This window comes from Vanellus vanellus (assembly GCF_965231255.1).
Source record: "Vanellus vanellus genome assembly, chromosome: 12".
Lineage (NCBI taxonomy): Eukaryota > Metazoa > Chordata > Aves > Charadriiformes > Charadriidae > Vanellus > Vanellus vanellus.
Genome location: NC_138917.1, coordinates 11,152,313 through 11,295,965, shown reverse-complemented (window position 1 = coordinate 11,295,965; position 143,653 = coordinate 11,152,313). Strand labels below are relative to the sequence as shown.

The 143,653-nt window shown below is 47.0% G+C and overlaps 3 protein-coding genes and 1 long non-coding RNA gene across 4 annotated transcripts; 2 read left to right on the top strand and 2 right to left on the bottom strand.

Moving 5' to 3' along the window:
* Nucleotides 1–58,459: 58,459 nt before the first annotated feature.
* Nucleotides 58,460–81,333, bottom strand: LOC309676712. The gene is made up of 3 exons (XR_014269618.1): nucleotides 81,305–81,333; nucleotides 60,227–60,286; nucleotides 58,460–58,521 (listed from the first exon to the last, which is right to left on the bottom strand). It is a non-coding gene; the product is annotated as an uncharacterized lncRNA (long non-coding RNA).
* A 166-nt stretch (nucleotides 81,334–81,499) lies between these two features.
* On the top strand, nucleotides 81,500–88,162 carry PSMD7 (proteasome 26S subunit, non-ATPase 7). Its single transcript, XM_082489253.1, has 7 exons — nucleotides 81,500–81,654; nucleotides 82,559–82,650; nucleotides 83,983–84,075; nucleotides 84,949–85,046; nucleotides 85,343–85,423; nucleotides 86,913–87,004; nucleotides 87,675–88,162. The coding sequence occupies exons 1-7, from the start codon at nucleotides 81,581–81,583 to the stop codon at nucleotides 88,111–88,113; spliced, it is 969 nt and encodes a 322-aa protein (XP_082345379.1). The 5' UTR covers nucleotides 81,500–81,580; the 3' UTR covers nucleotides 88,114–88,162.
* A 1,958-nt stretch (nucleotides 88,163–90,120) lies between these two features.
* Nucleotides 90,121–134,959, bottom strand: WWP2 (WW domain containing E3 ubiquitin protein ligase 2). Its single transcript, XM_082489477.1, has 24 exons — nucleotides 134,918–134,959; nucleotides 131,946–132,029; nucleotides 131,142–131,289; nucleotides 130,728–130,846; nucleotides 122,439–122,576; nucleotides 121,494–121,590; nucleotides 116,121–116,260; nucleotides 113,164–113,380; nucleotides 106,612–106,701; nucleotides 104,649–104,823; nucleotides 101,334–101,388; nucleotides 99,249–99,330; nucleotides 98,489–98,617; nucleotides 98,108–98,186; nucleotides 97,879–97,950; nucleotides 97,702–97,790; nucleotides 96,313–96,472; nucleotides 94,866–94,999; nucleotides 94,599–94,739; nucleotides 93,900–94,020; nucleotides 93,438–93,542; nucleotides 92,761–92,857; nucleotides 91,532–91,604; nucleotides 90,121–91,286 (listed from the first exon to the last, which is right to left on the bottom strand). Exons 2-24 carry the CDS (start codon nucleotides 132,013–132,015, stop codon nucleotides 91,187–91,189), a joined length of 2,631 nt encoding a protein of 876 aa, XP_082345603.1. The 5' UTR covers nucleotides 132,016–132,029; nucleotides 134,918–134,959; the 3' UTR covers nucleotides 90,121–91,186.
* An 83-nt stretch (nucleotides 134,960–135,042) lies between these two features.
* Nucleotides 135,043–137,925, top strand: NOB1 (NIN1 (RPN12) binding protein 1 homolog). The gene is made up of 9 exons (XM_082489281.1): nucleotides 135,043–135,141; nucleotides 135,226–135,358; nucleotides 135,491–135,624; nucleotides 135,699–135,770; nucleotides 135,885–136,022; nucleotides 136,160–136,378; nucleotides 136,759–136,856; nucleotides 137,004–137,148; nucleotides 137,320–137,925. Exons 1-9 carry the CDS (start codon nucleotides 135,064–135,066, stop codon nucleotides 137,587–137,589), a joined length of 1,287 nt encoding a protein of 428 aa, XP_082345407.1. The 5' UTR covers nucleotides 135,043–135,063; the 3' UTR covers nucleotides 137,590–137,925.
* Nucleotides 137,926–143,653: the final 5,728 nt, after the last annotated feature.

Sequence of the window (143,653 nt, the reverse complement as noted above, 5' to 3'; positions counted from 1 at the left end):
GCAAAACCGATACCTTTTCAACTGTCTCGCAATGCCAAGCCTACAGTATCAAGACATTTCTTTACTCTGTATAGCGCTGCAAAGGTCCCTCGATACGGAAAAGCAACAAGTATTGAACAGAAAGAACAGCAAGCAGTAAAGATCAGCAGGAATTACTAATACATGACAGAGGTATCGTTTCCCCAAGACCTTCACAACATAATCTTTTCTCTCACTTTATGAAGCCACACAAAGCAAATCCCAACTGCTAACCATAAAAAATGAGAGCTATTTGCTAGAGACCTGATAATGTTTAAAAATATATAGTCAAACATCCTGCTAAGTGAAGGCATGATAAAGTAAAGTCCATCTCTTACACTAACCTTCAAGGTAAAATTAATAATTAATTAGTAAATCCAGGACATGGAATGATTGCTATCAATATTTTAATACTTTTACTGTTAATTTCATTCTCCCTCCATAATCTGCTTTCTGAAGAAGCAGGAGAGCTACGTGTGCATTTTCAGCACGATACCCTGCCTCAGTTGAGGTCAACGTTGGAGAAGAAATATCGCCTAGAAGTGTGCCACAAATGTCATTTTTACAAGAAACAAAACCCAATGTCTGTCACTTGGATTTTGTTACAGGCATTCAGCAAGTGTGCGCTGCAGCCCTTCACTGCGTTTGCTCCAAACCAGGGGCTACGCAGGTGAAGCCGGCAAGAAAACCAGGGAGTGCTTTTAATGAAGAGAAGCACAACACAATCAGAAACTTCCCTGAGCATTAGAAATATCTATTTCCCTGTCCTGCAACCGAGCAAGGAAAACTCTGGCCCAAGAGGAAAACTGCTGGGAAAGTTATGATGGGGTGATGCATTCCAGGTTGGTGCAGAGGCCAGGTGGGGGCAAGCAGGGGCAGGGACCGGAGCAGGGACAGGGGCACAGGCCACTGCTGCCCCAACCAAGGAGTGGGGAGTAGGCGGGTGGGTGAAGGAAGGGAGGTAACTGCTGCCCTCAACTACTGGAAAGAAAAGTGTGCCCTCTCCTGCCTTATTTACTCTTTATTAGTCTAATGAGGCTGTTTCCTGGGAGTTTAATTACCATAATAGAGACAATTCCTTTCTTAACCCTCTTTACAGCCTGGAAGAGAAAGAGCCCCTGAAAGGGTAAAGCAGAAAACACGAGCCGCCAGCAGAAAACTGGTGTTTCAAATCAGTCTGAGCAGAGAGGCACAAAACCTCCGGCACGTGGCCATAAATCTCATTCCGCGGGGTGGGGCCGGCTGCGCGGCGTCCCCATGTCAGCTGTGGTGTGGCCAGTGGGCGCTGCCACGGGGGGGTCCCAGCCGGGCTCCACCACTCGCCCTCGCCCACCGCCCTGGGAATCACGGAGCGGGAAGGCAGTGCTGCAGAGTTCTGCTGCAGAAAAATTAAGAGCACATGATTAATGCTACATAAAATGTGTGGGTTACCAGCCCTTTGAAATCTTACCTCTTCATCATTTTCCATTTACAGTTTACTAATGAAATTAGATATGGTAAAGGGTTTCTTTCTTACTTTTTTTTTTTCCCCTTAAATCGACCGTGCATTTTTTTAGAGTTAAATCAACATATTTTCCATTCCATATTCAGCAAGAAATCAGAAAATTTTTATTTTTTTTTCCGGTGCTGCTAAGAAATATTTCCATGGTGTTGCCATAATACATACAGCGATTTACTGTATTAGATTTACACGTCTGTTACTCGATGCACAACAGATAAAACAGATCAGATTAAAACAACTCTTGTTAGCCGGGCGAGTCCGTACTGACATAAAGCTGAAATGCGCACAAACCAGATCAGCTTTCCCTCCTCCCAATAAGGCATACTTGTGTTAAATGGCAGACAATAACATCGTTCTGCTCCTTACCATGTATATATTATTAAAAAAAAAAAAAATCCAGTCTTCAAAACATTAGTCAATGGTAGATTTAAAAGGAAAAGCACTGATCAACAGTCTCTTCCACTGATGGCTGGGACCCCCAACTGCTCCCGGCTTCGGGGGGCTGTGGTGGGCAGCGGGGCTTTAAGGCTGGACCTGGCAATCTGCTTCAGCCATGCTTTGCAGCAATTTTAGAAAGGTAAAAGGCAAAGAGGCAGTGAGGATGAAAAGAACCAGATCTAAGAGGAGAAAATATACAGCCTATGAAAAAAACAACATAGAGCTGTGTTAACCCAACCAGAACTCTCTCCTAGCCCACTTGATTCATTCCTACACAATACAGACAACATACTGAAAAAGCAATTGCTCAAAAGGGATCAGCGGGAAAATTCAGAATAAACTTGTGCCAGAGTCCAAAGTCCAAAACAACTCAAAATCCTCTACTAATTTTCTTCTAATCAAGCACCAGCACCATCTCAGTGAAGGGGTTTCCCCTGGCTGGTGCATGAACCACCACAGCTATTGCCCCGGTGCTCCTTCATCCCCAGGGGACATATCCCCATGCCTTTGGTGCTCCTCAGGCACAGAGCAACTTGCCAGTCGCTAGGGAGATGTGCTCAAGCCGAGCCACGCTGGGAGTGAGGGCACCTGCAGGGCTGGGAAGGAGCTAGGGAAAAAAAGATAACTATTTTGTGTTTTGGTGCTCCAGTTCTGCCTCTGCCTTTCTCCCATGCCCAAGGCAGCGCTCCTCTTCATCATGTCCAGTGCAATGCGGAACCAAGGGGGAAGGAAATGACGGCAGATCATGGTGACACTACCCAGAAAACAACAGAGGGAAACATACATGATGCAATCACCTACCGCTGTTTTTTTACTTTGCTTAAATTGCAACACTGCTGGTTTTCCTGACTTTCTCCTTCATGACATCCTGGAGTGGGTTTGGCATACGTTCCCCGCCAGGGACAGTGAATGTGCAGTGCTCAGGCAGCTTGTGGCGGGGGCTGCTGGCAAACATCGTGTCACTTTGAAATGGCAATGACAGCGTCCTTGCTGTTAGTACAGTACAGACAAAACAGGGTAAGATGCCAAGTTCTTCAGAAGCCCTGTTTCTCGGACAGTATTGATGAAATAAAGCAGTTAAAACATCACTGCCGAGTTCACAACTCAAATGAGGCCAGGAGACAAGGTTCAAGCTGGTGTTACACACACACTGTCCACGTGAGTTACACACGCACCATGTCCACCACAGCCACAGCTCACTCCCTTCCAGGACAGCTCTCCAATGCTGCCTGCCACCAGGACCGCTGGCTGAGAAGTGTCCAGGGACTGTCAGGAAGAAATGACCTACTTCACTTTGGATCATATGCTTTTAACAAACAGGATTTTTGGTGTTTACATAGCTGTTACCATAACCATAGATTGACACTGTAAAAATGAAGGTGAAATGAAATAATTAAAAGCATTTCCCCCAAGGTTCTGATCACAGAGTCACCACAGGAACGAAGGGATTTGTGAGCCCCTCACTTCACAAATCCAACACCGTGTATTTAGATTAATGCTATCTTTTTCTGTGTTGCATTTTGAAGGTTAGGACTTGGCAGCAAGAAACTGCACTCTCACTAAAATTCATATATGGATATCCCCTTTGAACGCCTCCTGAATGGTTATTTTAAATAACATTGTGTTTATTAGCAGAACAGAGGAAGGACTGTAAAGCAGGAGAACCGAAAAGTTTGATTTCCAGTCAGTGATGAATGGCGGGGGAGGCCAGGTCACCCGGCTGCAACATCAAAGGGGCGACTGAACCAGCCAGCACACTTGAAGTTAGTTAAAATGCCATAACAATTTTCTGAGTTTTTCTTTTTTTCATACAGTTAACGAAATTATATTTCATAGTGCTGGCTTCAGCCATTATTTCCAGGTCTCTGATGATACCCAGGACTATAAAAAGGCACTACCTGCTGGCATGCCAAGAAGTATTTGCCACACATTTTAATTGTGATACGATGTGCTCCTCTCGTCAGCAAGAACGATGTCTTTTAAAGAGGTGGAACAAAGCATCCACCTCCAACAACGTGCTATTATGCATCCTCACATTGGCTTGCACTACTCTAACACATCAGGATTAAATTGCCAAGTAATTTGCATGGGTCTGGTTCCTTTTGGGCTAAAATGAGCCAGGCTTTTTCAGAGATTTGCAGGGCCAGCCTTGACCTTGCTTCTTTTCTGACAACAGACAGTGAGGAACCAGACGCTTTTGGGGTATCCCTTGGCAAGGGGGGGGAAGTGCTAAACCTTCGCCGTAGAGCTGAACCAGATATAGGCTGAAGAAATAAAGTCATATACTTAGTGTACCATGTCATTTAGTAAGTGTAAACTTATAGTTAGCAAAGGTAAATGCAGTTGCAAACTAACTCTTGAGAGCAAGATAGATGTCTTGAATGAACACGTATTCTCAAAACTTCAGGTCTTCAATCAAGCCTTAGCAAATACAGATAGAAAACAGCAAAAACTTCTGGTAAAACAGACACGCCTGCTGGCAGTCCTCCACTGCATGCATGCCTCTCACCGCTCATTCCTCAATCAGTAACTGCTCAAAAGTATTTTTCCAATACGGATTTTCCTTCCTGAAGAAAAGGAACCATACTTAACGTGTTCCTCACTTATTTATTTTTAAAGAACCACGTTACACCAGGAGCATCTCGCACTCAAACCTGCTTTCAAACGATCGGGTTCCAGCAGATTACCCCCAGTCTGTTCCCGTGCCAGGGCGGGCCTTTATATCCCGCTTTATGTTTAATGGCAGGAGAGCAGCAGGGGGCAACCTCGCCCCGGGAACGCGGCGGGAGCCGGGGCCGGGCGCCGCGGGGAGCGCACAGCCCGGCCGGGTCACCGCGGCGCGGAGGGTCCGCTCCGGGATACACCGAGATGAAACAAAACGAAATAAATTAAAAAATAAAATAAATAATAATTAAAAAAAAAAAAAAAAACCAACAACAACAACTCGTGCCGGCAAGCAGGAGGCTGTGAAGGCGGATAGACTTACCGGGGGTTTTGTTTTAACTTTGCCTGCAGGCACTTTTGAGCCCAAGTAACTGCGGATCTGGGAATAACAGGTGTTTATTGATTTCCTTGTGGTTGTTGGGGTTTTTTCAGCCGCAGAGCTGCAGCAGAAAGACATATGTAATCCATATGTAACACTTCAGAAAATGAAAGGCAGCAGAAACACTGAACAGGTGGGCAGAATGGGGGAAGTTTTGACTCTCTCCTCAATAAATTTTACCTACTTTTCCCACATCATCAATATTGGGAAGAAAGAAAAAAGAATTTTTTAAAAGCCCGACCTCCCCTAAAACAGCTTTCAGTGTGGATGCAGCATCCACCCAAGTCAGAAACCAAGCTGGGGTTCCCTCCTGAGCGTCCCACTTAGGGGCAAGTTTCAAAATATGGCAGCTACAGCATAGCACTGCTAATTCTCTACAGCTAATGATCTTAAATCGAGGGGGAGACGCTGTTTTGCTGCAAAGTGAACAAAGCCACAGATCACAAGGATAAAGCAGAAAGTCTAGAAAACACAACCAAGCCGTGGCATAAAGCTGAGCAGAAGTACATTCCTGCGTGTCAGGCTTTCCTAAATTATCTCCTAGGTAAACAACCTAAAACTGGCCTCTCCGCTCTGACGTACACCAACTTGTTTCCATGGGCATTTTGCCTGGGCAAAGAACCCAGGCCTTTGTCCCAGTTTTTATCCACTGAATTACATATATTTATTCAGGCTTGTCCAGCCTGACTCGCAGCGTATTGACCGCAGAGGGACTGCCAGTGCCCAGCCCTGCCTGCGCTGCGCGAGCCTTCCATTTCCACAGCACCCTTTGCCGTGTCTGGAGTACCTTCACCCCTTCTCCTCCCTCTCTGCAGTGACAACAAATCCATCTCCACCGCATTAGTCCAGCATTATCTTATCAGGGGGAGGTGGGGGGAATAATATTGATCATTTTCTCCAATTTTAAAAAGAGGGTGAGGGGAAAGAAGAAAAAACCCAAGAAGGGGAAAGCAGACAAAGAGTTGCTAAATCAAACCACAGAGCAACAAAGGAGGAAAAACAGGTGGAAGACGGCAATTGTTTTCTGAACCCCAGCTAAGTGGAGAATTGAAACGAGGGAGGCACCGTGAGAGGACCAAGGGATGAAAGGGAGAGATGGTAAGAAACAGAAGGGCTATATAAGTCTGAAAATGGCTAGAAAGAACAAGGGAGAGAGGAGACAAGAATGGAAACCTCTGATGTTGGCAGGAAATGTTGTGATTCTAAAGATGAAACAACTTGTGGGGAAAGAAATTGGGAAAAAATACCCCTGTGTATTTCCTAGGGTGAACTCGAGCAGCAAATGAACTGCAGAGGAGACAGCTGTCGGACAGCGCTGGGCAGGAATGAAATGGCGCAGCGTCCTCTGAAGGAGAATTCATTGTTAGAAAATGACATCCTTTCATAATACTGATATTTTTCAAAGCCTGCTCCAGCTGCAGCTGCAGATGTGGCTTAAAAACCCGAGCAGGAGGCCCATTCCCCTATGGCAAGACTATATATTCTATGACCGTAATATTATTGCCATAAAGGGAATTAGAGAGATGGAGCAGGAGAGATACTTAAAACTTCCAAACTTATTTGAGACAAGTAATAAGGGACATACAAGGAGTTTAGGAAAAGAAACATGACGGCTTTCTTACTTATCTAAGAAAATATTATAGAAGTGTTTATCATGTATATTTTCACTATCCCCTAGTATGTTGGGGTCTTTAATTCCTTTGGACAGATGCCAGCGCGTTAGGAAAAAAATGCCGGGGAGAGGGAAGGAATACATTTACTAGAAAAAAAAAAAAACTGCATTCCTTCCAACCTTTCTGCAGCTTCTTAAAAAAATACAAAAAGCCTCCTTCAAACTGCTCAGTGCCATACCAATTTCCTGTGTAGACCTGAATATTAGTATATGTTTTTCTGTGTCTCCTAAGTTTCCCAAGTTACCTAATGCACGCTCAGCATGAAGCATTTTTAAATGAGTTAGTCTTTATTGAATTATGATTTCCAGCAGTCACTAATAACAAAATTCAAATTGCTCCAGCAGATGAGGATTTTAAGAATGCTGAGAAGAAACTGAGTTTTTAAGAGACTCTAGAAGAGCCACCCACTGCTTGTGTATAGTAACCATGAGCCTCTTGACAAAATACTTCAAATAGTTAATTAGATTTGCTAAAAAAAAAAAAAAAAAAAAAAAAAATCAGTCATTAGGAGTTACCACTCTGGGAGACACTGGATAAAGGCTGTTACTGGTGCACCTATGGCTTTGTCAAAAGTGAAGCTATGAAAAAAAAATTTTTTTTAAAAATAAAGTTTCAGGTTTTCCTCACACTGTCCCTGCAGTTGGCATGATGCAATTAGCAACACATCTAAAGGGGAAAGAGGAACTTTTATTCCATTAGGACTTCTTTTTTACCTCGGGAATTTCTTCAGGCTACTAAAAAGGCATTTTTCAAGCAAGGAATAATAGGGACGCTCGGAGCCTATCCACAGTCCACGAGGCTGAGAACTGCAGATCACCTGCAAACTGAATTTGTTCTATTTTGTTAACCATTTATTTTGTCTTTACTGGCTGTTCAAAGGGAAGTGTGATAATCCCACTGTTCCTCACTTGCTCAGCAGGGAGTTTAATCTAATAAAGCTATTACAGCAGAATGGATTAAAGCAACGTGAAGCATTAGTAATTTGAGGAGCAGTTAAAGAATGTTAACGCTGAGACTCTGCGCGTATTCTCCTAAAAACATGATCACAGAGATGAAAGCAAAGCTCCTACTCAATATGTCATTTTTCAGGCACAAAATTTAATTCTTTCAGCGTCCTCATCCAGATGTTTATAGCGAGGAGCAAGAGGCTGCCCATTATTTAACAACTGCTGAAACCAGAGGCTGACCAGAACGGGCATGCTTTAGCTTACCCCAGTTTTGATTAATCCTTCTGTTATAATAATATCTTTTTTAGAAAGAGAGATACGTGACCAAAGTCATCTGATACAGCATATTAGGATGAGATCCAGTATTAAAGCTGAGGGAGTTAATAAGGTTCCCTGTCCTTCACCCCTTGGGTGCAGCAGATGTGCTGCATCGCTGCCAAGAGGACTAAAGACCCACAGCAGCATGGCCGAGCAGGTACGAAATGAAGGGAAGCTCCATGCAGAGTGGGAAAGGTTTGGCTCCTACACTATGCCCCGATCCTAAATGCAGACAAACCACAGCAGTTTCGGCAAATGGCTGACCCGAGAGCTTCCCACGCTGGCCCCTGTGCCAGACCTGCCCATTACAGCCCCAAAGCGAAGACATTAAGTAATAACTGACAAGTATAAACAGGACTCGAGCTGCAGCTCACAAGGATGCGGGAAACTTCACAGCTGCCATGTCCCCATTACTGAGCCAAGACTGCTGACAGCCCACTGCCAGGGGAGACTGCAGTACTGGGTCCCAATGAGACAGAATAAAGTAAATAACAAAGCAGTAATGCACTGCATACAGATTTTAAGCACATTATACATTTATTTTACTGTACTTGGTTTTTAACATATTATTGATCTTACTGTGAAATCAAGCTTTTGGGGGCAGGAATGCAATTAAAACCCCAACTCCATTGCAGATTCCTGGATTCTTTATCAATATTGTCTCAGCCAGGGAAGTGCTTATCCCACACTTGGCATTTTGTCAGTGAATAATATACATTCACGACATCAGACGCTGGTGCGCTCTGGGTAGCTCCTGTTCTGCACGAGAGCCTGGCAGGACTCACAGCACGCCTCCGCACCAACTGGGGTCACACACCAGCACTGTAAGGAAGGGGCGCGTGTCAGAAGCCCAACAGCACGTGATTACCATAAAGCCTTAAGACAAATGATACAGAAAACCCATTTTTTTCATTACTGTGTTCAGAGATGCTCCTGCTCAGTTCCGATTTCAGAGCTGCTTTGGTTCCTGCAGAAGAGGAAACTTTCTGTGCTCACAGTAATACGGTAAGAGCCGCAAAGGGATCAGTTGTGGACTGGATACATGGGGTCTTGTGTGGGGAAAATGCCTGAACTCCACATAATTTCCAAAGTCCTCTGTTATGGTCCCAGCATGGAACCACCTCACAAACATAAGTCTGAACTTGAAGAAAAAAAAAATAGGCATTTAGAGTCAAAAATGTGGTCCTCTTTTACACCTCAATGCCGGCAAGGCCAAGTGCATCTCAGAGAGAAATCCACATCATCTCACCTCCTTAGTGGTAATTAAAAGTGCTTTGCTACCCTAGGTCCCATTCTGTACCTGACTGCTCCCTAAAGGGCAAAGTTTAATGCATCGTATATTATGTATGTATATATGCTTATAATATAAAATTTAACATAGCATAACATGCAGTAGCACTTAGAGAGGCGCAGGTGCTTTTCAATGTCAGTTACCACATCCCAGCAAACTTCTTTCGCACCATCCCAGTAACACAGAGGGGTCCCCAGTGTGACAGACCACAGCTGTCCCCAGGAGGAATCGGAACAGAGCGCAGAGGGGAAGGCTCATGGTCAGAGCAGCCTCCAGCAGAGAGTTGCTCCTGCTGCACCCCACACCGCAGCATATGTTCTCCAGAGAAGGCTGTGCCAGAGAGCTTCCACCTATCAAAATATTTTTCTTTGCTATGATAAATACTTTTCTAAATATGGGAAATGTTGTGAACCTCTTCTATTTGACAGTCTATATGTGCAATGGTCTCCTACAGAAAATTAACAGCTGAAATAAAGATGGTAATTATTTTTAAAAGCTGGGAAGCAAGAGAGTAAAAGCAAGAGAGCATCCCATCTGGCACAACCAGGTGATGCCAGGCTCAGGAGATGCTGCCCAGAGCCGTCCACAAAGACCTGTCGTAGGACAGAATCTCACAACCCCACCCAAGGCACTGGTACTGTCCTGATGAACGATCATTGATTCAGTAGATTTGGAAATGCAGATTAATGCATTCAAAATTCCTCTTCTGATCTTCTTTACTACATTTCCTATTAAAAAAAAAAAAAAAAAAAAAGCAGCTACATGCTGACATATGCAATGACACATGACAGCAGAATTATTTCTAGCAAATTCGTGGGGAAACTTGGAAACTGGACTTGAAACATGAAAGTAGCTGGCAGTTTAACTATGTAAAAATCTATTGCCTCGACATGATGCAAGTTCCTCCACTTAATTCAGTCACTGGTTAATTTGTTTCTTTGTTTAATATGATAGAAACCCCAGGGATCAAATCATTCATAATAAAATTATATTAGTACTTTATTTTTGTCATTCCTGATTGCTCTGAGCAAGCGTTATTGGATAGTTTGATCGTGGGATACAGAAAGTTACCATTTAATTAATATGAAAGGTGCCTAAATTTTGAATAATATCAAAGAAAAAAGCCTTAGGTCGTGGCAGGAGACTTGGATGTATTATTAACTCCTATTGCTTTCTACACTGTATTGGCTGTCAGCTTTTGGGTGCACTTCAAGATGTGAGATATAATCTATAAAGCCTGAAGTTGCCCAAAATGTTATCATCAGAAATACCCATTTTTCACTGGTTATGTTGACACAATGGAGAAGAAAACAACACGTACCATAGAGGGGAAGTAATGCAAAAAGCCAAATCTTTGACAACGGGGGGAGGATTTCAAGTGAAAGTGTCAAAGTCTAGCTGCTTGACATTGCAAAATTGTCCTGAATCCATTGAAAAGGTGCACGCTTTCGTCATCCTGTGGTTTGCCAATACACCCCACCAGCGTCTCAAAGGGTGAGTGCCAATATCCTTTATTACAGCCCACCACAGAAATTCCCTGTTGCATGCAGTGATTTTCTATCAACAGGCACAGTGATCAATTTCTTAATGTTGTCAACTCATCAAGAAGATGTGAAGTTTGTTCAGGAAGCCTCTGTCCCAGTTGGGTGAGCAGCATGTTGAGGGAGGCTCCCAAATACCCACTCCCCACTGGTTGTGCCGTGTTCCTCCCCTCCTTTCCCAGCTCCCTGCTGTACTGCCATAACTGCAAAAATCACATTTCATTTTCCTCCAATGCAAACCACTGGTCAGTACATTTTGCTTGCCTGCATCAACCAGCTGGGTAAGCCCCAGTCACCTCTGGAGGGGTGCAGGTGACAGCATCAGGCATCAGTAACAATGCATTTTAATCAGGCTCTATGGTGCCAGTCAGCAAGCACACGAAAAGCAAACAGTTGGGTTAGTAATCCAGTATTTTCAAAATACCTAGCCTGAGATCCACAGGGCATAATTAGCAAAAAGTAAAACGACTATGGGATAAACACTGAAACAGAGGATGAAAACTGAAATAATGGTATTGAATCCAACCCGCAGCAACAAGGTATACATACGATGCTGGCTCAAGCAGAAAATCCTGTATTAAAGCAGGAATGAGTACAACCTGCTCTATAAAGCCTTTAAACAGGGGATTTCACAGCACCCCTAAATATGTGACCATCTTTTAGCACTCCAATAATTAAAAAGCTTTGCATTACACCCTGGCCAAGTCATTCTTGTCACAGGGTAAGTTTATGCTCTTTAATATGTTTGGTAGAAAAGATAAAAGTTTGAGGGTAATTAGCACAGGAGAGGATAGTGAGGAAAGCAGGGGAATCGGAAACAGGATTGAAAATGAAAATCAATGTTAATAAGTAGAAGGAAATGTATACTAGAGGCAAAAAAATAATGTACTTATAGACGATGATATTCTAGATGAACAGGGTCAAAACAAAACATGTTTTCATAAAGCATGCTGTTGGACTGTCCCAAAGGAAGTCACTGCAGGCACAAACACAACGAGATTACAAACAACAAGATTACCTAATTAATTATAACTTTAGAAAGAATATTAAACTTTTTACCCTTGGGTTTATGTCAATCTTTGACTACCAGAGAGCAAAATAAGATATACTTTTTGGGGAGAGATTACGCAGCACCAGTGTCCTCTAAGGTTCTTGGATTTTCCCCTAGAAGATGCAAGAAGCATTACAGACAGGGATGAGTGCGAACCAGCATGAAAATTCCCAACAGTCTCAGCACAGCACTTGTTTTCTGCAGCATCAGCTCTCCAACCATTCACTTCTGCCCACACAGATTCATACCTGTCTACAGTTAACAACGTAATAAAGACAAACAATGATATTGTTGACTAGCGGGTGCAACTTGCTATGAAGAATGAGAAAAGCCTGATCTAAAAATCCAGTGCGTGTGAACAAACGCAGTTCCCATCCTGCTCCCCAGGAAGTCATGTCCTCTCATTGCACATGTAGAGCAGGTAGAAGCCTAACGAGCATTTGGGCACAAGACCACCCATGGATGATGAATCTGTCCCTTCCTTGTGGCAAGGATGGATGCTCCCAATGATTTATTTATTTGTTGCTTTTAGCTGAAATCTTTGCTTGAAGACTGCAACCGGGACGAGCCCTGGCAGAACAAAACAGAGTCTGCTTTACCTCAGCAGAAAGCCACATTATTTTTAAATCCCAGAGTCTCTGATTCAATTTGGGTGCTGGAGTGGCGTCCCCAGCAGTGTGGCTCATTCATCTTACATTGTTTACACTGCTAAAGCTCTTCATGGCTTATGAACCCTCCAGCTCCTGCTTTGCAGTTTTCATATTGTTATGCAGACTGTCCAAGATTACACTACAATTAGGTTAATTTTTAAGGAAGCTATGTCTCTCTAGTCATATGTCTTTAAAAATGAGACTATATACACACATATCAAGAAACTCAGAGTTGACATTCGCACAGCAAACTCAGTTTTCTCCCCACAGAACAGGCCATGACCACTGAATGTATTTATAAAGGCATTAGAGCCAGTTATGCTAGTTTCTGTAAAGATTGCACATATACCTGTTTAGTATAACAATTTTAAATGTAAATCATTTGGCCTTTGTTGATATGGCCAAAGAGTGTGAGCTGCGATGGGGAGCAGTCGAAGAAGTTTGCACAAGTTTCTCACTTTCATCAATAGTTTTCATTATTCCCAACAGGCAAAGGCAACTTCTTAATGGTTGGGAATAGTTTAATAAATGTGAAGGTTATGTCTAATCAATTAAATCATCATTTTCAGGTCTTAAGCAGCTCTCCACTGGCCAACAAACATATGATGTTGCAATCCTCTGCCTTTCCTACCAGATACAGAAAATGCTGTAATTTTTTACCAATCAGCTCCCTCAAGAGTAATCAGTTACAAATTTAATAGTTTTCGTTTCCATATCCAGCTGAAGCATTTCAGAAAAAGTCCCCAGTTCTCATTACCCTTCACTGCACAATGGGCACAGATGTCTGCTCTTTCCAGACCCTCTTTAACCTTGATCTACACGTGGAAGGTACTGGAATAGCACCGTGATAAAACACAGGACGAGCTGGCCCATTTAATATTTGACCTAGGAACTGTTTATCCGGTACTACCAGTTAATTAAAACAGGCACAACACCAAGGAAAGTTTCCATTTGGCTGCAGGATGCTGAGCTCATTTGCCAACCCAGGGATTCCCACAGAGCATGGGAGGAAGCCTCCATGCAGCAGCCTTGTGTCTTCAGCATCAGGTCCTCCAGAGAAAGCCTCAAGAGAGCCCACACCAACGCAGCACTGGATAACTTACAAAGGCAAATTTTCTATCCACTTTCAAGCAGCTGATAGCTTGGTTACTTTCTGAAGCATGAGATTTGTATGTCTTGGGATGCTTATTTAATGTATTCGGGAGCATTTCAGTTATTCCGCTCAACACATAGGCTTTCTTGTTTTGCTGAAATGTTTGACTACAAAGCACTTCAGGGCACTCACTCCCTCAGCAAAACAGGAAGGTGAGAAAACAGCTGGGGCTGGTACTCTTCTCCTTGTCCTCCCAGCCCAGCTATTCCTCCGAGACCTCCAGCGTCATCCAGAAGAGAGTGGACTCAGCCATGTGCTAATTCTGCACTTACTGCTGGCTCATTTAATCACTCCATTTCCAGCTTCGTAACCTAGAAGAAAGCGTTTCTCTCCGCTAGAATAAACTTCAGGCTTGGCCAGGGTTCAGCATGAACTCCAGCGAGATTTGCACACTGGTGTCCCAGAAGAAATGCATCTTTATGAAGTGCTGCACACCAGCTAACAACCAGAGCGAGCAGGGACCAGAAGGGAATCTGGAAAGCGATGTGTCCTGCCAGGGCACAAGTGACAGCTGTGAAGTCCCAAAGCAGCAGGTTTTTGGCAAAGAGTGGGAGTCGGGAGAGGCTGCTCACGGCAGTGAATGTCCCCAAGCTGACACGCAGCAAAGGAGGGCCTTTTCTAGCATTTTCATCATCCCAGTACTAATACATTTCTGACTCTCTTTGGGTCTGGAGCTGGCAAAACAGCTTGACCTTCCAGCTCCAGCTGCAGTAGGAAATTTGACTTTGGACTGTGATCTGTAGGGGTGATTATCCTTAACGCACTACCACGGGAAAGGACCTATTTCACTTAAGAAAACAGGTATCAGGAATGAATTTGCAAAGTATTTTACCCTAACCCAGATACCTTTGCACTTTATCTTGCTCCAGTGTTATCTTATGATCCTCCACAGTTAGCAAATGCCTTGATGTTATCTAAATATTTCTTTTACCCACTTCCATCATGTTTTGTAGATTATAAGTATTACTTGTTTGGCAAGTACCCTCTGCAGTTTGAACAAATGCAAAACCAAAAGCAACCAAGAAGTACCTGTTCATACAATGAACAAAAATTGATTCTATTTATAAAACTTATTTTTCTCTTTTGTTTTGTAAGATTTCAAAATGGTAATATCATTAGCCTCCTTGTAGGTCCAGTATGAATCGTTCTTTTCACTAAAGTTAAAATAATTAATGTTTTTAATGCCTATTAAGGCTTTGGAAGTACAAAATGCTGTAGGCTAGAGAGGACAAAAAATAAGGCTACAGATAAAAACATATATTATAAACGGTCCCTTAAACCCTAGCGTGGTATCCTTTTATCATTCCTTCATTCTGAGGTTAGTAGGTTATTAACCTGTATCCTGAGGGAGAAGGGATGCACATCAATTATATCAATTGAATAGACAAATAAAAATCAAATTAAAAATTTAACACACACAACCATAATTACAATACAGTGCTTCTAAGAGGAATTTCATCTGAGGAATGAAACGTAGAAATGCTTTCTCAATTTTAACTGCAATTTACAGTAGCAGGAGAAGGTAGCTGGAGAGAGGCAACCTAATGAAACCGAAGTCCATACAGGAGATTTCAATGAAGTCTTTAGTCCTGAAACATTATTGTGACAAATCCATTCTAATTTAATCGACTAGTCCATTTTTTAACACCGTGAGGAATGCTTTAAAAAGAGAGATTTATTTGTGTTACTTCTAGCCCAAGTGTAGCACAAGTGTGGTCAAAGCTGAAGACGAGGGGCCATGCAGCTTTCCTGGCACAGCCACTGAGGACGCACCGAGTCCTGCTCTCCAGCCTGGCACCACCAGTTCACTGCTCCTCTGTGTTAGTATGCCCACTACAAAATGAAAAAAAAATATTGTACCCACTCATCACATGCTATCAGTATCTACAATTTCCATGAGGACAGTAGTGCACTCATTCATTTCACCTGCTATACAGCTAGTTTCAAGATCACCATTAAAACCTGAATGAGACAGGGAAACCTATTTTTTGCATATTTTTTAAATTGTGCAGTTGTGGTCCCCTGGATTTTGTGCCCTACGTCACCTCTGCTCCTAACAGAAAAGAAATGTTTAGAGGCATCCATCAGAGAGAAAAATTATTTTCTAAATCTGCCACCCACTGAGAACTTTTGATTGCAATTTTAGACTAATATGCAAAAATAGTTAGCTCATTTAAGTAATTAAATGTGTTTATACTGTGTAATTATATGTATTAACATTGGCATATTTAAACAATTAAATAAACAATCACAACACTTCTGCCTTTCATGGTATTTATATATCACAAGCAGCTCCAGCTCCATGAACCTTCCAGCTGCCAAAGTCCTACTGGAAATGCCAGGATGCACGAGGGGTCCCTGGCCATTTAGTAACTACCAAATTCAGTTGTCACCTTCCATTACTGCACATGAAAACAGATGTCAAAACCATAATGGCACAGTTAAATCATTTCAGCATCTCCAAGGGATGGCAGAGAAGAGAAAAAGCTGGACCGAAAAAAAAAAAAATACCTGGAAGAGGACAGGCAGGCTTTATTATAGCTATGGTGATGCAAAAAACTGCACATATCAGCACATATAAAACAATGGAAGAGCAGGCCTTTACCTAAAATGCCCATGTCCTAAGACTAACAATTAGCAACTAGATACAGTTTCAACAGCTGTTTTAAAAGAGCCATTTTGAGATTGTAGAAAAACTCTCCAGAAGTTGCACCAATAAACCTCTCCAGGCCTCTCATGGAGGCTCAGAAGTACCACCCAACAGTAAAAATCACGTTATTCCTGCAAACACCACGCAAGACTTCACCTGAGAAGCTGTAAAACAAACTATACAACCAAAATGCAAACACAGAATCTTGAGCTCCTGCTGCTCTGGCAAAACACCAAGGAGAGCTTTCAGAGGAAAGCTGAAAACAAAAAAGACAAATGTCTTGGGAAATAACTGGGGTACAGGAACAAAAAGGGACTGATGAATGCTCCCCATTCCCAACATAAAATCCTAGATATGGTATTATTTCCTTATATTCTACTTTAACACGGAGGACACCGTGACGTGTGAGACCATATGCTTGTTTAACTTGCCTCCAAACAAACAGTAACACGAGTTGTATGCAGATGTTGTCAGTGAAGATAGAAAATATCAGTACACCCCAGGGGTGATACGAGCATTTCTGGCATAAGGAACTACAAAAGACTAAAATCAGGGCAACCAAACCCTTCCCTTTTACTGTGCAGGCTTGGCCAAGCATCCCCCCAGGCCACTACTGGTCCAAGCCCTGGCTGGCAGGTGCAGGGGATGCGTGTCTCTTCCTTCCCTGGGCTGCCAGAAACAACTTCCTAGCAATGACTCCCAATTATCTTAACACCAAAGTCGGGGAAGAAACAAGAGGCTCCGCTTCTCTCTACAGATTTGCTTGTAACTTCAACACTTCATCACTTGTAAGCGAAGGACAATTACTCAGAAACAAATAGGGAGCGAAGGCAGCACTGCAATGGAGCTATGCCATTTTAATGCTATTTCTGTCTATATAAAATCTTCTGTAATTTGTTTACGACTACCAGATTCAACAATGGTGTGCAAATGCAAACCCATTTATGTTAATGTCCTCTCTCTCTCTCTTTCTCAGATCAGATTCTGAATAAAAATTAGGTAAATACTCTGTTTGAAAATATATAAGATGAGAACTAGTTGGGGAGGGGGCAAGAGAACCTCCAAATGCACGATCCTATCAACCACATTATTTTTTTTTTACTTAATAACTTAAGTGTACTGTTAGTGAAATTACAACCTGCTTGTGACACAATAAATTTACAACAAAATTCATTCCATAAATTATTCAATTCGCTGACTGCAACTACGCTAAGAAATATCACCATGAGCAGATGATTAGCATGTGAAAGGAAAGCCATCTCCAGACTGAAACAATCACTGTCACACCTCCATTTGAAGATGCTTAGTGGAGTTTTGTAAAATTACCATTAAGAATACACATTTAAGGCTTTGTAGTTTCTATAAAAGCATTAAGTATTTGATTTACATTAGATTCATTTGTTCTTTCTTCAACTGTCTCTTTTTCCTACAAACCATAACCGTTCAAATAAATGCTGGCTCAATCAAGTGTGCATTAAAACAAAAGAATTTAAGTTCAATAAAAGTGATGAATCAGAACTAGAAGTTAACCTTCCCCCTTTCCCTCCCCTTCCCTTGCCACATGATTGCTACAGCAGGAGAAACAGGCTGATTTGGTAGCCTAGAGGCACAAAAGAGTCGTGTCCCACATGGGCATACGCTCCTGGAGAGATAACAGAGGGCTTGGACCACCCATAGGGAGTTGTTAAATCAAATGCCAAGTCCTTCTCACTGTCAGTAAGGAGAGAAGATTGGTGATGAAGGACCATTTCTAGCAAGACCTCATCTTCCTCAGATAAACACCAGAGCTCTCAGTGGACAAAACTTGGCATCTCACAATCTAACCTGAACCAAATTATTTTGGGTAGCCACCAAATTAAAATTTAAGCAAAAGTTCAGCAATTAGACTGACAGTCTTCCCAACTACAGGAGAGTGAGACTACTAAACATAACTGATGCCTAAGCATCTACCACAAGCATGAGCAAAATCAATGAAATGCTTTACCAGGCTGCCAAGATGGTTTCTTCAGATTCTACAGTTATCTTCTGCCCCAAACAGCTATATAGCTGCTATATAGCAGTAGGAGAACTGACTACAGCTGTATATCCCATACATCATCACAATATAATACTAGCAGCAATTCTTTACAGCAGTCCCTTTAAAATAGTCCGATAGGGCAAGGAAAAGATTAAAATCTCCCACCGTGCTCTCCTTTTATATTAATTGTTTGAAGAATTCTTTTTATTTCAGGATGCAGGAGTAGCTGCTCTGAAGACATGCATTACCTCCCTGATGAATGACCCACATCCAGCTACTGCAACACCCCACCCAGAGAAAACAAGCTGATGGATGAATTTTAAGCACAATTTTCTCAGGTGACCTAGATGAGTTTATCAAATTGCCTCCATACAACAGACCCTTCTGAAATGGGTCCCATGAAATGTAAACATCTTACCCATTAGAAGCATTTAAATGGCTTCCAGCATCTTTACCTCCTGCTGGATTTCCCAGCAAGAGAAATTCGAGGCGTATATGTGAAGAATTTATTTCCCTGGAAAGGAGAAAGGATTCTTCTTGTTCTGGGAACCAAAATGTTACATTTTTACAAAATATTAAAAAGAAAAAGTCCAACAGCAGTCACTGCCATGACAAAAATCCACTTTTGCAGACATGAGTGTTTCAGAATAAGAGCTACTGTTTTTTAACTGCATAATGACATTAATCTGATTTCTTCCTCACCAATCATGTAATGTGCATTAAAAAAAAAATAAGAAAAGATTGTTCTAGAAACGATGACCACAAGAAAAAAAAAAAAAAAAAAACCACAACTTTTTTGCTCCTTTACCCAGAAACTTTATTGGCTCTACATAAGACTGCACTTCTCCATCCATTGACAAATTGCTTTATCTTTTCTTATTCTGAGTTCATTATCAGCACTCAGACATGTTCCCTAACTCCTTCTCGAAGTCTCTTCCATCTGAAAGCAGTAGCTTACATTATTCATAAGGATAATCACAAATATGCAGAGAGCCGTAGACATGTAATGGAGAGGCTGACTTGTATCCGATCCAAATTCCATGCACTTCATGGAGCTTACAACTTTCCCATAAATTTTTGCAGCATGGACATACCTCCATTCTCAGCCACTCCAACAGTCTCAAAGCAGGAACAACTTTGGGAAAAGTTCTCATGTTCCCCCATAAAGTTTTATTTCTTTTGAAGGAGGGATATCAAGTAGATATATTATGCCACCTTCTCATGGGTTCTCCAGTTGGATGTATTTGTTTACGCATGCTGTCTCCTGACTGTGCATATGGAAGGCACAAATGGTGTTCATGCTCTTAAACAGTATTCTGGAAATTAAGTGAAATTAAACATTTTCAAGACCACAAGAACAGCAAAATCGAGTTATTGTCATTTCCAATGGCTCCATGAAAAAGCCAAGAAAAGTCAGTGCCCTAGAGAGCATTGACAGCTGTCAGCCAACAACTGGACATTTTTTAAAGCAGCTTCTTTACCTTTGGTCATCTAGAGAGACTTCTTTCTCGTCTACCTCACAAGAAGCACCCTGAGTCAGCCACAGTCCTGTGGCAATTGCTTTACAAATCAGAAAGTAGGAATAAAAGCCCAGTTAGCCTAGAAGAGGAAAAAAAGTTAAATATATCTATATTTAGATATATTTATCTAAACTACAAGAGTGGAAATGATGTTTGCATGGGAGATTATTGAACAAGGACAGATAGGAAAGGTGAGGGATCTTCATGGCAGGGGCTTTCCACTCATGTGTGCATGAAAATATCCCAACTCCTTTCGTACAAGATTACTAAATAACAGTAATAACATAATAGATTAAGAAAATTGAGTTATTTCTAAATCCCTCAAATTTGAGACAAAAAAAAAAAAAAAGAGTAATTCCATTAAGCTTCAAACCCATCCTGAGCAGGTTCACGTTGTCAGATGCAGTCTAATAAGGAAGAAAGAGATGATGCATTCATAGCCACATTAACCAGTAATAACTGTGTCACTTCAGCAGAAGACAGAATCACGGAGACATTAATAAGTGATGAGATCACAAAACATCTGGAGAAATGTGAGCTGATATAAAAAGTAGCCAGCAGAGTCTTATAAAGGGTAAATCTTGTTTGACAAATCTGCTGGAATTTTTTAAAGAGGTAACACAGACTCCAGACAGGAAGAAAACATGGGACATAATCTGTTTGGATTTTAAAAGGTTATTTGACACATCACAGCCCACAGGCTGGTGTATTAAAGTACAGCAACTCAAAAAATGCACCAACTTTGAATGGACAAATAAAATTAAGGAAGTAAGGAAGTTAACAGCCTGGTAGTGTTATCAGCAAAAAACAGAGGGAGCAAAGTGGAGCATGTTTTGTTCTGTGCATGTAAGATAAAGAGGAAGACATCATAACGCAAACATCCAACCAGATGGATCGCATTGAACCATTATGTGGAGAACATAAAGTAATACACTGTATAATGGCTATGATATTCATTTTAACTATAAAATGAGGAGTTTTAAAATTACAAGACTTATGTAGAATGATGCCTTTGGAAGACACGCAACAGAAGAAACTGGGAGAGACTCTAGGAATAACTACAGAAGATTTCATGATGTGCAGAAGGCTAACAAGGCAGACGGAGCCATGCACAACAGGAGAAACCAGCTGAGTCCTCCATGAACTGTGCACTGGCCAGTTAGGGAGACCGCACTTGGGTTGCTCTCAAACGGGAGCAGCGTGCTTTAAGCCTTTTGTCTTAAGGACAAAGGGATAAAAGTTTGACAGCGAACTCGCACAGAAAGGTCTCTTCCTTTAGTAGACCAAATTTTTATTATTATTTCTTTTCCCCAAGTCCTTTAAAATCTACGTGGTTATATCTGTCAGAATAAAGAGACATAACAATCTGCCCAAAATCAGGTTCTGACACAGTTGTGCGCAGCAATCCTGGCTGGGCCAAAGTTTTAGGGTTTTTCCTTCCAGGGAAAAAGACCATGTAGTGGCATCATCCTTGAGGCTCTGATCCCTCCTACTGCCTGGCAGAGAGAATAGCCACCACTCCCACGTGGAAAGTCCACATGCAGATGGACAAGCATCCAAGGGCTGACCCAAGAAATAGTTCAAATTTAGGTCCTTCTGCAGTAGATCCCCGGCAGAAGGGAGATTTTCTCCAAACTCTCCAGAAGCTCCATGCAACAAGTGAGCTAAGCAACGAATAGGCAGCAGCTAGCAGATGTCCTCTTCAGCAACAGGCTCCATATTTATCCTGGGAAAACTGATGGGAAATTTCTCTCCTGTGAAATAGAGCAAGTAGTCTTACATTAGAGTGATCACAGACAATGAGGGCCCCACAGATTTAGGTTTTCACTACACTGAAAACCTGGAAAGCAAAATGATCACTCCAGAGTTCCTCTGGCTGCTTACAGCAAAGATGAAGGCAGCAAAAGAAGCGTAGAAATAGAAACTAAAACCAGACAATTAAATAAAGTAGGGAAAAGTCTGGTCCCAAAGGGATGCGCTGTTGCATCTCTGGCTCGAGTATATGCGATGGTACGAATATTCACAGAGTGAAGGTACACACAGGGCACCTACTCAAAGAAAAATGTGCATCAGTGCTTTCTGTTCTTCAGTGGCCCTCATTTTTTATTGGTAAACCATTAATGACTGAGATTATTTGTTCAGTTGTATTGCCTCCCCATTTTTCTGTTTGTAGGACAATTCTCTTTTGTGCTGTGGAAGTGGACTCGCAGGGAGCTCCAGCAGCCCTTCACATCTTTATTGTTCCTTTGCACAAACACAGTTGTCTTATTTTGGTTCAAACACCACTGGCCTTTTTTTCCCCTCTGGCAGGCAGCAACAAGTAAAAACTAATGCAGAATTCATCCTCTGACATAATACATAAGACTTGATCACATTTTGTGCTTCTCAGCTGAAACATATTGATCTGATTACTCTTTGGGATGAAACATGGAAGAAGACAAGTTCCTTGTATATAAAAATAAATTCTTTAATGTGGATGTCCAAACACATATACAGTTATATTACACGTGTAGATCAATACTTTTTGCAAAGCATTTGGCTATCTCTGGAGATAAAGAACATATATGAAATTAAGCCTCAATTTACCGCATTATGCCAGTTTAATATATCCATTAATAGCATTGATCTTAGTGGAGTCAGACTTTCAGGGAACTAGAAGGGAATAAGGATAACCCAGAGAGGAAAGAACCATAGAAAAAAAAGGGGGGGGCGGGGGGGGGGGAAGGGGGAAAAAGGCAGTGTGAGAGGAGATGGGTCAGTGACATAAAAGGCAGCTGGCTGCTTGTGTGGGGTTTCTGATCCTGCCCGGGGTGCCTGTGCAGAGCATCACCTGAGAAGACACTGCCAGGGGATTTGATGAGAAGTTTCTCAGAAAACTGAAGCCTCTGTGCAGCATAAGAGGCAGCTGCCTGGGTCAGGAGGGTCTGGCTCAGCATAGGGCAGAAGGACTGCAGACAATTAGCAAAAGTTAATTAGCGAGCAGAGGGCAGGGCGACATGCAGAAGAAAAATGCATGATACTTAGAGATCACATTTGGTCAGGGACTGCAATCAGTACTGCTCGTTTCATATAAGGAACGAGGGTCCCAGCTATGGAACACACAGTGTCTGCATGCGGGATGTACAGAGGCATAACCCACCCAGCCCACTACTGCAGCGAAAGCCTGCAGCACACCACATTCACTCCGGGAGATAAGAATAAGTCTTCAAAGAAAACTTAGTTCAGCATTTCCCAACTTTGGGAATCTGAAACTTAAATAATCTCCTTTTCACTTTTTCTTAAAAAAAATAAAAAATTAAAAAAAAATGCACAGAGGATTGTTTTCAAACACAGCCTGCAGTACAGCAGGCTGCTGAGGCAGCAGCACAGTCTTGAATTACAATTTTTATTTATTATTTTGTTGTGCTCCCTATTTTTCTTACAGCACAGAGAAGGAAAAAGGCAATTTTCAAAAGTTTATAACTCAACTCTACCGCAATGAAATGTCATTTGGGAGACAGAGAAGTGGGGAAAGAAGGACATTTATAGCAAATCTCCATTGCCAGTGCTTTTTCTTGTCTCTTTACAAATGTCGGCAGAAAACACCAACAGAATTAAGGCTTACAGGGAAAAAAAAAAAAAAAACAAAAAAAAAAACACAAACATGCTACAGTGGAATATGTTAAGCAATCCCGGTATTATATATACCTCTCTTTTTAAGTGTTCGTATAGAAATACACTTGTAACCAGGTAAATGTAAGTTCTCCGAGGGCAGGATGGTGCACCATGATGGTTTTATGATGGGTAGCACCAGGGGGAGAGGTAAGGCATTCCCCTCTCGTGACCATGCCAATGCAGCCACATACCACAACGTGCCTTTGTGACAAATTTTTGCTGGGATTTACTTTGGAAATATTCTAGCAAGCACTTATATATATGTATAGGATGACTTACTGCATTCTTCCACCTGTAAAAGTTTAACTGCTTTGTGTTTAATTGCCTTAAACCTCAGAAGGAAAGGAGGAAAAAATATGAAAACAAAGGCCCCAGGTTTCTCCTCAGTTGCAGAGGCTCAACAGAGATTCCCTTCAGCTTTGGCAACATTAACCAGTGTAAAACCAATTACTAGAATGAAATCAAATAATTTTTTTCTCCCAAAACTCGTAACTTTAAAGCCAGTTCCTGTGAGCCTCCCTGAATGAAAGGAAAGGGCTGAGCCTACTAAAACACAAGGGATGTCTTCCTCTTATCAGGTCAGCGGGGCAGGCTGTGGTGCCCCAAATGAAGCACTTGTGGGGTGAAAACAGGAAGAAAAGGAAACATCATGTTTAGCAGGTATTTTGAACTAACAGCTGTGAATAAAGTTGATCAAATCTTTGTGCTGTTGAAACAAACCTTGGGCTGCGAGCAGAGGGCAGGTAAAGAGGGCAAGGACGCATGAGTCACTGTTTCAAGATATTATAATGAGTTTGCTTGCAGATAGATAAACAGAGAAGCAAAACCTGCATCCACAGCTCATCACAGATGACTAGCCACCCAAATCTTAAACCTGACTCAGGAGGACTGAACTCCAGGAACACAGAGCAGCTTTCCCTAAACCCCTTTGAGCATTTCATCACTAGAACTAAGCCCAGACTCTCTCCCGATGCTGAGAAGCAATCCCCCAAAAGCTGGAAGTCATTACTGGGTCATTACCAGCTGGGAGCCAATGCCGAGCCGGGCAGCACTGAGTCCAGCCCCATGCTCTTGTCCAGGATCCCGCCCCAGTGCCCGACAGGGCTGCCACCAGCAGAGGAGCCAGGAGGGTAGCACAGGGAAAGATGCAGCCAGCTCTGACAAATGCTTTCAGATTCCCACATTAGAAACCAGGAATACTTAAAATCCGTCTTCCTGGTGCTCCCTCCAAGGTTGCAAAACTAACGTTAGGAAGGGGGCTGAAGAGCCAAAACCAAATTCAGCATAAATGCAATTCATGTTTAAAACACATCTAAAACCATTCCTATATCACAGATTCTGTAATGAAGTTGATGTCAATTTCACAAAACTGGTCCATAAGTATCATTAGACACAGTGCAAAGTAGCAAGAAAACATGAAAATAAGAACATGCATACTGGCATGTGAGGGAGCTTATTGTCAAGTATTACATTTTTTCTAACTGCAATACGGAGTCTTAAAATAATTTCTACATAGGCTTTCTGTGTAAAAAGCAAAGTCAGTGAAAAGTTACACTAATTTAAACAAAATTAATAAAGAAATGTTCTGCTTCTTTTTATCATCTTTCTACCTCTCATCATTTATCATGCAAATTAAATTGCAGTAATAGAAAATGTAAAGAAAACAAACTCTGCAGTATATTGAAACCTCTATCCAGCAAAAGATAAGGTTGAATATTAGAAGGAAAGGTGCAGAAAATTAGCTGTCCATACAATAACTGGGAGGGAAACTGTTTTATTTAGCCTGGAGGGATTTTTTGTTGCGAACTGACTAAATTAAAATCCAGACTATTATACTCAGTATCACACCAGAAAACGCCTTTTCCTTGCACTTTTAGATAAATTTTCATTGATCTCATTTTATGCATGATTACATTTTTAATGAGATGTACAATATTTCGAAGCTAATTTTAAATGCCTTCGCTCTCTCCTTCCCCCATTCCCCTTACCTCCTCCCACCATATACACACTTACTGCTTGTTGGATTAACATTTCTGATAAATTGCTAGACCAGAAAGGAGCATTACCAAGAGGAAATAAATTACTTCCATCTTTTGCAGCTCCAGCATAGTAAAGTAACCTTAAAAATGCCCACTGTCTAATTTTTCCACCTTACAATTCTTTCCAAATGCAATCATTTTACTTCATGTAATAGTTTTGTTTGTTGTCGGTAACCCTGAAAAACATACAGACGGTGGTAAGAAGTCACCTTCCTCTGCCAGCAGTACTGGCCATAAGAATCAGCACTCCCTTGAAACTCAAAACTCCTCTAGAAATAAAAAGTTTTATTCGCAAGATCTTTGACTCTTGTGAATAAAGTACAAAGCAGGTGAACGTGGGTGAATTGGCCTATTGCCAGAGTGTGGTGATCTTGACTTTAAAATGTTAGCCAATAATTGATTTTCAGCATGGAAAACTTGGCTTGTTCCCAGAAGTTTTAAACTTTATTTTCTTCCTTTGACTATTTTTGGTAAAGTCATACCCTGTAAAACAAAGGAGGAAATCGCAGGGACAAAGCATGAAATAAAAGTTCTGCCTGTAGCCCATCATTAAGTACCCAACATTTTATTTCCCTCTTTGATTTGAGGGCTGCTTTTTTGGGAATAGGGGTAGGTTTGTTCGTGTGACGGGCAGAGGTTTGAAGGAGTACATTGCAATGCCCGAGTCAGCAAGCACAACAGCAGAAAGATGCCTCAGAGATGGTGATAACTGGGAGTAACAGTCAGAAAATGAGAGTAATGAAAGACCCACCGAAGGGTTTAAACTGCAGTAGGCTGATGATGCAATGCCTTCAAAATGGCACAGAAGAAGGAAGGTTTGCATATCTTATCTCCTTCATACACTGAATATCCTGTTCCTACCCTGTGATATGCCAAACAGCTTCGCTCTTTCCAAACCCCTTCCTTGGGCCACCAGTGCCCACTTCAGAGCTCACACACCATCCTGATGAGCCGACTGGCTCCGCACAGGTTGAAAGCCCCCCATGCTCTGCCATCCCCCAAACAGGGCTGTCTTTTTCCCTGCTCTCCTCTGGGTTTCCTCCAATTACTTAACGTCTTTTTCAAAGTGTGATGCTCCAACCAGATATTGAAATATAAGTGAGGCTTTGCACACCCTGACCAATGCAAGGTAATAACTATACCTTAATATATAAGGCAACACATTCCATCAAGCTTTACCACCGAGACACTAATATACACACCGTCCCACTGTCAAGTCACCATCAATTTGTGGTTACCTTTGTAATTTTTTTGCAGTTCTGCTACCTAGCCAGTTTCTCTCCAGTTTGTATTTAGGAAGGGAAAATAAATAAATAAGTATAGAGATTTAGGTGTTTCTTAATTGAATTTCAACTCCATAATTTCTGACCATTTTTCAAAGTTTCCAAGATTGTCTTCGAATTGCTCTCTTGTCCTCCAGAGGGATAGCAGCTGCTCTCCTCCTTTACTTTGCCAGCCTCAAGACTAAGTTCACTATTTTGTTGTTCACAGATCTGAAACAACTGAACAACTCCTGTACAAGGCAAACCCTCCCAGCTCTCTGCTTGATTTACCTTCTCAATTTAAGAACAAACTATTGATATCGACACTTTTGGAAAATTTCATTCTCCTGGCATCTTACAGGGTGTCAGTGCAGGCAACTGTAAGCAAGGGTGCATGCGACCCTGTCAGAGCATCACTGAACTTAAAGTGCATCACAACTCCAGCCTCCTGCAGGTCAGCGGGATGGTGACTCCTGGGAGAGGGGAATCGGGTTGACTGGACACAATCTGAGGTTACCAATCCCCTAGTGCCCTTTTGCATTTCTCCTGCAGCTGTTCACCCTCAACTGCAGTTGTGTCAGGAGGGGCCGAGAGCACCTTTGGCACTGGATCTGCGATGGCAGCTGGTCTGGTGACAAGCAGAAACAGGTCAAGAATGGGATCGCGGACCATGAGATAGGATAGTCCTGAACTAAAGCAGTAGTGGAGAATATGAGAAAACTGGTGTGGATGCCAGGGGAAGGTAAGAAGACTGGGATGGCGTCTGGGCTCTGAAAAACACGGAAATGAAGGCAAAATGGAGGACTATCAGCTCAAGCTGAAGCATCACGAGAGCGGATTAGGAGTTTAGACTCGGGACAGTGGAAATGAAACTGAGTAAAATGCCCCGCAGACAATGGGAGCAGGAAAGAATCTTAAATGCAAATCCACATTTCACAAAGGATTTATCGTTATCCAGCACCGCTTTGAGAATTAAGTGTTTCCATCAGAAGTCTTGTCCCAGTGCACTAACACGACAGACGGCGTGAGCCTTTCCAGATGTGGGAGCGCGGATGGGCTTATGGACCTGCGAAACAAAATACTTTCCTACTCTCTCCAAACAGATGAACAGGACCTTTATGCAACATGTGAAAAATTATCACTACCAAGAAAGCATCATTACAGGCAACAGACAACAGCATCCTGAAATCAGAACCAGTGTGTGAAAACACAAATAAAATTCTAGAAAGGTAAACACTTGAAGAGAGGGAATATAGATCATGGAGCAAAATCTGATCCTCGGGATGCACCCCCAATTCATATTAAACTGTAGTTGCGAAGGAAGAACAATGTAATAGTTTCTCATGAATAAATGACAAGTCTTTGTGGTGAAATTAAAAAATTGTAAAACTTCCACAGCTAAACAATAGCAAAGAACCATTATCACAGGTCACTCAAGCTCAGCTGCTATTAAACAGAAAATTTGTGAAAAAAATAATGATTTCCACAGATACACTTTGCGATGCCCTGCAAAAGATGCAGGCAGGGAAGAAGAAAAGGGAGCAAAAGAAGGGGCTGGATAGAGGAGGATAGAGGAAAAAACATCCCACGCAGACTATAAATTCACAAAAAGACCAGCTAGATATCAGGACATCCACGGCTGTGAACCTTTAGCAAGAGAGATGCCTTCTTTAAGGAAAATAATACTAATGACAAAGCAGGAAGAGTAGACCAATGTAGCTAACATTTTAAATGCAAAAACCTGCATGTTCATGTGGCTTCCACATGTACCAAATGTGTCCATGTTTGTCCAAATACATAGTGTGCAAGCCATAGACTATTTATATTTGCTCTGGCTGCTGGCATTGCACACGTGTCTTTTTAAGCAAACTGTTGTACAAACTAAATACAATTTCCCTGCATTACCTGCGGCATGTGGTCTCATAAGGAATTTAAATCGCTGACCCACCCCTAAGGAGGGAACATCTGCAGCAGACAGTCCATGCACATTAGCTGCCCACCTACAGCAAACCAGAGTGAAGTATAATTTCCATCTGTCTTTTAAAAATACTGAATTTTGCGATGAAAATTTGTATTGAGGTAATGCACACCATATGGTGTTAAACCCTGGATTCATCTCCCCCAGTATCCATTTCTGATGGGGACCAGTAGCGGGTGCCTCAGGCAAGCACAAACCCTTCCTCACACACAATAAGCATTTTAGCATCTACTTTACCAAAAGTTGTTTCGCTGGGTCCAGTTGTGTTCAGCACACACCCGAGTTTTATCCTAATTGTGCGGGTGTATCTCAGACTGGGACTGTTTTCAATCGAGTACATTTTCAAAATAATCCCAGACATTTGGCAGGGAAATTGCAAAAGCTGCTTGTAGACTGTATGTAACTTTTAACACACAAAAGCAATTATTGCCTTCATTTAAATGGCTCTCCAAATGGATCCCGTTCGTGTGCTGGCAAGTTGGAGAGCCTGAACTGAGTCTGCATTCAGGAATGTGAACTTCTGGACAGTGCTGGATTGCAGGCTCTTACCCGAACTCCCAATCCCAGCTCTGGTGCAAACAAATAGCCCAGGCTGAGTGGAGGGCAGCCCCGGGTTGGGGAAGGCTAAAGGCAGGGACAGGGGCAACATCACACAGATACACTCTTTTTTTTTTTGACACAGGCTTAACCGACTCCCACACCCTGTTATTGCTGCTACTGCTTTATTAAAATGCATAAAGCAGCCAGAAGCAAAGACACCAATAAATTCTTCTGTAAAAGCAGAAATGTTTTTTTCAAATGGCTCCCTTAACACTAATAATCACAGCTCTCTTATGTGTACTTGACTCTGGTTAACCTTTTTCTGGCACTTTTTAACTTCTCCAAGTCAGGTACTAATATGGAACTAATGTGGGGTTTATTTTCCCTATAGGAATAGCAGAAAGAGCACTGCACATTATCGTAATCACGCAAGCTCCTTCCAGAAACTGCAGGACTTTAGATCAAAGCATCCGCATTATGGCACAGGAAAAGAATTTAATAACAATTGTGGGACTAAGCATTTTTTTAATGTTAAGGGGTTTTTATTGAATATTAATCCTATAAAATGCTCCTGAAAGTTGGCAGAAGGAAAACTGATGTCCCGAATAGTTACTGCGGCCTTCCACATTGCAGGGATGCAATTGCAGTGTAATCAGAATTCATCATGCCATTAGCAGAAGGACAACAGGAAAGGAGACGCTTTCTCCCACATCATGCTGCTTGAAACAACAAGAACTGTGAGAACAGAGTTCGTAATTATTAACCTTAGCCAAGCACTTGAAGTTTGCATGGTTTTTTAGTTCAGAACTTGCATTTTCTTTCAATGCAAATATTGAGTATGAGTTGTACTTTCAATTTTACCTTCTATTTAAGATTTGCACTATATTTCATCTCCCAGAGGAATGGAGATTCTGGTAACATATCTGCTGTGAAAATGAACAAGAGGTACCTAGAGTTCCCCCCCCCATATCTAGCTACTGGATATTTTCCTCTTTCTCTCCCCCCCCCCCCGCCCCCGCCTCCTCCTCCGGAGGTCACTCCATCTCCCCAACACGGCTGCAATCGTGCTCCAGCCGCATTAATCCCTGCCCTGCTGAGCTGCTGGAGAAACAGGAATTCATCTGACACCAGCAGGGGAAAGACAGAAGGAAAAATTAAGGGGAAAAAAAATGAATGAATAAATAATTCAGGCAAAGGATGAATACTGGAACAAAGCAGCGCCTGTGCATGAGGGAACATCAGACTGTACCAGAATAGATAAGAGCACCAACTGACAAAGGTGTACTTTACAAAAGCAAAGCTAGTTTACCTGTCTGGGGAACAGAGACAAGAGCTATCCCTGAGCATCACCTGAACACACATGCTCAGTGCTGCGGGTGAGACCTACTGCCACCCAAATGCACCACAGGTAAACCACCATGAAACAGAGGTGCCAAGCTGCAGGCACAGACCCTCTTACTGTCACATGCCTGGGAAAACCTTTCAAGTGGCCTGGGTTTGCTGCCACCAGTTCAGCTGCTACTGGATAGAGAGACCCTTGGCACAACTTCTTTTGCTGTCTAAGTGTCCAGAGGTGCCAGCCACCTCCTTTAGGATTTGCTGGGTAATCAAACCCAACCAGTTTGCTGGTTGGGTAACAGGCCCAAACCACAACATTTATGAAACCCACTCCTGAGGCATGGGTAAAGGATCTACATCATGGAAAACGCCCTATGCTTTAACTTCCATTTCAAATAACCCTTTTCTCTCTTCTTCACAAGCTAAACACTGAACAGGCAGTTTCATTGCGCGGCACACACCAAAACAAGGTTAAGAACATAAAAACCCATGCCTGTAGTGCATGATGCTGAAGAACAGGGACGCACAGAGCCTCCACTCCCCACAGATACTCCACGCACTAGTACAGTGTCTGTTTTAAGACAGACTTGGTGTTAGTTTCTTGCACTGAGACACCTCTAGCTTCTCCTTTACTGGAAAAGGAAACTCTTTCATTATATATCACAATATCGTGCTTAGTTAACAGCCTGAAAGGAAGCAAGCGCAGAAACTACCATCATCTCCACCCCATTGGTTCGGAGTTTGCTGGCACTCAGTGAAGATGTTTTCCCACCTGTTTATCATACAGACATCCTAAAACAATAAATGGAGAGTGAGCAACCAAGTGCAATGCAAAAGATCAGTTGTTCCCCCATGGTCCCATGCCAGGATCTGTGCCATGAAGGTTATTGTCACCCACGAGCTGCTGCAGTAGCACCTTAGAGCACCCCCATCCCTGCTGCACTGATGCCCAAAACCGATTTACCTGCCACAAGCATCAAGGCTGGGCCTGAGCAAAAACCATATTAATACATTTTGATATCTTAGTGTTTTATCAATGCAGTCTTGCAAGTTTATGAGCATTTGGCTTTATTTTACACCAGACAACTCAACGCTGCCCCGGAGCGGGCTGCCAGATGTGCAGTATTTACTTCTGCAGCCTTATAGCTTGTGACGGGTCAGGTCAAACAGAAACCGCCTGGGGAGCCAGGACCACTCTCCCAGCTGCCCTGCATGCGCTCCTCTGGGTAACGCTCTCCAAACGGGTTGTCCACGTGTGACACGTCTGGAAGTTATTTTGGAGATGAGTTGGTGGTGCCACCCAGCATCTGAGCCTGGGATACAAAGTCATGGTCTAAACATCTTAGAGACCAACAAGGTGGGTGCTGCAGAAGAAATTCAAGGTGTGAACTAGGTATGTGAGGATCCCGAGATCTGCAAAGATATTTTTCATTCATATCCACATAGAGATTTCTCAAGATAAAAATGTTAAGCTTGCTATGCAATACCAAAGAATATATGTGCCATCAGGTGCCCTCAAGCATCTCTGCACATTTGGCATTTGGGAATGGTGAGAACATTGTGGTTGCAGACATCTCAGCATTTCACTGTACTACATACTCTGCCATCACCCAACCTTGCTTTAAAACTCCCTAGTAACTGAGTTTTCTCCTGTCTTTGAGAGATTTTTGCTTAAAGATTTCACTATTGGTTGCTTTTTCCTACTATTGCCTACAAATTTCTTTTGTTAAATTCAGCCCCGCTCCTTCAGTTTGTAAGATGGGCATCCTGCTGGATAACAGATCTTTCCATCGTTGCTCACAGCCGTGGGCATTTTTGTATGCTGATGTGGCTGCTTAGTCACTGCTTAGCCAAGCTGCAAAAATTTACCTTTCTTAATCTCTTCTCATAAGTCAATTCTTCCAGGTCCCCAGTTCTCTTTGTTGTTTTTCTGTGAACTTGTTCCAGTTTGTTAACAGAAAGCCACTGACATGGTATGCCAGAGCAGAGCACGATTTCCCAGCTGCAGCCACAGGTCAGTATGGGGGTCACTATTATTTTCCTGCTCTTTACCATGATGGTTTAGTGCAGGCAGTCCAAATCTATACTGTTCATTTTTCCTATATGACACTGCAAACTCATATCTAACTTGCTGTCTGTTGTTACCCTGAAATGTCTCTTAGCATCGCTACTGCTCAAGTTCTTTTCTATTGAATATACCTGTGATGGATTAGTACTTTCATACACAGGCAGCTATATCATCTGTATTTTTCAAGGCTGAATTTCATTTTTTCCCTTCCTGCTTCTAACTTCTATAAATAACCTGTTATTATACCTGTATAAAACCCCTCACTACTCATCATTCTCCAAAGTTAGTCTGATAATGTTTACTTCATCTCTCAAGTTATTAGAAGTTATTAAAGGAAATGCATAGAATTAATTCAGGACCAGCCACATGGCTGTAAATAACCCACCACCACAACATTAAACATTTTGCCTTTACTGCTGCTCTAGTCTTTAGCCTTTTGTTGAGTTTTCCATTTGGTAGAACAAGCTTCCACCTGTACCACCAGAATTAACTTTTCAAACACGAGGAATGTTTTACTCAAATCTGCCACAGGGAATTTACCACCTTCTCCACACCCACTCCCTTTTGTAGGTGAAAAGCTGAGAAGGATCTTTAAAGAATCCTATTACCTGTATGGCTAATGAGTCTGCAATTTTCAGTCCCAAGCACAGTTACAATTATCAGCTCCTGGGCCACCTTCTGAAGACTGAGTCAGCACTTTTGCCACTGTTGTTGTTCAGAATTGTTTGAAGACTGGGAAGGCACATACAGGAAACATTACTTTTCTCTTCTTGACATATCTATTGCAATCACTTCATGATGTCTGTATCGGTCCCATCAAAAATACTGGGGTAGAACTCAGATTAGGTCAAAGCCCTTTACTACAAATCCTACATCTATGGACCTACTTTGAACCTGCCTCTCAGTTTTATCATGCCAGCATCTTTTTCTCACTAAAGAGTACGCAAGAAACTTTGAGATGCTGGTGGAAAGCTGATCATGTAACAGTCCTCTATTTCTGGCTAAGCCTAGCAATCTTCACAAAACGACAGCCAGTTTTCAGGAGATACACACGCCCTCGTCTGAGCCGTGCCTGTGGGTTTTGACCAGATCAGAAGGATGCCAGCACATTTAACCCTCCAATTTCAGGCTGCGATAGTTCATTATCTTATCCATAAATCTTCCAAGCACTTCTCTTTTAAACATTCAAATAGAAAACTTCAGAGCAAGCTAAAGGTAGGCATTTTATTGTAGTAAAAGAAAAAAAAAATAATCCAAAAGGAGATTGCCGTCTTGACAATCTGTTAAAAAAATCAAACCAAAAAATGCAAGGGAGAAATCTTGCCTGCATACCTGTTTTAATGTACCATGCCGACCATCTGAGTTACATAAACAACAAAACCTCAAAAGCTGTCAACATCTGAGTATTTTAAAGTTGTTGTAAGGCAATTTTTTGGCAAGTGGTCATATAATTTGTTCTGGAGACTCTGCATCCACTGCAGAAGTAGTGAACACAAGATTGCAGAAGTTTTGCCTGAACATGGAGCAGAGGAAAGTGAATGGTCTCTATTTCCTAGCAGTCTGTCCCAACTTGGGCTCAACCACAAGAAATCACTATTTTTCAGAAATAAACTTTAGTCTTATGACAGGTAACTACAAGGAAAAACTGTTGACTATTGCCCTTTTCATAAGACCTTTGGAGATGCCCATTCCCAGGCTACTGAACACCTTGAGGAGAGGATGGGGCTCTTGGACTGGAGAGCAGTGAGCCTGTGAGCAGACCCTGGAGACAGGCAAGGGCAAGCCTTCACATTTACTTGCCACCATGGAATGTCAGCATCTTCACACTGCCTTTTCCAATGAGAGCTCCAGACCAACTTTATCTATGGGACAGAGAGGGAAAAGAAGCAGAAATCAATACAATTTTAGATGTTTTGAGGTGTAGATCACGGACAGAAGGCAGATGTCAAAGTCTGGGCTGGCCAGACTAAGGAAAGCCAGGAGGATTGCGTTAGGCATACTAGGACCAAAAGAAATTCCAAGAACTGGTTTATTATTTGATGAAGATGATTATATTATTAAAAAGGATACAGACAGGGCAAAACTGGTCAATAAGCATTTTGTTCAGAAAGACACAACATACTCAAATCAGATGAAGACAATGAACTAGTCTGAGTCTATTTCTAGCCAAGGGGCGTATTAAACAATCTAAAATCTGATGGCCTCTGGATGCCTTGTGCTACTATGTCATAAAAGAGATGCCAGGAGAGATCACTAATCTGTCAATATGAACTGAAAAAAGTTAACATACCAGGGAAATTGCAGAACACTGGAAGAGCATGAAGATTATATCCATACTCGCACAGAGCAAGCAAGACTTGTAACTATTGGTTACTTAACCTGACATCAATCCTTGGCAGAAAGTAATGGAAGTTAATATAGAGTTTGATCAATAAAATATTAGAGGATGGGAATAAAATTAACTCGAGTCACAAATGTTTTGTACAGAGTCTTGTTGAGCAAACATTGATTTTTTTCAGTTTCATACTGTTGTTTGAATTGACTGATTCTGAGTCAGAGCCTTTGGACAAACAGGGCCGCTTCACGCAGCAAAGCCCTCTCAGGGCTTTCCCTGCCGGAGCTCCACAGCAGGTAACTCGCCAGTGGAGGGGCAGGGATACAGGCGACCAGGCAGCACACAGGGATTATCACATCCCAACTAGATTCTCACTACCGCAGTAAGCTACTTCATGTTGGTTTGAGGGCAACAAGCCACATCCTTCACTTGAGATGATCTTCTCAAGTAGACCTTGGAGTACTGGGTGACACCACTGATAGAAACGCATGGCAAAATATAAGAAAATCCAAGTATTATTACATTGTGTTGGCATATGAGTCCATTTTATCTTATCAGTTCTCACAACCCAAGCAAGATGGCTAAGGGCAGTAGGAAACCATCCCCACAAAGGGAGCATGTGCTGGTGGCGCCACTTACAGCCACCACCGTTCCTTCTGCTGCCCCTTGGACCAGAAACACTTCACAAGCAATTGTGCGGAGAAAATAAGAAAGCTAAACGGAAGTTTGGCCTCAATCCACTGAAAGCAGGAGATCATCTGTAAGTGTTACAAGGTGTTCCCGTCCTACGTTATGGCCAGACTCCAAATTGTGCAGAAGCTGAAATAATGGCTTTTATTAAAGGGGATTGAGGCTGGCCCTTGGCTAGCTTCTGCATGAGCTTCCTGAGGAACAGAGGCCTTATGCTCACTCATAGGAGAGTGGAGGTGATCCATCCAGAGAGTTTAGTTTCCAGTTGCTCAGGTAAACACAACTTCAGGCTAATTTTTATTAGTTAAATAAGTTCTCCATGTGCAGATTTACAACACACGTGACCAACTCAAAATTTTAATTACAAGCAGAGAATGATTAAGCTGCTTATTTAAAAGGAAAGACAGAGCTAGTCTGGTGGCCTTCTGGTAGCACTCCATAACATGACAGAGAGGTCTGGGCTGGCACTCAGCTCTCCAGCAGTCTCGCTTATGGGGCCAGCAGATGAAGTATAATCATCTGCTGGAAGGGCTCCAATACTCATCTGGGCCTCCAAAGCCATTATTGCCTGGAAAGCAGTGAAAGCTGGGAGGAGGCCAAGGTCCCTGCAAACACCAAGCACTGGGTACCATGGCTCGCCTTGCCTTTCCCGGAGGGGAGAGAAGAGTCGGCAAGGGTTGAGTTTTGGGGTGGGTTTTGCATGTTTTCTTTTTTAAGAGGCAGAGCATTTTCTGATGCTGCAAGGTCAAAGTCATTTAAACCATGGCACTTCTGTTGCATCCACTCAAGACATCATTGGTCTACTTGTAAATTATTTAAGCGTCATATATGGACTGCTTTAGGGAAATGCTACACAGTGTGATGTAGGAAGCAGGGTGGGCTGGGTTTTCTACAAAGTTAACTACAAAATGCTGCTGCAAACTGGTCAAGTATAGTTACAGTGCTACCACACACACAGTCACAAAGCATGACTAATGACTAATTGCTGAAGTGCAAAAGGGCACTGGGCACTCCTTTTACATGGGTCCTAAAGTGGAAGGACTGGGATCCGGCTCCTGAAAGATCTAGTATCAGCCCCACAGATGAGGTGGGAACCTCCTCCACCTCCACCACATCCCTGACAAGTCCCTTACTCTGTGGACACCTCTGCAATCTCCACCACTTCACACATCCCTTCCACTGCTAGCCTGATGCAGGACACCCACCCACAAAACATGTGCAAAACCCACAAGATAACAGGATCCAGGAATTGTAAGATTCAACTTCAAAGACATTGAAAGACATAACATTTTATTTGCCTTCTGCTTTTTAACTTTTGGGGTCCACTCAGGTAATGCTTTCAAAATTTTAATTAAAAATAAAAGCAAGACTGCTTCTGCAGCCATTTCTCTTTGAAGTTGGACATTTAAGTATAATATCTGTTACCTGAAGACTTTGCTAAAGCTACGAGTTTAAGGAAACTGCCCAAAACATATGTCTCAGCAGATCTGGATGCTTATTTTGGTTTGATCCAGTTTTATTTTGCCTAAAACTCTTCCTGTACATTCTTTCAGCAATTTAAGTGTCATTTTGAATTCCATGCAGTTTTTCTTTTTGCATTTTAAATTTAAATTTAATGCATGTTTTTTATATCATCACGACAAATTGCCTCCTTTTCAATCCAGTAATAACCACCTCCTTGCTCAGCACCTTCTCACTGTCGCTGCAATAGTTAACAGCGGTCCAGATATACCACTTAAGAAGATAGTTTCATTAACACCTGGGAGACTAGCAGGGCCAGTGGCTCTGCTCTCATAATGCCTTTGCTGTCGCACAGGGATTCATGCGGGGCGCACATGGGCTCCACACACCTCGACAAAGCCCCTGCAATTCGCAGGGTGCCTTCTCCAGGCAAGGCAGCGCTCCCAGCCAGCCTCACACGTCTGTGAAAGCAAGCACAAGCCTCCTGTCTTTATGTTTCCTCTTAACCACAAAAGCATACTTACATCCTACATTACTTGGTGTAATGGGATCCATCATCAAAATACTCTTTCTACTGGAGGACTGTTATGTTTCATTGCTGAAAGAACTAAAACTTTTGAAGCCTCTCCTTAATTTTCAATGAAAAGCATTTGGTTCCAGGGTGACAGACAAGGCTCTTAAGAGCTGTTACCACCTCGGGTAATTATAAAATGACGGAAGGGGAGGGAAGAAAAAAAAAAAAAAAAAAAAAGAGAGCAAGCGCCAGATTAACACTCTCTGTTTGTGCAGGGCTACAAAGGCGCTTCGATGGGTGCCTGCGCTGAGAGCTCAGTTATAACAACTTCCAGTTGGAAAGAAAATTGAAGGAGGATGGAAGTCAGGAAAGAAGAAATTGCAATTAAAAACTGAAACAAATTCCAAAATAACATATGAACTTGAACACTACAAAATACTTTCAGGAGGGGGAAAAAAAAAAGGGGGGGGGGGGGGGGGGGAAGTGGCTTTTGTTGCAAACCAAAAGCAGCCCAGGTTTGAAAGAAGAGTCAAAACACTCCTGTGCAAGATTGGGGCTGGCTCATGCCCTACGAGCTGGAGGAGGTTTGTCCTCTCCCCGGGAAGCAGGTAAATCTCAGCAAATTGGAATTTCATTTTGACACTTCAATTAATGTATTCTCCATTAAGTGTAACTGGAAAGAAAATCAAAGCAAGACAAAACAAGGCAAACAGGCTGAATAAAGCCCTGTGAAATTAAACTATTCCAGTAGTAATAATTAGTTCTTACATATGGTGAAACAGAGTAATGTAACCAATGCAGACAGACCATACAAGAAACATACAGACTAGGAGCGCGAAAAAGCATTTTGCCTTGGTAAGAGATAAAATTAAGTAGCTCTTAGTGAGGACAGCTGAACACCGAGGTGGGAATCACAGAATGCATGGTTAAATAGGGCAAAAGTGGGAGACAAGGGGCATCGCCAAGGTACAGTAGCCTTTAACCTTTGATACCCTGGCCCCTAAATCTAAATTAAAACAGAATAAAATGCAAGATTACTAGCCTATAGGTCCACATAATAAATTCCTCCCAGATTTTGCCTACTGCCAGCAAAGCATTTACAGTCTTACGTGGGGAAAAGCTAGGAAAATATCTATTTTGAGTGGCCATGCTCACTGCCAGCCACCAGCATCCACAGACACCAGCTGCACAGCTGCACTCACCCATTTCAGACCAGGCCAGCGAGTAAAGGTACTACTCAACTGGGGGGGGGGGAAATAATGGCAAATAAAGGGCGCTTTAATAAAACAGCAGCATAATACAGGACTCTGTCCTCTTTATTTTTTAATAGAAGCCTTTCACGATATGGAACTAATTATCGCCATCTGCCGTCCCCATACTTATATTTCCTCTCTCACAGCTCATTCTTCAAAAACTCAGTAGCTTCCTCCCTTTACATTTGTAAATGCTGTTGACTATGGATAAAATCCATGTTTACTTTGTATTCAGGGCCCATAGGAAAGCTTGTTTTAATCATCAACAGATGTTACATTCTGCTCTGCTGTGCTTGGCACACAACTTCAGAGGGAAATAAAAGAAAAATCTTTATTTTAAATTTAAATTGTAGATTGTTACAGACTAAATAAAATGCCAAATTGTTATTGGAAACAACATGGCCACTGTAATAACTATAGCTGACATTTACTTTTTACAATTATAATTTTTTTTCTGGTGCTGTTTAACACAAGATGGTTTCCACATTTTGCAAAGGATTTTTTTTTCCCCCTTTTCTCTGAAATGATTTGCAATCAAGCCACAGACATTTGTAATTTATTTTTATTTAATACTTTCCTGCGAGTTTATGAAATACTGGGATTATTATGCTATATACAGTAGATAGTTTTTGAATACATACTCTCCCTCTGGACTCATATTTCAATACACATTATCCCCTTGAACTCATTTATAAACACCCATTATTCCCACAGACCCCGCTATAAACATGTAATATCTCTGTGGACTGTTTCAGCCTTATGGTCCTTTTTATCTCTGGCTTCTTTCCTATTTATATTCATCTTTGATGTCTGAACACGCACTCCCCCCCCATTTTTGTGTACCCAGGGGGCATGGGTGTCCTCCCGCGGTGATGGGAGTGGTACCCTGCAGGTACAGCCACAGCTTTGCTGTTACTTATTTTCCAGCTGCTGGAAAAACCAAGCTGGCAACAGTGGCTGGCTCGGGCACCTGCTGCACGTGTGTTGATTGCGGCATCCTGACATTCCCTGCTGATGTGATCAACCGTTTCTTTTTTAGCCACTGGTGTGAGCAATAAGAATATGATCTCCAAGATTCCATCACCAAGCATTCATCCCATACCTCCTCTTCTCAGCTACAGCTTGGCCACGTGTACAGTTACCAAATAGGTGCTTTCTTTGAGTGATAATTTATCATTTTGAGTTTATTTCTACACTACTGAAGAACATACTTTGTGAAATTATTTATATGTTTAGTACTGCTCAGAAGTAAAACGGAGTAAAGTGTTTGACCAGAAAAAAAAAAAAGAAAGATTAGGCATTAGAACTCTTCACTGTACCTGACTACCAAGAGTAATTGGGACTGCTCATTCTTCCGACATATTTTGCCAGACTTTGCCAGATGTGGAATATTTTAATATTTGCAGCAGCAAATAGTATTTGTCCACTTTACTCCTATGGTAACAAAATACACAAAACCAAAAATCACCATGTGAGTCTCCAGAAGACCACAACATCCCAATCTGGATACAGCAAAGGGATGTCTTAGAAGCAAACAAAAGGTAAGGGACATACACTGTAATTTATAACTAAGCCTCATATATTTTCATGGTACAAAACCTGAGTACTTTGAAAGTAAGGGGCATCCCACACAGCCAGAGTGAATTTCAAGGGGAGCGCTGCCTTAAATCCCTAGTCTTAAGGAGGGAGACATTTCTCTATTACTGCAGCATCCTCTTCCCTGTCCTTGACAAATGCATTCTTGCTCTGTTCACAGCCTGTCTGGAGTGTTACTGCAAAGATAATTTCCCCATCCATCACCTGGAGCGTATCACACATCTCCGCAGCCCTCCATTAGCCACCTCTTCTCCCCTCCTCAGATACAAGCTCCTTCTCTTCACTTTCGTGGCTCTTCACAACTTCTCCCTGTTTTACTGAACATCTTCTGAGCAGCATGCTAGGACTGCCTCCCACCTCCGGCCGGCATGGGCTGCCTGCTTCTGCTCCCTGCCTACCAGCTTTCCAAACGTGTTTGCGCTTTCTCCCATCCTGCTTTTGAAAACTGAGATGCTACTACTGACACTGGCTGCAAAAGGGCAACACACAAGTCTGCCAGACCCCAAACCCCTTCCCAGAACTGAGCACAGCCACAAGTACCTGTACATTTCAGCTCTTATACAGTCTGTTCACTCCATGCATAATCCTACTTCTGCACAGGTTGAAGATGTTGAAGTATCAGCAGTACAAAAGCAAACCATCGAGATCACTTTAAAGTCACAAGTCAGTTTTGTCTAAAATCATTTAAATGTCCAAAACTCTCATAAATCAACATGAAAGAGCCAGCACTCAGATTTATCCTCAGTGCTCTGGATAATACACTGTCAGCTTGAACTCCGCCATGCATCTCTCACATTGAGGAGCTATTGTGAGGGCAACAACAACGTCCTTCCACTGAACTTCCTTCCATTTCTATTATCCTCCAAAGCCCATCATATTGTACACAAAGCTTTCATTAAATCAACATGAGAGGGAGCCTTGCTTTTTGTGCACTCTCAACTTGCCATGCAATGAAAAATTACTGTAATCATCCTCATGCTGCCTCAAACCTGCACGTGCACCAGAAAGCTTGCTAGAGTGCCTACAGTGAAACAAAGGGGTACATGCTCCCACCATCAGTTCCCTCTCCAGTTTGAAATCACGTGCACATAAGAATGCAAATGCATAACAATATTGACAAGATGATATTATAATTTTAGATAGTTGCATGATTTCACACCAAAAGACAGTTTAGCCACAAGCTTCCTGCATCTGTGAGTTTGTGTGTCAGAGTGTCCAGGAGTTTTTAGAGCAAATCAAGATGGGAGCAGAAGGAAGCTGTGCTGTATACCTGGACCAATACAGTGAACACCATTGTAGGCTTTGGAAGGATGCGGATGTGGGGTTTTACATCTAAGATAATACATTTATACAAATGCAACGATGCACACACAATTACTTAGTCAGATGTTGCACACATTTGTGCCAATATTAACCACAAACAAGTTAAAAAAAAAATCTTCTTAGGAAATTTTGAGATCTGAAAAAGAAATCTCAGGAGGAAATAAATCCTTTTCTTTTAAAAATTGCAAACTACAGCACAATGCAAACCAGCTTGGAAAGCAGCAGACTTGTATTTTACATCACTAGTGAATACTGTTATGAATTAACAGCTCATTAAGAAAAAAAACTTTGCAAACCATGAATCTCAAGAGAAACTGTCATCTGCAATTTCCAGTGTGTGAATAAATCTAAAAAGATGTCAACAGACAGAGTTCTTACCGAGAGCCAAACAAACAGGTGTCTCCTGGCCTCCTGACCCTGACCTCAACAGCGCAATAAAACTCTTCCCATTTCGGGACAAAACCATTTGGTACCAGTACATGGAATAATACCTGGTTCTTAAAATACGGAAATGCATATAACAAATGCCTCTAAAAGTCCCAGAGAAACAGAGACTTGCACTGTGAAGTATTCCCCCTAGGAATCCTGTAAATCATACCGAAATTTTACTTGTCCTGGAACAGGTTTAAAAAACTGTCTGTGGTTTCTCATACATTTTTTAAAATGTATCTGGTCAGTTCATAAATGAAAGAATCCTTCAAATTCCAATGTAAAGATTGCTGTACATGTTATTTTAAATAGACTTAAATTGCAGACAAATTTGCTCTGAAAACTCAAGTATTTTTATAGTTTTATAAAACTTTTACTCTTTATTATTTTTATCACATTCAATGGATCTGTAAATTAAAGTGTCATTACTTCATCCATTCATTCCTTCCTATCAGGTTTGGCCGTTCTGTCACCGCAAAGGCAGTGCTATCATGGCCTTTGGTTATTTTCTGCTCTATGAACCTCAGCATTTCTAGTGTGAAATCTTTGAGTAGCTGAAATCACCATGAGCTTCTCCTGTTTACTTCAACGAGCCTGGTCTCACCTCAGTGCCAGCAAGGACTGGGCTGGGGCTGAAATGAGGAGCTGAACAGCAATGCTGGACATGGGCTTGAAAGCGGGAGACAGAGGGACAGGGAGAAAAATATGCGTTCAGCACAGCACTAGAGAGAATAAGTTAATATTGCATTTAACATACACACACATGCATTCTGCATTAGGCTTTAATTCAACTATTTAAATAAATGTATTCATGCAGGAGGACCTGTGCAGGTTAAACACAAAAGGCACATCAGCAGGCTGCAAGTGACCAGAACCTGGGTTCTGATCCACACAAGGTTATTGTTTGGGCAAAAGAAAAAAAAAAAAAGAAACGGAATATGAAACAAAAAAAAAAAATCTGAACAAAGTACAAATAGTTCCTCTGTCACAAAAAACATACTTTTAGTTACATGGGTTTGTTTGTGTGCTTAAAATATAAGCACACACAAAATGAAAGGAACTGAAAAGTAAATGGGAAAATCTGAAAAAGAAGAAGAGAGGAAATAAATAGAAGCAAGGGGAGAGGAAAAAAATACAAGCAAGCAAAGCAAAGAGAGTATCTGAATAAATTGTCTTCAAATAAGATAAAACACCAACATATACAATAAATGTTACTGTATTTTTTTTATACATACTAAAGAAAATTAGGAATCTTTGTTAGCTTTCAAATTTAATGGAGAAACATATTATCATGACATTTGTACAAGTGAGGAGAGGGCAGCTTGGTGTGAAGGTGAGAGTGTGCTGTAGCAAGTCCAGAGACATGCAGCGATGACTGTCCCACCACAGCAGCCATGCACAAAGCCCTGTCACTACAGGGTCTTCTACTGGTCCCCCATTGGGGGATTATATCGAGCAACATAGACATGATAACTCAAGTCCTAAACATCTGACAACTTTGAGAACCATGAGGAGAGATGCAATGGCAAGACCTTTACTGATCCCATTATCACCAGTCATCCATGGAAACAGAAATCTCCCATTTCACCCAAAATGAACTGTCCCATCAGCATATTGGCCAAGATGGTTAACGCCTTGTAGATCCCAAATGGCAATGTGTCCTAAAGCAAAGGTATTTTGACGAGACCTTCTTGTGGAAAGTAAGTATGCTGAAGATCAAAAGACATGACTCATTTCTCCTCATGAACAACAGAAATTAGGTTGACTAGCATCACCACCCCAATGGAGATTTGCATCCTGCTTTCTGAGCATCTGTGAAAATGTATCTAATGTAGTAATTTGTCAGCAGGTGAATCTTGTTTACAGGACCAGACTGATGGAGATCTTGTGTGGAAGAGACAAAGCTCTATGGTCTTTATCATTGTTACAGAACTCTGGGCACAATATGTAATCACTTTATGATAAAAATAAATAGGTCAGGTGTTACCCTGAATAAAAATCTCTGCTCATGCAGATGGTCACCCACATTTAATTTCCTTGACTACCTCTCCATCCATCCATCAATTCCTCTGCACTTGAAATGTAAAGTCAATTTGGAAAGCTATTCCAAGATAACCTTCAAAGTCATTTCCAAAAGGTATGCCTCTGATTGAGAATGACAGCCCAGTCACTCTTTGGTGTTATATCTTTTTGACCATAATTCATTGTATTCACTCTGTATTGCATCATATTTCAGCAAGGGGAGTATTTTTTTTAACAGCACGTGTTAGCATGCAGTTTATTAAAATGAAGAACCCTTTATCTTCTTTGTCACTTCTCTCAGTTCCTTGCAGTTTATCCCATCATTGCTCTCTATCATTAAACAATACGACATACAGACACAGACATGGTAAATACCAAATAATAAAAGACAATGTTAATGTTGTGACAGTCACAAAAGGCAACAAAATTAAAGCTGGGATTGTCACTCCAGCCTTGCATAACACCACATTTGACACAGGGTTCCACAGTCACATAAAGCACGGGAGATTTAAGAGAGGAATGGATAGGGATGCGCAAAAAGGCAGAAACATCAAGGATTTTTTTTTTTTTAATATATTCTGACAGCTTATTGTATTATCATTTATTTTCTATACTTTGGATCATCACTGAAGACATTTCACGTTCAGACAATTCACAGTGAGGAATAAAACATCATATTAAAACTACTGGATGGTAGGACTCCTGCATTATTCAAGAAAAAGGAAATTATTAGAGGTTGTGTTTATTCAGAAACAAGAGTGTCTTGTTAATTCATAGGACTCAAGATAGTGTGATGATTTGATCTGACACTTTGCATAATATAGGCCACCAGAATTTTCTGTATTACTTCCAGTTTAAAGATCAATAGTTGCACTTGAACTGCAGCTTTTGGAAAATCATCCAATCTTGATTTTAAATATCCACAACTGCCATTAAGCTGTTCCAGTGATTAATCAGCTTGCCTCATTAACACGTACACTATTTCTAGCCAGATTTTTGCCTACCTTTAATTCAATTCACTAAATGTCATTATACTTTTTTTCAGCTACTTTTAAGAACTCTCTCGTCTCAAGTTTCTTTTGCCTGTGTAGGCACTTATTGACCGTGTTCAAGTCACCCCTTAAGTGCCTTTTTGATAACAGAAGAGACTTGATTTTTTTTTTTTTTTGATCTGTCACCATAAGATAAATTTTCCACTTATTTAATCACCCTCATGGATTTTCTCTGCATCCATTTCAGCACCCTTCTCCAAGTGTTAGCCCAAGAAATGAACAATATTCCAGAGGCGTTTGCAGTGGCAAAGAGAGATCATACAACCCCTAATCCCACATAGCATTCTCCAGGCCCTCATGAAAGGACTGCACCAGCAGATTTCTCTGTAGTCATGCTAAAAGTGACAAGCTATTCAGTCAAAAGAAAGAAGAGTCTCCACGACACACACGTGCCATAATGTCTCAAAGTGATGATCACACAATTATTTTAAACTTTAATAAGGTCATACAAATGACCTTAAATGAAAGTGCATTTCTATTAATTCACAGATCAGTAAGATGACACACGATAATAGCTTTCAAAACAAGTGGTATTTCTCAAACTGGAAAGGAAGATACATGCGCAATGCCAAATGAAAAGTAACAGCTTATCTAGAATTTGTCTCATCTTCTCTTTGCATATATAAGCAGAAAAGCAGCATCTCTTAGAAAAACAGAAAACATTGCAGACTGGGAAAGCTAGGCATCCTTTATGCATTCAAGTGCTGCTACTCCTTGCACAACACAGAAATACTGTGAATTCGCAGACGATCCAACTCTTTGTCTTGCCCTGAGAGGTACTTCATGGAGAGCAGACAGGCACTCCTGGCCTTACAGCTCACCATACATCTACAAGCATCCCCAGAAGAAAAACACAGCATTTCTTGGCATCCCCATGCCACATCAGCATCCTGCAGGTGACCATGCACCAAGAGTTGCTGGCAGCTGCCCCCCGCGGTGTGCAGTGGACGGTCACTCCTCCATGACCACAGGGCGTGACCTCAGATGCAGAAAAAGTGTGAGATGACATCTACTGCTGATGTCATGCAAAGGTATCCATGATTAAGGGGAAGTACAATCAAGAAGTCTTGAAAGAAAAAAATTTTTTCTTACCCAGGGCTGTCAACATTCTTAATAAATGGTATTCAGATTATACTATCATAGTGTACCAAAGGTCCAGACAGCAAATAGGCTTTTTTTTTTTTTTATCATAGATGGTGGTGATGCAAAGCTGGTGACCACTTACTGTGCAGCCCTGTCCCAAGCTGTGACTCAACCCATCTGATGTTTCAGTACAATGTAATTTTCCAGAATATTAAAACCACCAAGACCACAAAAATATTACAAGTTATAGTCTACATTTAAATTAATTACAGCTTAATTTGCTTGGATCCAATCAGAGCAACTCAAATATTTTATCTCCTGCATAACCCTATGCTTTGATGAGATCTTTATATTTCATATTTGAAGCAGAGGAAGAAACAAAAACAAAAGTCATAACCATGAGAAGGAAATTGATGAATCTCAGGAACTTTTACTGCAGAAAAAGCACCCTTTGCTGCTGGGATGTACGTGTTTTGCTGCATCGGGCTTTACTAATTTTTTTTTTTTTTTTTAATAAAGCAAAATGGCTTCATTTAAATAACATACAACCAACAGGAGCAAGACACAAGTTTCATGTTGGATGCTGTATGCTTTTCTGCATTTGCACAGGACAGGCCAGGGTAACCAGATCAGAGCCTGAACTCTTGGATCTTTCTCTTAGCTGTGATAATGAGTTCCTTCTGAAGCTGCGAGCAGTCCTCATGAGCTGTCAGTGTGTAGAAGCACACTGCAAACCCACACAGGTGCTTCCCTGCACACAAATAGAAAGAAGCAGCCCTTCACTCCTTCCAAGTCCTCCGACACTAGGGACCCTCTCCTTCAAACACATGCACAGTAAAACAGCACAGGGACCCTGTGAAAGTGGACAGCTGTAGGCGTACACACAGATAACACATTATGAATCTACGGTCACCGAACAGCTGCTTTTTTGCCCAAAAGGGCAGCCTGTGTGTACATACCCGCACAGCTGCAGGCAGTGTCCCATAACCCCGGCTGCCCATAGACTGATCATGGTCAAAGTCTTTTTTCTGCAAGTCCCCATCAGTGATATCAATAGCACGTGAAGGCACCAGAGGAGCTGTGGAGACTCACAAGTTTAAAGAGGAAACTATCAGATTACAAGAATTTTTCAGCTATTATTTTTAATTTTTCAAGAGTCGCATGATTTTAAAGTGCATTTCAACAAAAGGCAGTATCTTTTATTTTTATAAACAGACAACTTTGAAATGTATTCGCTTTAAAAATTATACCATTTCTTCACATCTTAATTAATGCCAAAAACTTTATTTTCTTTCTCAGTCGTATTAGAAAGCTGCTATTAATGTAATTTAATTTCTGTAAGGAGCAGCATTTGTTTTCTATTTAAAAAAAAAAATAGGTGGTTCTGAAATCCTGGCCTGTCAACATCGCTTAAAACATTCCCATTCCATGCCTCTATGTAATAAATTAAATCAGTGTTTTAATTGTGCCCGTGCTTTGTGGCTCCTGGCAGTACAAAAAGATCTTCTGTGAATGCACGTCCCAAAAAATCCTACTCAGTGATTAATTACTAGTCTGGAAGACATAAATATGTTTTTCAGTAAAGACAGTATGGACTGCTGGAAGCTTTGGCCTTTTATATCTCTGTAGATCTCTTTCACCCAGCAGACATCATCTTAATTCAAACAAGACCCCTCTCTGCCCATTTGCCCTATTTAATTAATACAAGGTATATATATTTGAAATTGAGGAATACAAGATAAGTTTATTCATATTTTAGATTTCTCCAAGTTTTCCTCATCCTTAAATAAGCCATCCAACATGGTATCTTAAGTCCTGAATGTTCTGGACAACATAGCTTCTCCAGAATAATGTTTTTATTAGCATCCAATTAAAGAACAACCAAGCTGTCGGTTCTAGCCCCATATATTACTTTCCTCCCTGTGACATGGTGCTGTCACAGCTGCTGGCGTTGCTCTCTCCTTAAACTCTTCTTCTGCTCCAAATCAATTCTGGGAGAACCCAGCGATATTTGCAGTCTGTTCCTAGCTTGTCATATACTAAAGGTACAAGGAGAGGAATTTTATTTTCTTTCCCACCAGAACACCACCAAAATTAAAACTGAAGCTATTTCACCTGTGTGTCTGGAGCAAGTCAGTGCCACCCCAGCCAACCAGCAGGGTCCAGCTGGAGTTTCCATCACCTCAGGGGGAACATCTCCCAGCAGGGTGAGGAGCAACAGGCTCAGCAGATGATTCAGGTAATTCAGTAGAAGGAAAACTAATCAAAACCAGCAGTGAGTTGAAAGGACCTGGAACCAGCAATGCAATATTGATCTTCTCACAGTCAGGTCACCAACACAAGCCAAAGCAACATAAGTGGAGATTACTGCTTAATGGCCTGAAAGAGGGGATTGTTGGATCATAATCTAGCTCCTTATCATAAGGAACACAATTTATTTCACTACAAGCAAGAACATGACAAACAAAGACTAACTCCATCCTTACTCTTTGAAAAGGTCTGTCCATAGTCAAGGAACAGACTGAGATATGAAAGAGAAACGTGCCTGTTTTGAGGCTAGAAGACTACAGTTTTGCAATTCTCTGAGCACCAAAATTCACTGAAATCACTGGTGCCATTGTGATTGCTCATTAACAATACACATCTCCCAGCTGACATTTTCATTTGGACCTTGTGGAAACCACAAATCAAACATACATAAGAAGGTAGCCAACTTCAGCTGAGGAAAGGCCTTTAAAAAACAAGAAAGAAAATAAACCTTTGATAAAATAATTGCTTCTACTGTTATTTTTTTCGCTATTGCTTCAAAAACAATTTCTCTTTCTTTCTTGTTCATCTATCTGGTGTCCTGCTGTTGCACAGATGAAAGGTCCAGTCTCTTTAAAATTTCATGCAGGGCTCTTTAGAACATCTCAGTTTTAAATGCCCATGGCAAAGACAACAAAATGTAACAGTAAATGGAAAGCAGATGAAAAACCCTGTTTATATACTTCATAAAAGTAGTGCACGCGACAGAAGGTATATTTTCACACCCAAGCATAGTAGCAATAACCATTCTTAAAATCACTGAACTACATAACTTATATTCACTGAAGTACTTGCCGCAACTCAGCGTCCCAAAAGCTATCTGTAACTTATCAAACCTAGGTGCTGGACAATTAGACTACCTTGTAAGAAAAGTTTTCTTCTCCTTCTACACTTTAAGTAGAGGTTCTTCCAACATTTCACCAGCCTGACCTTAACTACAGAGGACACATACTTGTGGCTGATTTAGGGGGTGTAAAGTAACAGCCTTGGTGGAACAAAAGCCCAAGTTGTGTGAGACAGATGATCCAGCACAGCCATCAACACGGACCACACTTGTTCTACCACCTATCAGGTCCTTCTTGCTCTTTGCAGCGAAGCACATGAGATGAGTGCTGCACATTGGGAGAGGATCCTGTATAGATGCACACACATTGACGCAGGTGGTCTGGATTTATACATGGACTACTAAAAAGAAGCTATTTCCAAACTTCGCAAAAAGGGCCTCATTCCTGCTTCTGAAAATTGAGCATATTCCTATTAGGAAGATGAGTAGATTTCACTAACATTTCCTTCAGATAATTTTGTCAATCTCAAATAGCATGTTTTTACCAAATTCAAGACAACAGGGCCGCACAACCTATTTCAAGTTTCTATGACTTGTGAACTAGTGTGGTAAACTCCACCATCTGAGGCAGCAACATTCAAGTCAAACAGGTTTATATGGTTTTGTATCATCTTTTTGTATCTAATAAGTCTAAGGTATTTTACCAGAATGGTCACTGAATTTAAAACCGGAAACCACATCTGTTTCTTATATCTCTGCTATTGCTGCTCTTATTTACAATGTTCACAACTCTTAGCACTCTTGAGGATATATTTTTTTAGCTCACTGTGGATTTGAAGCACAAGTGTCATATCTATGTCACTTAGGGAGGAACCAGTGGATTCCCTGCCTGCAAAGAGTAGGGACATGTATAATTAAAAAAAAATAAAAAAATAATCACAGGAACCAGTTGCCAAATCTTGAGACGCTTCAGGAAGGACAGAAATTTATAGACTATTCTTCAGAGAACTGTCCTGATACATAATCATATTCACATCCCAGATCTGATGATACAGACTTCAACAGAAAAGTGGAATGTGGGTAAAATACTGGAGGTATTTGTGCAGGTTCAATAAAAATAGTCTAGCATTTCTGATTATAAAAAATCTTGAACCTATTGCATCAAGAGTGCAAAACAGTGAAGACTGTGACAAGAGAGAAACCCCTAAGCACAACAGAAACAAGCCCCAGGTGGGTAAGCCACACAGGAGGCAGAACATCTCTTGTGAAATAGCACAAGCATTCCTACATACAGAGGATTTTTGAAGTGCTGGTTATAATGTTAGTTGTAATACACTAAATACAGACACAACAAAGACAGATGACAGGATCTTCCCCTTTAGGAACAGAGTAGGTTTAGCTGCGTAAACTCATTATGAGTGGAGTTATGTTTTACACACTAAAAATGAAAAGAATAAACAACTGCATCAAAGTGGGCAAGCCTGAAGGTTTAGCCTCTCAGCATCCTGAAACAGAAAATGTTACCCTGCAGGAGTTGCTTGCATTAATCAAAATACTCTGCTAGCTAATCTCATGTTGATAACAAGGGCTACCTACCCACACAGGGAGGTCAGGTATGTGATGGAGATGGCACAAAGTAAAGATGATTCAACCAGGAAATCTCTCTGCCATAGCCTAGAGGTTGAGTTTGGAGAGTGCTGCACAACATTACCCACAAGAAAACTTATCCTGTATCCGAACAAGCTGCTGATTGATATGCTTATCCTGGATAACCTTGTGCCAAGGCAGTTTCAAGGAAGCAAATCAAAATCAGCAGATGTTCAACAGAGCAGCCTTGCAAATACAGGATGGTATCACAGAGGGACACACGAGTGAGTCATGGACTATTCAATACCCAGAAATGAGTCATGGCTTAAGAAACGGGCTTGCTCTGGCCTCATCCCTTCATCATACAGTGCTAATACCACCAAAAAAAACTAATTTCATCAGCCGGGACAGAGGAAACTATAAGCTCTTTCAGACAAGATTGAGCTCATGCATCCAGAACAAAACCACCCCAAGTGATTTTGCAGCCAATTTTTGCGAAGTTATCAACAGGAATAGGAAGTGCAAAACACTTTCTATATTACCAAATAACTAAGGAGATGAAGAAGCCCAGAAAGCTCCAACCAGGAGCAAGTTCATCCTGAGCCCAGCAACGGCACGTCAGATAGCCAAGGCTGTCAACAGCACCATGACAAGGGTCCTATTTAACACCAAGAACAAGAAACAGCAGAGGAGATCCAAGTGGAAAGAGCAAATCAGGTGCCCCCGCTGCACCACAACACTAAGCTCTGACATAAGGGACAGAGCAGGGCAAAAAGGACAAAGAAAATACTTAAATAGGTGTTGCATATACTGTGTGTTTTATAAAATATTTATTTTAACCTATATTGTCCATCTTGTCACCACTTTGTATAGATAGGTATTTGCCTACAGTATAGCAAAGTAAAATAACCCAAAGGAGTTGCCATGCCATGATCTTTCAGCATGGGAAAGAAGCGTTGGAGTGTGGGAGCGAGGGCCTCTCCACCCAGCGCCACACTAGGGACCAGCCACATCAGTCCCACATGGCCCCAAGACCCAGCTCAGGGCAATGGTGATCCCAGCCCAGGCAACGGGAAGTGGGAAAACCCTGGCTTCACTCCAGCTGCCCACACGCCAGGACCTGGAGCCACCGGTGACTATGCCCGTACGCAGCCCCACTGCCTTTTAATTAAATGTTTATCAAAGAAAAACTTCCAACTTAGAATTATTCCAGTACTTATCCACAAGTACTCCAGCTTGAAATATCCATATATTTAAAACTACTGGATCTGTTTTCCACAAAACTGGCTTCTACTTCCTTCCTTCTTCAGCAATGATCACATCATCTACTGAATTTGAAATTCTGGCTTCGATGGTTTGGGGTTTTTTGGCTATGCACAAAGGAGGAGTTTAAAAGGGATGTTATTTTCACACTAAGATCCAGAAATCCAACAGACTCTGAATTATTTAAAGAAGTATTTGAACAGATACCAGGCAAGAAAAATTTCAGCTTTAAAGACTAAAGCAAGCTATCAGTTACTGAAACACTGAAAGACATTAAACCAATAATGGGTTTGTATCAACTCCTGAAAGATTACTCATATATTAAAAGAATAAATAATGGACTTTTCTTGGAAAGTCACATTACTATAACACACATACGGGCTTCAGAAACGTAAAAGACCTCTTTAGGCGTGTTTTTGTAGAAGGAAATAACTAAAGATCAGTTTCAAGTTTAAATCTTTATTTTGCTTGTGTTGCACTGAGCTTTCAGCACAGTCACATCTGAAGAATTCATATTCTTTCATCTGAACCAAACCCTGGGAATGAAGAGGGAAAGGTGGGACAGCCCCAGCCCTGCTTCCTCCCTGCAGCCACAGCCACCCTGTCATCCCCCAGCACACCCTGGGAAAGAGCTGGTGCCCAGGAGACTGCCAACAGGAGCAGTTTGCTTCACAGGCTTTTATACACGAGTCCTGCAGAACCACTTTTAGGTGTCTCTGGCCCAGCTGGGGCTTTTAAGGCTGAAAATAACATGGGTGATTTTGCATGAATCAGACCATTGCAATATTTCCACCTAAATGGCTTTTGTAGGACCATAATGGAAGGTGTAAGTAAAAGGAAATCTCTGTTACTCATCCCAGACTTTAATCAAATGAGAAGGATAAACCGTGTTTCCTTTGAAAACCATGTATGTGGTATATAATGTGCTATCATACCAGAAAGGTCTTAATACAAAATGAAAAACTCAGTTCTATTTTCTATAAGTAATGAAGAAGTAACTTGGGGTTATCCTTTTAGCTTATTCATGCATTATGGACTCAATAGGTTAGTCTTGGTTTTTAATACATTATTATTAATTAGATATGGCACAGCCAGAGACAGAAAGCAATTAGAAGAAAAAGCAAAGATCCAAACTTCATGCATCACAGTCCATAGGACTCCGCTAACTGCCCAGCTGAACCTTCCCCTGCCTCTGACTGCCCAGGAGACACTTCTGGTCTCTGGAATCCCATGCAGGTGACACAGGAGAAAGACACTCATGCCGACAATATGGGCACAATGGGGAGAGCAGTGGGCCAGATTTCCCCACATGAACCACTGCCCGCCCTTTGCTCTGCAGCTGTGGATGGGTTTGTACCTAACTGGCCACACAGCCCCCAAGCGCTCCAGCCAGAGCTCCCACCTGCTGCCCATGCCACGCTGCCCATAAAGTGCAACCCTGGGCAGTTTTCACCCACTTTTCCTACAAATCATGCCTGTGGAATGTATCTGATTTTTAACTAAATCTGAACATTTCACATTGTAACAACACAAAATTTTAGCAACTGTGATTTGCCCCATTAAGGGGACATACAGAGCACAAGCTCATTGTGTTAACATTTTTCACAGAACAAGCATTAACTGATCAGAGCTTCATGCAAAAGATTGAAATATTACTTCAATGTAATTAAGTTTTATTTCCCTAAAAATCACATTTTCTCCTGCAATAGAATTTACTTACAATTGCAATCTTAAATTAAATACAATTTGAACTAATTGAAGCCTGTTTACATATAATACCTAAGATTATAAGTAACCAGAAGCGTTCACAAAGGTCATTGTTTGAAGGCAGACTCATCCCGAATAACTCATCTGCCCCACGGCACTCCCCTGCAAGTCCTCAGCAGCAGGGTGACTGAGCACCCAAGCTGAGCCAGTCCAAGGGCCATCAGGTACCACCAACAGTACAACAGCACAAATAAAATGTCCCTGTTTGCTACTGGAAATGTCTACTGGCATTTAATTGTGTTCTTATGGAAAATATCTGATTAAGCACCTCAGTGCATTCTGGAAATGCATTTGTAGAAAATTTACTCCTGGGTAAAAAGGACTCTTGCCTACCAGAATTCACCATCTAAAAATGGTCTCAAAAATAATAAATAAGTATTACCATAAGGTAGATTTTAGTCTTAAAATAAAGCTATAACAATACCAAATAAAAAACCCTATTATCTAAAAAAAACTTATGAAAAATAAAATGCATAAAAATAAATACAAAATGAGTACAAAAATTGTGCAAAATTTGGGCTAGAACCTCGGTGGCCAGTCCAGTGTGATCACTCTGCCCATAAGGGACCTGCAAAAATGACTGCTGCCTCCATCCTTCCACACCAGCAGTTTTCACCTGTGCATCCGAAACCCCTTGCACAGGTGACAGTCAGATTGCCAGTTATCACAATTCCCAAAGTTAAGGTATAAGCTGAGATAACCTTTAAACATTCAAAAATAAGAAAAAAATAAGTAAATAATAAAGAACCAAAGCAGGCTTTTCTCTCCCCATCTCCAGCGAAGCCGGCATGAGCAGCATCCCAGTCAGATGCACAGAGCAAGCAATGCTCAGCCCAAGCAGCTGCCCGTTTTCGGTGCAGGAGTGGGCCCAGGTTTGCAGCCCGCCATTCCCCCAGGGCAAAAAGGGGCCATCCCCAACCTCAGGACATCACGCCTGTTGCTGGCTCTGGAAGGACCACGGTACAATTAATACAATATTAAAACACCAGGATCGCCACCCTGTGACTTTGAGCTGCCTTTAGCAGTTAGGTGGTTCCCGTTAAGACTTCAGCATTGAGGACCAGGCAGACAAAGCTTTCATCTTCACCGGCAAAAAAAGCTACAAAAATAATTCTGACACACTTTTTCAAGCACATTCTGAATTACTTGAGCATTAATTTATAATCCTATATAAAACACATGATGAGTCACTGCTGAGAGAAGCTGTTATCGACACTTTGCAAAACCAGTTGAACAGGCGAGGCTTTCCCATGTGTGATGGCTGGGTGCATCCCGGGTTGTGAAGTTTTGGTGAAGCCCTGCACCTAATCCCTGCCTGTGCCCACCAGCCAGTACATCCCCCCACAGCACGGCACAGCCAGCCGAGCCTTAGAGCAGGGCTGGCAGCACAGCAAGGCAGCTAACAAACCCGCCTGGGCACAATAACACAAGCACCCTCATTAGGCACTCTGTGCAATTAGCTTGAGTCAGTTGAAAGCACATTTTTCCTCGGCCTTTCTACATCTGTGTTTTCCCCAAAGCCTTGACTTTCTGGTTTACTGCTCAAACGCTCAAATTCAGCTCTCCTTCCATAAAGTATTTTAATCTAAAAATAATTTGAACCATGTTTATTTTTAAGAACTTTTACCCTCCCAAAAATAATGTTTAAAAGAAAGCAACTTTAAACATTAATACAGAGTAAGTAATTGCTGTTGCTTTCGTTGCAGATAAATCACTTTTAATCTAAATTTTTTTTAGAAAAAAAAGATCAAAAGTAATATTAATCGTGCTGGCCAGGGAGCAAAAGGACATTCCCAGACATTAACTGCTTTCCAAATATGAAAAACATATTAAATATCTCTCTTAAAACAAGATGTTTTCCTCATGTTTCCTTTGGGGAAAATCTGCTGGGCGCACTCCTCCCCAGGCAAGGCCCGGGCATCACCAGCCAGGCTTGGCCAGGGGGAGCACCCGCTGTGCGCCAGCACCACCTGGCACACCAAACCTACCCTGGGGAGGCCCCCTCACTGCCAGCCTGGGCACCCAGCAGGCTCCAGCACCAGGATGTCCCTGTCCAGGGCAGGGCAGGATGACAATGCTCTGGTGGCACAGCCACATGAGGTGCCCAGACCATCTCGCCTCCCCCCTACCCATCACCGGCGCTGTGCCAATTAACCACAGCAGCAGGCCTGGTTTACACATGAATTCTGCACCAGGAGTCATCCCAATTCTGCAAATTGATTTTTCCCAAACTTTTATAAGGAAGCACACACACAGGAACTCCCACCCATCCAGCTGTCGCCACAGCACACATGGATCAAACACCACAGACAGATTTTGCTTTTATTTAATCATGACCTGTGATTTCTGTTGCAATAGAATCAGAGGCAGGAGGGAGAGAAACACACTACAGCAGTGTAAGGAAATATAATTAGGGTTAGTCCCAAATAAGATGTAGCAAAACTGTTTTTTCTTCAGCCAGGTCCGACCAGGCTGGCACAGAAGCCCAGAGCACTCCCAGTCTTCTTCACTCCCCCCCCCCCCCCCCCCCCCAAGTTAAGAGTGGAAAAACATGAGTCAGTGGAAAGGTGCTGCCTTGGGCACACAACTTACAGTAGCAAAGCAGCATTAAATCCACAAACAAAAAAGAAGGGGGGGAAATGATGCTTAGTGCTGTGTACTGGCTACGAAGAAAAGGCCATCAAAAACCTCACTTTTCCTGGAGGTTTTGTTCCCCTTTGCCCCCCAAAGACTTTTTAATGATTTAAAGATACATCAAGAAAATACAGATGCTTTCTTCCATTAATGGGAACTGGGGAATTGTGCTGCTAGTCTGGCCTCCTCCACCCCATGGTGGGGCACACTAGGTACCAGCTGCAGGGCTGTCCTATGGGTGATGCCACCAGTGGCTGGTCCAGCACACAGCTACTCGCTGCCAGCGGCGTTTGATGACTTAATGCTCCCTTGTACTGTTCCTTACAAGCAGATGTGTTACACCACGCAGCTCCAGCCTGACACCAACCCGCAGCCTCCCCACAGTACAGTCAAGAGACGCAGCACCACCATGGCGAGGCTGTTCGTGCTCCCAGCTCCTGAAAGTCAGAGCTCAAGCTAAAAGGAGAGGGATGATTTTGTTTTCCCAGCAATAAAAGCTTCTCACGCCCCTCATCAGTAACTCCTCCTCCTCCCCCCGCATTTACCCCACTCTCCCCAGAAGCAGGACAGACCTATGGCCAGGGGAAGGCTTCTGAGCAAAAGCCAAATCTCCTGTTGGATTTGGTTTATGTATTCATTTTTAACTGAAGCCAGTCACCCTAATTACTTTTAAAGCATGTGAATTCTGGTCACATGAATTAGAGTTTTCTGTCAAAGTAATTTTCCTGAAAGAGCCGTTTCTCTGGAATAAGCTTCTCATCTGCTAATCCACCAGAGCCACAGCCACCAGCCTTCCCAAAACAAAAGAATATGTTTTTTCTCTCAGATGTATGAGGAAGAATTTTATTAGGCTTTAGTGTACATGTATGATTAGAATAACAGAAAGAATAGTTTATTTGTGAAAGAACTGACACAAAAACAATACCCAAGTCCTCAGAGGATACGGCAGATGCCTTTTAGCAAGGAGCATTAAAAAAAAAAAAAAAAAAAAAAAAACACACAACACACCACCAAACACATAGGTGCCTTACTTTTTCAATCTAGTTTCTTCTCCCTACCTCACTAGTATCTTTTTTTTTTTTAACAGAACAGCAATAGTATTTGAACTTTTACCAACTGCTAATTAATTAAGATTTTGCATGTTTATCATCCCACATATTCCCACATATCCCACATATTCCCACATATCCCAGGGATAAACAGCACATAAAACACAATGCAAAGTGATAAAACTTGTTGGAAAGTTCATAAAGATCTTTAAAATGTTTTAATGTGAAATAGATCATAATGGTCTATTTCCCTGCACTCCGTAAAAGCAAATTAAGAGTGAGCATCACAGGATTTGTAAAATAAAACTATTCAGTATCTCACATCACTATGGTAGCATACTGTGTGGTCCAGATGTTACAAATCCTATTAACGCAGGAATTAGCCATCCCTAACTTACCTGCCAGCTTCCAAGTGCAAAGCTCTACACTTTGGCAACCGCTGATGGCACTTGCGTCACCCACAGAAACACAGGATGCAGGGAATGAATGAGCTGAGGGGTTTCATGAAGTCAGAGGTGGCAGCAAGGCTCCCTCTGCATCCTTCACATGTCCCGTCCAGGTATTGACAGGACCAATAAAATTTGTGATATGTTTGGGATCGCAGCAATAACACCCGCCAATGCCTCTCCTTGACTGCGATTACAGAGCAGAGTCTTGAGGGTACCAGCCAGCTGTGCCCAATCTGTTGGAATGCATGCCCTTTTTTGAGTTATAACACCAAAAAAGGAGCCTACATAAATTATTATTGTTTTCTGATTCACTGCTAGATTAATACTCAAACAGCAGATATACAGTCTCAAGTTATTTTCAAAACATTAGGAGAAGAAAAAAAATATTTAATATATTGATTTAAATCTGTTGAGCAAAAGTACTGTAGACTATACGCTCAGCTTACTGTTTGTAGGTGTGTCTATGCCACTGCCAATACTGACAACAGACCTGTCACATTCAAGACACCATGCATAATTGATACAGTTAAAAAAAAAAAAAAAAAAAAAAAAAAAGAGAGAGAAAATATAAATAAGGGAGTCTTCTCCCCAACCTTTTTTCCTGCACAGAGTGGATTCTCCACTATGAAAGAGACGGTTATCCCTGCTCCAGCAGTACTTAGATAAGCACACACAGAATGCCTACAGGCTACAGTTTTTCATTTTCCTCTTGGCCGATCTACAACTAAGCTGCCAAAATAAACAAACTTACCCTTCCAGTCAGGCTCAAAACGAACCAGCAAACTGGATTTTTATGTCATAAAAGGAAGCAAAAAAATAAGCAGGAACAGTTAAAAGTGCTTAAAATATCGACACTTTTTTCCAGAAGAAGGGAAAATAAATTTATGAAAACAAGCTATTAAGTGATGCTTTCACATGCTAATTACACAGTCCTCAATGCATCCAACAGAGTATCACAATCACAGTCTTCTTTCTAAAGTCAATGAAGAGAGAAAGTTTGGCCCCCTGATATCAGGGAACAAAAAATAGACTCTTTAAGTCAGAAGAGGAACAAGCACGTATTTTGAAAGCTAACTCATCTAACACATTCTTTGCAGAACAACAACTTCATTAAACAACAAGTTTTTTTGGGTGACATTTTTGCTGCCCAGTGAAAGCTCCAGAAACAACCTGGAGAGGAATTCAAAGTCTCCTCGCTGACTCAGAGCTGCAGGGATGCCCCAAGGTCACCTGTGCAGCCAAGAGCCAGCTCGGCTTTAAAGAGCTGGTATTGATATTGTCTGGAGACACCAAGTTTTCTCCTGAGGATCCAGACTACTTTCATTTCTAGACCTAATATTAACTTCTGATTAAATTATTAAATACTTTATTCTGTACTGAAGACCTGAAAGATTAAGCTTCTAAAATGCTGAAAACACAATAAGCAAAATGAAGATAAAGTAAACCCAAAGACTACAACAATCACCTTCCGCAATGCCAGTCATCTCATTTCAGTGTTATTTTGGCACAGCTTTGCCCCTGACAGGCCAGTAACCACAAACAAAGCTAAGCCCTGAGATGCAGCACATCATTTGCAGACTCCCCCAACCAGCAGCAATGCAGTGCTCACCACATCTTGCACGCACAAAGCCATTCAAGAGGCTTCATTGAACCTGTGTATCATGTACTGGCTCATGCAAAAGATTCCTCTGACCACTTGGTTCATTAAAAAAATGTTCCTTTTAAATACATCATGCAAACTACTTGCTCTTCAGAACTGGCAAGATGCAGGCACCATTAGGTAATGCTCACACATTCACTCCAGCAGGAAGCTGTAGCCCATGGAGTTCAATAGCTGCAGTGGTTTTGGCCATGCAACAGGGGGACAGCACTCAAGATTACTCCAGCATCCATCACACTGGCCAAAAAAAAAAAAAAAAAAAAAAAAAAATCTCACACCTGATGGGAGACAGCTTTCCATTTTTCCTTGCAGCAAGGAAATTTCCTTCCTTCCCTTTCCTGGGAAACAGAAGATGCAAACCTCACATAAGTTATTGCTACCTCATGTTCTTAGGACGAATATTTCAACATAAATATTCATAGGGGAACACCACAAAGGAAGCCACTGGTATACATTCAAACTGCTCTGTTCTTTTGAGCAGTTGTAAATTCCCAAAGACCAACAGGATAAGACAAAACTTGTACAAGTAACAGGTACCTGTGCATGGGAGAGCAGACCTGGAAGCTGAAATTCTTGAGTTTCACTTCACTAAAATGTTACATTTGTGCACTGTTCCCCAAAACATTCTCCCCAAGAAAGCATACAAAAATTCATGTATTTCTAGGTTTTTGACCAACCTTGCAGCACACAGTAAAATGAAAGACGAGCATGAATGCACACAATTTGCTTTTTTCTGCTCATAAGATTAATTTCACTTAAGTTTGAAACAGTCCCCTTTTTTCAATATAAAAACATACATCAGGCTTCTCCGAGAAGCTGTAACTGCGTCCCCATCCTTCAGTGAGTAATTTTTCTTTACATTTGAGCTATAACTGAGCACACATATGCTGCTTCATTTATCTCCACTCTTCTCATTAAACTAATTACTCTGTAAAGCACTTCAAGTACTTTAAAATACCAGCGTACATTTTCAGCTTGGCTTAATAAGGCCTGGATAGAGGGAATGCCTGTGGATCCTGCATCTTGGAACAGGACTGCAAGCTTAGTCCCAAATGTATCTTGGAGCAGTCCAGCACTATTTTAACTTACCAACACCACAGAAAGCACCAGGGAAGTTGCACACAGATGAGGAAATTCTCTGGCAGCAAACCACACCAAGCACTTTGCATCGGAAAAGGATCCCAACCAGTAGCCAAGGTCTTGGACAGCTCTTCAGAGGACTTCCAACCACCCTGCCCCTGTTCTTCGCAATGCAACTTGAGTATGTGATCTGTTTTCCCCTGGGGCAAGTTTTCTCATGCTGCTTGCTTATAAACATGGCCTTACTGTATTTTTGAGATTCTCGTTATGAACAGGAAAGTACCAATATAAAACCAGCCCTTGCTTCTTCTCTACACATCATTTTTGTTTACAGTAATTAAAAGAAGTTTGTGTTCTTTTATCTCTTCAGTGGCAATACATATAGAGAAGTACAAACTGGAGCCTGCCTGCTCACACACCATAAACAGAAGCATTCACTAAGCTCTGACTGTAGAGCCTTTATTACTGATGATAATGTATGAGACTAGAGCCTGCAGTTAAGGGAAGAAAGGGGGAAGAATCAGATTTTGGCTTGTAAACTGCAACTTCGCTGGAATCATTGAAAAAGAACAAGGATTCCATGATGTCATTTCTATAGTCGATGTTCTGACTATAACTACGCTTTACTGACCTGCCAGTTTGAAGTACTAGTACACCAATTCACCACTTTGGCGCATAAAACAGTGTAAAAATACCAATTTTAAATAAAAAGCCCATTTTTGTAATTCACATATACAAAAGTACAAATCCCAAGTACCTGCTGTGTCAAGTAAAATACATAAAGCATTATCAGAAAAATACACTGGAAAAATGTGAGTGCCACATAAAGCAGTCTGGAAGAGTAACTTAAAATGACTGATGTGATGCTTGTCTTTTTTTATGTGCTTTCGGCCTTCTTCCACTTACTGCACTCATTTCCCTTCTTTTAAAAAGGAAAAATCCCCTTTATACACTGCCTTTGTTCAACCCTTTCAGAGGATAACATAGCATCAATAAAATAGGTAGCCAAACATACAGACCAAAACAGAGCATGACATACTTCACATCCAGTTCCTCCTGAATAACAAGCTTTGACAGAATTTGTGTAGATGGCAAGACTGAATTATCAAATTAATTAGAATTTTGTATGGTTTTTTGCTTGTTATTCTCATAGGGAAAAAAAAAAAAAAAAAAGGAATTATTTCCACAACATGTATCTTAAGACGAGACAACTGCAGATCCAACAGAGAACCAGAACAGAGTAAATCCCTGGAACACACATTTCCAAGATTTCACTATTCTTTATACACAAAGGCTTAAAATAGCTAGTAATTTGGACACAAACAAAATGAAGCATTGTCCGCAGAGATCTTTGTATCCAATCCTTGAATAAACTTGCATATAAAATAATACAGTATTATGTATATTCTATAAAAATGGCGGATTTACAATCAGGTCTGTTTGTTAGGTCCCGTGGAAACCCAGCGTGAGACCTCGCCCTCAATGCCTGCAATGTCAGTGCAGACTGAGAACATGCCAGAGGGATGGAGAGCACTGCCTGAGGCACCAGGAGGGGCACGCAGCAAGTCTGTGACTGACCTCAGGACCACCACAAGACTAGTCTTCCTTCTTTTGAAAATAAAATAACCCAGCTGTAAACTAGTGGGAAGACACATAAGGCACGAAGGATCATACACCTGAAACACCTGGGGGCAGCGTGAGCTTGGGTCATGCAGAGCAGCCTGCACTGATGCACAAGCTCCTCTTGTCCTACCCCCATTGCAACACAGCCACTGCATTCCTGTGAGATCAAGGCAGACACTTTTTTTTTTTTTTTTTACTGAAAACAGGCTAATTTGAAGTGGACATTCAGCTCAACTTTTCGGCAGTGCTAATCACTGAGAAGTTACTCCCCAAAAAGCCCGGACTCTCCATCTCTGTACAGTTACAGATCAGGATTTTAATCCCTTTCTGAAAGCAAGCACTGATCAGAGACTCGTTACTGAGCTCCACAGTGGTACCACGGCCATAGCTAATGGTTTCTGAAATATGGGTCAGGCTGGTCTGGGGCAACAAGAGGAAGAAAATTCTGATGGTCATGGACAACTAAGTGCTTCCCTGGAGAACCAGATTTAATTCCTGCCCCTGGAGAGACTTCTACCAATTTAAGCCACTCAGTTAAATCAGACTTGCCAGAGGTTTTGCTAATTGTATGTTCCACAGATACTAAACTCCAGCCTGTTAATAGGGGGTGTCGTTTGCAATGTGCTGTGTATTTTCAGATACTAAATTAATGGGATTTGGTTTTACACATAGAGTGCTCAACAGCGCTAGATGCTTTGAGTCACACAGTCTAGATAATTTTCAATTTAATCTCTTGGAGATTCTGACTGAACTCTGCTTCTGACATTTCCATAATTAGAAGTGTTTGACATTACATTTTAACAACATTCTTTTTATTTAGCATTTTTGTGTGCAATTAATAACCTAGACTAAAAATAGTATTTATGTATATATACACCACGCTATGAAAACCAAAATATTTTTAATATGGTATTTCATTTGAATACTTTATTGAGGTCATGTGGAGCATCTATCTCTTTATATGGATAACTGGAAGCAAAGAGGAATCTGTCGTGATAACATGCAAATAAGTATGGTGCATTCATACGAGACCAAACACTGAAGTAATAAAAAGGAAAGAAAACTACACAGCAGGACAGATATTTCCAACATTAATGTAGCATTTTCACCTGCTGTGCAGACACAAATTCTGTGTACATGAATTAACACTTGTTCTTATTTGTTTTCTCACCTTCTTTATAGAGCAGAAGCCCTATGTGCATCTTTACTTTCAACTAATATTAAGACTCATCCATAGCTGCAAAGATTATTTCCATTTCTACCCACATGTGGAAAATGTGGTTGTTACATACCGCTCCTAGGGGGAAAATTTAAAAAGTTATGCCAAAAAATAAGAAGAAATATCTGTTTGATTCTCAGCCTTTTATCACTAAAATACCTTTAAAAACAACAACAAAAAACTTACATCCCCTGAACACTCATCCAAATGCCAATAATAAGGACTAAATCTATTTAATAACATAACTTCTACACCTGCTGGTTGAGCAAAGCTCAGCAGGGAGCTCCTGGACTATGTAGGTGGAGACTGGTCTCTGATTTCTTATCTTAATGTTTTGTATTAACATTCCTTTAAGACTAATACTAGCCTGAAAACAGTCCTGCATGTGCAATTGAGTCATGTGTTTATTTTCATCATAATTCCTCTCACAAGGTTTAACTAGTTTCTTGTAGATAAGATTTCTAAAATATATTTATATTTTCATGGTAGCCAGATATGTTTTAATGTCAAAGCAACCACCATGAAAGGAGATGGTTCCGAGAAAAAAAAAATCATTATCTAAACATAACAATGAAAGGCAGAGTATTGCCAAACTCACGATTACCGCAGCAAACCTAGAGCTGACAACTGAACAAATCAGTCTACAAGGATGATTCATTGCCCTACTCCACTTAATTGATGCCACTCAGGCAACAGAAAGGAGGCCAAGCCCGTTCTGTTTCCTCTACCATGAAGGTCTCCTTGGGAAAAGCACGATAGAAAAACCAGTTGTCTGTCCCCAGACAGCAGAGGGAAGCCAGAGCTCAGCCAGCTGCACCCTGCACTGGCATAACCCTATTTAAAGAAACAGAGAGCTGCAGCTGCATTGCTGACATTTCCTGATGCACCAGGTGTATGGATCTTGGACACAGCTGAGAACCTGCCAACATTCAAGAAAGTTATAATGGTTCAGCCATATACCTTCTCCTTAAGCAAATTCACTCTCAAGCATGATTTCACTGTTATGTTCAGACCACTGCCTCTCTTCCACCTCTCTCCTCCCGGTTTGTCTCCCCAGTCCAAACTAAAAATCAGGGTCCCTTTCTTTCATGCGTGCATCCAACCATAACACTAAAGACAGTTTTACAAAAGCATATCTTTCAATTTTTGCCTTCAGGCATTCCTTGTTTCTTCTGACTCATCTTCACAAACAGTGATCACCATCTTCTATTGTCTAGACATAATTTGGCCATTACCCAAGTCTCGTTTTTCCTCACTATTTCTTCCACGAAATCTAGCTTAACACTCTTCCTGCCTGACATTATTAGGACATGACTTTTTTTTCCATCCAGCTAAATGTCTTGACCAAGACTTTATCACATATCATAACACCTACAACCTTCTTCTCTACAGCCTTGATAAATACAATCTTGCTCAAATTCCACCCATTTAAAAAGTTGCCTCAAGAATAAGTTCCTTGACTTTTTTTTTTTAATATGGTAAATCCATCTTTGCAGTTCTGCCTATTGCTTACTCTTTTTACTATACAAAAAGCAAAACTATGCATGTTTACTTTTAAGGTACTTCTTCACTTACAGAGTTACGAGTTTATAAAGGGCCTTGCCCTTATTTTTTGTTCACTGTTGGAATAGAATCATAGAATTGTTTAGGTTGGAAAAGACCTTTAAGATCATTGAGCCCAACCGTTAACCTCGCACTGCCAAGTCTACCACTAAACCATGTCCCTAAGCACTATATCCACATGGCTTTTAAATACCTCCAGGGATGGTGACTGAACCACTTCCCTGGGCAGCCTGTTCCAATCCTTGACAACCCTTTATCTTCTCTCCACCAAAGATGGTCATTCTGTCGTACGATATTTTCATCTTCTCCTATAATACAGTTGTGGCATAGAAGCATCACAAATAACAGATGTACCTCATTGTGCCTCTTTGTACCACCCACCCCCCCCAAGCATAATGCTTGCAATAAATCCACAGTGGACAGGTGAGGTGTGCATAGCCATAGCCCATGGCCCTGTTAGCACCACCTCCTTTGTGTTCATTGTCTCATGTCCATCATGGAATATAAACTTTTCAGGGGAATAAATTGGGTTTATACCCGAACAGCAGTGGGGTCCTGATCCCTCACCAGGGTGTTTGCATACCAACATGATACAGACAGCAAAGACCAACAATTATGAACCACCTACTGTACTTTGAGACATGCCTCCAGTCAACACCTCCTATGGAAATTACATTCAACCTACAACACACGGAAGGAATGTCATTCTTGCAGGTAATTTTTACTGAATTCAGAAGAGGCTCCAACACATGGAATTCAATCAGTTATGCTGTATTGTTTTATATCAGAACATACAAGCATCATACTTCACTCAGCTCAGCAAGTAAAATCAAAGTGTCTTCAAATCTCTGACACTCTTATGAGAAGCAATGATAGAACAGTCCTGATTGCCTTTGCTCTGCTAATTAGGAGGAAAAAAGCTCAGAATAAGTTTTTGAGTGAATTAGTGAACACACAGTACAGTAACACAGTACTACAAGAAACTTCTGTAACAAATAATTCTGTCTTTCTACTTTCTTAAGTCTGACACAAAGCTGGAATAATTAGGATGATAAAGTCTAAGCAGCCCTAGTAAATTCAGCTAAATCTGGTGTCAACGCAGTTGGGATACTTATTTGCATGTTTAAATTACTCAAGTGACTAATTTTGTAATTTTCTTTTCAATTGCTGAATGCCTTATTTTTAAAATTAGTCCCCTGAGAAGCAGTGGCACAGTGCATGGTGCTGTTAAAGTTAAAAACTTGTTATACTTTAGAAGATTATCATAATATTGCATACATTATTTCTTACTTAATAAAAATTTAATTGTGCATATAATTTGATGATTTAATACCAATATTTTTTTATACAATCTGGAATGCATTAATTTGTTTTTTCTTGGGAAAAAAGTTACATTCAAGGTTTCTGTGAATAAACATTCTTATTATTAGAACTCCCAATTTTACCACATTTTGCCTGCAGTCTTCCTAAATGAGACAAAACTCATACCCAGTGAAATCATCCCCTTTGTTATCACTCAAATGTCCTTAAATCCAGCCTCTTGTTTTTGCTGTGGGAGATGCAGAGCGCTAAGACAGGCTACTTCACTTCATTAACGAAGTTCTGATGATGCTCCTTAGGCACATCTTCAACACAAAGACAAGGAACACCACAGAAAACCGTGACAAGAATGAACAGAATTTTGTTAGGCAAAATTCTCACCTACTCCTTTTCCATTGGTGTGCAGTTTTTAGGAGAAAGTCAAATCTCTGGAAATCATTATAAATGGTGATCACAGTAAAATAGGACCTGTTTTCTGCAGAAGCTGACTCATGATGACCTTCTAAAATGTCAGATTCCATACCCTACGCCAAAAAGCTATGCTCAACATTATCTGTTTATTTCCTCACACAGGGACAAAAATCCAGCAATAGGGAGCAGTCAATAAATTCCATGGACAATGGTGATTTGCTTGGTTTACAAAATAAAGGACACTGTCACTATAATCCTCATTTCTGCAAGGTTTATACAATACAGGGATTTCAGAAAAAAGAAATCTGGTAGGTTTTACTAATAACCTGGATGAATCCTTGTATGACTGTGGGTTTCACACATCCACCTCCTTGCATCAACAGCAGGTTTGCAACACTGACCTTGTCAGTTCAGTGGACCCTTCAATATACACAGTTGCTATGTGTAGATTTTAATAACAGACTGCAAAGGGCCACTGAATACATCTTTAAAAGCATTTGGAAAATCCCATTTGTTACATCGTTGCCAGTTATTGTCTCTGGGAAACTAGCTTCAACTGGTTTGTCGATGTGCCATCTAATTTTCCATATTCTGGGGGGAAACAGGGATCTCAGGAACCCCCTAATGAAAGTAAAACTCACTCAACAGGATCACAGCAATGACATTACTTATCTTCTGTAGAAATTATGAAAAATTATGAAAAAAAAAAATTCTTATGTGTTCTACTGACACATTCTTTCTTTCCTGTTTTCTAACTTAGCTCTCTGTGGACCTCATCAAAATCTCCAAAGACAACAAGGACCACTGTTAACAGTTCTATATCCTCCCTCTCATATTCCCCACAGCAGCCCTTGGGATTTAACACCCATCTACCTTCCACCAATCATTCCGTATTACCGGCGCTGGGGCTGCTTCACGTCTGCATGACACATGCAGAGACCCTCACCTGAAATCATGGCTTCTCTGCACCAGGAGCAGTTACACTAGTCAAATTCTGGTCGGGGTAGATAAAACAGCCAAACAGCAATAGGCTGCATACAAACAAAATGTTAGAACTAGTCTCCCACAACTCCTGCTTCGTTGTACTCTTGTTTAGCTCCCTCACTCTTTATTTCATTTTAGTTTTTAAACTTCTAGCTTCCCTGGCCGAATACAACAGCAAGGTTTTCAAAAAGCCTGTTTCTGATAAATTCATTTTTCTACTCTATTCTTCTAGAGCTCCGGAAGGCATTATCTGAACACAGTAGTGACTTAAAAGTTCAAAAGCCCAAATATTTTACAGTGCTGATATTCTTCACTTCAAAAACAAAACAAGAGCAATATCCACTCCTTCCCAAAACCAAGCAACACAATTCCTGGACCCATGTACTCAACAGCAAGTCATATTAACGTATTTTATCAAAAAGTTTAATCAAGAGTAATTACTTCACTAAAAGAAAAATACCAGGAGGCATTTTTCCACTGGAAATAAAAAAATCCTAATAAATTTCCACCTTCATACAGGTGCAAAAACCATTAAAACATATACATCTCTAACATTAGCCTTCTATACACAGAGAATAAAGGGTTATTTTTCCTCACATGAAAATGAACTTTTCATAGAATGTAGTTTTTGCAGAACTACACGAACTCATGCAAAGGTCAATAAAGTACACACAGCAATCTTCTAAAGCTTGCTGCTAAGAAAACTGACTTTTAAATCTGGTAAGTCTATATGCAATCTTAATATAACATACAGATGACCTTACTAAGCTTCTCTACCTTCTATAAATTTAAATTAATTGTACCATTTTATTTAAGTTTCCAACTTGCTGTGGTGTATTAGCATATTAAAATTAACTCTGCAGCCTGTAATCACTTTACCTTAATAGAACAACTTACCAAGGCAAATTTGATAAAATTATAGTACCCCCTTGTGGTGTTACCTTCATACCCCAATAGAACATTTCTTAATGTTACATTCTAAAAAAATCATCTTCTATCAAGCTCAGTGGATAACTAATTAACCTTTTCTAGAATCCAATACGAGCAAAGGGAAATTAAAAGGACTATCATTAGAATCTGAGAAAGGAGCTAGAACGACATTTTTCCATAAGTTGAGAAACTAATCTTTAATAAAGTCTTATGCATTTTTACATCAACAAACACAGCATATAATGCTTCAATACGAAAAACAGCATTTGGTTAATTGTCTCCACAATGCAACACCAGTACAGAATGTTTTCCATTAAAAAAAACACCACACCCCAAAAACAATCAGCTTATCAGTTACAAAAGTAATTTAAGAGTTTACCATTCGATGATTATATCTCACACCTTGTACAATGTTTTCCCTTGCTAAATTTAAATTACTCTAGCTCTTTTATTCCAGAGCCCCCCTCTGCAGAACTCTTCAGTCTTCCATTCTCCAATATTGATACACATATATGCATACACACCCCATTCTCCTCTTACCTCAATAGACTCTTATGAAAACAAGGAAACAAACAAGAAGCAAGTGCATTTTGTATTTTCTATTCTTTCTATTCTGATTCCAAAGAGGTGTGGGATTTCTTGAGATTAAAACATCCATCTCTCCTAGAAGTACTATATATGTCTGTCTTATTTAAATAGTATGAGCTATTAAAAACCTACAGACTGACAGCCATACAACCAGTTAAATTTACCTTTAGAAAGCAGAGGTCCCTGCACCTAATTGTTCCCAACACCCAGTCAGAATTATTAACAGCAATAGCAGGGTGATACCAAAAGCATTAAGAATAAAGAAGTTCTTTAGATGCTGTGTGTCTTGAATTTTTTGTACATCTGTACAAACAAGATACACTTTTAAAAGATGTTAATGATTATTAATGCTTTAAAAAAAAATCAAGATGTGATTACCCCATTTTCTTCATGATTATATGGTAATAGTTTCAACCAGTATTTGGCCAGACTCAAGTGAAAAAGCTGGTTTTTATTTGCATTAACATACTGGCTTACTAATGTATCTATATACATATATCGGTGTTTAATCTACACATGAGAAACATGGCAAAGGCTATCAAAGCACACAGTTGTCTATAGCCTGACACAGATGACACAGAAGTTCTTAAATGTCTGAAAAAAGTATTCACTGCATCCAACATGAATTGCTGCTGTTAGCAGTAGGTGAGTTTGAGACTTGTAGAAGGGGTACAGGTACATTTTCAGTAACACATGTGCATTTCAATAACCCCTTCAACAAAACTGAGTCAGTTAATCAGTAATCTCTACCCAGAGATGCAAGCTTCCCAGAAATGGTAATGACACAGAAAAGAAAGGGATGAGCAAGTGAAAGGGAGAAGAATCTCTCTCCCAAAACCTGGATTAGGTTGGTCTCCCACCAGTCAAGTTGGGCATATGCAATCAAATTTGGGTTTAGGGGGAGAAAACATGCAGGTGAGCAAATATTTGGGAGGAGTGTCCAAGGAGGGAACCCAACACCAGGCTGACCAAGGAGCAAAGTGGCTATGCCAGGCATGTACCTGCTATGGGTCACAGTGCCCCTCTGCAGCATCTAGCAGGGCTTAATCTCAAGCCTGGTACCATGGTGTCGGTTGTAGCTACAGGAAATATTCATCTTTCTAGAGAAAGTATGGAAAACGAACATGACATCCCTATTTTAGATGTTTTGTTACAATATAATTAACATAGCACAGCACTGAGAACAGTAAATTTGGTCTATAAAATGAAGACCTAGACTATACAGGATTTGTAATTGCCTAATATTAAAGCCTTGACATAAAGTAAATTCAAAACTGTTTCCATAATTAACAGGAACTTAAAATGTAAGATTGAAATGCAGTACCAATAAAGCCTTTGTAAATGCTATCTTAAAATATGTGTTTCTCTGAAAGAAAATAGTTGCCATAGGAGGTTTATTTTATTTTTTCCATCTCAGGCTTACAGTGAACTGGTTTAAAATCACTTTTGTCTGCTGAAAGAGTGTGTGGTTTTGCGTTATGCTCAAGTTGTGACCAATCGGATATTAGGACCAGCAGAAGTGGTAAAGTATCCTATTAAAAACAGTGGTGTATGTGTTAAAGAGGGAGTAACCATGTCAGTGGCAAAGCATGACAGAATTATCTCCGTTGGTCCCAGCATCTTTCACAGGGACAGCTGCTCCCACAAAAGGAAGTCATTTAAAGCAAATTTGTGATTCCTCAGGCCAGTGACATAATTTCAACCGTCTTTAAAGAAGAATAAACATCACTACTACCAACATTTCTAAAACATATCCACTACAAGAATTTGAAAACTCAACACCTGTATAACTAATCTTCCATTTTCTAAATGAGCCTGCTGTAACAGAATGAAAAAGTGATTTTGTCTAAACTGTACAACAAAGCAGTAGCAGAAGACAGAAACATCTGCTACATCAACATTACCACGTTAAAGCCCCTTCCAGACTAATTTACTGCATTGTTCATACCATCTTGGCCTGGGTGTCACAAGAATTCAGAGGAATCCAGGTGTGCTACCTTCCTTTCATCTTTAAACATTTGCATTCAAGGGCCTTGGAGACAAGTGAACTGAGTTGTTCCCAATAACCAGCACAGACCACTGTCTGAGGGGACTTTTGCTGTTGAGCTAGGACAGGTCTTTTTCTCCACAAGTCCAGTCTTATGACAAACAAGGTGCTTGGAGATGACCACACAAGCTGATGGCACCATAGGGGTGGTTTGGCTATCATGGTGCTTCTGTAAGATTGTCTTTGTAGGAGAGCCTTCAACTGAGATCAGTTGCCCAAATGCCTTGGCAGATGGGCCTTAAATTGGATTTAAAGGGTACCCCAAGACAGAATAAGGAGGGCTGTCTTTGGTGGGATTGTATATCACATTTAGGGCAAAAAGCTGTTGACACAGAACCATACTAAATCCAGGTAACCTTTTGGGTATCCAGACCAGAAAGTCTTCCCGTCATTGCCCATCTTCTATCAACCGCTGTTTCATTGCTTTAGGAGCCTCGGCCTAGTGCCCTCTAACACCAAGTTTGTAACATGGCTTGTGTAACCTCTGCAGGACTAGAGACTGCAGTTTCTCAGTCTAGGCTTTCCGAAAGATTTTCTCCAAGAACTGGTAGTAAGCACTTGGGGTTTTGTCCATAGCTGTGCCCATGAAGACAATGAAGGGATTTATTCTTCACAACAGTAATTCTGTGCCCTTGCAATGATTATTGTGACACTTGACAGACCTTTTTCCTGTCTCCTAAATTCAGTGTTCCAAGGAAACAGCTCAGCTCCCAAACTGTACACAAAAACCTCAGAAGCATCTTCTCATAGATCCTGAATAGCCTGTACCATTCTGCTGCCCTGACTAGAGGCCAATTGCACAAATTTCCTCCAGCAGTAGGACAACTCACATGGGACAGGCTTAGTACCCATGACTTTAGATGCCCTCCAGAACCTGAACACAAGGGAACATGGAAACATCCAAGAGCCTGCTCAGTGGCATTTCAGAGTCAGGGAAGATTGCTGGGGCAGTCTTTTTGAACAATCTTACAGACCAACCTAGACATGGCTGTTAATTCCCAGCTACTTTAACCCCATCATCTGCCAAGGGCAACGCATTATCCTCCATCATGATAGAAGTAAGCAAAAAAATTTAACCTCTCCTCTCCATGACAAACGAACCTTTACATAGACAAAATTGCATACATTCCTGATATTTGCCTGCAGGTTAAGGACAGAAAAAAGAGAAAGTCTGAAAGAAATATACTTAAGGAGATCTTATTCAGGCAAGACAGGACCTCCTGCTTAACATACACAAGCCATTAAGAATTTTTCAACCAAACCATATGGACCTGCATATACAGTACATGTTAATTATTCTTCTTCCTTACAGAAGTAATGATGAAAGTATCTTGGCTTCAGGATGCACTGGTTTAATTCTGCTACAGCACTCAATTCTGCCTTTCATTTTCCTACTGACTTTCTGAAATTCCATGGAAAGGCATTGTTGTTAAACAGCAGTGAGTGTTATTCTCACAGCAGTGTACACTAATAATAATTCAGTGTGGTGTCATGGAAGGCTGCGAGCTCTTACTGAATTTATTTGAAAAATAAAGTTTGTTTTTTTTCTCAGAGATCTTTACTTAAGTCAGCATGGAACTCTTGTAAAAGATAACTACCAATAAGTCACAACTACCCAAGGAACAGCCTTTTTATTTTATTTTTTTATTCCTTGCTCTCCATGACAACATAATAAATGAGCCCTGAGAGACTAGAGGTGCATAACTATTTAAAATTTTGTATTTTATCTTTCATTGTATGCTTCCAGACATAACATTCATGATCTATTTTTTAAAACCCTCTTCAGTGTCTCCAAGTGAAATACTCCAATTTTCAACTGCAATATACAATAATCAGAAATACATCTTAGCTATGATTCTAGGTAACAGTTTACAAAACTAGTCTTATAGTATTTTTGTGATCCATTAATAATTGCTTGCTCCTGTAAAAGAAAAGCAACAAACCAACAGTTTCAACATCTGCTTTTTCAATTTTTGTTTTGAGTTCTGTTGGATGTCTCTGTATTCTTTCATACATGACTAATAGGAAAGATACAAGACTAATAGGAAACATAACTGCAACTTCACTTACGGTTGGTTTCAGTTAACAGATGGTCTTTAAACTATCCAACATAAAAGCATTCATTTTAGAAAAACTGACCCCAAAACTGCTTCATAAAATAAAGTATTTCCATTTTTTTTTCCCCTCAAAGCTTTAGGATCTTTCAAAACACTACAGTAGAAGAGGCTCCAGGGTTAAAAAAAAAAAAAAAAAAGAGACCAACACATTTAATAATTTCTGACCTTAAATATCAGAGACTGAAGGTTTTGCAATATAAGTATCAGAAGTAACACACGCAGCTATACAAAATGGTGGGCCTCCTAGACTACATCTTTTCTTGCTAAATTTCAGGTGCAAACATAAAATTACAGCAAAGAGATCTGCAAAATCCCTGTGCTACAGATGACTGCCATGATAGGTCAACCAAAACTTTAGTTTTCCATAAGCTAGTGCGGCAGTTATAGCGGGGTCTTTTGGCCGTTGCAATAGCCGCTTCCTTCTGGATAAACAACTACTACGAGTGAGCCACCAAGAAACATTTTCTTTAACTTCTTGGTAGTATGCTTTCATGGGCATATGAACTAGAATGATAATAGTACAAGTCCTACTTCCAAACTGTTTAATGTAGAATATGGTGAGTGAAAAATTGTTTTTCACACACACACCCCTTGTACAGTTGAAGAGGGTTTACTCGGGATTGATAAATAGGTTTGGCAAGACCTGTGTTGTTCCATATTTCTTATTCTGACAATACCACTGTATGTTTGCCCTGTTCTAACACTTATCTACAAACCTGCTGCTGACCATTGTCAAAGAAAGTGCAGCAGACTTTGGTCCTTTGGTTCAGTGTTCTTGGTCATAAAACACCACAATCGAGAGCTACACAATAACCTTGCTATGAGTGCAATCTGCTTATGGCATGGCTTTTCTTAAAGGTCTGTCTATAAAAGAAACCAAGACTAAAACTGAAGAAACAGCTATTATCCAAAATGCCTTCCAAACCCATCCATCACAGTTCGCGTAACTTGGGGACACGTGGGTACTGCCGCAGCACTGCTGTAGTTATCAGCACAATGATGTGGTGCCGATTTAAATATGAACAAGGTTTAATGCCTCTAACCTTTTCACACTCACTCTTCCATGTGTTGTGACAGCAGCCCAATTGAAGCAAAAACATCAAGAGCAATTTCACAAAAAGTTTTAACATTTAAAGATTATTATATTAAAGATTATATTAGAAAGTAGTTTTTGCAAGTCTGTTCTCCTACTTCTATTTCGAAGGTACCTGTGCAACAACACTGGATAGCTGAGCATAACTGGACTTCACAGAACCTTCAGTAGCTGACTGGTGAAAGCAGCAATGTATCTCTTTCCCAGGAAGAGACTGTAGGTGGCAGCACTTTTATGTAAAAAAACAGAATTCGCTTTTTTAAATATTCAATTTATAGTCAGATTCTGAGCCCTTTTCTCACATGTAAGGATAGTTACTCTTGCAATCAGTTCCTCCCACACAGCTACGGCTGTTAATGAAGTGCCCATACAAGCCATCAATATTTTGGTCTAGACAGGAAGATATTTTTTTTTCTATCTGTTAACATTCAAACAGTCACTCAAATACAAGTTTAGAAACAGATGAAGCAACTGAAGCTTGCAAAATAGCACAATACCCTAGGAAGATGGCTCTTTATTTTAAATAGGATATTTATATTACTTCCTAACCAAAATTCTTTCAGCTTTGCAGAGAGGTACATGCTCACTTTTTTTCTAAAAAAAGAAAAAAAAAACAACCAAAAAAAAAAAAACACTAAAAAAACCCAACACACACACCAAAAAAAAAAAAATTTAAAAAATCAAAAAAAATCATACAAGAATTAGCACTGGAGAAAAAGTTAGAAAATAAACCAAAGTTGAAAGTGAGTTTCTTTCTTTCAGACAGTCTATTTTTCCAGATGCATCATCAGCATCTGAATGTTAGCAATTTTTCATTATTTATAAATGTATTACAGGAACACAGCCAAACTACAAGCCAAGAAGTCCAACACACACATTTTTAAAAATAGGGAATGTGTCTTGGTTATAGAACAAAAGAACTCATTTTATCACTTGGCTTTACCGCTTGAGAAAATGGCTCCTGGTGTGCTGAACTCCATGATAAATGTGCCCCCTCTAGATCTTTATTGCCCTTGTAAATCAAAGGACTGACAGCAGTTAATAAGAAAGCTTTTGAGTGGTTTTGAAGTTTTGCTTTGTACAAATAAAATCTCATATTAAAGAATTTGCTAGTCCTCAAGGTGTGGAAAAATGAGTATGACTAGAACCTGTTGTGCTTTCTTTTTTTAACTGTTTGGTTCCACTATTAAAAAAAAAAATCATTTTGTAGCAAGGGTACCGGAATAAAATAAGCAAACCACTCTGTAGTGAAATATAAAAATTAGAGTCAGTGACTTAGTTATTAAAAAAATAAAGAAATTAAAATGTTCCTGCCATTTCTATACCCTGTGATGTCTAGGCAGGGCAACAAAATCAGAAGTGTACAATATAAAACATGAAAGATTTTTCCATAATTTTACATTAGATGTTGACAATACTTCTACAAAGCATTTTTAACTAAAGCAAGCTATGATTCTACATCCAAAAATTGTCAGTTAAAATTCCACCGTGATACTGTTATAGGGAGGATAGGATTATTTGAGTCACCAGCTAACCCACAGGTATGGACAAAAGTTTTTAAATCCATTGGCAGAAACTACAGCAATATTCACAGATGCCCAACTAACGGTAAGTAGCATGAGTTCTGCTTATATATGTGCCTTTTGGTCAAGCAACAGTACCCTATAGGGAAACAAAGACAGAAATTACTACAGCACAAATATTTAGAGATCATATCAGAGTGAACAGATCAATTCATAATTACAGATTTAAAAGCTTGCTTTAGAGATTAGTTCTAGAACAGACATTTGGAAAAATGGTTATTTGGAAGTCTTCAGAAGCAAACTGCAGTTTGGATAAGGACACTCTTTATGGCATCACATATTGAGTATAAAGCGTCAGCATTTCACTGAATTACAGTTTAACCAAAACAAATTTGATTTAATGTTGTGGTGGCTTTCTGTTTTGCTTCCACGGCTTGCATTATCCTTGTTCAATTCCAAGCAGCATCATTCCTTCTAAAACAGTTTATGGCACACCCTGGCCGAGGAAATCTTAACAGGAAACTACAGTTATTTGGACAAAGCTAAACATATTTATAGGGAAATAAATATATTTCCTGTTCAAACTGGTAGCACAAAGGTATTATGTGACAAACTACCAACAGGTCTAAAGAAAGCCTAGCTTCTCCTGACTGGATTTTAAACACATTTTAGAAGGCATCTCAATGAATACACACGTTAGTGGACATTGTCTCTTTAACTGTTCAGATCCCCCTGCCCCAAACTCAGCAAAATAAAGTAGGGTTTTTCTTTAAAAACAAAGACAACCATTATGAAAAGAGCTCATTAATAAGCATCATTTAGGATTAGGATCCAAAGTATCAGGCATCAATATTTCCCAGCTGCATGGATCCTTTTTAGCCAAAGTCCCAAGGACATCACTTATCACTAGCAGACACTAGAAAGCTAAGAGAAAAAGCAAATCAGACTGAAGAATCACGCCTTCTGCGTGATTTCCCCTCCTCCCTACACCCCTGAGCCTGCCCTGCCCACAGCCCACCATCTGCTTGCTTATGTAGTCTTCATGCACTCTGCCCTTTAGGTAGGTAGAGAACCCTCTTTATCAGGGAGAGACTCAGTGACGTGGATAATCAAACCTTTCTTCCAAAGGAGAGGTTACTGATCAGCAAACATCAGCTCCTTCTCAGACAAGATGGAAAAATACACATCAAGAGCTATACACAAAGCAGGCTGTAAGTCTGGAGGGTGTAGCCTACCGCACAGCCATCCAAGGCTCAGTTCATGGCCTCGATGAACTGAGGTTGTTGCTGCGGCATGCTGGTATTTTCATTTAAAGCACTGTTATGTTTCTAACTCTCATCATTGTAAAGAACACCTAGAAATACAAACTGAATGTATTCAGTAAACATGTGCCTTCCCTAGTCTGTAGATGACTTTTCTGTGACTCTTCTGTGATTCTGCCAACAGAATTACCTCAATTTGTTTTTTCCCCTATTACAAATTTCCAGCGCTGACCCCCACCATTACTGACAGATTGAAAGGAGAAGGCAAGAGATAAGGCCACTAAAAGTGTCCCTCAGCTGTGTTATTGTGGTTTTGTAGGGCAGCATTAGTTAAATCAGAAAACAGCTGGCGAGCAGAGACTCCACAAAGCCATGCTTGATGGCTGTCCAAAGGACATGTGACCAATCTAATAAGGATCTAGGCCCAAACACAACACGGGACATTTCACAGAAATAAAAACCAAGTTTCTGAAACACCTTATTATGTCACAGTTTAAAGACAAATACTAATTCCTGATGGAAGGTCCAACATTCCTGAAGTAGAAATGTGATCCCCAGGGCTGGAAAACGAGTCAGAGCATGACAAAAGATGTAGAAACTACACAGAATCCAGGTACGAACGGTTTTCTTCCTGCTGCTTCCCAGCAGCTGACAGTGGCAGATCTTGGTTTAGAAAAGCCTACAAAGACATCCTTTTGTGCCACCAGTAAGTATAACCTCGCACTTGAGGAGAGCTTACACCACCTAACAAATCAAAATGAAGGGAATAAGGGAAAAAGTAAATTCAGAATGAAGTTACAGGCTGCACCATTCAAGACAGCGTTCACTTTCTGTAAATGAACTTTCTTTTAAAATGCAGCCAGAACTGATACTACATGAACAAGATAGCTCTAACATAGCAGATGTCCATCTCCAGACAGCATAACGTTTCTTTTCTGCTGACTTCCCCCTTGAGGTTATCAAGGTCATTATTAAAGGAAGACTGGAGGTTCTTTTAACATTTGTAATAGTGAATTTGATTTTTAAACTACTTTATGATGATTTATTCTTATTTTTCAATACAGAAATTATTCTTAAATCTCTGAAAACAGGTATGTCTAAGTTTTAGGTTTTGTGGGGTTTTTTATTTGTTTGTTACTAAATAAAAGCCCAATAATTAATGACGGAATCACCTGTTCCATTTAAAGAACAAAACACAGCTCCCTCCCTCCCCACTTCAGGTCAGTTGCCAGGTGCTCGCATACTGCAGAACCTCTCTAAACTTTCGGTTTCAGCTCAGCAATCATGAGCCAAATCATATATAAGTATTGATGTTTGCCACTCTACAGTTAAATTACATCAAGCACCAATGCAATCAACTCATTAGCTGTTTTTTATTGAGCACCAACATTCATTACTTACTTTTCAATTCTTTGATTAAGCAACATATTGCCCCTATTCCCAGTCTACATCTACCAGCTGATTAGCTCAATAATACTGATAATCTTCTCAAGTCAAAAGAGCTGGGAAGGGAAGTAACTGAAATCCCTATGAGCAGACTCAATTTACTCCTTTTGTGTATAACATCAATACACTAAACTACTAGCAATACAATCCAGCAAATGAAACTTCAAATGTGCTAAGTTAGAGAGTAATTTTAACAAAAAGTCACAGCAGGTCATTAAAATGCCCCTTAATTGTCTCTAGATCATACTCCGTTATCCTTCCACAACCTTCCTGGCATGCTGAGATTTTAAATCTCTTCTGACTGATGTAAGAACCAAGAACAGAATTGAAGTGTGATTGTCACATACAGAGTCTGAATGCCAAAGGTCAAAACAGCTTACTGGTATGCTGGCCCACTGCTCCAAATTTTATATCTTTTCTGTCCCTTGGTTATTGCCTGACATGATTTAACAACTGTAATTCCTTATTTAACGATGTCAAAGGTTTTTAGGAAATTGACTGTATTTCACCAACGATATATTTCTTCTTGATTACAGAGTGGTTAAAATGATTTTAAACCAAGACAGCAAAATAAAGCAGTAATAAAATCAATAAAAGGTGCTTAAAACATTCCTTCTATTAGGTAATGGCATTTAAAATATCCGTAGCTTGTAATGGCACTTAGGATATGCCCAAAAATCAATGAGCTAAATTACTTATTGAACTAGTTAATTTGAACATTGAGTTTTATATGTATATTGATAAAACAAGCTCCAAGAATACTGGCTATATTTGAATTCCACGGTCAGATGTCTCCCTCTGCTGGGAAAAAAAGCTCTAAGAACTCGACCAGATTTTTATTTTTTTTTAAAGCAGCAACACTAAAGGGTGTAACGTGTAAAAAACTCCACAAGAGGTCTCTAATTCTCGTAGAGTTTCTCAATTAATGCTGGTTTTGCTGAAACCTGGAAGTGTTAACAGATGCTGAACAACAACATAAAACTTTAGATTTCACCCGGAATACCGCCATTTGAAGAGCCCTTAGAAATACGCAAAAAACACATAACATGGGAAAAGCAGAGAAAATAAAGGATCTCATAATGCTTTAAAACCCGAGAGACTCTCCTCAAGAATCTTGCTAATACTTCTCCAGTTAATAATTACTCCATAATAGACTCAGGAGTAACAGCCTCAGGTTCTACTTTCTTGCTAGAAGTAAAGGACGAAACACAAGCTCTGACTACCAGTCCTACTCTTGAGGTGCAAAAACCCCCCTACACTTGCCTTTGCACTCAGCTTAGTTCAGGGTCTGTTTTTCCTTTACATTGAGGAAAGCTGTGCTTCAGAGAGGAAAAACGTTTACAAACTAAGAGGCAGAAGGATGTCAGTTTTGCCTACAAAACAAAACAAATTAGCCTAATGCCGTCCCCTCAAAAGAAAGCAAGCACTAACAGTAATAAAGATTTCTGCCTTTTATCATTGCAGTACTGGGAACCCCGGAGTTACCCAAGGCCCTGGAAGGAGAGGCAAAGCGACGGAGTTCTTCCAGCCCAGGCTGCAACAATCCCCGAAGTTGCAGGGACAGACAGAGAAGCCACGGCAGAGCGCGCAGCTAAGAAGGTCAGGATACCACCCTCTACATGCTATTAGCACTTTCACTCCCTATCAAGATGAGAAGACAGCACCCCTGCATTTTAAGCCTGCAGTCTAGTGGTAACGATAAGATTATGACATCATTCTGAGGCCGCTCTCTCATTTTTTGAAAGGTCACGGTGATTAGGAGATGTTCCTGACAACTGGAAAAAGGCAAATGCCACACTCATCTTCCACAAGAGCAGCAAAGGGAGGCGGGAACGTTGGCCAGCCCCTGAAACCTCTGTCCCTGAAAGGATTACGGGGCAAACGCTCTTGGAGGCCATTTAATCAGCCGGTGGACAACCGACCCTCTGGCTGGGGCCAGACGCAGCTCGGCGGGGCTGCCCGCCTCCCTCCGCCCCTGCCTCCTCACACCCCCGCTGACAGGAACCAGCCCCGCAGCCGCCGCCCCCCCCTCAGGCGGGGCGCGCCGAGGCGCAGCTACAGGGAAGAGAGACCGGCACCCCCGGAGACCCCCAGGCGAGGGGCCGCTCAGCCGGCTGCCCGCCTCCCTGCTCCGCCGGCCCGCCCCTCACCTCCGGGCGGAGCGACCCGACTTCCCCAAGATGGTGCCGCGCCACCGACAGCGGAGATGTACCTTCCCAAGATGGCGGCGCGTCCGTCTCCCGCGACCTCTCCAAGATGGTGTCCTGCCGACGACGACCTCTTAATGATGGCGACGGTGGCCCCGCCCCGAAGCGGGGCAGGCTGGGAGCGGGGCCGCGCGGCGGGGAGCGGGCCTGGTGCGGGCGGGCAGGGCGGTCGGGCCGGGCCGGGCTGGGCTGGCGACAGAGCGGGGCCGGGCGGTCGTCATGCCGGAGCTGGCCGTGGACCGTGTGGTGGTGCATCCGCTGGTGCTGCTCAGCGTCGTCGATCACTTCAACAGGTAGGGCCGAACGGGCGCGGCGGCGCCGCCGCGGCGCTGAGTCACGGTCACGGGCCGCGCCGGGCTGAGGCCGGGCCGTGAGGGGAGCGGGCCCGTGAGGGGGGCGGCGCGCCGGGTCCCGGGGCGGGCAGATGGGGGTGGAAGGAACCCCGTCCCGCGAGGGGAGCGGCGCGCCCGGGCCCGGGCCGGTGGCTCGGTGCCGAGGGCCGCGGTCCCCGGGCGGCGGCGGGAGCGCGGCCTGCGGGAGCTGACGGAGCCCCCGGCCCGCCGCCACCGCCGTTGTTGTTTCCCTCTTCAGCAGGAGGAGTGTGGGTGCCCTTCCTTGGGGGCTTGGAACCGCCGTCCCGCTCCTGCGAACACGAGGGGGGGAGAAGCGGGGTTCGCTTCTAAAGCTGCAGCGGCTGAGCGGGGCATAAGTCATGTCCCTGTAAACAGCTAGTGTAATCTGTGCCTAATTTAACTTAATTGCGCCAATTGACAAGCAGTTTTAATGTGTTTTTTTGTTTTGTTTTTTTTTTAAAATCTCGCAAGGCAAACAAACTAGCTATTGTGAAAGCAAATTGTGGGTGACACCGAGCGGTGTCAGAGCTTACTCACTTTTTTATAGCCCATTGTCCTGCGGGGCGGCTGCAGCGTATTTGGGGTCACGCTCCCCCTCGTTAGCTGCATCGGACCTCGCAGTCCTCTTCCTGCGTCTCTGGGTTACAAGGTTTGGTTCGGAGGGCACCAAAACGCCTTTTTCTAGATGTAGACTAACAATCGGTAATAAAACGGTCATAAAGCCTTCTGTTTCAATGCATGTACTGTTTAACTTGTAGAAATTAGCCAAAATAGCTTGTCTGCTGTTACCTTTTTATGTGAATCAGGCTTTTTGTCGTCGGAACTGACAGCCTTTTCCATTTAGAATAGGAAAAGTTGGAAATCAGAAGCGAGTCGTTGGTGTGCTGCTGGGCTCGTGGCAGAAAAAAATACTAGATGTGTCCAACAGTTTTGCAGGTGAGTTTGGGTGTCCTGCCCTTGTTCAAACCTACCAAATTATTTAATAGATGAATTGCGTTTGAGTTTTTTTAAGCCACTCAGCCAGACCACACATTCTTCTTGCTACATACAAATCAGCCTATATCAAACAAAAAATACACACTGCTGTCAAAAATACACTTCTTCCAGCCAGTCTTGTGCTACACCTTCCATGTGAAATTGTGCACTGTGGAATGTTTCGGGAGCAGATGTAGACCTCTTTTAAAACGCTGGTGAATATTTTGCTGCATTGGACTCACTGACCTCTGCTGAGAGATCAGTGTCTCAACATGTCGTACAGAAATAGCAGCTCTCAGTGCTGATGTAGCTGTTACCTACTTGTGTTAAGATTTAATGTATATTTTAGCTTTGCTTCTTTTCTTCAGATTTTGTCTAATTAAATACTAGTTCTTTCCTTAAGTGTGTCGCTAATGGTGTTGAAGTAGTTCCTCTTAAATATTTATATGTGATGGTAGAAGTACTTCTTGAATGCATGGCTTTTGCTGACCCATTTGTCTTAGATCATTTCAATCCCAGCAGGGCTACTCTGTGACAAAGCAAAATTATCTCAGCTTACCTATGGAGTTTCATGGTTTATATGGGTTCTTCTTCTAAGTGTGGGCTGGTTTTTTTTCCAATTTTTGGAGGAACTTTCTTCCCTTTGAATTGAAAAGAGGGTGGGTTTTTTTGTCATTTTGACAACCTTTCAACTATGAAGCTTTTATTATACCTATACATTAGAAGACTGAGAACAGTCTTTGTTCTCAGAACTGAGCCTGTGTCCCTGTATACATGGTAACTGATAAAACTACTAGTTGTTTACTCAAGGGTAAATCGCAATTACTTAAAGTGCCTGGTTGTGTTCTAGTAGCCTATAAAAGTGCTGATGACGTGTTATGCACTGAAAACTACTTTTTCTCTAAGTGGACTGCTGTTGATCAACAAGCTATAAAGTCTGCTGGGGTACTCAATTTATCGTACCAAATGTCTATGCGCACTATTGAGTCACTTTTGTGTGGGGGAGGATTTCTGTGCAATGCTTGAGGTTGTCCACTGAGGGTAACCCTCAGAATGCTTTGCATTTCATTCCTCAGTGTTTAGAACTGTTAGTAATTATGAGACAGCCTCTACCTGAGAGAACTGACCAGCACTGCAGGTTAGCTTGTGCAGCGTAGCGTTTCAGAACAGTTGAAACTGATGAAAATCCACTCTCCTGTAGCAGCCAAAGATATCCTAAAACACAGTGTTTCTATAAACATTTTCATTCTGGAAGTTGGATTCTTAAATATTGATCTTTTGTTTTATTCACAGTACCTTTTGATGAGGATGACAAGGATGATACTGTGTGGTTTCTAGACCATGACTATCTGGAGAACATGTATGGAATGTTTAAGAAGGTCAACGGTAAGTTGAAGTCATCTTGCAGCAGGGATATGCTCCGAGAAATTTTCAAGACTCTGTATAGGGAAGTGACTTCATAGTAACATAGAGGGTTAATTTCTCATGTAAGAAGCCACTCCATGCTAATTCCTTGCATGGCTTTGCTTTCACTGATGGTATTCCGTGGGTTAATGTGTGTGAGTAGTTTGTGTTCTTAACAAATTAGTTTATACCTCGCTAGTTTTCCCAAGTCTCCTGACAGCTTTGTGTCTTCAGAATAATTTAGGTTTCAAAAATGACATTATTTCTGAAGAATTTCAAAGCTTTCTCCATTATAATCCATTCTATGCAGATGTGCCCTGAAATTATGAATGTAAACATTACAAACACATTTTCTAAGTAATGATTCTAATTGCTCTTCACCACTTCTTTAAAAAAGTGTCTTTACCGCTCAGTTTGTGACTTTCAAGCTGTGTGTTCAGCCATAACTTCAATTCCTTTGAATTTTCTTAGCCCTGGGACCAGTTGTCATTCACATGATACAGTTTGCATTTCTAGAATTTTTGCATCTCTAGATGTCAGAGTTTCAAGCTGTCACATCCCAATATCTGCAAAATTAATAAATTACGTGAAATAGTCCAGTTTAGTTAAGAACCTAGGACTAAAGTTATATATGTGATTAGTAAGCTACGATAAGTAAGTACAATTAATAAACTGACTTTGTCACTAGCCATGTCATTGTCTTGCCTACAGTATTTCATATCCCCTTACTTTACACTCGTCTTCTACGTGCATCAGATTTTCACCCTTGATTTGCTAATTCAGTCTCTGCCTAAAACTTTTTGCTGTTGTCTTACCATGCGATTCTGATTTAGAATCCTTTCTGGTTTTGCTCAGCTAGAGAAAGAATAGTTGGTTGGTACCACACGGGCCCAAAACTGCACAAGAACGACATCGCCATCAATGAACTGATGAAAAGATACTGTCCTAACTCTGTAAGTGCAGCATTTCTTTGGGTTTTGGGTTTTTTACCCCCTCTCTTTCTGGGAACCCTTGGCCCCCACCTTTGTTACTGGTATCACAGCATGTTAAAGACCTGGTAGCCATAAAGTAGTTGAGGAGCCCAGATCAGAGTCTTTTGAAACAGCTATAGATGTCTTTTCTCGGTGCCTGAAGTTAACACTTCTGAGCAGCCAGCATACCATTGCTGTGGAGGAAGAGCTGAATTCGGCATTTTTTTCTAGTCTTTGAATGAAACCCAGTTTTCTGAAATGTTTGCTTCTTCCGTAAGGTGTTGGTGATTATTGATGTGAAGCCAAAGGACCTGGGATTGCCCACAGAAGCTTATATTTCGGTTGAAGAAGTTCATGATGTGAGTGTTCAACAGTCTCTCTGCCTTTTCCTTGGAAAAGTGTTTCCATTAAAAGATGGCTGTTGGGATTGCCTTGTTTTTCTGAAGGATGCACATCCCATGGCACATAGTTGCCTTTTACATGTGAAATGTTGTTTTCACTAGTGAGGGCCTGTGACTTGCAGGCAAAATCTGCTGAAACTAGAGTTTAAATTCCAGTCATAATGTAAGCTTTTGTAACTAAAGCTTTCATCCACTGATGCTCTTGGAAGAAAAGCTGTGCATTTCTGCTTGTCCTAAGGAATTCCACAGCTCCAGTTATCTGATTAAAATGCTTCTTACCTGTTTCTGTCATGTCTGTGGCAATGAAGAAAGTCACAGACTGGAACACTTTTAAGATGTCACTTTTATACATCAGCCTGTTTGCAGAGGTGTTCTGCATAATTGCATGCTTATTCATTTGTGCACCTGCCAGTGCTGAGTAGGTAGGCCAGGCGTGAGCAACGCTTACTAATCACTTGCAGATAAACAACATACAGTAGTAAGTCAGCTTTAGCTTTTCATTTGCAATTGTTTGATTTAAATTACATTCTAGATGTATATAAAAAAAATTGATCCTTTTGCCTTTCTGAGGCCCTCACTACAGAGAAGAAGCTGCTCCCAGTATTCTAGGTCTTGTATCTGCAGGATTTGTTCTTAGTTTATTGAATTCACAGTAGTCCCAGTGGTGTTTTCTATTTACAGCTGTACACTGGTCCAGGCAGTGGTTTTGAAAACACCTGGGTAAAACTCATTCTCAAAAATTCAGGCTGTGAATCTTTCAAATATCTTCCTTAATCACCGGTGTCTAAATTGTAATTTTAATGCGATTGTTCCATATTAGGTGGTGGTTTGTTGTTTTTTTTTCTGGATCTGCATGTATGCTTCGAACTGGATGAGAGCAAATATCAGGATGGCAAAAGGTATCCTTAAGCGTAGTAAGGTTGTATCAGGAAAGAAATAATTATATTTGGTGAGACTTTCTATTCTGCCCACCAGTACATAGACCAGCAAAATACATTAATTGAAAATTAAACAGAGCACACGAAAGAAGAAATTGCTAGCAACTCTGGGCTTGTGACAGTTGGTACTACTAACTAAATCAAGAGAAATCCAACTAGACCCTTTCCTCTCTGATTCCTTGTGGACTGTTTATAACTACTTTGCTCGTTTCATTAATACAGTTTCTCATGCTGTATTTAAAATTCTATGTTTTTAAAAGGCATTGTGATTCACTTACAAACTTCTCCCCTTAGCTATGTACTTCGGTCCCTTGATACTCTGTTTTGCCATAATTTGCCCCATTGCCTCTTCCTGGTCCTATAAACGGGCATCAGTTAATCTTAGCTGTGACACTGTGAGAGTTGCCCCACTGTTGGCTTGTGTTCTGGCTAGTTGGCACGCAGCTTTGCACCTGCAGTCAGCTGGGTGCTCAGTCTGACCACGTCTCCTGTATCCTTGTACCTCCAAGGACGGCACTCCGACCTCCAAGACGTTTGAGCATGTGACTAGTGAGATCGGAGCAGAGGAGGCAGAGGAAGTTGGTGTTGAACACTTGCTACGGTAAGCATCTCTAACATGAAAGCGTTCTTGTAAAACTCGCCTAGCAGTGAATGCAATCCATCTGGCATCTGCCAGTGCCAACTTCCCGGGGGAAATGCAGATCTTGTTAAACATGCTACTGAAATTCTAAGAGCATATTCATTTAGCAGTCTTGCGTGGCATATTCACTTATTGCTCATGAAAAGTGTGACTGCCCACTGATGAGATGATGAAAACTTCATATTTGTTCTGTCAAAGCTGCATTGTTTGGAGCTGTCTCCAGCCGCTGTGTACCTCACAGAGCAGGACTTCATGGGAGTGTTGCTGATGGGTCTGTAGCTCTCCAGTCAAAAAAAAGAGCAGCCACCCCATACAAACCATGTCGCCTTTTCTCCAGTCAGCAATCCTGTTTTATTTCTCTCTATCCCTCTAACTGGTGTTACCAGTATTCCAAAGAGAACATGCACATACCACAGGATACAACAGTGATCTATTTTAGATATACTTTGTAATGTACATCAGTTTGTTTGCATTCTTTGACTTGAAACATTCATGTGAATTGTACTTCAGCTGTGCTTCAATCTGCTTTTCTTTTTAAGCTGGAAAGATCTCTTAAGTGAATATTCCCACCTCTTAGTGAGAGTGCAAAGTAAGGTTCTAATGCTGATTCTTTCTGTTGTGGGTGTTTCAGAGATATCAAGGATACAACAGTGGGCACTCTGTCCCAGCGGATCACAAATCAGGTCCATGGCTTGAAGGGACTGAACTCCAAGCTTCTGGACATCAGGAGCTACCTAGAGAAAGTAGCCATGGGCAAACTCCCCATCAATCACCAGATCATCTACCATCTTCAGGATGTCTTCAACCTGCTACCAGATGTCAACCTGCAAGAGTTTGTTAAGGCCTTTTATCTGAAGACCAACGACCAGATGGTGGTAGTTTATCTGGCTTCTCTTATCCGTTCCGTGGTTGCCCTGCACAACCTCATTAACAACAAGATTGCCAACAGGGATGCAGAGAAGAAAGAAGGACAGGAAAAAGAAGAAAGTAAAAAGGAGAGAAAAGATGAGAAGGAGAAAGACAAGGAGAAGAGTGATGTCAAGAAAGAGGAGAAAAAGGAGAAAAAGTAAAATGTGTAGTTTTTTTATTTGTAAATTAAAAATCTTGTAAACTAAATCACTTTGCAGGGTTCTTTTCTCTTGTTGAAATTGTCAATGCTCTGCTTCCTTCTACTTTGATATCTGGTTTTTGTGTTCATTAGAGCATGGCTGGATAGATCTCAAAATGGCAGCTGTCACAACAAACAGACAGCTACTGTGGGGCAGGCCTGGCAGTTTGGGTCTTGACACTGGGCAGGAAGGGGTAAAAGCCAGGGGAAATTTATTTTATTTTTTTTTTTTAGTGCAGCATTCTTCCTTCCCCCAGTGCTCCTTCAAGGGCTTTTGGGCCAACAGCTGAGGATTTCCACCACATATTGTGTTAGACTTCATGCTAGGTACCTGTCTTACCTGACGTGCAGGTTTTCACCGTGAGACCTGGTTTATTATTAGCATCAGTTCATTTTTGAGCTGAGGAGGAGGTGCTGAGTTCCGGAATCACTGTGGAGTGAATTGGAAGGAGGATGTTGCTACTGCTGGCTGCTTTCTTCCAGCTGTGCCTTATGCTGGGCTAGTTTGTGGTGGTGTTTTCTTTTTTGCTATCTTTGCTAGCTGACCAGTGACAAGATCAGGGTTGGCTGTTTTGTTACCTGACACTGTAAAAAAAAAAAAAGAAAATAGATAAAAACTATACTCCTGGCTCATGTGCTATTTTGCAGGGGTGGAAACACAGAGGGGAGGGTGAGGAGGGAAGGTGGTGTGTGGCATTACCATGCTTTGAAGAACATCTTCCCTTCCTCCCATAGGACATGAGGTCATTACCATATTAGGCTTGCAGTGTCCATATGTACTTGCATTTTTCAAGACTAATTCATTACAATTAGCCAGTATTTCATGCAACATAAACATCTGTATATTTAATCTGGCTCCTATTGGCCAATCCCTGGGCACCTTGTTCCCTGTCAGTGTTGCACAGGTGGCACGTCGCTGCTGTTGCAGCTTCCGCAGCTCTGTGCCAGTGCAGGAACTGGCTTCGCTGCCTGCCTGGGGAGGCACAGAGCCCCCTGCCAGCCCATGTCTCTCACTCCTTGGGCGTTGTGGTTAAAATATTTGTGGTGGCAAAAAACAGGCTGGCCTTTTGTGCTGGGCTGGCACTGGGAAGTGTCAGGGAGCCTCCCTTGCGCAGCATCTCCAGGACAGCCACACCTATGACCTGCCCTCCTCTATCACGTCACCGTCCCACATCAGGACAACAGGGATGGGGAGTGCAAGTCACTGCTCTCTGCTCTCCTGGGCCAAAGGGGTAGGATGGATGTGTGCTGCAGCATCTCGTGGGAGATGGGACAGAGGGGTATATGCCTCTCCCAGGCAGAAGACACCACCAATGCCCCTGCCACCTCCCAGGCTGGGTGACCAGCGCTCAGGGTTCCAGGTGGACACGACCGCTGCGTCAGCACACTGGTGCCAGGAGCCTGCCACAGCCATGGAAGCATTTCTTCTGGGATTGGGCTGGCACAAGCTGTGCCACACTTGGCACTATTAAAAAAAACAAACAAACAAACACAACAAACCCACACAAAGAACCAACCAGCCAAGGCAGCTGCTGAAAAGCAAAGTCATGGCAAAATTACTGGATGCAGGCTGTCCCACACTGATATGAATAGTGGGTCTGTTTAGTTCTGCTTGCGTTGGATTTTTTACTAAACACCGCCAGCCTATGGCCATTGGCCTCGTTCACCTGATTTTATTCCACCAATGCTGCTCTGGGTTTCAGAGGGTGGCACAGGGAGGCAGCTCCAGCTCTGGCAAAGCGTCCTGGAGACATTTTTAGCCAAGTGTGATTATAGGTTGGGCAAGACAGGCAGGAGTGCTGGGCCCAGCCTGACTCTCCTGGGCGGTGTGTGCACGGAAAAAAAATACGTATTATTTGTGACCTCACTGATGAGCTGGGTGCCCATCACAGCCCTTCAGCTGAGTCCCTGCACTGCACTGGGCTGTCGCCCCCGCGCAACACACCGTTCAGCGACACGCACCTCGGCAGCTGCTTATCATTTATTGCACAAGAAGTCGGCATCGCTGAGGCAGGATGGTGCAGTACAAAACTACCCGGTTACCAGTCAAAAGCTATTGTAATGTCTTGTATCCATAGACTTCCTTTATGTACAGCTATGTACACCAACGCTCACACGGGTCTGTCTCCCCAGTGCACGCTGAGGCGGGGCAGCAGCGGAGGTGGCATCCCGGTGAGGGGCAGAGGCCTGATCCTGCCCTCACCCACAGCTCTGGGAGCTCCTGCCACCAGCCCGGCAGGCAACAGAGGAAACATGGGGAGTTTGGGCCGAATCCACAAACCAAGCAGAGGCCAGGTGTGCCCCGAGGCTGCTGCGGAGCACCAGCTCCAAGCAACACACCACTTAAATATTAAATACAAGAGCACAGGGGGCACACGCTTGCAAATCAAAACACACAACGGATGCAGTCGGCCAGGCTCTGGGTCCAGGCAGCCATGGGTCCGGCGTGGGAAGGGGCCGTTCCGGCCCTCATGTGGTGCATCACCCCCAACAGCATTGGTTGAGGGTTCCCCATTACCTTTGCTGGGTGCAGGATCGGGACCAAATATGACCCGAGAGTCGGTTTGAGAGCCATTTTGTTTCCCTTCCTCACCTGCACGTATTAAAGCACCATGAAAAGGCAGAAGACACTAAAGGGGAAAAAACGGCCTTTGTCGAAACCACATCTCATTTAACTGTGCCCGCGAGGGGGGGACGGCAGAGCCTGGGTGTACCGCATGCTGCCTGCCAAGGCCCAGGGCTTCGCCCGTCCCCTCTGCGCCAGCCCCTGCCCCTCACAAGCTGAGCAGCGCCCGGCTTTTACATCCACCTCCCCGCCACACCTCCAATTTGGGGAGGGAAACGCAGACCCGTTTCCCCTGGGGCGGCGTTAGTGCAGGTCTCGCGCAGGAACAAGAGCAACAGCGTCCGCAGCTGCCCGCGCACCATCCTGCGGAGAGGGCTCGGCGCTGGGCTCTGCCGGCACCGACAGGCAGGACCTCACAGCCGGCAGCGCTCCAAGGCCCTCCCCACCCCAGGAAAGCACCAAAGCTCCGTCACTCCTGTCCAAATCCTTCCGTCTCCTCAATCGCATAAAGCAGCTTCTCCTTCAGCTGTTCGTAGCTCTTGTAGGGAGGCAGATCCAGACGGTTAAAGCTGGAGAGACAGCAGAGGCCGTGAATAGCGCTGCAATCCCAATTCTCCTCCCCACAGCAGGGTCCCCTTCCGGCCTCAGCCACGCACAGCGGCTGCGGTAAGATGCACGGCCAGGAACAGCAGCAACGTCCCACAGGAACGCGGGTGGAGGGGACGGAGGATGCCCAGGGCCCTATGCAGCCCCGCAGAGACAGCCAGTGGTTGTCCCCATGTGCTCCTAACGGGGCCAAGGAGAAATGACTTACCATGTATGGCTCCGAGGCAGCCACGTCTCTTTGCCAACTTTATCGATGCAGAATTTCTGGGGCCCGTTGCTGCCTGTTAATTATGAGCACAGTAAATCTCATTACATGACCAGGAGCTGAAACAGAAAACCCTCCGACACACTGTTGGCCAGCAGATCACACCATCACACACCCTTATGATCCTAGAGACATATCAGGGCATACAGAATCACAGAATGGTCAGGGTTGGAAGGGACCTCTGGAGATCATCTAGTCCACCCCCCCTGCCAGAGCAGGGTCACCTACAACAGGTTGCACAGGATGGCGTCCAGGCGGGTTTTGAATGTCTCTAGAGTGGGAGACTTCACAACCTCTCTGGGCAGCCTGTTCCAGTGCTCCGCCACCCTCAAAGTAAAGAAGTTCCTCCTCATGTTAAGATGGAACTTCCTGTGTTCAATTTTGTGCCCATTACCTCTTGTCCTAAAATAAATTCGTAGCAGCTCTCACTGCCTGTTCTCACCCCTTTGCAGAGCGGACGTACAAAAAACAAGAAAGAAGAAAGCTGAAAAGCATGTTCACAGCACAGAGAGATAACAGCACAGCTTCTAAGCAGGATGGTTAAATACCAACTGCTAAAATGTATTTTATCCATAGACCCGCAGGACTGAGCAGGTCCACCCGAGAATTTTAAAGGACCTGGCTCAGGAAGTCTGAGTCACTGAAGTCGCTTTTTAACAGATTATGAATGCTGGAGAGGTTCCAGGGGGCTGGAAAAAAGCTAATATGCCAGCAAGAATAAACAAGTGGTCTAAGTTAGCTGGTTAGCTTGACACCGATTCCAGGAAAGTAAGGGAGAGGCTGGTACAGGCCTCAAAAAGTAGCAAATTAAAGGATGACAGCAGAATAATGCCACACTGTGGTTTTCTGGAAAAGGGGTTTCATCGCACAAAAAAATCAAAATTGAATCAAAAATCAAATCTCATTCAAAATAAGATTACAAACTGGACTGACAAAGTTAACTGTGGTGGCACAGTTGATGGCTGAGGAATTTGTTTGGGTACGGCACGCCACCGGATTAATCACCATACTCAGATGTTGCAGCTGATTCACCGCTTACGTGCTGCGGGCTGCCTTGCATGCTGCGATGGAGACACAGCCAGCCAGGTCCCACCCACCAGCCCCCCCCGGCCCCTGCCCACGCTCGCTTCCCCAGGACCCCCTGCCCGAGCCGAGCACCCGGGAACACGCACCAATGAGCTCTGCGAACCCCCCGACAGGCAGACGGCAGGTCCCCGTCACAAACTGCAACAGCCGGATCCTTTTCTCGTTGTCCATCTCTTTAACCACCTACAACAAGAACGCAGCAGGAGAGTGGGATCCCCATCACTCCCAAGCCCGCAGCCCGGCTGGGCCTGGGGCACCGTCCTGCAGCACAGCTCCTGCTATGAACACCCCGTGCCCGCTCAGACACAGCCCAGGGCGGTGCAGCACGCCGGGCATGTGGTCCGGCCCTCGCCTCTGGTCCCACACCCTCAGGGACAATGAGCAGCTCTGCCCAGCTTTACCCTCCTCCAGAGCCATTTTTGACCCCTTTCTCTCCTGGCCAGCATGCAGCAGCACCGCCTGAACTGGCGCAACTCTATTACATGTCACCCCCTCCCGTCATCCTGCCCAAGAGCAGCAGCTATTGCTAGAAGCACGCTGACCACTAAGTGCTGCCTGCTGTCCTCGGCAGCGGCGCCGGGGCCTCTGCCAGCCACAGCCAAATGCTGCTTGCTGAACACGTGCTCGCGGTTGTATTTTGTTCTTCCTGACAGCCTGGTGAGGCTGCCTGTCCTGGGCCAGCCCTGCCTGCCCCGGGCCTCGGGCAGGGGACAGTCCCAGGGCTGGGGAGCAGGACAGAGGCACTGTCGGTGCTGGGACTGACCTGCCAGAACCATTGGATCTGTTTGCTGTTCTTGGTGTAGTGCCGGTAGATGGTGTTCTTCTGCCAATCGTTCATGTCAATCTCCTGCATCCCGCACAGCATCAGCTGGGGACAGGGGACAGTCAGCAGGGGGACAGAAACAGGGCCCTGTGTCCACTCCTCCGGTTGGAGTGCTGGAGCTGGATTGCACAAGGTGCAGGCTCCAGCACTGGACAATGGAGGTGACCGGGAGGAATTCCTCGCCTCCAACAAGATGTTTTCTTGCTAACAGACCCAACGAGCCACCCCCCAGACCCAACCACCTGGGGCAGGGGCACCCCCATCAGCAGAGCCGAGGGGCAGAGGGTGCAAGAGGAGCCTGTGCGCTCTGCCGTCACTGTGTGCCATTCCCAGGGCAGCCTGCAGCAGGGTGGGAAGCGCTGGTATCTCCGCGTCCCCATCCCAGCGCAGGCGCCGGCTCACCTCCAGCTCCTTCTCGTCAAAGTACCGCAGCCACTCCAGCGGCACCACCTCGTTGAACCCGTCCAGGAAAGCCTTGGTCTGCTCCTCCACACCCCGTGTGAACCTCCAGTCCGTCAGCAGCCTGGGAAGGCAGACAGCCGTCGGCAGGCAGCCAGCGCCGCTGGCCCAGCACAGGGAACCCCTGCCATCCCTCCCGCTGGCGGGGAGGGCCCCCAGAGCTGAAGGGGTGTGTGGGGAGAGGGAGAGGGGCTCCTGCAAATCACCAGGGCTCCCCTCAATTCCCTCTAGCGGGTTTCTCTTTCGACCTCCGAACCCAAGTGCAGCAGACAGCCCCAAGCACAGACCAGCAGCTGTCAGGGGAACGAGGGGTGCAAACCATGTCCCCTGTCCAGAGCCTACTGTCAGCAGGAGCTGGCCCTGGCAGCCCCCAGCCATGGACAGGCAGGGTGAGCAGCCACGGGACAGGGAGAGAAGTCTCACCCTCTCTCCCCTCTCCTCTTTCCTGAAAGTACTGGCAACTGCCCAGCCAGCAGCAAGCCAGACCGCAGCAGAGCTCAGCCGACCGCGCCAGCCCATACTTGTCACAGGCCACGTAGCCCAGGGAGGCGGCCACGTCCCAAGTCCCACATTCCCACCCCAGAACTGCCCTGCAGCTGGCAGGGGTAGGCGCCCCGTGGGGGCGTTGGGATGGCCACTCACATGATGTACTCCTCCTTGTTCTCCTCTGTCACCCGGATGCTCTCGCCGCCCTCCTTCAGCTCATGGGTGGTCACCTTGCCCAAGATCTCCATGTCCTGGATGAAGTACAGCTCCAGGCCGCACTCCTCCAGGCTGTTCTCCCTGCAGGAGGACACTGGGATGTGATTTCTGACAGGCACCTGGCAGCAGTGAGGAGCCATGGGGAGGAGCGCTGCCTCCCCCGCAGCAGGACGGGCCCCAGGCCGGGATGGAGAGCGGGCCACTCACTTGGTCCAGACAATAGAGTTGTAAAACTCGGGGTCAATGGATTCCAGGTCCTTCAGCGTGGGCCGCTTGTTCAGCATCCGCTTGTAGAAGGGTAGTGTGAAGCCGGTATCAATGAACTTCCCATGATACAGAGCCTGCGGTGGGGAGGTGACGCCAGGTCACGGGGGACCCCAGGACAGACCCATGGGGCGAGAGGATGCTCCACCACTTGGGCAGCCATGGAGCAAAAGGGAATCACTCCTGGTGTCCCAGAGCTACAGCACTCACTCCCGGCTGGCAAATACAGTGGGGAGGAGCGGGGTCTCCCCGACAGCACTGCCTGGGGACAGCTCACCCAATGCAGGGTGTGCTCACAGCCCCTCTCCCCTCCCCACCACAAATTCCACCGCGTCTCCTTCTCCCCTCGCAGCTCTATTAAGAGCACTTGTTTAAACAGAGCTGTGCTGTGGCTTCCCTGAATCCCTGGCTTCCAGGAGCCCCAAGGCAAAGGCAGCCAAAAATAATGCAGACGCTTGTCTAGAACGGCCCAGCGGTGAGTAATAGTCTGGGGTTTTATTGGTATCCTGCAACGCACAGGGCAAGGCAGGACAGAGCAGGGACCTGAGCAGTGCGCAGCCACCTCCCGTGCACACCTCATGGGGCTGTGGGCCAGGGACCCTTCCCTGAGCTCAGAGAGCCCATGGCAGCCCCCATGGCAGCCCAGGGCCGGGAAACCCGTGGCACATTTGCCTCAGGGAATGCGAGACGAATGGGAGGAGCCGCTTTGGGGCTCGGGCAGCTGGAAAATCTCACACTGCTGGGGCTAAAAATAGTCACCGGAGCTGCAGACCCAACAGCACCTGGGGTGGCAGCCAAAGATCTGGAGCCATCCCCGCCACACAGCCCCTGGGAAATCAGGTCCTCTCTGGCCCCACAGCCATTCCCTGGATTTAAAAGGCGTCACCCCGCAGCTTTCCCCACAGCACCCCCTCAATAGCCCGACTCCCACAGACCCACACCTGACTGAGAAGGGGCTTAAGGAGGGTGACAGTGCTGAGCTGAGCACAGCCACAAACGCTACAGCAGCTTGGGGCTGAGGTCCCCAGGGTCACGGGTGGCCCAGATGAGAAAGGTGTGGAGGGGGAGCAATGTTGGTGCAGTGCTGCACTCCCCTTGGCGTGGCTTGGGCTGGAAAAGGCCACAAAGCCTACAGCACCAGGGACACTGGGGCTGGAAAAGGCATGCCACCCACGGTGCTGGAGACCTCAGCCTCAGCCCCAAGCCACTGTAAGGGTTAGGGTTCAGAGAGCCATAGAGCCTAGTACAGCCATGCACGCAGAGCTTCCCCTTGCCCCGCTGACCACACCAATGCCCTGCAAGGCCCCCGCTCTGTTGGAGGGACAAAATGAAGCATCTTGTCTCCCACTGCCTCCCTGATCCCTCTTGCTCCATCACCTTGGGCTCTTACCATGGCGATGAAGCGGCCGATGAAGCGGAAGTAGGTGAGGTGGTCAGGGTTGATGGAGGAGGCAGGGTTGATCTGCAGGCAGTAGTTGTTCTTGCCAGCATACTCGAAGAGGCAGTACATGGGGTTGAGCACCTCGTGAGACAGGAGGAAGAACCACTCCCTGGGGCAAAAGGAAAGGAGAGAACGGTGATGAGCAGCTCGAGGAGCTGGGGCACCCAGGGGCTGCACAGGGAGGCTGCACCCCGGTGGAGGGGACAGCCATGTGCCTGCGCAGCACACCCCGCGCAAACCAGGTGCCCGTCTCCTCAGTGCAAGCATTGGGCCCTGGTATGCCTTAGCAAGGGTGTCCTCTGCCTCAGGGGTGCTGTGTGTGGCTTGTAAAGGGCTTCTGGAGACACCAGCAAGAAGAGACACCTCCGCAGGCTGCTGGAGGCCCCGCTCAGAGCAACGGGGATCCTGGCAGGCACCACGCGGCTCAGTCCCACCCATGCTGTCGTACACGTACACACACACGCTGCCATGCACACACAGTTCCAGCCTCCCCACACGAGCCCCACCCTGAGCTCAAAGCAGTGCTGGATGGGTACCCAGGTACTGTCCCGGCTTTGCTCCCCCAGCTGCGCAAGGAGACGGCAGTCCTCGGACGCAGAGGCAGCCCCGGCATCCCGTCCGTGGTTCTACCCTGTGGTAGAACAGCATGACGTAACCTACCATAGGGTAAAACCACTGGCAGGACACAGAGAGAGGCGGAGAGCAGGAGCCCCTGCACCAGAGCTGGGGGGAGCAGCACCACCAAGGAGGAGCAGGAGAGAGTGGCAGGCGGGGGGAAGCATTAGCCCAACACCAAGGCAGAAGCTCCGACCGAGCTGGCTGGGGCCAATGGGGAGACGGGGGACCCCCTCCAGCCAAGAAACAGCCTGTGCTGTGCAGTAACGCCATCCTCAGGTGCATCTGCATCCATGTCGCAACTGCATCACACCACGTCTGCCCTGGCATGCACCAATTGCCCCAGGAAACACCAGGGCCTGTTAGCTGTGGGGAGAAGAGGCTGTTCGACCCATCACCTCCACACCTGAGGGGCAGCAGCCATTGGCACTCAGCGCTGGGGGCTGCAGGAGAGCCCCAGCCAGGTCCCCCAGCCCTCTCTGTGCCAGGGACAGGTCGCTGCAATGCTTTCAGGATGTTCCAACCATTCCCAAAACTCAGGCCATTTCACATTTAAACATCCCTCGGCTCCTCCGCCCAAGCAGGTGCTGCAGAAAGGCTAAGTGACCCAAGGGCAGCTGCCAGACAGGCTCCCCCGCCTGCACCGTCCTTCAGCGATTCACACCGCAGGCAGGGCACGGACCTGGCAGCAGCAGGTGCGTGGTCCAGCACGCCGGCGCTCACCTAGCGATGCCACCATAGTCCAGGCCCTCCTCTCCTCGCATGATGATGTACAGGCGGCGCCGCAGGTCGTATGGCTTCATGTTCATGATCTGGGGAGAAGCAAGGGGAAGCATTACTGCGGGCTGGTGCGAGGTGCTCCACACCTCCCCAGGCTCTGCGGCCCCAGCACCTCCTCACCTGCTGGAAGGAGTCCTCAAAGAGTGTCTGTCGGGAAACGCTGATCTTCACGTGGCTGGGCAACGCGTTCGACTACAAGCAAGACAGAGAGACACGAGGCTTTGTGCAGGCTGGCACAGCAGTTCTCCTCACCCGTGCCTGCCCACAGGGTCAGGCTGTCCATGCACCCACCCAGTCCTGCAGCTCAGCAGCCCCCGAGCTGCCGGGGCCCTCCAGCCGCTCTACTCACGTGGCAGAGGAAGCGGAACTGGTGGTACTTCCAACGAAAGCTCCGGTCGTACGCCCCTGGGGAGCCACCCTGCTTGCTCCTGCAAAAGCAGCACAAGCCTTGGTTCAGCATCCCTGCCTGCCCTGGTGCAAGCTGTCTGTCCCCAGCAGCCTCATCGCCTGCCAGGCGGGAGGAAGATCTCTGGGGCACAGCTCACCTCCATCAGAACTGAATGCGGGGCCCTAAACCCACTACTCAGTCTCTCTGCAATAAAGCTGACCAACTTCCCCCACTCGGTATCAGGACCACAAGAAGGCACGAGCTGCGAATAGGCGGCTTGAGTCCCAGCTCCCAGCGTGCAGCCCGGCTGCAGAGCGAGGAACCCAGCCCAAAAATGCTTACCCAGACTCGAATCCAGGGCGTGGGTCCTTGAAGGTAGTGGTGCGAGTGTTGTGGTCCACAAAGTAGCGCACACCCTCGTTCGTGTACTTCATCTCCCAGCCAGGCGGCAGCGGCGGCTCCTGGATCATCCTGCGGACAAGGAACGGGTCACCAGGCAGGCACCTCAGGCATCTCTCACCCTCAACTGCAGCCCTCCAAACTGCCACCCTTGGGGGGCACCTTCAATTTGCAGCTCCGTGCCACGCAAAAGGAAGGATTCATGGTATGGGATTAGCAAGCGCCTATGTGCAACCCAAGACAGGAGCCCTGTCTGCGCTGCACTCTCGACCATGGCCAGGACTGGCCACAGTTACAGCTTCACTCTCTGCAGATGTCGCCTCAGTGGAGACCTGGGCCAGATCCTCAGCTGGAGCAGGTCTCTGGAGAACCACAACCCAGAGCTCTCAGAAGCCCAAGCAGAGCCATGGAGGAAGGTGACAGGGCAAGAAGCAAGCACCTTACTACCCAGAAAGGCCTGAGTCTTCCCCATCACTTCCTCATCTCTACCCTCCACTCCTGCTAGCCGGAGAGCTGCCCTGCAATGCCAAGGGTTGCAGTGTCCAACCTTCCTGCTGCTGCCTGCAGTTCTAGGTGCTTTTGGCTCCTCACTGCTTCAGTCCACTCGGTCCCCCGGCATGGACAGCTCTCAGTACTCAGCAGCCCAACGCATGGACCTTCCGAAACCACAAGCATCTTCCCTGCTCTCCCGCAGGCTGCCTACCCTTGTGTGCGAGGGTCTTCCCACTGGGTGGTCCGTGTGTTGTGGTTCACGTAATACACTCGCCCATTGTCCTGTCTCTTCTCTAAGAGGAAAGGGAGAGGAAGCATTAGTTGGAGCACCCTGGCCAGCACTGACCCACAGTCCCGGGAACAGCCCTCCCGTTCCTTGCGCACGACAAGTTTGTCAGCTCCCCCTGTCCCACCTCCCCACCAACACTGCCCTGGCTCATTTAGAAAAGGCAAGATAAAAAACCCTACATTTCTTCTACGTGCACAAGCTGCTGCACCTCCAGGGAAGGCTGGTGTTCTCTGGTGCCTCCTAGGCCAGTGTGCAGAGAGTGTGCAAGGCTGGCACAAGAGGTGTGCCTGGCCACGCATCTCACCAGGCAGGTGGCACACATACCCTCCGCGGACACGCAGCACTCTGCAAGCACAGCATCCCTCTAGGCAGATCTGCAGATGCTTTCTCAAATGCATCCGAACTCCCTGCGTGGCCTGGTTGCCAGCGCACAGCTTGTGCTCCCGGCATTGCGCTGCACAGGTATGCACACCTGCACCTCCTTCTGTTGCGCACATGCATAAAACAACTGTGCCACTCACACCAGCACCACTGCCTGACCCTGCTCTCCACCTGCAGCCTCACACACTTGTTGCACAGCAGCTTCTCAACACACACTCTCCACGTGTGCCACAGACGCTTCCCCATGCACCCCCTTCCCAACACACGCTCACAACACTATTTGCACACTCAGAACAGCAAACGCCTCACAGCCATGGCTGGGTACCATGTGCCCTGGCCTGGCAGTGATCCTGTGCCTGCTCCCCACCCCACCAGCCCCCAGGTGCCTGCACCCACCCCATGCACTCCCTCTTGTCCTGCCTGCACGCCTGCCGACACTGCTCTGCCTCTCGACAGCCACCCACTCTGCGCACGCCCACGCACACTCGCTGCCTCCCCACCAACACGTGTGCCCCACACGCAACACACCTCCTCCTTCCACGTGCCTGCGTCACTCCCCGCACGCACAGCCCTGCTCCATGCTGGCAGAGACGCCCTGCACGCACGCTCCCCTGTCACCTCCCAGCCACTGAGGCCCCCCTCGCTCCATCTCACTCCCAGACTGTGGGAAGCAGCCCCCACGCCGTGGCTCCAGCAGATCCCACATGTGATGACCAGGACTGCATCCATCCTGGGAACCCCATCCATCCCGGGGATCCCCACCCAAGGGTGCTCAGCCCCATGCAGAGCTGTGTCTCCCCCCAGTCTGCCCAGCTGACCCCGCGGACGGCTCCCCTCTCCTCACTGATGCAGGAAGTGGGGCACACAGCATGGCAGCAAAGGCTCCAGCACTGTCCCCATCAAGACTCTGCCCTTGGAGACCCCCTTAGCAGCCTGGGCCCCCTCTGTCCTGTTCCAAGCTCCCCGCAGTTTTAACCCCTCTCTTGCCCTCCCTGCCTGCCCATCCGCTGCCTAATCGCACCCACAAGCATCCCAGCCTGCCCTCTCCAGGGATGCTCTCACCATGGAGGGGACCCTCTCTGCCCTGGGAATGGCACAGGGACCTTTCAAACCGTCCCAACACACTTGGGATATGTGGGCAGGCAGCCCCACTCCTGATGGCTCCCAGCCCCACTGCGGACTAGGGCAGAGCATCCCTGGAGGCATGCACGGCAGCAGGACGGATCCCTGCTCAGCAAAGGAAAGGCCTGGGGACAAGCGAGGAGTTGGATCTCCAACCTTTCCCCCCCGGTCCAAAGAACAACCACAAGCACTTCTGCATTCAGTAGCTGAGAGAGACTGGGAACTCCTCCAGGAAAAGCGGAAAAAAATGGAAAAAAAAGCTGGATTTCAAATCAGAGACCGTGCTAATCACGGGCAGACTCAGCCCCACATGCAGCAGAGCATGGGGAACACTGGCTCCCCAGCCACCCTTCCCATTAATGCCAGGGTCGGGAGCGAAGGAGCTGCTGACAGCACCATCCTCCCTGCGAGGCGGGCAGGGTCCCATTTGGGTGACCATGGACCATCCCCAGCAGGCTGTCTGGCAAACGCGGTGGCAGGCAGGTGAGGTGCCTCAGTACTTACCCCAGCCAGGAGGAAGGGGACCGAGAGGATCATTGTCGGATGGGGCGCCAGACGACTAGAGACAACAGAGAGGGCAAAAACACAAAATAAAAACCAGGGCAGGGATGCCTGGGAAGAGCAGAGTGCAGAGTGCGCCCGCTCCCGCTCGCCTCCCCTTGGACCGCAGCTCCCAGCAAACTAAAAAAAAAAAAAAATCTCAACCAAAAAAAAAAAAAAACCCAAACTTGCACACTCAAGGGGGGGTTAAAAAAAAAAAAAAAAAGAAAACAAAAAAAAGGAAAAACTAAACAGAGGCTGGGGCGGCGGGGCAGGGGCCGTGCCGCACGGAGGGGCGCGGGACAGCGCGGCGGGGTCCAGATGTGCGCGGCTGCTCGGCTCCCGCCGGCCGTCCCCACCAGATACACCTCCAGCCTCCTCCAAGAACCACACACAAGAGGGGAAAAAATATCGCAGGCCTTTCCAATGAAATCATTCCCACAAGCCCTGTCCACGCCCAGCGCTTCCTGGCGGGCCGGCGGCCCCCTCCTCCCCGGCCCGGCCGCGGGATGCGCTCGCACTGAGCCCGCATTCATCCACCGCAGACGGGCGGCTCCGCGCCCCGCCGCCCCCCCCCGGCAGGTTGGGGGCCACTGTACAAAGCACCTTTCTTCTTCCCCCGGGCGGGCAGCCGTCACCCAGCCTGAACCGGGGGATGTCCCGGAATGGGGGGGTGGGAGTGGGCTGGCGTGCTGCCCCGCTGTGCCTAAGCTCCCCCCCCTCCCCCCGTCCAGCTCTGCTGGAGGTCCCTGGGGATGGAGGTGCAGCCCCGATAGTCAGGGGGGTTCAGGAGAGGAGGCGGCCTGCGAGTGCTTTTAATGGTTAAATGGGAAATGCATAGTTACCAAAAAGGCATTTTCATTGCACCTCCTGACACCCAGTTGCTGGAGAGGGGCTGACATCCCAGCACAGCCAGCGTTCCAGCACAGCCAGCGTCCCAGCCCTCCACACCACGCTGGGGACCAGAGTCAGCCTGGACTCAGGAAATCACACCAACAGCCAGGCCCGTCCCTCCTGCTCAGGGATGGGAGGCAGCCCCAAGCCCAGGCATGGCTGCTATTCGGGGTGCCAGGGCCCCCCGCTCTAAGACACTCAGGGTACCCCATGGCAGCCCGGGGATGTCCTGGGGCACGTCAGGGACAGGGCTGGCACAGTCCATGCCTCTCCGCGTTTGGTCTTTTGTACCTGACCCCCTGTGCCAGGACCGGGTGCTGGAGGCACTGCCTGGCACAGGATGCCTCGGACTTGGGGCAGTCTCTCAGACAGACTGGCCAGAGACACAGCCGAGTCACATCCAGAGGTACCACCTCACTGTGACCTAAAAATAACTAATTAAAACAACCAGGGCAGAGATACAAGAGCCTGAGGAACCGTCCCTCCTGCAGCTCTCTCCACAGCCCCTGGGAACAACCTGGCCCTTTGTGCCAGCAAGACTCTCAGTGCAAGGGACGCTGTGTGCGGGCACAGCGCAGGGAGCCCTGCGGCACCGAGGCGCCTGCTGGTGGAGCGGTCCCTGGCTGCACCCTGGCTGCACCCCGGCCCCTCCGAGCTGCGGCTCTGCATCGCCCAGGGCTGCAGCGCTGCCCATCACCTCCCCACCTTCCTCTCCGGACAAGGAGGGCAGGCGGATGCTGGAGAGGGGAGGGCAAAGCAAAGCAAAAAGCCCCTGCAGGGAAGGAGGCAGAGCAGGAGCCATCGCCGCTGGCAGCAGAGAGCTTGAAACAAAAAAGTATAATCGTTTCATCAGACTAAATTTGGAGCGCGAGTCCCTCCCTCTGCACTCTGCGGAGCCCGGCCAGGGCGAGTCGCACAGTCCTGGAGCGGCTCCAAGGCTGGCGCTGGCGGAGACACATGCGAGTGACAGGCCCGGAGCCCCATTCAGCCTCTGGTGGAAGCCCCCTCCCGCGCACCCCTCCACAGCGGTCCTGCGAACAGCATGCCCGGGAGCACAGGCGGGCGGAGGGCAGCAGAGCCATGACGGTCCAGCCCCTGCTACAAGGCTTGGAAGGGCTGGCGAGCTGTCCAGGGAGAGATGGGCAGGGGGAGAAAAGGGGCAGAGCAGCTTCCCACACCCCTGGGGAGCAGTCCTGGTTGCCTCTTGTGCAGAGCAGCACCGGAAGATGTACTCTGCACCCCCTTCCCAGAGAGCATCCAAGCTCTGCGCTGGAGCACAGAGCTCACACCAGTGCTACCAGCGCTGCTGGGACACGTCAGCCTCCTGGCTTTCTCTGAGAGGAGCTAAACGCTGATGGGAAGCTGGTCACCCTGCTCTGCTCATCTTCACTCTGCACCTGCCCCAGCAGACCTCCCCACCTTCTGGCAAGAGCTGTGTTTTACACCGTGGCACAGCCTCTGCGAGGCATGTGGCTGGCTGATGGTGGAGAGCACTGGGACATTGCTGCTCTGGGAGGTGGAAACGCTCCAGCCTGGCTCTTTCCCAAGCACTGCTCACGCCTCAGCACGACTGCCAGCACGGTTCTGGTTATCAGAGGGTGCTCACCACTGCTGGAAGCCAGGTCCTGGCTCCAGCAGCAGAGGCAAGACCAGGACAAGAGTGGTCTCTGCCCAGGAGCTATTGCTGTTGAGAGATCATTCCCTGAGCAAGGAAATACAGCTACTCAGCCCAAACCAGGAACAAGAGGAAGAAGCAGAGGAAGCTCACCAAGCCTCGCAGCACTCATTCCCTGCGCTCTCTGGTCCCCTAGTTATCACAGCCATCACCGTGACAGCGCTTGTACCCTGGGCCTTCAGCTACTGCTGCTGACTCCTGCTGCCACCCAGGACCCAACCCCCTGTTGGGTCAGCCCAGCGCAGACATGGGGAGGGATGAGCTCAGCCCCAAGAGCCTCCCCTCCTACAGACCAGGCTCCCACAGATTTCTCAGCACGTGCCTGGCTCCGACAGCACGCAGCGAGTCCTGCAAGCCTCGCAGGTCAGCAGCAAGGCTTGGCTGACTGGAGCCAAGGGAGAAAGCGTGTGCCTAGCCACGCTAGCACTGAAGGGATACCGGGGACAGGCTGCTGAGGACACCTCCCACCACCCTTCAGGGCTGTGCAAGCTGTTTTTATAAAAGAAAATTACTCCCACGGGGTTCTCTGCACACAGCAGAGGAGCTTGTGGGATCTCCTGTCTGAGCACTGCTCTGCTGAGCTCTCTGAGCCAACAGATCCCACACAGCCCAGAGAGCACCTCTGATGCTCAGGGTTTCCTGGGTCAGCCCAGGTGAGACTGTCAGGAGACCAGGGTGAGACCCTCACCACCGCGGCCCCTGGCTCTTACCTGGTACAGGAATCTTTGGCTGAACTGCTGCATGGCTCCTTGGAGCTGGTTTCGCTGGGACTGCCACTGCTCGTAGTTCCTGACGTACTCGGCCGTGGGGCGCTGCCACGTGGTGGTCCGGGTGTTGTGGTCCACATAGTAATACCTGCCTCGAGGATCCACACGTTTCTCCCACCTGGAAACACCAAATGAAGATGTCACTGTCCTCAGACAGCTCAGTGGGTCCTGCTGGCAGGTGCCTACAGCTGCGGTGCAGCAATTCAGCACAAATGCTGGTGTGGAGGCAGCAGAAAGAAACCCCAGAGGTCAGGAGGCATAGCAGAAGGCACAGACCACGGTCCTACAACAAGGAACTTCCCATTGCCCTCATCTAAGGGCTGTCCCTAGGGCCCTGGACACGCAGCAGAAGCATGAGAATAGCCAGCTGCTGCCCCGGAACATTTTGAAAGCACGACTGAGAGGAGCGCTGGGTTGTGAGCCCCTTCCCCGCTTGCCACAGCTCCCCTTGTGCCCCCATGCAGCGGCTCTGCAGAAGATTTGTGCTCAAGTTTTACCTCTCAGAAACGCAGGTGAGAAAAGCAGCTTATAGTCCTCCAAGCGAGGAAGAGGCAAGAGCTGCCAGGGCCCAAAGGTCCAGCTATGGAGACTGTGATTTTTCATTTCACTCTGACACTACAGGCTGACTTCAGACACTTGCTCTCTGGCGCTTCTCACAAGACTAAGACACCCTTTAACAGAAGGTCTCCATTCCCAGCTCTAGCATAACCAGCAGTTTCACAGCTGAAAGGGCTCTTTTGGACAAAGATCCACCACAAGGAAATACGAAAGACTATCAAGAATTGAAGCACCTCCCTGCAAGGGCACACGAAGCCTAGATGGGATGCCTAGACGCTAGCAGAGTTCACACCAGGATGCCGTGAGCATTCCTCCAAGACAGCCAACCTCCGACAGAGGCGAGGCACTGGGTTGGAGACCTGAGCAGGAGGGAAGGAGAGCACCTGGGGTACTTCTAAACCTACCTGTCCAGGTAACAGCCTCCCTCTTTTAACACCAGATAGATTTCAAGCTGTTGTAGAATCAGAAAGCAGCTGCAAAGATCACAGCTTAACTGAAGGTAGGGCATGCCCACAGGAACCTAGAGGCTTGTATTTCACTTTCACATATTACATGGGCAGTTAAAGCACACTTCAGTCATTCCAGCCTTGAACAAACTCAGTCTAAAGAACTACAACAGGCTGAGTTCTCTGCTTTTAGGAGCACAAAGAGGTGAGAATTCAACAAGTTTCTGGAAAGCACATGGCCCCCAGGGCTGTGTACAGCCTTTATAACCTGAAGACTTTACTCCCACAAGTGAAAGCACGGCAGTCCTGGACATGAGTTTCGCAGAATACTTCCTACAGGTCTCATGGAGCTGAGTAGCATCATCATCTTGAGCACAAGCAGACCCCAATGTGGCTGAGAACATAGGATACCCCTCTGAGAGAGTCCAGGGTTCAGCTCCAGATTTGGGGCACTCAGAGTGTTTGTTTCTGCTCACCAGGAGCTCAGTCCTCATCTGGAAGCATCTGTTTTCCAGGTGACATGAAGCCCACCCTCTCCCTTCTCCAGATCCTCAGGGGGACTTTGCTGGTGCCCCGTCCCAAAGGCCCACCCCTCTGCTCTGCCCACAAGTGGCTGTGCTGCTGCTGCTCAAGTGTTCAGCGATTTCCATGGACTGTTTAAAAAATAATCCTCTAGCAGATTGGAAGGCCTTTTCCTCTTTACAAATGCTGAAGAGACCTTTCTGAAGATACAGGGTGTGCTTTCAGGCCAGCGAACACTGGGTCATCTCATCCCATTTCTTTTTAGGCATGAAAAGACCTTCCTGCCACCAACCCAGCTCTCCCCTTCTGTGCAGACTCCCGTGCACCTGCTACAAGTTAGTTCAGTATCTGAGATGCCGGCTGCCCCCAGAGCTCCTTACCCTGGAGGAAGAGGTCTTTCCCACGTGGTGGTCTTGTTGTTATGGTCTACATAGTAGACTCTACCATTAGGCAGCTCTCGCTGTTCCCACCTGCAAGGAGAAAAAAAAAAAAAAAAAAAAAAAAAAGGTCACAAGACAGTTGATACTTGCTAGCACAGAGACTGATCCCTGGCCAAGGTGGAGCTACCAAAGCAAACTGCTCGCCGTGATGCCAGCCACAGCAGCGTCCCTCCTGCTGCAGGGCTCCCCGAGCACCTGTCCCCACCACGCATTGCTCCAGGGCCAGCTGGGGAGAGCAGCACCCCTCCTCAGGAGAGGCTGTAGAGGAAACCTGAGGCAGATGAGACAGTGCCTGTCCTCTCCTCAAACACAGAGGTGAAGCGAAGCGAAGGGGGTCAGCTGAAATAAGCAACGTGGATCCAGCAGCCTCAGCCCCTGCATCCGCAGGGCAGCGAGAGCCAGAGCTTTGCTACATGTAGGACCAAGACACTTCGCAGGCACCTTCGTCTACTTTAAACCATGCCCGAACAGCCTCCCTAGGAAAACTGTTTGCATAGGCTCAGACTGCAGCTGTGCAGCCCAGCCTCCCCTGCAGACCAGTGAGCTGTGAATAATTAATAATCACCTTATTACCAAGAATGTCCAGAGAGCTGCATCTACTGGATTAGCGAGCCTACCTCCTCGCATTGCTTAGCTACTGTGTTCTAACCTTTATTTAAAATAGACAGCAGATCTACATGGCAGTTGTTTGGCTTGCTAAATCAAGACTATCGGAGAGGTGCTGCAGCAATCTCTTTTCTGAAAAAACAGCCGTAATTTGGAGCATAAATTCCTAATTTCCTCCAGAAAGGAGGAGGGTTGGTGTAAGATTTCACACAGGGTCATTTGTATGCTCTGTGAGTTTTTGATGTAGTTTTTGTTTGGTTTCTCTTAATACATCTTTAAAGGGAGGCCTTTGAGTTTGGGCTGAGGCTGAATTTTCTCCTTGGCAGCCCTCCTGCTCACTGCTGACAGATACCGCTTAACTTCGCGTGGCCACAAGGCACAAGGTTCGGAGGTGGCCCCTGAGGGGAGCCGGTGTGACAGGGAGGCCTGGCTTCACACAGCTACACTGAAAACCTTTCTTTGCCTTAATTCATTCATGAAAGTGCATGCCCTGGCAAAGGTAAAAGCTCTGTGGAGCACTGTGCTTTCCTGTCAGCTTTTATTCTGCAACAGAGAGAGGAGAACCGGCAGCTGCTGACAGATAAAGTGTTCTCCTGCTACACTTCTGCTCCCACAGGTCTCCCTCCCAATTCAATCTTTAGTCTCAATTAATCATCACAAAAAGCCCTAGGAAATTAATATACCAGTTTCTGTTGTGACAGCAAGGGAACAAATCTTGGCTTGCAGACAGCAAGAAGCCATTGTGATAGAGACACAAAGAGCCAATGCCCCATCGCCCAGGCTCACACTGTCTCTGCTCACCTTCAAACCTCCCCAGGGCACGATGAAGCCACCAAACGGTGACCTCAGCCACAACCACGCACCTGCTGTGACCACAGGTCCATGTACATAACAGCCTCGACAACACATTCGAAAGAGGTGGGAAGGCAGAAATGGGGAGAGCTTCAGCGGCGTTCCCAAGCCCTGGCAGCGTGCCGTCAGCTGGGGAGACCACCAGTCCAGCAGCCATGCGGGCAGCCTGAAAAATCTCTGTCCTGGGCAGAAGGCAAGCTTGTACTCCGAGATAAGAGTCAGTTCCCCAAAAGCAGGAGGGGAACATGAATGCCAGGCTCAGCACTTAGCCAAGAGATTGTCTCACCCAAATCGGAGCTGTTGGCTTTGCTCCTACGGGCTTCTCAAAAGCAGTGCCAACTTCACACATCTGCAGAGAGCAGGTAATCTGCAGACAGAAGCTACCAGTCAGCAGCACTGGATCTTTCTCATACTTAAAACAGATCTAGGGACACCAGTGGTTATCCCTGATGGAAAGAGTCCAAGGCAGGACATACTGTGCCTGTAAACCTTTGATAGCAAGGGGCTGCCAAGCATAACGCTGCCCAAAGGAGCGACGGAGCGACCACGTGAGAGCAGAGCTAGCACTGCCCAGTGCTGTTCTGGGATCAGGAAGTCTTTGTCTCTCCACTCCATGGTCAGCCCTTCTCCTGGGTTACCCCTGGGCAGCACTGGGCATTGTTAGAGGGGAAACACCTGAAGTTTCCTGTTCACTAATGATGAACTCAGTGCTTCATGAGCATAAAAACACAAAGACAGCCAAAAAAAAACCAAACACCAAACTCGACATCTCTAAAGAGAAAATCAACATAGCTGGGATTTCTTGAAGACACAAGCATGTCCACGCCATGAGATAGACAGCAGAACGTCTCTGGGCATCTTCAGGGAGAAGGCAGGGCAGTGGAAGTGCTGCCGGCTGGATGGAGAGCTGTCCACTACAGGCAGAGCTTTGGGAAGCCCCTTCCTAGACTTGCACTGCAGGCACTTCAGATCATCACCACCAACCAAACACAGACCCAGCACAAGGCTCAAGTGGAGGAATGCTATTTACAAACAACACTCCAAGCCATAACTCCACTTATGAGACTTTGCAAGGAGTCAGCATCCCACAGAAACCCTTTAAGCATCCGAGACCAGTTGGACATAATGGCCTCCTTTGAGCGGATCTAGAGACTGCAGCACCGTTCAGTTACAGTGTGCAGGATAACCCCAGCCAGGCGCTCCACCCACTGCGTCCACGCCGACATGCAGTGCTTCAGAGATGAAGAGGACCTCGTTCCCATGCACACCAAACCACTGGTGCCAGCAGGCATTATGAGAGGGAACAAGTCCTCCAAATTTATTAAGTACAGATTCACAAGATAATTTATGTTATGGCTCTGAGGACTTGGAAGTCCTTTATGACAAGAGGCTCTCAAGCCCTCAAATACCATTTCCGTGGCTGTAGAGACCAAAAATCCCATGATGAAGACTCCACCAGGGCAGAGGGTTTCTGGATCCCTCAGATACCCCTCTGGATGCCTTCGTGACTGCAAACAGCCACACAGGATTACGAAGAGCTGCTGGTGGTGGCAGCTACTGATTGATGTCCTCTATCCCCATCTCACGCCCTATGCAAACAGGTGACAAGCTCACATGCTTCTCAGGTCAGCAGCTCTCATCTGAAAAGTAAATTTGCTGAGGACTGCCTCACCCTACAAACAGCAAATCACTGCCATGAAACAGCAAGCTGTGACAAACTTATTACTGCTGACACACAGCAATAACCTCAGAAACAGGGGCACTGGGGGGAACCCATCCTTGCTCAGACCACCTTGCCCAGCTCTTCACAGGCTTCCCCACATCCCATCTGCCCATCATCCCACAAGCGACACAGCTCAGCAAGATGCATGACAACAAGCTCTTCCTCTGGGGACCTTAAGTCCAGCCAGCATTCCTCCCCTGTGCCTGCTGCCACATCGCCACCAGCAAAGAAGATCAGTGATTTAGCAAGTGCTAGATGGTGGCAGCTCTCACCCACGTGCACAACTGCTGCAAGCACGAAGCACACGACACATCGGCCCCTGCTAGCTCCGCTCCCACTGTCCACAAGGCTTGCGGCAATGGTGGATACAGGGAGCCATGGACGGTGCGAAGTGGCAGTGCTGAGGCAACCCTGCAGTCCAAACAAAACGCCCTCCTTATGTAAGAAACCACAGCCCTACGCCTTCTGCCAGGCAGCATAATGTACCTCTTTGTACGGGCGAGACAGCGCTGTGTATACACACTGCGCTAATGACCGTCTGTCCCCCGCGCAGGATCATCACTGATAGGAACCAGATGCAGGAGCCAGCAGCTCTTGTGCCCTCCTCTTTGCTATCGGTCCGCTCAGAAACCCCTATGTGAGAACCAGGACCCCATGCCAAGGGCCTCGAGTACTGTGACTGGCTGCTCCTGTGCCACACACACTCCCCGGCTTCGCAAGGAAACACGCTCTGCCCAAGCCAGGAGGATGTGAAGGAAGTTCTGGGCACTGTCAGAGCTGGAATTATTCAGAACACCTTCCAGCACCCTCCAGCCCCTAAAACAGACTTCTGGTTGTGTGAGAGATGCCTTTGTGCCCACCACATCTGTTGCAGATGTTCAGAGACAGCTATCTGAGCAGAATAAATAGCTCTGAATCCCCACATGAACCCAGCCACTCTCGACTCCATCTGCACGCAGCCCAGCACAAGCAGGGAGACTGGGGCTCAGCACACCCACCAGCACAGAAAAGCTGCCACCCCTCCAGAGTCTGAAGAGTAGCCAAGCGTGAGTGATCTCCACACTCCCACAGATGAAAGGAGACACTCGGAGAATGAGGCAGAGCTCCTGCAGAAAGCAGGAGGGACACGATGGCTTTCCAGCTCTTCAGTGCGGGAGTGACTGGCAGCTCTGCAGGGGACATCATTCCTGTGAGCGGCAAAGCAAGAGCGATCACTCATGGGCTCCACAGCGCTCTCTGCACAGCCATCCAGGCAAGAGCTGGGCCAGCAAGGGGCTACCCTGCACCACTTTCTGCAGAACACGCTGCTGCCAGAGCCAAAGCCGCCTGGTTTTGCCTGCATCCCTTCTGCCTGAGACATCACTGCCTCAGACATCACTGCCTCCACCAGCCCAGCCAGCCGCATCCCCATCTCCCAAGCTGGGCCCCAAACCACTGCTGAATGCAATACCCTGGTGTTGTGAACCAGCCAAAAATCAGCTGCCCTAGATCAGGTCTCAAGAGATCCCCAGAAGCTCATGTATACCACCCCAGGGCCACAGTGTTTTGTTCAATCCCCGTTTAGCAAATCCCCGTTTGTGCAAATCCCTACTAGCCCAGAACCTGGTCTGGCAGCTCTCGGTGCAGGGCTCACACCATGGAGACCTCAACAGACTGAATGCTCTGCTCACCATCACCTGGTAAGACCTTGATACTTGGTCTCCACCCGACCGAGCAGGTCAGCTGCTACCCAAGCCAGCCCAGCATGAGCACATAACTTGCCTGTTCCTGCCTTCTTTTGCCCCTACAGATCCTACAGTGAGGACAGGGAGGGACAGATACACAAGGTGCTAATCAAAGGTGTCTCCAGAGATCCACATTCTGCAAGCTCAGCCTGGAGGACAGTTCACTACCCCTTCAGTGCTCTTCTTCAGCCATCTCCCAAAGCACAACATCTTTATCCTCCTCTCCGCACTGACACGCATGATTTCCTGGTGTGTGAGCACCGCAGGTAGACAGGCACAGGGAGGACACGGGGCCACCCTTCCACCCACCTTGACCAGGTAAATGCAAGTCTGGCGTGTCTTAGAAAGCAGCGCTTGCAACCTTCCCGAGCCTCCAGAAACCCTAATCATGAGATACCCGTGGGCTCCTCTCTGTCTCAGGAAGAAACAACAGCCTGCTTCCACCTCGGGCTGCGCAGAAGTGGGGAAAAGGAGACCTTCAGTCTACCTGGTAGGAGCAGAAAGGAGCACAAGCTCTGGCTGGAATAAAGACCTTTTTCAGAGCACTGGACTTTTCCAGCTGCCTGGAAACTGGAAGCGCCCAGGCGGGAGAACAGAAACCCTCACACACCCTGCATAAAGGCACACTGAGCCGTTAACCCTAATTACCTGTGACTGACACACGAGCGAGGCCCTGACCTTCCAGGCATCGCCTCAGCCAAAGGAAAATAAACAGCTCCCTTCATACGAAACACAAGCCATTTTCAACACCCCCTCCTTGCCACTTTGCTTTTTCAGTCCAGAATTAAAGGTGTCTGACATACAAGGGGAGAACAACTTAGCTACAGCAGGGAGGGGGACTGAGCCCAGAGCCTGCCCACCGCCCCAACCAAGAGCCAGCATGGCCACCGGCACGGCTCAGCCAGCTCCAGCTCTCCTCCCAGCCCCTTCCCCGCATCCCACGGAGGAGGAGGATGCTGAGCATCTGCACCAGGGAGAACAACAGGCCCAGCCGATGGAGGCTCCTGCCCACCTCCTGCCAGCAGTGGCCAACGCCTCTGTGGTGTCCCTGGAGCCCATGTTTGTGCCCTCCTGCTCACTGGGAACTCCCTGGAAATTCACTCACTCTCATGCGTTTTCCACTGACTGATCCCTTCAAAGCCCCAGGAGAGCAGAGGACTTTGTTGCTCCCCTGGGCATGGATGCCAAGAGGCTGTTTGCCGCAGAGATGCGATTCAGTGTTTATTACCCCAGAGACCCACAGCAGACACAGATCAGACCCCAGCCAAGAGGAGGAATCCACAGCAATCAAGCCCCGGCCAGATGGCTCAGACGAGGGGGGGGGGGCAAACGGGGGCACAGGGCCCTGACAGGCACCCCCAGGCCCTCTCTGCCCTGCTGACCACCATCATTTCCACCAACCTGTGGTGCAGCACAGCCCCCCTCCCTCAAACATCCTCTTCTTCCAGCACACAGCAGTGCCCCAGTTTGGTCATCATCCCCCAGCTGTTCTCCCAGGGCCATGCCTCCCTCCCCGAGGGCCACAGGCACTCCGTCATGCTGGTCCTGTCAGGGGAACAGAAGTCTCCAGCAGAAGGCAGAGCTTACCCGGGGGGCAGAGCATCCAGGGCCAGCACTGCTGCCCGGGCCGGCGGGGCACTGGAGCCAGAGGCTGCCTCCTCTGCCTCTCCAGAGCTGGTCAAGGCAGGAAGGGCAGGAGCAACAGAGCTGTCAGCCGCGCTCGACGCCGCCGGGGTCGCTACGCTCACTCCTGCTGTCGGCCTTTCCTCTTCGATGTCTGCAGCACCCACAACATCTCCGTTCACTGGAAAGGCAGAGGGCAAAGATGTTAGCACCTAGGAAGGGTAATGAGGGCCGGGCTGATCTACCGCACCCATGCAGCCCTGGAAGCGGAGCACGTGGTGGGTGGCAGCCGCTACCACCCAAGCACGGGACTCACAGCGCTCCCAGCCTGCTGCAAAGGCAGCACCTCCTTCAGCCAGCAGTCAGATCCCTCGGGGAACCACTGCCACTGCACCTTTGTCCTGAGACAAAAGCAGAGGGTACTTCGCATTTGTGCTCAGTATCTCTTCTGCCATTTGCAAACATGCTGCGTGCCTGATGGGAATTCAGGTAAGGAGCAGGAGCTCAGAAAGTGCTGGTGCAGCATCCCCCCCTGTGCAGAGGGAAGCCCAGGCTCGGCAAGTCAGCTGCACCGCTAAGAGCTAAATGTTGCTGGATTCCACTGAACTTTTTGAAAAGGGCTGGGGAAGGGACAGAGCAAAGGAAAATTACAAAGAAAACTGATGAGGAGGAAAATGCAGACCAAAAAAAAAAAAAAAAAAAAAAAAGAACGGGAATTTGTTTGACAAATATTTATTAGATAGCCAAAAAAACCCTGAGACGTGGCAGTCCAGCAGAGGATAACTTTCACTACAAGACATCCTGACTTCAGTGGCAAAGCAAAAGCATTAAAAACAAACCAGCAACAAAGAAGTCAGGGATGCAGACATAGCTCCACAAGTTAGAGCTGCGAAACGTAGAAACGTGTAAGGCGAGTATCTGTGTCTACAAGCCCAAGTATTTAGAAATATTGTAAGAAAAAGCCTCACAACAGTATAAACCCCCACAGATGGGAGACTGAAGAACTACAGACACTATAGAAGAGGCAGGCTGTTCAGGACACTCTTGCTTTGCAGCTAGAGGGTAGCAGGACAGCATCCTCCAGCACCAGAGGAATCCTGGTACACAGCATCAGCAACTAAAGGAGCCCCTCAGGCAACATCTACAGGTGATGAAGATTTCCAGGTTTGCAGGCTCATAGCAACTTCCATAGCAAAGTCCTGCAAGACTCAGGTGAGGAGGTCTCTGACTACTACTCATTTTTAGCCAGCCTTGGAAAGGGCAATTTTAGAAGCTTCAAACGTGTTGTGCCAGTCTTCAAAGGGAACCTACAGAATTACTCAGGCAACTATGCTGTGATGGGCTTGATCTCAGTCCCAGACAAAGCAGGGGAAAAGCTGATCCAAAGTTCACCTGATAAGGAAGGGCACCAAGGGGAAGACAGCTAGAGCTAAGCAACGTGGCTGCGGAGAAAACATGCCATGAAATAATCTCCTTTTATTGTCGGATGAAACTATAGCTGTGAGTGACAAATGTAACAGGGACGTTCTTGCAGCAGTCTGCTCAAAAAGCACGATACTGTCACCAAAATGTACCACACTGAGGAGGAAAAAGATGGTTTCTAAAGGCATTCCACAGGGTGTCCAGCACTAATCCCAGCCACCCGAAACATTCATCTCCCCATCCTGAAGTGTAAAATCATTGCCAACAGGACTTGCGGAAGACATGGAGGTTGGCGAGTGGTAAACAGCAACAAGGACAGCGCAGTCATAAAGCCACTGGGAAGGCTGGGGGCGGGCCAATAAAACGTGTTTTACACAAACCAAAGCCAAGGAGCCAAGTAGTATGTCGGAACAAAAACTCTGTGCACAGCCTGAGGGAGTGTCCCCCACACAGCAAGGACACTGGGAAGGGCTGGGTGGGCACAGGGGACACTGCGCAGCATTCGCTCCCGGTACAGCGCTGCACCAAACAGGGCAGAGACGACCCACAGCCCCAGGGAGGGGAGCACAGACCAGGAGCGACAGCTGAAAGGCAGCATTTCACATCAGCTTTCTGATCCCCCATATCCCTCCCAAAATGGGTTTTGGCAAAATTGAAAATGCATTGCTCCAGATTTTTTCCAATAAATGGGGAAAAAAAAAAAAAAAAAAATCTTCTTTTGGTTGAACAAAACATTTACTTCTACCCAAAGCAAAGCACTCTGCTTCTCCTTCCAGGTCTCTGACAAAAGCAAAAGAAAGGACAGCACTGCCTGCAAAACAGCGCAGGGGAGTGTGAGATGCCGCACTGCTCAGTCAGCTCCATGAGAGCCAGAGAAGGAAAACAGATAAACCGATTGCAGCTTCGTAGTTAAGCAATCCACAGGTCCCAGTCATCACCCTACAAGGTATTTACGGCTTTGTGGACAAACCCAAGAAAGGGCATGAGAAACCCTTCCAGAAATATGCTCCGACAGAAAAATCAGCCCCCTTTTGGGAGGTGGGTTTGTCCCTTCTCTGGTGCTCAACAGACAGCTGCTCCTCCCCACTTCAGTGGGCAAAGAGCTCAAGACATTTTTGCTGAAGACTGATGGGCAAATTCAGCTGAACGCTCCCAACCCTGAAAAAAGTCCACTAGCTGTGGTAACTGTCCTTGCAGTGGCATAGTGGCATTGTTGTCCCAGTATCCTTACAAAAACCTGGAGCTGGATGCAGTATTTTCGTCAGGGAGACTCCAGAGAGAAGCCACAGAAATTATTCATGATAGGCAGAACAGCCCCTACAGTGCGCTCTGCAGAGCTGCCCAGCTTATCAAAAGTAAATTCAGTAAAAATCCAATCAATTCACAGGGAGGAAATTCCCAGGCACTACAAGATCCATTATCTTAGCAGAAATTCATTTTCTCCCTCAAGATGCAGCCCCGAGTTCTGCCCCCCCCACCTCCCACGAACACCAATTCACCTGTGCCGTTGGCTGTGCCGTTGGCCATGCCGGTGTGCTGCGTGCTCTTGGCCTGCTGCCGGTGCCGGCTCCTGGCACTGGGACTTTGCTCTCCACTCCCCGTGTTTTGCCTGGCCACTCCAGCCGCATGTCGGTGTGTCCTGCAAGGGAAAGAACCACGGGAGGTGAGACACACCACTGGCCTCACAAAGAAAACCTTGCTCCTGCCTTTTTGCCTCTGTTTTGTGCTGCTTGTCCCCCAGCACAGCCATCGGTCTCCCCTAAGAACAACCAGGATGCAGCCACGTGCCTCTGCTCCCCCGGCAGTGCCATGAACTTTGTGCTGCTTACTCGGACCTGCCAACCTGCCCACGGGTCCTGGCACCCAACTGCCAGTGGCAGAGTCCCATGGAGGAGTAACCTGGGTGACAATGACCTGGCTTTTGTTTGCAGATGCTCCCGAGGAATGGCCGCAGGCACTCACAGTTGGAAACCTGCTTGCAGCACCAAGCTGGCAGTTGGCTCTGTCCACCCCTGCAATGAAGCTCCCCGGAGAGATCCCATGCCATCACCAGCTCCTGCACCGTGGTGGGAACCCACACCATGCCTCCCACCCAGCTACAAGCCTTGCGCTAAATGAGGTGAGGAAGGTGCAAGTGTTCGCTGCTGCCGTGACAGCCGTGGCATCTGGCAAAGGAGGGAACAAGCAGCTGGGAAAGATGGGAGCTTAAATCATGGCACAGGTTGAGACCAGCTCAGATGCGGCTTCTCCATCTCTCAGGGGGTCTTCACTTTGTGCTATATTGGAGCTCCCTTGCCACCACATGCCTGTGGCCAGGGCAGCCTGACCTCTGTGGGCAGAGCGCCTGCAGCATCCCCCAAGCAAACTCTCTCCCTCCGACTGTCCTGGCCCCCTGGGGCAGCCCAAAGGCGTTTAAGAAAAGACTGTGTTTTCACATTGATGAAGAAGTCTGGTCTGTTACTGAAAGCAGAGAGGGGGACAGGGCAGGGTGGGAGGGGGGACGCTGCCTTCCCACATCCCAGGGGAGCAGAGGCAGAGCCCAGCCACCCCTGCCCAGGATCCCGGGCTGGGGCAGCAACCGCAGAGGGCGAGGACCACAGGGATAAGGAAGCCCATTTGCTCCAGCCAAGTTCTCCCCTTAAAAGGGCAAAACCTGCAAACTGTCCCCATGTCTCAGGGCCGGAGCTGGGAGGGGACAGCAGCTTGGCAGCATCAGTCATGCCACCCTCACCAGCTCCAGCAAGCTCTTGGTTCCTCCCACTCACTCCAAAGCTGCTCTCCTTGGGGAGCCATTCATGACAGTGGGCAGAGGAGGGGCTGGGATCTGGACAAGACATGGGAAAGCAGGAGACCATTGTTGAAAATAGATCAGATAAGAGCCACAGGCGGGGCAGCCCATGAGCAGGAGCTGCCATGGCCACTTTGACCAGCCATGGACCTTCCCAGGAAGGCAGCACCACACGGGGGCTCCTTGAGGCACCCCTCAGATGGCGAAATCACCCCAGAAACCCTGGCTACCCCCAGGACACCACTACGTGCTGGGGGTTTGCTTTGGCCACCAGACCTGGGGACTCAGAGCAGCTGCAGGCGCAGAATGGGCTCCTCTTCCCCTGGCTGGGAGGTGAAGGTGACCCCTCACTGCCTGTCCATGGGGCTCAGCAGGGCACACCAGCACCATGCACGGGGATCCACCTCCCCACATTCACCCGTGGCAAGGCTGGGAAGGTAGCATGGCCCCCGGAGCCCTGGCTGGAGGGGAGCAGACAGGCAGCACCACCAGCAGGAGCAGGTCCTGCTGGGAGCAGCCCCCAAGGCATGGGACAGATCTGGTCCCTGCCCTTCTCAGCACAGATGAGCTCAGAGCTGCCCAGAGAGTTTTTAGAAACCAAAACAGGATGTTTCCAGGCTGCCAGCCGGCCGCACAGGGTTACCAGGCCTGAATTAGCCAGCCCGCCGCCCAGCCCAGCCCTCCTACGAGTGCTCCCATCTGGGCATTGTCTTTTAATAGATGCATGGAAACAAACCAAGCGAGGCCACGTGAGAGCGGCAGGGCTGGGAACGCGCTCTTAAAATAGGAGCGGGGAGAAAACAAGTCACAGTGTGGATGAGAACAGCCTCTCGCAGCCATGCTGGTGGGATGGAACGGGGCGTGTGGAGGGCACCCCACCTCCCAGGTGGCTGGTAAGAACCCCCGCTGTCCCCCATCGATCAGGGACCTCGGGTGGCTGCCCCATTGCGTGCTCTGCCCCATCGCCCCTCCTGGGCCAGAGGGAGCAGATGATGCTGAAGAGGAAAGTGGCGTCAGCCAGGAGTGACATCAACCTTTCAGCTCCCCCTCCTTGTGCCAAGGCAGAGCCCTCACGCCACAGAGGCTGAAATGGGCCCTTGGCATGAAACCCAGGAACAGCCGCCTCCTCCCGCTGTGGTGGCCAAAGGCCCTGGCATGCGATGCCAGCAGAGGTGGCAGCACCAGTCTCGGTCTCACTTGGCACACCAGATCACAAACTGCAGACAAGGAGGAGGAAGGGCAGAGCACACAGCCAGGAGCCAGCATGGGCTGCAGGGGGTCAGAGCACAACCACCGGGAAACAGGACCGGGAGAGCCCCGGTGCCACATGGGCAGTGGGGGCTCAGCTCCCAAAACATAGAGTGAGAAATTCCCCCTGCAAAGGAGGGAGGCGGGGGGAAGGAGGCAGCCACATCCCCCTGCACCCAGCCCTCACACCTGCAGTGCTGGGATCAGAGATGGCACCCACATACCACCACCCTGGAGCTGGGGGAGGAGGAACAGCCCCTCGCCCCACGGCAGCAGGACGTGCAGCCAAAGAGGCGAGTGGCTCTGAAAACCCTGAACCTGTCTCTGGCACCTGGCTCCAAAACTCCAAACCCTATTACCCACTCCCTTCCAGCTGACCCAACACTCATCTCATGGCTTGTTCTCCAAGGCCCTGAGCAGCCCACCGGCCCCTCTGTGGCAGCAGGCAGCACACCCCCTATGCAGCTCTGCCTGCCTCTCCCCTGCCTGTGCCAAGGGTGCAACTGGTGATGGCAGCTCCCCCAGCCTTTCACTGTTGCTGTGTCACACCAGAAGCCACATGCCTGGGGACATCCCACAGCTACACATGGGGCTTCGCACCGCAAGGGGTCTCATGAAGGGAAATACTTCACCTGGAGTGACCCAGAGGAGTGTCTCCCGCCTGCCCTCAGGGATGCCCATGCCCATCACTGGCTGAGTGGTGACTTTCCCACATCACACAAGCAGAGAAAGCAAAGCACGCTGCACTGAAGAGATCACTTGAGCTTGCATGAGCTTGTGACAGGTGACAGCAGCTTCTCTTGGCCATACCCAAGTCACAATACCCGACGTGGCTTGCCAACTGGAGCCTCTCTGTAGGGCAAGCAGCAAACCGGGCTACTTTATTCCCTGCTGTCAGAAGAGGCCCCTTTGGCCACCGCAAGACAAACAGGGATTGTGGCAACTCTCTCAGCACCCATGACACCAGCTCTCAGCTGGGAACCTCCGAGCTCTGCTTTCTCTCCACACAGAGGGCTGTGGAATTTCACACCCCGTCACCAAGATTAGCAGCAAATCCCAAGACGACATTTGTTCAGGAGAAGAAAGAGAAGCCCTGACCAAGCAGTTTCCCTTGAGGGGACAGTGTAGAAATAGCTGAGGAGCAAAGAATGACCCTTTTCTTTCCATCCTGCCTGCGAGCGAGTTTGCCAGCATCCATCACCAAGCCCATGAAAATAAACACGGCTCTGTGTATAAACAGAGCAAACATCAAACAGCATTCCCATGTGCAAAGGACCTGTACTCCGCTCCGGAGGACGCAGATGCCTCCATGGTGGGTATGTACAGCAATGCTCTGTCCCACATAGCAGTACTACATCAAACTGTGGAGTTATGTCCAGAACAACCCTAAATTCAGGTAAGTGTAGGTGAGTATGAACTGAAAATTAGCTAGGATGTTTCCCATACCAGAGCAGCCATGGGATTTTTAATGATTGCAAGCACACCTGGAAGGTCTCTGAAGGTCCCCTGTAGAAGTACTGGCCAGGCCTCACCACACTTCTCTCGCACACTCGCAGGTGCAACACCACCAAAAGCAGAAACTACTTTCAGGCAATCGGAAAGCAGTCAGGAATCAGAAGTAAACAGTCACCAGGCTGAACCTCCCAAACCAGAACTTTCTTTGTGGGCTTTCTAGCACCTACTGATAGCTGCTAAGTGGCTGCAAAGTCCAGCTCCCGTCAGGACCCTGAGCACTCTCTCACCCCTTAGGAGGCTTTAACACCTGGACAGCAGTAACCAAGAGGAGCAGCCAAAACAAAAGGGCACAAACTGTTTTCAGCAACCTGCTCTCAATTTCCCATCCCACTCCCTCCTTGGGTAGATGAACACACAATACGGAAGGACAGGGTCACTTTTTAGAGCCAGAAACACTTCTCCCCTTTGTTCATCTCTTGTATGTGCCCAGCAGAAGAAAAAGAAGCAGAAAAGCTCAAGGTGTGGGGCTTGTTGCTGAGAGTGCTCCTAAGCCTGAGGGCGTGCAGAACCTCTTATCGGGCAGGCTGCAGGCGGCCTCTCTACAGGCACACTTCTAACCAGAACATCTGTATAGGCTTCTGGGACACTGCCATGCTCTGGAAATATAAATAGGTGTTAAATTCAACTCTATGTTGACAGTGTGACACGTCTCTCAATAACCACAGCTCCAAAAGGAGCAGCGCTGAGCCACTCCAGCCCAGCGAGAAGGCAAGGAAGGGCACTGTGCCAGGCACAGGATGGCCTGGTGCCCAAGCATCTCATTAACTTTGGAAGCAGCTGTTTTTTCCCCTGCAGCTCTGCTTCTCCGGCTCTCCCTGGACCTTCGGAAGCATCCCCCTGTGACCACCACCCAGAGGGGCATTCTGCTTCCCAGCCTGGCCCAGCAGCTGACCAGGGCTGTGCTCAAGGCAAGAGGTGGGGTCTCCATAATCCCCGTTTGAAGGGACACCTGCATACCAGCCCTTTGCTGGTTTGCCTAGTCCCCTCCACACCTCCCTGGTAGACTGTTCCCTCAGCTGCCCATAGAGAACTGGTGGAAACTGTCTGGGCCCATCACAGACACGATACTCCTCAAGAAACAAATACTTTTTAAAGAGAGGCCTGTGGCTGTACGGCCACGTCCCAGCTCTGCTGTCCTCCAGGAGGTCAGCCAGCCCACCCCTGCTCCACGCCTCCTATGGGCTGCTCTGCTGGGGGCTCACTGGGAGATCCCAAGTGGGGTCCACTGCACAAGGATGATCTAGACACTTCTCAGCTGCCTCACAACCACAGCAACCTACCAGTAACAGCCCGACAGGTGCTGCTAGAACGGGACCCTTACCTTGGTCTGCTTCCAAAGCAGTTTGTACTGGGAGGCTGGTGTCTGGTCTCCGTGGTGGCAGCCACACTGCTGGGGTCCCGTCCAGGCACCTGGGACCCTGAATGTGTGTGGGGGGAAAAAAAAAAAAAAAAAAAAAAAAAGTGGGTGAAGAAAATGATTGAAGCACCTACTAGTTCTACCCTCCTTCCTTCCCTCCCTCCTCCCAGAAAGAAGACCCAAAAGCACAACAGCTCCACATATTACAGGGCAGACACACCAGCACATGAGGACACCCTGCCCTTACGCTGGGTTGCTCTCCTCTCCCACCCCCATGCAGTGGCATAGCCCGTGGGCACAGCACCCCGTGGGAAGGTGAACGTGCTTAGGGAAGGTGAACGCAGGACTTCGCGGAACTGACAGCACCAGGAGAGCAACTGCATTTAAGGCTTCCAGATTTCACAGGCTTCATCTCCCAGTGAGGGCAGGCAACGTACCAGCCCCTGTCCAGCAGGAGCTCTGCTCACTCCCCTGGCAGCCCCGATGGGTCAGACATCAGTTCATGTCTCCACATACCCTCCACCACGTGGAGCCCTTTTCCGTGCGGTTCATTAAATACAGAAGCTGTTTCCCCAGCCCACACAGTTCAACAAGAGAAGGGGCCGAGCCGCACGGGCGGCTGGTGGAGGGCCTGGAGAAGGGACGTTCCTCTCACGCCGTTGGGGAGGCAGGGCGTGAGCCTGTCAACGCTCCTGCTCCTGTCCCACCCCATACACTTGCTCCCACGGGAGCCCGTGCGCAAGCCCAGAGTCAGGGCGGGCAGGGGCTGGAGCCTTACCTGGGAGAGGAGGCGGCTGCTGGCACTCGGGCACTTGCCCAGAGGTGCCGGGGGCCGTGCTCTCAGCACCACTCCTCTCCCCGCCTCATGCTCAGAGCCACCGCATGCATGCGGAGATGGGCGGCACTCACCCTCTGTCACGGCACTGCCATTAGGCAGGGTTCCCAGATCAACAGCAGGCCCGTCCAGGAAAATCGTCAGCTCTCCACCGGAGACAACGCTGCCTTTGTTCTCCGTCTGGAGGTCCAGGGTCAGCTGCCTGTTCTCCACTGTGGGAGATGAGGGGAATTGGAGAAAGAGACCAAGCAGTCACCACTCAGGATGCCAGCCATGATGGAAGATGGCTCCACCACCCCGGCTCCCCCATGGGATGGCACGTCAGCCTCCTGGTCCCCTCCAGGCCTCCCCACACCCAAAGGACAATATTCTCACTCCCTCAGGGTCAGTTGTCCCAGTGAGCACCACCAGCATTGGCCTCACACCTACACGTAGCTACCAGCATTACCAGAGGACACTGCCAGTCCCACCACCAGCTCCCAAGGAAGACCCTCCTTCACCAGCATGTTGCTTGCAAAGCAGGGTCCCTCTACGGGGGTGGAGCTGCCCCTGGCTGCAATACAGCCAATACCACCATCGCTTACAGATCCAGAAGCTGAGGCTGTAGGGGAGATCATGGCAGAAAAGCCAAAGGATTTGGCTGGTTGACATGACACATGGGGCAAGAAGGGTCCTGCATGAGGGTGACCACCGGCAGGTGTCTGGGACATAAAGCAGACTGATGACTACGTGCTCAACAGTGCCTGAAGCCCTGGCCTGCTGCAGAGGAGCAAGCAGCATCTTTCAGAATCGGGGGTATCCTCATGCCACCTAGAAAGCCCAGGCAAGCAGCAAGGGAAAACCTCAGGCACATGCCTCCATCCTTATCCCTGTGTATCAGTTCAACTGAACACAATCAGCACAAAGAGCTGCCCCCAAATGCACAGAAGTGCTCTGCTGCGGCATCAGGTTGCCTTTGCAGAAGGTTCTAGAGTGGGTGGCATGGGCTGGGAGGCTCTTGGAGGCAGCCGCCAGCTCCACTCCCCTCCCATGTGAGCCAATTTGGCTCCAGCTGCTTAGTGAGACTTTGCCAGTCACAGCTCCACGCACAGCTGGACACAGTGGTAACAGCCTCGAGAACACCACTCACTGTTCTACCCTCAGGCACGGAGCGAGGGGCTTCAGCGGCAGGGATGAGGAGCCAACAAGCTCCATGGTGCCACAAGCCAGGGAACCCAGCAGCTGCCTCAAGAACCAGTACCTGCCCTCTTTCACCGATACACATTGGCAGCCACAGCTCCCTGCGCTTCAGGACACCCGCCACCCTTTCAGCTCCTCTGAGGCCTCCTGACAGCTCCCTGCTGTACATGGACAGCAGGAAGAGGTGTCCCTGGAAGTCACCAGCACTGCTGGAGCAAGGCACAGCGCAAACAGGCTGCCTGCGCACCTCACACAACCTCCTCCGACCACGTACACAAAACCACCTACTGCAGAGCCACATCCCCACAAGTGATGACAGAACAACACGACCCTCGGTGCCCACGGGCAGGCAGGGCTCTCGCACCATTGCGGCAATGCCTGCCAGAGCCAGCAGGACCGAAACACCCAGCTCCCCCACAGAAGGCCAGAAAAATTTGGCTGCACCAGCCTGGGACACCGGCCCAGACACTTCCTGACTCATTTGCTCAAATAATATTTTTATTATACACAGATTGCTCATGACACAACGGCACCATTTTTTAGTAACCTGCTTTGTCGCGGTCCGCCATGAGGACGGGGTACGGTACCTGCCAGCGGGAGCAGGAGGAGGATGGGAACATACTTCCCATGGACACCTCGTCCCATCTCTAGCTCCAGGGTGAGACAGGCTGGCAGGGCGCCAGGGTGTGCAACGGCCACCCAAACACCACCTACAGCTCCCAGCTTCCAGCCCAGCCCTTGCGCCGCACCAGGGGTGAAGGCGCACAGCCCACGGTGCTGCTGTGCACCAGCCTGGCCATTGCCAGGGCCAGAAGGAGCTGCGCAGCTCTCACACCAGCCCAGAGAGTGGCTCCTGCCATCCTTTCCTGTCTGGAGCTGCTCCTCCCCACAGGGCACCTGCTGGCCTCGCACAACGGGGAAGGGACACAGAGGGGACAAAGAAGGGGTCTGGCACAAGGCCAGTCACAGCACTTGCACCACGTGTGCCAGCCCATGGCTGGTAGTCACCCCTCCTCCAAGCCAACCAGCGCTGCAAAGGAGAACGCAGCTCTGAGCAGTCTCTGCCCCACAGGGCACTCAACAGGCATCCTGAAGCCCAGCACCACAGGGTCTGCGGGACAGGCTGCACTCATGGATCTCGTGAAAGCATCTCGGGTTTTTAGTGCCAAGGAGGCAGGTGTCCCCTCAGTGCCTAGGCACGGCAGGAGCACATGCTCACGGGGGCAAAGCATGGAAGTTGGAGCTCAACTCTATCGCTCGTTACCCGTCCATCATCAGACAAGGGATTCTGCTAAGCCTGGTCTTAATCATCTGCCTGAAGGAGTTGCTCAGTTTGCTTCCTAGGGGAAGCGATCTCACGGACAGTTTTAAGAGCCTGAGATAGAAGATGCTACCGAGCATGGCCAAAAACCAGAACAAATCCAGACCCTGTTTCTCCCCGGCTACTCCAAGCCATAGGAATTTGCATTTTCTCTAAGCCGTGCGGAAGTTGTGTCCGCACGCTCCGGGGGTCCCCTCCATCCCCCTCTGTGAGCGCCCAGCAGCTGAGCACACCGTTCTCCCCGTCGGAGCTGCACAAGCCCTCATTGTGTGGGCGCCCAGCCGAGGGGGCGGCAGCGCAGGAGCAAAGACAAGGTGTCTCCAAGTGGAGGATGTGAACATGAACCTCCCAGCCGGCTTCCTTCTCCCCCTCTCCACCCCCTTCAGCTTTTTTAAAGAAAATAAACACTAGCAGAACCTTCCATTCACTGTCCCAGTCCAGCACGCGGGACGCACAAAGGGACATTGCTGTTGCACCAACAGAGGGTCCCCTGAACGGCTGAGCACAAAGGCTGCCTGTGTCCCGCCGGCAGCCAGAATGTCAGAGGGATTATTATTATTTTGGGAGGGGGTCGGGGGTGATTTGGTCCTGAATAAGGTCTCAGTTCAGCTACTTCCAGTGCCCCGCACGCAGCATCAGAGCTCCCATTTAGTGGAGGTGAGCTGGAATTCCCACCCAGCCCATTAAGCGGATTTACGGTTCCACGAAGCGAGGCTGGTAGCAGCCAGCGTGATAACGGCCCCAGGCTGAGCCTGAGCCCAAGCCTTTTGGGACCTGCAGGAACCACACGCGTCTGACACCCGTGGGCACAAGCACCAGAGAGCTGCCATGTGGGAGGGGGCAGCCCCTCTGCCTCTTCCCTGGGTTGGGTGGCTCCATCTTCACACACACAGGCAGGAAGATTTCCAGACAGCCAGCCAGACACTGCTTCCCACCTTCTCAGTTCCTCAATCCCTCTTCACACAGTTCCATTGGATGCAAAGACCAGTTTCCACTCAAATAGCTCCATGCGATGAAAGCCGTATCCACCATCACCCCATGAGAGCAGCCCCCTGCGGAGCAGCAGGGACTGCCACTTATGCAAACAGAAGAGGCAACCTGCTTGGCCCCCATCAGTCCGCAGAAGAATCAAATCGCAGAACTCTGCCCTGAAAGTACCCTGGCACTAGACAGAAAAAACAGGGCAGGAAATAATGTCAGCGGAGCCACTCTCAGCCCTGGTGGGAGCACTGAGCCGTGCCAGCCTTTCCCAGGTCTCAGGGCCCCTGAGCCACCCCAGAGCTCAGGGCTGTTGGGCAGGCAGCACCACTCACAGCACCCACCTCCCTGGTAGTGGACAAGTTAAGACTAGTTTAACCTTTGTGCATACCTGCAGCTGAAGGAATGACTCCATGCTGTGGCTACAGTCCCTCCAGGAAGAAGCAGAGGGAAGTTAGACCTCCCACAGCCATCCCTAAACCAAGGAGGAACCTAGAGTTTAGGGGAAGGAATAATCCCTACTGTCCCAGGTAAACGTCTCCCCAGGCAGTGGGAAGCTTTGCCCCTGCTGCTGACCCAGTCTCAGTGACCACAGCTTAGAGACAGTGTCCCACTCCATTTATCTGCCAGGTATAACTAGGAGGACCTCAGATTTCTGCTTCTTTCCTCTGAACCACCATAGCCTGGGGAAGGAAGACAAGACGGGAAGAGAGAGTCAAAGAACCTGCTATCTCTGAGTGGGAGCAGCTGGCTGGCTGCAAAATAGCCCAGCCAGGGCATGGCAGGACCAGAGCCAGTGGACCCCACTGGCTCGGGCACAGAGGGCAGCCTCCCATCCAAAGAGAACCTGGAGGTGGCCAGGGCACAGGGGCAGTGCTGGTGGTCACAGTCCCATCAGCTCTGCAGGACGCCACACCAGAAAGGTGATGCGGGGTAGGCACGGTCTGACCCCCACAGTGACTTACTGGCTTGGACAACCAGCTGGTACAGAGCCAGCTCAGTGAACAGTCACCTCAGTCGGTCTGTGCATCTGCCTTCACAACTCCTCGCTAAGACCTTTTCACAGAATCATGGAATCACAGAGTTTCAGAGTTGGAAGGGACATCTACAGATCATCTAGTCCAACTCTCCTGCTAAAGCAGGATTGCCCAGAGCACATTACTCAGGACTGCATCCAGGCAGGTCTTGAAAATCTCCAGAGAAGGGGACTCCACAACCTCCCTGGGCAGCCTGTGCCAGTGCTCTGTCACCCTCACTGTAAAGAAGTTTTTTCGTGTATTTGAATGGAACTTCCTATGTTCTAACTTGTGCCCATTACCCCTCGTCCTGTCACTGGGAACCATTGAAAAGGGCCTGGCTCCATCCTCCTTCAACCCACCCTTTAGATACTTGTATGCCATAATAAGGTCTCCCTTCAGACTTCTCTTCTCCAGGCTCCCAGCTCTCTCAGCCTTTCCTCATAAGGCAGATGCTCCAATCCCTTAATCATCTTAGTTGCCCTTCGCTGGACTCGCTCCAGCAGTTCCCTGTCCCTCTCGAACTGGGGAGCCCAAAACAGGACACAGCATTCCAGTTGTGGCCTCACCAGTGCAGAGTAGAGGGGGAGAATGACCTCCCTCGACCTACTGGCCACACTCTTCCCTATGCAGCCCAGGATTCCATTGGCCTTTTTGGCAACAAGGGCACATTGCTGGCTCATGGATCATTTACTGTCTACTAGGACCCCCAGATCCTTCTCTTCAGAACTACTTCCCAGCAGGTCCGCCCCTAACCTATACTGGTGCTTTGCATTCTTCCTCCCCAGGTGCAGGACCTTGCACTTGCTTTTGCCAACCTCCTTAGGTTCTTCTCTGCCCAGCTCTCCAGCCTGTCCAGGTCACACTGGATGGCAGCACGGCCCTCTGGGGTGTCAGCCACCCCACCCAGTTTGGTATCATCAGCAAACTTGCTGAGGATACACTCTGTCCCCTCATCCAGGTCATTAATGAATATATTGAACAAAATTGGACCGAACATTGACCCCTGGGGGACATCACTGGTTACAGGCCTCCAACTAGACTCTGTGCCACTGATCACAACCCTCTGAGTTCTGTCACACAGCCAGCTCTCAATCCACCTCGCTGTCACCTCATCTAGCCCATACTTCCTCAGCTTCCTAAGCTGCCAGGCTTGCAGCAGAGCTCCTTTGACAGCATATCCACGACATGGAGGCAGCTGCAGCTTTCCAGAGGTTTTGGGGGTTTGCTGCTGGCTTCCTGGAGGGTCCCACAAGGCCGCAGCTTCAGCAGCTCTGCCTGGGGCACAGCAGCAGGAAAAGAAAAGGCTCTGCAGGATCTGTAAAACCCTGGCATGTGGTGCCACTCAAGAAACAGGAGCCTGTTGATGTAACTTGCAACCCGAGCAGCGAGCAATAAAAGTGAGCGCTTTCATTTGCAAGCTGCAGCCTGGCTCACTCCAGCGCCTGCACAGACATCCACTGCTCAGCACACAGGGGGACCAGCAAAAACCAGCAAAGCCCAGTATTGGCTTCCAGCGACAGACTGTGGCGCGAGGCCGGCTGGGGACGTTCCTCGGTCCTCGCAGGAGGAGCGGGCGAGGAGCTCCCGGATCCTGGGAACAAAGAGGTGCCTCTGCAGCAGGCAGCAGCTCGGGGGCCGGGGCAGGGGGCTGTGCCATTGCAAATTAGCTGTTTTACGGGAGCCCTGGGAGCAGCTCGGTGGAAGGCTCCAGCTCATTTTCTGTGATTGAGCCCATTCTTACCCACCTCTTCATCTCCCTGGCCAATCCCCTCCAAAAGCGGGAGGGCGCTGCCTGCCAGAGAAGAGGCCCCGGAGGGGCCTGCCAAGGCAGCGGGAAGCGCAGCAAGCCCGAAAGCAAGGCTGGACCAGCACGGAGCAGGAGCTCCTGCCCGACAGCTTGGGCTCTTAGCTCCAGCAAGTTCTCCCCATCTTCCCGGGAGCTCAGGCCCAATTGGGCTCATTGCTGAGGTTTTTTTCCAGGATCCAGACCTCAGAGCCGAGGCTTTTTCACCTGAAGCGAGGCATGCTTGGCAGGAGGGTGGACAGAAAGAATAAGGAGAGCTTCAGCGTCTTCCTGGCAGGCAGGAGTCCTGCATGCACTGTCATGGACATCAGTGGGGCTGAAAACACCACCCCTACCCAAAAGCAGAGCAACCAGAACAATTCTTCTGCACCAAGTAGAACAACTACAGGAACACAAACCAAAGGCCACAGCTGCTCTCATATCAGTAATTTACAAAAAACCTCACCAAAACCATAACAAACCCAACTAAGCTAGAAAGCAGGTCTGCTGCCCAGCAGGAGCAGCCCCTGGGGAAGGTACACTCCTGCTGAGTGCCTCCCAGGAGGGGGAGAGGATGGCTGGGCCCCTGCCAGTGGCAGAGGGCACATGTGTTTCAGTGCCTTCCCCAAGGCAGAGGGTCGTGAGTTGCATGAGGACATTACTTGTTTGAATCGGGATGGCTTGAAATCCCAAATGCCGTTTGTGTGACCTGGCCCCTTCCCCACGCTGGCAGGCAGAGGGAAAAGGCTGCCCTCCTCTCCACAGGAGAGGAACCCTCTCGAGGAAGGGGTCTCCCAGGCACCCAGGCTCCCATGGGACCTCCGGGGGATCAGCAGCAGTCTCTGGCCCACTCAGAGCTGCAGCAAAGGTCTCCGAGTCTGCAGAGAAGAGGAGGGAGCAGATGCCAGCTAGACAAGACAGGCAGACAAGAGCACGTAGCTCGCCCAGGTAGTGCCAGCTCCCCCCAGCCCACAGTAGCACCTTCCCAGCAGGGCAGGCTCTGCAGCTTTAAGAGTCCTCCTTCCCAACCCACAGTGTCAAGGAAAAATCTGACACGTTTTTTCTGGTGGATGTTCACGGACAAGCTAAAACAGCCAGTTGCCTTTTCCATTCATTTTCCACACAGCCCCCTGGGACGCCTGCTAATGAAAGAGCCGATTGTGTCCCTGCAGAGGAGCAGGCAGGTAGGGCGGGAGCAGCAGCGGCTCCAGGAGCCCAGCACGGCAGGGTATCAGCACCGCTCGCGAATAAAAAAAAAAAAAAACCTGCAGAGGAGCATGGTCTGGGGCAGAGACCCCCACTGCGGGCTGCCTGACAATGACAGCCCAAGCAACAGGCAACCCAGCCCTGCAGCTACGCGGAGTGGGTGTTCAGGTCCTCACAGGCTTTGCAAGATGATGGCAGCGGCAGCACAGCTGCCTGCATTGGCCCTCGCTGCCCTAGCAGGACAAGGTGCCACCCAGGGACATGGTAGCCTGCCCGCCATAGGGAGCACAGCAGGGACACCATCGTGGTTTCATAGCCTGCAGTGGGCAGCGCCAGGGGAAGGAGCTTGCCCCAGCCGCTGGCACGGGGGAGAGTCTGAACCAGCCCCACATCCCCCTCCAGGGCATGGGAGGCCCCTCTCCCCACTCAATACCAGGTCTGTCTCTTGCGAGCGGCAGAGCTTTGCTTGGAAAAGACAGAACAAGCCTTTTCCAGCCCTGCGCAGCCGCTTGCACAGCCCAGGCCCTGAATGGCCGCCTTTATGCGGTAGCTACTGTCACGAGCCACACTCTGGTGACCACAAATGGTAGCAAATAGCTGAGGGGTTTGTGTTTCCGTGCAGGCTGAGGCACCCTGGCTAACAGAGGTATGGCTTGCGTCACACCCCGGCCCCCTGGCCCTGACAGGCAGCCCAGGGCACACAATGGCACCTTGTTCCTTCCTGGGGCGGGGGACTGCACAGGAGCCACTGTGGCCACCGCCTCTCCTCCCCACTGCACACCTACGGGGCAAGCAAGGCAGCAAGACCCTGCAGAGTACAGGGCCCCCAGCCAGGAAGGAGACCAAGGGACCCCAGTGGGGTCTGGCTCGTACATACATTTCCCACCGCTCTTCAGCAGGTTGCCAAGGCTGACGGAGGCAGTGCCCAGCAGCTCATTCCTCAGGGTATGGCAGCTCCACACCTTCAGGTCCAAGTGGCTCTGAGCAGTGACATTCCTGCAGAAACCAGAGAAGGGGACCATCACTATGTCCTCGTCCCTGCTTGGGGAGCGGGCAGTGCCAGGCCTGCCGAAGTCAGGGAGTAGAGAGAAGTGGGCAAGGCCATGGGGCAATGGGAGACACCCCTCATGCGGCCACCCTCCCAGCCTGGCTGTCCCTGGCAGCATCCTCATCCGGGGGGCAAAGATGGCTGACATCTGAGCTGCCCCAGCCAATGGCACAGTGGCATATACCAGGGAGCATGGTGCCAGCCCTGCCACCATTCCTACACCGGGGAATCACAGAGACTTACAGGATGAGGATCTCGTTCCACAGCAGCTCAGAGCTCCCAATCTGCTTCCCCGTCTTCTTGGTCTCGCTGGGCAGCCCGTCACCTGCCACCTCCACGTAGCAGTTCATCCGTGATGGGCGGCTGTGCGCCTTGGGCTTCACAGACACGACTGGGCAGGGGGGAGAGACAGAGGGTCAGGCAGCCACAGGGGAGCCCCCATCCCTTGCTCCCCATGCCCCCTCACCCCTGCCAATTCAGGGTGTCACAACTCACCGCAGAGTCAAACTGTTTTTGGGAGCGAGAAGCAATTCTCCTAATGGCAGCAATGGCCAGATCCACGTGCTCCCGTCCCTGATCACTGCCTGTCCTGAATTTCACCCACACCCAAAGGCTGCAGGAGTGTCACAGTCCCCACAGACACCACCCTACCCCAAGGCTTGTGGGCAAATTGGAGGCAAGGGGGGCTCTGCCAGAGCCGCTGGGTAGACATGCAGTAGGCGAGGCTCGGCTGCTCCCCAGGCCAGTGGTGCCCTGCACTGGGGCTGCCCTGGGGATGCAGCTTGGGGGGGATGCAGCTCTGGGCATCGGGAGCCATCTCGCGGCCACGGAGCCACATCCCGACAGCAATCAGGGAGAGGAGCCGCTCCGCTTCCCTGGGCAGGCATGGGACGCAGGGCAGTGCTGGCCTTCCCCAGCCCCTGCATCCCCCGAGGTCTCCCAGCCCAGGGTGCAGGCAGAGCACACACCCGGACCAGACACACCCGAAATCCACATTCCCCACCGTGGGGCTCCTGGCCCCACCTCTGGCGAGGCGGCAGGACCCACCTTTCACGGAGAGCTGGGACTTCTCGCAGGGCGGCCCAGCCCTGGCCCTGCTGGAGCTCGCAGCGGCCATGGCATCACCCCTGGCTGGAAGCAGAGAGAGAGGAGACACCTCAGCACCGCTCCCACCATGCGGAGGAAGCTGAGGCTGCACTGGGCTCCCAGGTCAGCCTCCCTAGGCCCAAACGCAGCCCGGCTGTTAGTGCAAGTGACCCACATGGCAGGGAGGCTTGGCAATGGACAGGCACACGCCTGGCAAACACTGGTTCCCTCTCACTCCTGATAAACCAGCCCCACACCACAGGCAATGGCAACGCTGTGCCCTAGGGAGAGAAACCCCCTTCAATGGCACCGCCACGGCCTGAAGAGAGCCGAGCCACAGCACTCAGCCCTCTGCACAGCCCATTTGGGCAGCTGCAGCTCACCCTGACCCAAAAGTCACTGCCAACCACAGCCAGCACGAGGACAGAACAGCCCCCAAAGCCTTCAGCAGATATGCTGTCTCACGCCCTGCTCATGAGCAGCAGCAATGGCTCACGAGCAGCCGCACTGGCCATCGCACAAAGGATCCCTCAGAAAGGACGCGGCAGTGACACCAGCAGAATAGAGAAAGGTCTGGTCACAGTACGGGGAAGCAGCCACATCCCTCAAGGACAGCCCAGGTCTCTTCCTGGTGGCAAAATCCCACAGAAAAATCAGTCCTATCTACTCTATTGTGAAAGGGACAGGGACCACAGGTGCTCTGAACACAGAGAAGGATCACACTGCGGAGCAGCCTACAAGCCCAGACCTCCACTTCCCCAAGCGCTCACCACTTCCTCGCTCTCTGGCACCACATCACTGTCACCATGAGCACAGCGCTTCCCCCTGCCCCTTAGTCTGCAGCTTTACCCTGGAGTCACCCACTGAGGACAGGGAGTGGGCAGGAAAAGCACAGGCTGTAATGCCTGGGACGCTAGCAGTACACGTGGCTGGGTGCCTCTGCCGAAATGACTGACCGCAAAGTAGAAGGATGAGGTCATGTATCATGCAGAAGCACGAGGTGCTTAGTCTGGGACCACAGAGTCAGCTATTGACTTGCACCGTCTTCCTGAGCCCGTGGGCAGCAGTTCTCTCTGCGCTTCCCAGGCAGAGGAGCTGGAGAGGATGTGCTGAGTGTGGGCACCTGCAGTGGGTGTCAAGGTCACAGACCAGGGAGTTCCTGTCTGCGCAAGCCCCCAACACAGCGAGGCAGACGGAGGCATTTGCTGCCCACCCCCAGGCAGGAGCAAAGAGGATCCTCAATCCTGTAACCTGGGATGAGGGCTCAGATGTGGTCAAATCTGATCCCCCTCCCAAGTCCCCAAAGCCAAGAACACCCCTCCTGTCTCTACCTGCCAACCTCTCCCTCCTCCCCCTCATCAGGGAAGCATGAAAAGGGGAGAAGAGCATCTCCAGACCCTGCCACCTCCCCTCTCATACAGGAGTCTCTCTCTCTTCCCAGCCTTCTCCCCACATCCTCATTAGACCTTACCAAGCTCCATCCCAAAGCCAGGTCCTTTTTTAAATCCCTTCTCGTGAGCCAGGGTCTCTGCTCCCCACCCCCTTCTCCATAGCAGCCCCATGCGACCTCACCGCCCCCAGCACAGCAAACCCTCCCAGCACTCCATGCTCAGCCAAGAGCTGGCCAGTGCCTCGCAGAATCCCCACCTCTGCCTGGAAAACCTCGTTTGGTATCAGACTTGCCGCTGTCTCGGCTCTATCAGATGGCAGCTGGAGGCTCACTAATACATGTCGATCTCCTCCCCCTCATGAGTGGGGGAGAGCTGACTTATGCGGGGAGGTCCTTCATGAGACTAATTGCACTTGCTATTACTACAGTTACTCCTACTCCAATTATCCTGGCCCACAGATCACCCCGGCCTTCCCTTAGGATATTGTTAATCCTCCTGTTTGTTATGACTCCCCAGTTCCACATCACCGCATATTTCATTACCACCATTAAGCAGGCCCACAGAAAACAACCAGGCGCACGTGTCCCTCCCGAGCCAGCCTGTGACCAGCCCCTGGGCCAGGCCCACCACCCAACTTGTCCTGCAGGGCCTCTCGCATTGACATTAGTGACCTGCACCCACAAAGTGGGCCTGCGTAAGACCCAGCGCAGCGGGGACTCTGGATCCCCGGTCTTCCCTCACAGTCACTGGCGCTGCTTTTGCTCTTCTCCAGCCATCTTGACTCTTTTTCTTATTTTCTCTTTTCCCGATTCTACTACATTTCACTGTCACTTACTTTAACTTCCCTGGCCACGTTAAATGCCCCTCGGCTGTCAGAAAGCCCCTCTATGCTCAGCGCTGATCCCCAGGCACAGCTTTCCTCTCCTACACACTCCGTCTACCGCTCACAGCCCCTGCAGAGCCGCCCTGGGGCTGGGGCGGGCCCGGGCCGCTCCCTCACCGACACACACCGGCGCAGCCCTTCCTCCCTCGAAGGCCGAGGCCTCCCCTCCCCAGCGGCCCCCGGGGTTCCCGTCACCCCTGGGGACGCGGGCAGCCCTGACGCCGTTCTGCCAACGCGAGGCTTACCGGCGGGGCGGCAGAGCAGTGGCAGGGCCGGGGCCGCAGTCCCGGAAGCCGGGCACCCCCCCCCCTCACCGCCGCCGCAGGGACCGGGCCGGTTCCTGCCCCGCAGCCGGCGCCGGGTGCCGGTTCGCCCCCGCACAAAACCGGGCCGGGCAGCGACGGCCGCGGCTGCCGGGGAGGGCGAGAGGGGGCAGAGCACCGGTCGGGAGCACCGCGAAGGGGAGGTGGCGGCTGGGGCAGCCCTCCCCGCGGGCCCTGCACCGGGCAGGGCCTCACCTCACCGGGCCGGTACCACCCCGGGGTGAGCAGAACCCAAAGCCGAGCGGCGCCCAGGGAGCCCTGCCCGCAGGACGGACCGTCCCAGGAAGCCCCGGCCTCCCCGCACCCTGTACTGTACCGTCCCGCCACCCGAGTTACCGGCGACCGCTCCGCTCCCGCTTCCGGCTCCGGCGACCACCGTCATGTGACACCAGCCCGTCACCTGACCGCGCCGCCCGGAAGCGGTCACGCGGGCCTACAGCTCCCGGCGGGCAGCGCGGCGGGTACGGGTACCGGCGGGGGACATGGGGCGCGCAGACATGGCGCGCGTGGCCCACGTCGTGGCCGACACCGGCGCCTTCCTCAGTGCCGCCCCGCTGCAGGTACCGGGAAGGGGGGGGACGGGGAGGGAGGGGGGAGCACCGGGGCCGGGGGAATCGGGGCCGGTCTGACGGCGCTGCCCGCAGGACATCGCGCAGACCCTGTACACCGTGCCCGAGGTGCTGGCCGAGATCCGCGACAGGCCGACGCGCCGCCGTTTGGCCGCACTGCCCTGCGAGCTGCGCCTCCGCCGCCCGCGGCCCGACGTTCTGCGCCTCGGTGAGTACCGAACCGACCCACCGGGCCCCTGCGTCCCGGGGAGGTCCGGCCCGGCCCAACCGGCTCCCTGCGGCCTGGCCCGGCCCGGCCCGACGGCTCCTTACCCCTTCCCCTCCTCCCCCCCTCCCGCAGTGACCGACTTCTCCAAGAAGACCGGGGACTACCCCAGCCTCTCGGCCGCCGACCTGCAGGTGCTCGCCCTCACCTGCCAGCTGCAGGCTGAGACCGACGGCCTCGGCTGCCTCCGCTGGGAGCCCCAGGACAAGGTAGGGCCCACCCCCACGGGATGGGGCCCCCCTCCACGGGGTGCCCCGTCGAACCCCCCGTGCTGCCTCCCCAGGTACGGCTGAGCTCCACCCCGCGGCACCCCGAGGCCCCCCTGCACCTCGCCGGCTTCCACCTGCCCACCAAGGTAAGGGAGGGGGATGCAGCGCCCTGACGTGCGGTGCTGAGGATAGGGATGGAGTCCCGCAGAGCCCACGGGCAGCGGCGGGCGAGAGACCCTCTGTCCCGTGTCCCCCTACAGCACAAGCGCCCAGGGAAAGGCCAGCATCAGCCCAGCCCCGAAAGGAGCACGGTCCCATCTGAGAGTGATGAGTTCAGCTCCTTCCTCTACTGGCGAGCCCCCCTGCCCAGCATTGAGGATGAGCTGCAGGAGCTGCTGGTGAGACCTGGAGCCTCCTCTCCTCACTTGTCCTTGCTACCCTGATTTCTGGCTGGCTTTTCCTGACTCCTCTGTGCAGTGCTGGACTGCACCAGGAGTGCTGCGTGTGCCATAGCTGACTGTCTTCTCCACCCCAGAAAGATCAAGCCATCTCTGTTAGCCTGGAGACCACTGAGGAGCACCAGAGTTCTGAGGATGGGGCCAGTGCTGAGGAAGAGGAGGATGAAGAGGAGAGTGACAACGAGGGTTGGATAACACCTACCAATCTCAAGCAGGTCCAGCAGGACACAGGGCACTGTGACACTGCTCCCATCGGTGTCCAGGTCGGCTGCGTCACCACTGACTTTGCCATGCAGGTGAGTGCTGGCTACTGCCCTGCATGGGACCAGCTCCAGCCTCGGGTTCAGCCGATGCCGTGTGGGCACTGTATCTCCCCTGCCTGCATGGGGTAGGGTGGGCTGAGGGGCCGATTCCCAAATTACTCAAGTCTCCAAGCTGGTTAAACTAGCACACTGAGACAGAGGAGCGCACAGCTGAGTCGCTGGGGCAGGATGAGACCAGCATTGCAACAGCTCCTTTTATCTTAAAAAATGCAAGTTCTGTGCATACCAGAGACCTCTGCAAAGCTCGTTGGCATCACTTCCATCAGCCTCTCGCTGCCTGGGCTGGCAGACCCCGGTTAAAGCTCTTGGCAGTCCCAGCTCACGGCATCCCAGTTTCTCTCTCCTCGTTGCAGAACGTGCTGCTGCAGATGGGCCTCCATGTGCTGGCGGTGAACGGCATGCTGATCCGCCAGGCCAGGAGCTACATCCTCCGCTGCCACGGCTGCTTCAAGTGAGTGTGTGTGCACAGAGTGGCACTGCCCTCAGCCGGCGTGGGCGTGCAGTGCTTGCTGGGGCTGGGTGGATGATTGTGCTCGTGGGCTAAGCCTGTATTCCATGGCCCAGGGAACAGTAAACCCCCTCTGTCACTGTCTTGCAGGACCACGTCAGACATGACCAAGGTTTTCTGTCCCCACTGTGGCAACAAGACCCTGAAGAAGGTCGCAGTGAGCGTCAGCGATGACGGGAGCCTCCACATGCATTTCTCCCGCAACCCCAAGGTCCTGAACCCCCGAGGGCTCAGGGTGAGTATCTGTGCATTGCATGCTGGGCAGCTGCTGCTGGGACATGGGCCTGGTCTGTGGGCAGTTCTTCATTTGCTCAGCTCTTCTCTAGAGGCCTGCGGTCATCTTGGAAGTCCCTCTGAGCAAGAGTTGCCCCTGAAGTGAGTTTAACAACCACTTTTCTCTTGGCAGTACCCGCTGCCGGCCCCGAAAGGAGGGAAGCACGCGAACAACCCTCACCTGGTGGAAGACCAGCCCTTCCCACAGCAGCGACTGTCCCGCAAGGCCAGGCAGAAGACCAATGTCTTCGACCCCGACTACGTCGCTGGGGTCTCCCCCTTTGCAGAAAATGACGTCTACAGCCGTGCAGCCAATCTGCAAATCCGGGACGCAGCCCTGGGTGCTGGCAGGAGGCGCCTGAACCCCAATGCTGTGACAAAGAAGTTTGTGAAGAGGAGGTGAAGGGCAGGATGGGTCCTCCTGCAGCCAGTGCTGCGAGGGAAGGACCATCTCCCCAGGCCTTGCACATCATTGCCCAACACCTGATGGCTCCGAGAGGGCGAGGCCTCTCCCAGCGCCCTTCCGGAGGCAGCCGCCCTGGGCAGGGCCTTTCCTTCCACGTTTCTCCGGTGCCTAAAGAGTGACCAGTGACTGGAGGTGACAGTCATCGGGTTTGGGGCAGCTCTGACCCAGGATGGCGTGCCAGAATGGGGGGGAGCCAGGCAAGGTAGTGGCTTCCCTGCTCAGCACCCGGGACACCCCAGGCAGTGGCTGCGTTGCTAATAAACACGAAAACGCCATAGCACTATGGCTCAAGTCTTTTTTCTGCGGCTGTCTGTGCCAGGCTCACGGGCTGGGGTGTGCCTTCCTCTGAGCCTCGAGACGAAGAGGAGGCTGAGGAGGGTTTCTCAGGGTGTTTTCTTGTGTCTCATGGCACCACAGTAGCACTAACGATGAGGGTGGATAATGAATGCCTGCAGCAGGGCTAGCAGCTCCCGAGGGGCAAAAGCCCACTGCAGGGGGTTGCCTCTGACCCTGGCAGCGGGCACAGGGCTGAAGGGGGAGGTGCTGGGGCAGCACCAGGGAAAAGCCTTTTGGATCAATCTGCTTAAGTCTTTCACAGTAAGGTATTCTGCCCAGCTCTAGGGGTAATTGCAGCGTTGCTTCTTACTCCTCTTGTAATTTTTCAGAATTACAAAATTGCTGATCCTGGCTGCTGGCCCCATGGTCCTGCCGGAGGTTACATCCCCACAAGAGGTCAGCAGGAAGGGGAACACACACCCTGAGCTGCAGCAAGCCCTTGGTCATTTTTTAGCATGTCAGCATAAACACACCAAAGATGCAGATAAAGTGGGACTGTGCCAAATCTCCTGGAGAGGCAGTTAATTTCCGTCATCTCTGCTTAGCACTTCTGGCATCGCCGCCCTCAGGCAGAACAGCCCCCCACCATCCTGTGGAGAGCTCTGCATCTGCCCCAGGCCCTCCACAGACAGAGCCCTGGTGGACTATGAAAACCATTTCTTGGAATGCTCTGTAATTTGCAGGCTGGGGTTTGGGCAGGGGAGATGGTAGTATAGATGGTTATTTTGGACTTACCACAAAATCAGAAAAAATCATTGCAGTTTTTTTTTGTTTTTGAAGTGCACACGACCCAGTGCCTTTTCTTATGCAACAACTCCAGTGGGATACACTACAGGCATAAATCATCATGGGCTCATGCCTTCCCAGTATTTCCTGAGGCAAGCGCCATATGGTTCCCAGATGGGTTTACTCCGTACTGAAGAACGGACACTTTCTCCCGCCAGTGAGGAGATGCCCTTGAAAAAAACACTACAAGACTTTACACTGCAAAATGAAAACTTTCATTGTTTTATTCTTGACTGCAGCTGTTTACAGAAATATAGTTGCGAGTATACAAATGTCCCAATAGAAGCAAAATATTTTTAATTTTTTTAATATTCAACAAGTTATCACAGGATAGCTAAAAACATAGATGCAAATGAAATATCCCCTCATAGAACAAACTGAAAACACCGGGTATCAGTGCTTTGAAAATCCCAACTACGAAAGCCATATACACAGAAATGCACAAAGGAATATCTGGTGCTACTTTCACATTGCAGGACAGAGGAAGAGCAGCTCAGCGGTCGATCAGTGCACTCCAGGAACACATGGCAGAAAAGGCAGGTAAACCACTCAAAGATGCAGCTAGTAACAGAGGTAGAAAGCTCTGCTCTGAAGTTTTTTGGAGCTTACTCATTAATGACAAGCTGAAATATAAGTATTTCAAATGACCTCATTTCAAAGTGTCCAGAATGGAAATAAAAAAAAAAAGGCTTTGGGAATACTGTGGACTTCTAAGCAGGATACTGGAACTTGTTCCCAGTTCTCCAAGACCCAGAAGTGCCACTCACTCTCCTTTCAAAAGGAAGCTTTCCCCCTCAAGTGCTGTTATCCCAACCTCTGGGACAGCCATGGTCCGGCGTGGGGACCCACCTGCACACAGACACTCAGGCCAGACCTTCTCCGGCTCACAGAGGGGCAGTTCCAGGGACTAAAAAGAAGTGAAGGCCATTTCTGTGATCTGAACACAGGACCCTTCGCTAACCTGAATCCTGCACACAACTGGATTATTTCACAGTGGGCTGCTGCTGGGTGTCGGAGTCTTGGAGTCTGAACCAAGCACTTCCAAGAGAGTGGTGGTGAGTGTCCCACAGTGAGCAGGGAAATCCTCGGATTCCTCACCGTTGTCCCAATACACTTGAATGTTATGAGGCAATTTCTTGAACCGTAATAGCAAAAATTACAGATCCCTGGAAACAGTGGAGATCAGACCTGCAAACTGATGGCTCAAAGAGAAGAAATAAGGACATTTGCTTTGGCAGAGGTGCTCCGATAAAGCCTGTACCAGGACAATAATGTCTATCGACCACCCTCCTGTCAAACTGCAGTGGAACACACCTGATTTGGCATGAAGAGTCGTGGTGGAAAAAACACATGCTACTGATTTTACGGTCTGGGTTTCTTTTAGAGAGTTTAATTTCTCACACTATCTGTAAGAAAACAGTACAAGTTGGGGCAGGGTTCCTCATGGCCAGAAACCAAGGACAGCTTTCACCAGCTTTCAAGGAGAGAGTTTTCTAGATACTGACTGTTGCAGTACAACATCAGTTAAAAAAAAATAATCTAAAGATGCCCGCCTTTATGAGAACAAAGAGAAGAGGAATGACAGATTAAGCTTCGCCTTCCCGATGATCCAAACGCAACGCAGCTGAGCAGCAGCCGCCGGGATCCTTTGCTATGCAAGAACGATTAATAACCCCCACTGGGAGAGAGCCGCTGGTGTAAGTCCAGCTCCTCCGGAGCAACACAACCACCACTATTCCCTATCGGCACGAGCTGCTGGGACACCGAGAACGGGAAAGGTCCCAAAGTCGGAAGTCACCTGAGGAAAGCTGGCATGGGAGCACAGGGATGCAGAAAGCCTGTGCTGTGGCTGCCGCCTCTCCTGAGCCCACCCAGTGGGCAGGCTCTCGACCCAGGCTGTCAGTTCTACCGTTTTGCTAACACCACATCTGCAATTATTAATAAAAAAAAATATATAAAAAATATAAAAGTACAGCTGTTTTAAACCCACGGATATTAGTGACCTTCACAAGCAGAGCAAGTTTCTGGAGCAACATTACCAAGAGTGCCACATGTACAGTACTGAAAGGCATTCATACAACTGTTAACAAGTTACTACAAAATCCTTGGTAAATAACCTCATACTAAGGAAAGAGTAATATTATTTCAGGTTTATAAAAATGTAAATATAACAGTATTATATGCATGTGTCTACTAATTATTTATATATAACAGATATGATTCCTCTATATACATATATATAACCCTAGAATATACAGGCATATGCATATTTACATACATATACAGAGTACAAGAAAGGAAAAGCCTCTCCCATGTAACCCCTCAGAGCCTCATACGCAACCAGAGAATTTTACGAGTACACTTTTACAGGAGTTTATCTGCTGCTGCATTTTTCCTCGTATCTAAATAACATTTATCACATTTCCAGTCGGGATCGTCTCTGCTCGATCCCCAGCCTGCAGCGTGCACAGACAGACCCGCCTCTGTCTGCAGGCTCAGGTGACTACTGTCCTATGCAACTGGCATAATTGGTCTGAACATGAAGTGCTCACAAGCTATCCCAAAAGACTACTCCAAATTAAGACAAAAACCCCAAACAAACAAAGCATCTCAGTACCAGTTTCCTGTTAGCTTCTAAAATACTGGAATTGCCACCAGGCCCTCTGGAACACAAACCCCACCTATTCCTTGAAAATAAGTTTTGCACTAATGAGAAGTCACCAGTAATCACTATTTCTTCTTCTCACCTTCCACCTACAACTCATAGCTCAGAGCATGCAAAGCAATTCATTTTCCTTGTTCTTGCTCTACCACTTGGATAAATGCCCGTAATCCCTTGTACTCCTCTCCTGTAATTATCCTGAAAAAGTAACACAACAGTTTGCCATGCAGACGCACGGCATTCAAAAACCGACAATTCTTTTTTTAACTTTTCATGAATGTGCACGTGCATGCCTGCAAACACACATACATACCCCTGGGGGAAACTACGTGTAGCTTCTTTAGTCAAATAACTTTTTAATTTTGCTTTTTAATAAATCACTTTTTCTTGCTACTCAAACAGTGATTTAAACGATGTTTTAAGACAAATGCAAGCTTCTGACTTGTTTGGTGTTCTTTCTGAGGACTCTGGAAAGATAGTAAGAGAGCAGAAAATCTATTCAGACAAGTTTTCCTTTTTGGAAACTATATCCTAAATCAAAATCACAACAGAAGCTTTTAAAAAGAAAAAAAAAAAAGTTCAACTTATCTAAATTAGGGGAATGTCCACTGATACAGCTGCCCAGACTCTTAGTATTTCCAGTAAAAAAACCTGCCAACGTAGCAAACACTTAACTGTTCATGCTTTACTCTATCATAAAACTAAATAGGAAGTAACCACCCTGTCAGTAATTAAAAGTAATTATAATAAAATGGTTGGTGATTAAACATCCACTTTGAAACAGCAAGGCTGAAGTTATTTCTTGAACTATTTTTATGTTGAAATAATAGCAAAGCATTTGGCTTGGAAGATCAGACAGTGAAGAGGCAATAATTAAAAAAACGTGGACTTGCTAATTAAGCACAAAGCACCAATAACTCCCTACCGGAGGAGATGTTTAGCTAATAACTGTGTAGTATGCGTTACTCATATGTTGGGGGTTTCCTAACATATATATATACACACACACACACACACACACACACAGAGCGTGTAAGTGGACAAGAGACTGCATGCAGAAGTCCCGGCTGGTGGCTAGCAGGTACGGCTCCCTAGATTTTAATCTGTGCCTAGAAATCACTGTTCTGTAAACCACCACATACCACAGAGGTACATACAAGCCGGAGAGCACAGCCCACATTTAATACGGAGGATCAGATTTAACAATTCTTTAAGAGCAAGGTCAAGCAGCAGAAAAAAACCAAGATACAGAAAACCCATCCCAGCACTGCAACTCTGCAGCTTTTCATTTTTCACCTAGTAGTATCTTCTATACTTAATCGCTGCTTTGTGGATATGACAGTAACTTCCCTTTTATAATAATGTTCGGAACTTTAAATTTAGAGAGACTAATGTCCCAATATCTTCTAACTTTCTCAATCAAAATGGACTATACCTGATACCACCACCTCATCTCTGCAGCAAAGCACTCCATCTGCTCACAGCTAACAGGCATGCCAGTGAGAGCGTGGACAGGAGTAAACACAGGGATGGGGACAAAAAAAAAAAAGCCAGAGTAAGCTCCACTTATCAACTGCTTAAATGATAAAAGTGAATGTTCCAGGACTCCAATAAAATACAAATGTGGCTCACGCTGTTCTTGGGTCTTTCTGCCATGAAATCCTGCAGCCCGTCTTTAAGCTCTTTATTGGATCAAACCTCTCTTTATCCTCTGTAACAGCTGTTTGTAAGCAGCAGTTCAAGCACTAATCAACCGCTGAGCGATCTCTTCGTTCATAAGACAAATACTTTTTGTAACCAAATCACATGTTCGAAGTGTTGTACACTTAAACATTGACCTAAAACGAACAAGATAAATTTAACACAGGAAAAGAAAGGTGTTATCCAGAAGTGAAAAATGTGATAGCACAGCCCTTTTTTTTTTTTTTTAATTTATTTTTTTTTACAATTTTTTTTCTCTTCTCTTCATAAGCAACCAAGAATACGCACACAATTTAAACATACCCTTCCCCTGGAGCTGTAGCACTCTTGGTATGAAGTTCTCTTTTGGACACCCATCTTGTTAAATGGAGATTTGGTCCCTGGTGACTTGGCACTGAACAACAGCACTTCAACATAAGGATACACCCCTTCGGAAAAATGGAACAAATTGAAGCAGCACACAAGTGAATTTATCATTCCTATTACTTCTTCTGTGTATGAAGGCTCCAGGTGACA

What these genes read in the sequence shown, in the direction of transcription:
- PSMD7 (XM_082489253.1), top strand. Translation starts at nt 81,581, where the DNA reads ATGCCGGAGCTGGCCGTGGACCGTGTGGTGGTGCATCCGCTGGTGCTG. An exon ending in TGTGTCCAACAGTTTTGCAG is followed by an intron (nt 82,651 to 83,982) that starts GTGAGTTTGGGT and finishes TTTTATTCACAG; the next exon opens with TACCTTTTGATGAGGATGAC. An exon ending in AAAGATACTGTCCTAACTCT is followed by an intron (nt 85,047 to 85,342) that starts GTAAGTGCAGCA and finishes TTCTTCCGTAAG; the next exon opens with GTGTTGGTGATTATTGATGT.
- WWP2 (XM_082489477.1), bottom strand. Translation starts at nt 132,015, where the DNA reads ATGGCCGCTGCGAGCTCCAGCAGGGCCAGGGCTGGGCCGCCCTGCGAG. An exon ending in CGGCACAGCCAACGGCACAG is followed by an intron (nt 113,381 to 116,120) that starts GTGAATTGGTGT and finishes CTGCCTTTCCAG; the next exon opens with TGAACGGAGATGTTGTGGGT. An exon ending in GCCAAAGATTCCTGTACCAG is followed by an intron (nt 101,389 to 104,648) that starts GTAAGAGCCAGG and finishes TGTTGTCTCTAG; the next exon opens with TCGTCTGGCGCCCCATCCGA.
- NOB1 (XM_082489281.1), top strand. Translation starts at nt 135,064, where the DNA reads ATGGGGCGCGCAGACATGGCGCGCGTGGCCCACGTCGTGGCCGACACC. An exon ending in GCTTCCACCTGCCCACCAAG is followed by an intron (nt 135,771 to 135,884) that starts GTAAGGGAGGGG and finishes GTCCCCCTACAG; the next exon opens with CACAAGCGCCCAGGGAAAGG. An exon ending in CCACTGACTTTGCCATGCAG is followed by an intron (nt 136,379 to 136,758) that starts GTGAGTGCTGGC and finishes TCCTCGTTGCAG; the next exon opens with AACGTGCTGCTGCAGATGGG.